The 137,975-nt window shown below is 59.0% G+C and overlaps 2 protein-coding genes across 11 annotated transcripts in view; one reads left to right on the forward strand and one right to left on the reverse strand.

Annotated features, from left to right (window-relative positions):
• Positions 1–11,824: 11,824 nt before the first annotated feature.
• On the forward strand, positions 11,825–83,200 carry SKI (SKI proto-oncogene). 3 transcript variants are annotated; one of them, XM_027619353.2, is made up of 7 exons: positions 11,825–12,840; positions 76,273–76,392; positions 76,512–76,627; positions 77,196–77,464; positions 77,555–77,856; positions 78,933–79,163; positions 79,967–83,200. In XM_027619353.2, the coding sequence occupies exons 1-7, from the start codon at positions 11,872–11,874 to the stop codon at positions 80,153–80,155; spliced, it is 2,196 nt and encodes a 731-aa protein (XP_027475154.1). In that variant the 5' UTR covers positions 11,825–11,871; the 3' UTR covers positions 80,156–83,200. The 3 variants fall into 3 exon arrangements, with proteins under 3 accessions (XP_027475154.1, XP_027475168.1, XP_027475163.1); XM_027619367.2 differs by having other exon boundaries at positions 78,933–79,103; XM_027619362.2 differs by having other exon boundaries at positions 77,196–77,458.
• An 11,569-nt stretch (positions 83,201–94,769) lies between these two features.
• MORN1 (MORN repeat containing 1) overlaps positions 94,770–137,975 on the reverse strand; it is a 52,533-nt gene continuing 9,327 nt past the window's right edge. For 3 of the 8 annotated variants that reach the window (XM_027598739.2, XM_027598716.2, XM_035727219.1), the window contains 8 exons: positions 132,370–132,466; positions 131,005–131,115; positions 122,201–122,324; positions 121,650–121,819; positions 108,432–108,583; positions 108,238–108,317; positions 96,964–97,010; positions 94,770–95,095 (listed from right to left, as the gene is read on the reverse strand). In XM_027598739.2, coding sequence (XP_027454540.2) covers positions 94,947–95,095; positions 96,964–97,010; positions 108,238–108,317; positions 108,432–108,583; positions 121,650–121,819; positions 122,201–122,324; positions 131,005–131,115; positions 132,370–132,466 — 930 coding nt within the window. In that variant the 3' untranslated portion in view covers positions 94,770–94,946. Of the gene's footprint in view, positions 95,096–96,963; positions 97,011–108,237; positions 108,318–108,431; positions 108,584–117,807; positions 118,511–120,836; positions 121,274–121,649; positions 121,820–122,200; positions 122,325–131,004; positions 131,116–132,369; positions 132,467–137,246 lie in introns of those variants that run through there. The other 5 variants (XM_035727218.1, XM_027598731.2, XM_027598724.2 and 2 more) reach the window with 5 other exon arrangements.

The following is a 137,975-nucleotide window of genomic DNA, read 5'->3' on the forward strand; positions in this document are numbered from 1 at the left end:
GACAGACACAGACTGGTGACCAACTGTCGGGGACCTGGGCCCCGAAGAGCAGGCCCCAGCCCCCCAGGGCAGCTGCCTGATCAGGACCCAGGCATGGAGTTTGTGGCCCACGACAGGCCTGGACAGGGCGGCCCCCGTGCGGGAGGGGGCCGGATGCCCATGGGCGCAGCCGCGGGGGCTCGGCAGACCAGGCCACAGGCCCTCTCGGCAGACCAGGCCACAGGCCCCCACTCCAGCCACCTCCGAGGCCCTCCGCCATGGTCACCGGTTTCTGATGAGGGAGCCACAGGGGCTTCCCAGGCCAGACAGGCGGCTGCCCCGGCAGCCAGCAAGGCCTGGCGCCGGCCTGCCCCTGCCTCCCCAGCAGCTAGGGCCCGCGGCAGCTCCCACAGGGCAGCCAGCATGGCAGGGAGCCCGGAGCAGGAGGGAGGGCCGCCCCTGGGCCTGTGCCCTCTGCCACGGGGCTCCAGCACGGCCACGCTGCGGGAGGGACAGGGCCGTGGCCGCGGAGGCTCCCCCCCTTCCACCGCCCCGCCGGGCCAGCAGGGGACGGGAGAGGCCTGTGGCCCCCGGGCTGGGGGGGGGGGCTCGGCCTGGGGCGCCCGGGAGGCGTGAGCCCGGGTCCAGCGCGGCAGCTCCTAGGGGCCTGGGCGGCAGGAAGGGGAAAGGTGACGTCATTGCCGCCTGGAATCTGCTGTTTGGAGGCGTCGCCATGGAGACCGGAAGGCTGGGGCGGGTAAAAATAGCAAACCCAAGAGGGTGTGCGTTCCAAGAACTCGAGTCTCTGAAAAGAAAGGAGCCGAGGTCTTGTTTCTTGCGGGGACAGAGGCCCCGGGGCGGGGGGCCGGGGAGGGGCCCAGCGTTTCCGGCTCCCGGTGTCCCTGCCGCTCCAGGAGCTTTGTCCCCAAGCATGGTGCGGGGAGCGACGGGCTTGAGGCACGGCCGTCTGGAAGTCCCAAGCACGCGGGCTCCCTGCAGGTGGGGGCAGGGGGCGATTAGCTGGGGACTCGGCTTGGCTGGGTTTCCTCCCGACTTTTCCTTCGAGGCAAGAGGAAGCGGAGGGCTTCCCACCCCATCCAGGCCCAACCCCGGGGCCCCCAATGGGGCAGAGAGCTCAGGGCAGCCCAGTCCCCCGCAAAGCCGCTGGCCCCCGATTCTCCTTCCAGGTGGGGCGGTGCCCTGCCCTGCTCCTGGCCAGGCCGGGAGAGGGCTTGGCCGCCCCTGAAATGCCCCGCACATCCTGCCTGCATGTCCCTTCAGCTGTGTCCTCTGGGGGTCCACTGTGTCCTCACGGGTCACCCTCAGTCCCAGCCACAGAAATGAGGCAGGGAGTCCAAGGTCCCCGGGCCCCTCTCCTCCAACAGCTGAGGACAGAGAGTCCTGGGAGGAGCCCCTGCAGCGGAGACGGGCTCCCTGGGCTGGTGCCCACCTCCAGGAAACGTGGCTCTCCTCTGGGCCGTTCACCGGGGGGCCTCTGTCCTGACCAAAGTGAAATCTGGTTGTTGCTTCTCCCAAGAGCACAAGTCCTGGCTGAAATGTGTCTGGGCTTCGGGCCATGGCTGACCCAGGTGTCCTCAGAGGAGCCAAGAACACTGGGCAGTGGGTGCCAATGGGGGTGACTCCCAATCCGGAGAGACAGGAAAGCCTGTGCTCCTCCTGGGGGCAACGACCAATGTTGCCCTGGGGAAATCCCTTCCTTTATTCCTGAGGCTGGGGCAGGGCTGGGCCGGCACCCACCGCCCTCCAGGGTGCCACGGCGGAAGGACCTGCAGTCTCTTCTGTGCAGAAGACAGGCTTGTTCTCAGAGGGGTGTGGGCTGGGACCGGGGCTGGGCAGCCCCTCCCCCTACACGGGGTGAGGGGGCCCTGGGAACATGGGGAGCTCCGCTTTTAGGTCCAGACCCCCTCGGCTGGTGGTGGTTGGTGGCTGGAGCAGGAGAGGGGAAATGGAGCCCCGTGCAGGGGGAGCTCATTCCCCCAAGAAATAGCTCACATGCCTTATGTAATGAGTGAGCTCACTCCAAGGCCTGCCAGGAATGACGGCAGGAGGGCGGGAGGGGGCCTGCTCAGGGAACCAAGTGTGTCTCTGATTTACAATTTACAATTTTCAGGGAGAGGAGCCTGCGGCCTTGCCTCCAGGAGAGAGGGGCCCCAGGCCCTGGGGCCCAGGGTGGGAGATGACAGGCCTGGGTCCTTCTGGTGTGGGAGGAGGCCCCGGAGGGGCCCGGTGCTGTGGCCAGGCCTGGGGTGCAGGCCCTGCTCCCCCCACCAGTCAGGTGCTGACAGAACCCCCGTAAGTCATCTAAAATTCTCTCGGGAGCATCTCAGGGAGCCTTGGAGGAGTGGGCACTCTGCCCTCGCCTTCCTGCCCTGCCCTCCTCGTCATGGGACGATGCTGCTCGGAGGATGTCTTCCCATTTCTTCCTTCCCTGCTGGAGGCCCAGCCCCTCCCCACCGCATGGTCCCTCACCTTTGGGGTGTGTGGTGCCCCCCCGCATCCTCTGCTCCTCTGCATTGGCTCAAACCCTAGAGCCAGCCCGGTCGCTCAGTCTCCTGGAGGGGCTACCTCAGGCCCCGGGGGCAGAGACTGTAAGGTAGCTGCAGGGGGCCCTGGTGGTTCTTGGGGCTTGGGGGTCACGAGCGCAGTGCCTCTCAGCCAAGAGGGAGTTGGGGGGTCACCGGCCACACCAGTGGCTCATCTCATCAGACTCTGTCCGTGGGTCAGTTAGTTCACCAAGATGTAATGAGCGCTGTCCACTTGCTGCTCGCTGCTAGAGTGACAGAGCCCCCGACAGGCGGAGGCCAGAGGGCACCAGGCAGGAGGAGGCTGGCTCCAGGGCCCCGGCGGCGGGCACAGGAGGGCTGACGACAGTGCTGGGAGCCCAGGAGGTGTGGCCGGAGGGACAGAAGAGGGGCAGCTGCAGGGGCTGTGGGCCCACGAGAGGGAAGATGGGGCCGTGTCCCGGTGCTGTGGGGAGGGGCAGATGCGGGAGAGAGGGGACGGCGTCTCTGGTGGGCTGGGGGCCCAGGAGGTGGGACTCCCTCTGCCTGACGGGAAGGTGGGCCCCGCGCCTGACCCAGCTGCTGGGGAGTGAAGCGGCTGTCTGGAGGGACGGGCCTGCAGGCAGGGGCTCCTTGCTGCCCTTCCCCAGGTGCTGGGATCGCTGGGGTCTGGCCCTCAGAGCGCCCACCGGCCCCTGCCTGCTCATCCCAGCCTACCCGTCCAAACCCTGCAGCAGGCTCCCAGCCCCTGACCACATGGCGTCCTGGGCAACTCCCGGGCAGCCCCGAGCCTCATCGGGCTCTGTTTTGACGGGGGGACCGTAGCACCCCCGCCCAGTGCTGGGAGGGAGCCATACTTGAGTGGGCTCACAGCCTCTGGCACCCAGATCCCACCTCTTCTGACCACATGGCCCCCTTCTGTTGTAGCCAGCAGTGTGGCTGCTCCAGCCCCTGGAGGACCATCTTTGGAAGGTGCTCGTGGAAAACTTCATGCAGGCAAGAACTTGCCCTTCCTGCCCCATCGAGTTCCCCATACCCACCCGGTGGCACTCAGCAATGTCCGTAGGACAGAGATAGCGGGGGTGGGGGTGGGTGGTGGGTGGGGGAGGGTCCTTGAAGACCACTGGAGATGTCCAGACCCTGGCCTGGCCCTGACTTCCCTGCCTCCCTGCAGCCCTGGGCCCCCACCCCTCACGGTTTACGTGGAGGATGGAGGCTCGGACTGTGGGGCGTGAGGCTGCCACCCTGTGATCGGTGCGGTGTGGTCAGAGCCCTGGGCAGGCCATGCCCAGCAAGGTGCACATTCCAGAGCAGCACAAGATGCTTCAGGGGACAGGGTCCTGTAGGCAGGGGTGGAGCCGCAGGGCCAACCGCCCACATAGGCTCTCTGTGCACCCCTCCAGGCTGAGTCCTCTCTGGAGTGCCCCACCAGCTGAGGACACATGCCCAGAGCCAGGCTAGCAAGCCCCTGAGCTCGGAGCCCTGGCGGGAGGTGTGTGTGTGTGTGGGGGGGGGGTTGGGTGTCTTTCCCTCCCTCATTCCTGCTCAACTCTCCTGCTGTTGCTGCTCAGCCTCCAAGGTGCTCTGTGCTGGCCGAGCTCTTCCTCCCGGGAGAAGGGGTTCCAGAACCAGCCTTGCCTCTCCAACCTGTGCCCTGGGGCCTGGGCCAGGCCCCCCACCCCCAGTGTGGGCCCAGAGGTGGGAGCTAGCAGCCACCTGGCTCCCAGGCAGGACTGCCCAATGCCTTGCCCAGGCTCCCAGGAGCCCCATCCAGCTTCATCCAGCAGCTCCGGCTGAGCCTGCCGTGGTGGGGGGCTGCCAAGCTGACAGAGCTGTGGAGCCCTGGGGTAGTTGTTTGGCATGGGAAAGGTATACCCCACTTTTCCCTCCTCCCACCTCCAGGAAGACAAGGGCAGCTCTTGGGCAGGGGACAGGTGCATGGGGGTGTTGCCCACAGAGGGAGACGAGCAGGATTTAGGGGCACAGGGTGAGGCATTCAGCCCCTGCAGCAGTGTTCTGGGCTCACCTTCTCATTACCAATGGCAACCAGAGTGGGACTCCCATGTCCCATGCTCAGGTGCTCTGCTCAGCTTCCTAGGTGCCACCTTGGTTGACCCCCATAAGGCAGGTCTTAACTGCATGCTGGGACCCATGTGTGACCCTGCACAGACCCTGGCCCCACAGGGAAGGCAGACACACACCCTCAGCCAGGTGGGATGAATGGGCCATGAGGCTGACCCCACAGAAGGTCCTACAGGGAATGGGGTGGGGGGATCCTTCCTTGCCAGTATAGTCCAGAAGACACAACAGGGAAGGTCAACAAAGCCAAAAGCAACTTCTTTGGAAAACCAGAAAGTACAGGTCGGCACTTTAGTGTATATCTAAAAAATATCTATAGTTCCCTCACTTGGCAAAAACTATTATCTTGTTTTCTGATACAGGAACTGAAGGCTACAAAAGTCTAAGTACCATGTCAGCTGCATCCAGGAATTTCAATTGACACTGTTTTCATTATCATTTCACTTTAAAACATTTTGTAATTCCCATTTTAATTCCTTCTTTAATCAATGACTTATTCAAAGTATGTTCTTTAATGTCCCAAACTGTGGCATTTTGTGGAGGGAGTGTGAATTCATTTTTCTTTGTTATTTATTATCAGTTTAGAGTTCTGGCTTGTTTGTTTTAATTCTTACCAAAGAAAGACAGATGCATAGATAAAAGGAACAGAAAGAACCCAGAAGGTTAGGGCACCTTCAACAAGTCTATAGTGGTCCCTGAGCCCCCCTCCAGACTCTGGCTTCAATGGCCTGGTGTCAGCCTCTCTCAATTCTTTCATCTGTTTCTTGTCTGATTTTTCTCCACATTTTAAAATTACGTGCTCTTGCTTTTTTTAAAACCAGTTTTGGACATTACGGGCTATCACTGGGGGAGCTCTCACCAGCATCCTTTGCTCCCAGTCTACTTTCTTTTCTTTCATCTTCCCAAGTGAGCTATTTCATAATTTTTGGGTACTCTTGTTTGCACTATTTTAATTATGTAAATACTGTTCACTGTTGATCCAAGTAGTGAACTCTGTTTAGATTTTTTTTCTTTGTTTTTCCTGGAGTTAATATTTGCCTTTATGTTTTCACGTGCTGAGCTTTCTCTGTGGCTATAGCTAATCCCTCCTACATCTTCTGACAGGCACTCCATACAGTTTTTTTTTTTTAAGATTTTATTTATTTATTTGAGAGAGAGAGAATGAGAGACAGAGAGCACGAGAGGGAAGAGGGTCAGATGGAGAAGCAGACTCCCCGCCGAGCAGGGAGCCCGATGTGGGACTCGATCCCGGAACTCCAGGATCATGACCTGAGCCGAAGGCAGTCGCTCAACCAACTGAACCACCCAGGCGCCCACTCCATACAGTTTTTGATCTAGTTGAATGCATCCTTTTTTTTTTTTTTAAGATTTTATTTATTTATTTGACAGAGAGAGACACAGCGAGAGAGGAAACACAAGCAGGGGGAGTGGGAGAGGGAGAAGCAGGCTTCCCGCAGAGCAGGGAGCCCGATGCGGGGCTCAATCCTGGGACCCTGGGATCATGACCTGAGCCGAAGGCAGACGCTTAACGACTGAGCCACCCAGGCGCCCCTAGTTGAATGCATCCTATCTTCCATTGGTTCTGTGTTTTCCTGGCACTCTCTTTCCAGTCCAGGCTGGTTGCTCCCTGGACTCTGCCTCTAGGCTGGTGAGCAGAGTCTTGAAGTCCCCTTCATAGAGTGGACAGCCGCTTCTTTTTTTTTTTTTTAAGATTTTATTTATTCATTTGAGACACAGAGATACAGAGAGAGAGAGAGAGAGAGCATGAGCAAGGAGAGAGGCAGAGGGAGAGGGAGAAGCAGGCTCCCTGCTGAGCCAGGAGTCCAATGTAGTGCTCGAACCCAGGACCCTGGGATCATGACCTGAGCCGAAGGCAGGCGCTTAACCATCTGAACCACCTAGGCGCCCTGGACAGCTGATTCTTAACTTGTGTTGTCATGGCCGGTTCCAACTCCCATTTTAGGAAGGGCCTGTGACCTCAATTCTGTCCCACGCTGGACTAAACTCTCAGCCCACAGTGGGTGTAAGGCCAGCTCCAAGCCTCATGTAGGCTGCTTGGTCTCCACTCTACTTGCCACTGTGGTTCATGTTTCCAGCTCTGCAGAGCTTCCTTTCCTGTGCATTTTCACGGAACATTTAAAGAGCATGCCTATATTCTCTGACATACTTTTGTGTTGCACTGGGAAGGGGTCCAGCTCCTCTGCCCTCTTGGTTGAAGTTGCAGCATATGCTCTTGGTGTCCTGCTAGTGTCCCCTCAGGCCTCACTCCACAGGCACAATGGTAAGACTTTTAGCTGCCTCAGGCTAGAGCCTGCTCCCTGGGCAGCTCAAGCTAAGCAGGGCCGAAAAGAGAATTTAAGCTTCCTTCCCATAACATTCTTAAAATATATTTTGTATTTTCTAGCCATCTCAAACTTACATTAAAGTTGTAAGACTAGTACAGGACCCCCCCCCCCCCTCCCGCCGACCTCCCGCAACCCTGAAGCATTTGCCGTGGCTGACCTGGTGCTCTACCACACACCAAAACAAGGATGTTCTTTGACATAACCATAGCATCTCATCCAAAGCAGGGTCACTGCCATCTAGTCTTAGACCACATCCAAGACTTTCCGGTTGTCCCAATAATGTCCTTTGTAGTAACAAGATCCAGCCCAGGGCCACATGTCACACTGAGTCATCATCTTTTTAGTCTCCAAAGGTCCAGGACATTCCTTGGCCTTTCTCTGACTGCTGAGACCCTGACACCTTTCAAGGTTCTGGGCCCATCCTTCTGTATAGTCCCTGCGCGTGGATGTCTGAGTTTCCATCCTGATCAGAGGCTATGCTTCTTTGGCAGGAGAATCACAGAAGTGATGTGTGCTCTGCCCATCCCACCCTGTCAGTGGTGCAGGACTGCGATTGATCTGAGTGATGGTGTCCGCTTAGATTGCTTGGTTACAGTGGTGTTCACCAGCATCTCCCCTGGGAACTCGCTCTTCTTCCCCTTGTGATTAATGGGAACCTTGTGTGAGGAACTTGAAAACTAGGCAAATAGCCTATTTCTCATCAAACTTTCAACTTACAAATACACTTATTTTAATAAGTATCTGAATATGCATGGCCTTGTGGTTTCCTATTTTATTCCATGATTACAGCTCATGCCTATAATTATGACCTCTGATTTGCCAGTGGGGGGCCCCTTCGAGCTGGCACACGTCCTTCTGATATGTCTCTGTTATGCTCTGAGCCCTTCAGGACTTCTGGACATAGGAAGGCATTCCAGGATTGTCCTGCACTCTCCCTGCCTGAGCCCCGAGACCAACCATCTTGCCAAAGAACTCTGGTTCCTGCTAGTGGGGGATGGAATTTAGAAACCAGGATGCAGGTTCTCTGTGTGCTCACTGCTGCTGGGGTGTCACTTCTCTCAGGCCCTCTCACTAGACAGAGCAAGGAATTATACAGATGTTTGTACAAACACATTTACATCTATAGTTGTTCTCTTTGTTTATAAATATTGAAACTTGTGGGTTCACACTGGTATTGCTAATTCCAATTCAATATGCACAATTTGTTCATCCCTCTCCACATCTTTAATTTCCATCTCTAATGGTAAGAAAACTGACTCCTGTGACCCCTCAAACCTCCACAGGACCCGAATGATCTTGCTTCTTTACTAGCAGATGCGTCAACCCTTTGCCAGTCTTTCCACAGGAGATGGAAGTCATGTGGGTAGAACTTGCTCTCCCCCCTTGTTGGTGCCAGTGCTTGGCTCTGTGCCTGCAGGGGTACGAGCTCCACAAATGTGAACATGCATGAGCTGCTGCCCACAACCATCAGCCAGAGAGTGGGGGGTGGGGTGGATGATGGCACACAGGTGTAGTGGGTCCCTGCCCCTGCCCTCTGATGTGGCTGTGCCTGTGGCCTGGACCTTCTTCCTGCCAGCCTGGTGCCTGGCCAGTGGCAGGGGGACAAGCAGAGGAGCAAGCCACCCCACTGTCCAGCTGCAGGGGTGGGTTGGAGGTTGGAGGGAGGAAGGACAGCAGGGTTGAGAGCCCCCACTGGGCCAGGGAGAAGACAGGGGGCCTGGTTGGCTCTGTCTAGGCATCGCTAGCCTGGCCCTTGGTGGGTGAGGGGGGGCTCAACTGCTTCCAGAGACTCCAACATCTTTTGGGGAGGAGGCCTCAAAGTCCACTGAGAAGGAGAAGTTTTATAGGCAATCCAGTCCCTTCCTGCTTCTCAGGGCCCTTCACCGCTCACCTGTCCCCTACCACATGCCCCCTGCAGCTCTGGAAAAATGTTGCCCCCTCCCCCTCCCTGGGACCCCTCTCCAGAGCCCTGCAAAGCCAGAGGATGTAGAGGGAAGTGGCCCATTGGATCCAGGCACCGCCCATCAAGGGGACCACGGTTTCGGGCCCCTGTGGGAGTGCCTGCTTAGCCAACAGAGCAGGAGAAATTCTGTGCTTGGCTGAAAACCCTTCCCAGCCAGCCCTCTGGTGCTCCAACCACCTCCTTTGGATCACAGGTTGCCCGCGCTGTAAGGAATTCAAGTCCACATAGAAGGAACCAACCCTCTCAGGGCGCGTTATAAATAAACTTTTTTGGTCCAACTGTGGGCCAAGAGAATGATATCCCAAAACAAGTAAGAAGTCCCTTTTCTTTGTTTTTTTTAAATACCCCTTCTGAGTTTTATGTTTGCACACAGAGAGAAGCCTCCTGTCGGGGCTGCTGTTCCTGGGGGGATCAGAGAGAAGAGTGGAAGGGACAGCCCTAGGACACAGGCGGGCGGGGAGGAAGGTTCGTGCCCATGGAAGGGAGCGGTTGGGTTTTCAGACATGGAGCACTGCACCCTGAATCTCAAGCCCATCCTGGGTGTCTCCCTGTGCCTGCAGTCATGCAGGGGGTGGGGTTGCTGCCCATCCTCACTGCCTCTCCTCAGGGGCAACGTGGGCCTGTAGAGATGCCCGGTCAGCCCCCCAGGGCAGGCGCCACCCCCTGGGAGCTCTGGACTGGGCCCACGTTCAGCCTCCATGGGGGAGGCAGGAGCATGGGCTGAGAAGCCGAACTCAACTGAAGGTCACCCAGGCTGAAGTGGGCACGGTCCTCTCACCTCTGCTCTGCGCTGTGGGTGTTCCTCACGTCACCCAGTGCCCGGGCCGGCTTGGGTGCCCTTGTCCCGTGGAGGAAAAGGCGCCACTGCCTAGTTTGGCTGGACTGTCCTTCTGCATTCGGGTTGGGCACAGACAGAACCTTCTCTTTGATTTTGAGTCCCCACCCCCTAGGCCTCAGCTAAGACGCCCCCTCATCTGGGGGCTACCTAGCCAGTCCAACTCTGAGCCCCTGGTCTTCTCCCACCCTGCGCTTTCTGGCTTCTCTCCCCCCAGGAGCGGCCAGTTGCTGGAAGGACACACAGCCCGTGTCTCCCCAGCTCTGCCCCAGACGCCCTCCCGACGTGTAAGTGGCTCTCCCGCCAGGGCGGGCGGCTGCAGCCTAAGGGTCAGGCCACCTTCCCACGCAGGAAGGGGCCAGGGTCCCGAGGACTCCCCCAGGCTTGGCCCTGGCCGTGACCTGGCCCGTGGGCACCGCGCACAGTTCCCCAGACGCGGGCGGTCTCTCTCGGGCACAACGGCCCTGCCCCGTGGAGCTGGCAGTCCCGCCCTGGGGCTGGTGGCCCTGCCGGCCGTGTGCGGCGGCCGGGGCGCAGGGCCACGGCGTGGTCGGGGCAGCTCGGCCCAGTGCGGCGTGGGGGGCCGTTGTGCCGCCCCTGCACGTGTAGGCGCCCTGGGACACGATGCATTGTGTGCGCGCCCGTGCGGGGTCCGCTCGGCTGGGGCAGGCCTAGCGTGTGCTGAGGGACCACCCGGCGTCCCCGTCATTCTCCGGAACCCGGGTCGTGCTATGTGGCGTCCCTGTCGTGTGTGGGGCTCCCCGGGGTCGCGTGGCGTCCGCGTCCTGCCGGGTCCGCGAGGTGTGCGCTGCAGGCTGCGCAAGCCCCCGTCCTGCCTGCCCCTCCGCGAGTCTGCGGTTGTGGCGGGGGCCGCGTGTGGGTTTCTGGGACCCGGCGGCGGCGGCGGCGGCGGCGGCGGAACGGGCGCCTTCCCAGCCGCGCAGGAAGCGGCCTCGGCCGGAAAGGGGGCCCGGGGCGCCGCCGCTGCCCCCGCCGAGCGCCCTTCCGGCGGGCGGGCGGAGCGGAGCCGAGCGGAGCCGAGAGGGGCCGAGTCCGGGGCGGGCGGGGCCGAGCGGAGCCGAGTCGCGGCCGAGCGGAGCCGAGTCCCTGGCGGACGGGCCCGAGCGTGGCCGAGCCGGCCCGAGCCCCGGGCTGGGCGGTGGCGGGGTGGGGGGAGCGCGCGTTCTTGGAAGAGCCAGGCCGGGAGGCGGTCGCATTCCTGGCCGGCGTTCGGCTGAGGCGGACGCGCGGCTCCAGACGGCGCGAGAGGCGGGGCGGCGGCGCGGCGCGGGGCGGGGCGGCGCGGGGCGGGGCGGCGGCGTGAGCTCAGCGCTCGGCGCTCAGTCCGAGCCGGAGCGAGCCGCCGGGAGGATGTGCGCCGAGCCCCGCGCCTCCGCCGCCGCTGCCGCCGCCGCCGCCGCCGCCGCCGCCGCGCTCTGAGGGCCGCCGCCACAGGCGCTCCCGCCGTCCCGGAAGCCGCGCGCGCGCAGGCGGGCGGGCGGGCCGCGGAGCCCGGCGCGGGCGGCGGGGTGGGCGCGGGCCGGGCCGGGGCGGCCGGCGGCGGGCGCGACGCGGCCGGCCAGCGCCGCCGGGACGAGCCGGGCGGGCGCCGCGCGGTGGGAGGAGCGGGGCGGCGGCGGCGGCGCGCCGCGCGAGGACGGCCCGGCGGGCCCCGCGCCCGCGCCCCCGCTCCTCCCGGGCCCCTCGGCCTCGGCCGCCGCGGCGATTCGCGCCTCGCGGCGCCGGCACCTGCCCGCGCGCCCCCCGCGAGCCCCGGGCCCGCGAGCGTTGGCGTTGGCGTTGGCGGCGCGCGCAGGGGCATGCCCCGCGCCTAGGGCCCGGGGGGCGCGCGGGGGGCGCGCGGGGGGCCCGGGCGGCGGCGGGCGCGGCGCGGGGCGCGTGGATGTGGCGCCGGGCCCGGGTGCCGGCGGGCTCCAGCGGCGGGACCCCTACGCCCCGCCCGCCTACCCCTTCGCGCCCCCGGGCGAGGCCGAGGCCGCGGCCGTGATCGGCCGGGAGCCGGCGGCGGCGGCGGGGGGGGGCCGGGGCCGGGGCCGGGGGCGCCGCCGGGGCGCGCGGGGCGGCGGCGGGGGCCGCGGGGGCCCGGGCGCGCGGGAGCGGGAGCGGCCCGGGGAGCCGGAGCGCACCATGGAGGCGGCGGCGGGTGGCCGCGGCGGCTTCCAGCCGCACCCGGGGCTGCAGAAGACGCTGGAGCAGTTCCACCTGAGCTCTATGAGCTCGCTGGGCGGCCCGGCCGCCTTCTCGGCGCGCTGGGCGCAGGAGGCCTACAAGAAGGAGAGCGCCAAGGAGGCAAGCGCGGCTGCCGTGCCGGCGCCGGTGCCCGCGGCCGCGGAGCCGCCGCCCGTGCTGCACCTGCCAGCTATCCAGCCGCCGCCGCCCGTGCTCCCCGGGCCCTTCTTCATGCCGTCCGACCGTTCCACCGAGCGCTGCGAGACCGTGCTGGAGGGCGAGACCATCTCGTGCTTCGTGGTGGGCGGCGAAAAGCGCCTGTGCCTGCCGCAGATCCTCAACTCGGTGCTGCGCGACTTCTCGCTGCAGCAGATCAACTCGGTGTGCGACGAGCTGCACATCTATTGCTCGCGCTGCACGGCGGACCAGCTGGAGATCCTCAAAGTCATGGGCATCCTGCCCTTCTCGGCGCCCTCGTGCGGGCTCATCACCAAGACGGACGCCGAGCGCCTGTGCAACGCGCTGCTGTACGGCGGCGCCTACCCGCCGCCCTGCAAGAAGGAGTTGGCCGCCAGTCTGGCTCTGGGCCTGGAGCTCAGCGAGCGCAGCGTGCGTGTGTACCACGAGTGCTTCGGCAAGTGCAAGGGGCTGCTGGTGCCCGAGCTCTACAGCAGCCCGAGTGCCGCCTGCATCCAGTGCCTCGACTGCCGCCTCATGTATCCCCCGCACAAGTTCGTGGTGCACTCGCACAAGGCGCTGGAGAACCGGACCTGCCACTGGGGCTTCGACTCGGCCAACTGGCGGGCCTACATCCTGCTGAGCCAGGACTACACGGGCAAGGAGGAACAGGCGCGCCTTGGTCGCTGCCTGGACGACGTGAAGGAGAAGTTTGACTATGGCAACAAGTACAAGCGGCGGGTGCCCCGGGTGAGTGTCCCCGTTGGCTGTGGGAGTGGCAGGACACTGGGTGTGCTGGGCCCCAGGGCCTGGAAGCTGGGGGGCCCTCCTGGGCCATGGGCTCTGTCTGTGCAGTTTGGGGCTTGTATCAGGATTTGGATTTATTTCAGGGAAATTCAGGGTAGCGTCGTCATCCCCATCGACAGTGTAGGAAGGTTGTCTGGCTCGACCCTTATGATGAGCCGGCTTGCTTTGCGTGGGTGGCCCCAGTGGTGGTGGTGGGGTGCTGGCTTGGTGGGTGGAGAAGCCTTCCTCGTGTCCACAGCCATTGCCCTGGTGGGCTGGGAAGGGCAGCCTTCAGCGCACTCAAACAGTCTTGCTCCCAGTCCTGGGAAGTTAGATCTGGGCTGGGCCCAGGCTGCAGCCTCAGGCCTAGGCCTTCCTCGGGGGCCGTGAGGAGGTGTGCAGACCAAGCCCCCCCCCTCCCCCGACAGAGGGGTTCCTGCCAGTGGTCTTTAGCAGACAGAACTGGACCCGGTGGGGCCTGTTTGTGCCTTGAAGTCTTGGGAGACAGACTCAAAAACGAAGCCAGGTGTCCAGGCCACGGTGGCAGGGGGCCGAGACTCGGCGACTCCAGCTCCGTGTGTTTCCCTGCGCCTGCCAGGGTGTGAATCCCAGAGTCCCCCAGTGTGGGGGCAACGGCCGCTTGGCCCTGGGCTTGGGGCCTGGTCAGCGGGCACCTGGGGCCCTGAGTAGGAGTAGCTCATGGCCTGCGATTTGTTTTGGACACGCCCGTTTCCTTGTCTCCGTCTCTCTGAAATGCTGCCGGGCGGAGGAGGGCCGCTGGCCCAGGCTCTGTTGTTTGCCAGGCAGAGGATGTGTGTGATCCTGCTGGGTAGCTGGCTGGGTGGCTCTCAGGCCACTGGACCCTGAGACCATTCACTGGGGTCCTCACCAACTTTTCATGGTGTCTTCCCCTCCCCAAGTATTTGTAACTTTTCTTTTAAATATCCAGGCTTATTAAATTGCATGCACAGAATGCTGCATTGGCCTAGCTATTCTGAGGAGGCCTAATTAATTCAGCTACTGCATCAAACTTTTTTTTCTAAATCTGTGAATAGATGCTCCCGCCCGGTTTTATCCGGGCGCCCCTCCAGCGGAGTGTCAGAGTCTCGGTGAGCAGAGGAGGGGCTGGGGGGTGTAGGGGCCTGTTGCCTGTGCTCGGAGGGGCTGCTGTGTGTGCGCGTGCACGTGCTTTCGGCAGCATTTCTGTCCTCACCTATGTCGCTGCCCAGGCGGCAAGCTGTCTGCAGACTGTGGGGCAGGGGCTGGGCCGGAGGGATGGTCTGAGTAGGGGAGGATGCTGGCAGGAAAGGCCCAAGCCTTTGATTTCAGATGATTTGGTGACGGGTGGCGTGATGGGCACCCTGCGGGAACCGGGGGCTTTTCTGTTTGGGGTGCCCGTACCTTCCATGGCCACTGTGGCCTGCAGCTGGTGGCTGAACTGTGGCAGGCCATTTACCTCCAGCGCGGGTGGCAGAGGACCTTGTGTGGCAGGGCGTGTCTGTGTCGGTGTCTGAGTTGGGCGTGAGGGGTGTGCGGTGGGGGCTGGCCCTTTGTCACAGCCGTAGACCCGGGCCCGGCTTCTCTCGGAGCAGGCGCCGTGGTTGTGGGCGCGGCCGTCCTCCAGCTCAGGGAAGGCCCAGCCTGAGCACTCAGGCCCAAGCACTGCCTGGGGAGGAGCAGGACTGGTCCTTGCAGTCCGGGAAGCAGAGGCCAGAGCCTGTTTCTGCTCCGGCCTTCTCAGCAGATGATCAGAGCCGCCCCTTCTCCTTCAGCGCCTTCCCTGATGCTGCCCTAAATCTCATTGACCGATGAAACAAAAATTTCCCCTGTGACGAGGAAGAACTGCTCATCGTAAGTGGGTGGGGTCTCCAGGCCCGAGTGTCAGCCAGCCCGTCCTCGTGGTGGTGACCTGGCCTGGGCGCCCGGCCCTGGGCTTCCTTGAGCTCTCGAGTGCTCTCCTGCTGGCTCTGCCACCTCGTGGGGCGCTTCTCTTGCCAGCTTTTTCTGCTTGTCCTGTTCTTGGGCTCTGCCTGCTTCCTTGGCTCTGTGACCGTGCAGTTGGGAGTCCTGGGGTGCATCGTCCTCTTTAAATCTCCTAGCACAGCCACGTGCTCGTCTGTCTACATGCCGAGGGCACCCCGTGAGGCAGGTATCAGCTCAGGGTGGGAGGGGATCCCCAGCTGCACAGAGCCCACTTGCTCCAGATGGAGCTGCCTGGGAAGACCCCCCCCCTCAATCCCCCCCAGCCCTGCCTATCTCTCATTTCTCCTTCCACTTGCCTCTGACAGCTTATTCATGGAATAGATCTTGAATTTTTTCAGTTGTTTGATAGGTTAGTTTAATGTTTTTGATTTATCAAGGATGAGGACAGCAGGGAACAAAGAATATGCTAGAATCCTCTGTGTAGGGGCCACGGTTTCCCTGGAGCCTTGGGTTTTGGTGAGGCCACGGGAGCTGGAGCACATTCCAGGTTGTGGGGCTGGTGCTGCCCCAGTCTCCTGCCAGCCAGAGACCGGTCAGCACTCTGCTGCCACCTGTGCCAGGAGGGGCCTCCGCGGTGCTGGGGAGCCACCTCTGAGCCCCTTCCCCCCAAGCTGCTGTCCTCGCTGTCCTGCAGTGGGCCAGTCCAGCTGTGGAACCCCATGGGGCCGCTCCCGTAGCCTCATTACGTCTCTACTGGCTGTGTGACCTCGAGCCAGTTGCTTAACCTCTCTGTGTCTGCGTTTCTTCGTGTGTGAAATGGGGACTGTAGTAAAGCAGTGTGATGGTGACGTTTTATTTCTTGAGGGTGTTGAGGTGTCCAGTGTCAGGTGGGGTGGGGATGTGTCATTTTGTTGCTGGGGGAACACGTGGCCAGGAGATGGGGACTCGGAGCCTTCTCTGCTCTTCTTCTGCCCACTTGGCTCTGTCCCTTCCTCTTGGGCTTGTCTCATGGTATTTGGACTAAATTGGGCCAGTTGTCCAGCCGTGTAGATTGCCGGCAGAGGGGGACATCTGTGCTGCTGGCTTGGCTGCTGCTTGGGGCCTGGCTCCTCGCCCCGCAGGACGGCTCCTCGCTGGGTCACCAGGTGTTTCCCTTTTGGGCCGACCACAGGGCGGTGCTCTGCCTCTCCGGGGCCCGAGCTCCAGAAATGGGCTCCTTGGGACTGCTTTTTGTTCTGCGGGGTGTCCCGATTCTCGGGTTGGAGAGCTTGGCCTGGGTTTGTTTATCGTGCCCCTGTCTTTCAGACACCCAAGTTCTCAGAGGGGGCTTGTTGTGTGGGTCATTTTGCTCCAGGGGCCCGCTGTGGCGTGAGTGCCCACGACTGGATTTGTCTGAATTCCTGACATTGGAACAGTTTTCCTCATGTCACCTGAAACTTCTCCCTGGTCACAGGGCAGTGTTTTCTCAAAGCAGAGACCCAGCCGGCAGCACTGGGGGCATGGAGTCTCGTGGCGCCTGTTGGGGAGTGACTGCAGCTTTTAAGTCCGCAGGCCAGGAAGGGGGGTTCCAGCCTGTGGACAGTCCCCTAGTGAAATGTGGTTTGCTCTTTTAAGCTGGAATTATCTTGGGAAGGAATGCTATCGAGAATGTTCCACCAGGCTGGACACAGACTCTGACCTGCATGCTTCATCTGGGACCTCTCTTTCATGGGGGGACTGGCTTTACCCTGATGCCATCTGTTGTGCCGGCAGAGATTTAGAGGGTCGGTTGTCCTTTTGTCCCCTTGTTTTGCTGTAGGCTTTTGTGGGGTTCCATGGTGATTTTCTTGTTCCAGACGTTTGGCTGAGAAAGTGGGGTGCCGTCTCAGGTGATGCTCTGAGGCAAAGTTCCTGGACGGGCCTTGGGCCCCCTCCCCCACCCCCAGTCATGCCGAAGGATGGGGTCTGCAAGTTGGTCTGGTCGCCAGGGTGAAGGCCCCAGAGTGAAGGTTGGAGAGTCTTCTCAAATGGGGGATACAACAACTTGAACAAGGCCTCTGGTTTCTCCCCGTGCCCTGTAGTGAGTGGGCCGTGCGAGAGAGAGTGAGGGCCTCCCTGCTGGCCGGGTGCCTTGCCTGGCTGCGTGTGCAGAGCCGTGTCTGGATGGCCCTCCAGGTGTGGGCTGCCTGCCCATCTGTCTATCTGCCCCTCTGTCCGCCATCCTGCCGGTTTCCAGGACCCCTCTTGGGAGCTGGGCCAGGCCCCTAGCCTCTTGGGGTTTCCTCAGGGCAGCAGCTGGCCGGGGGCAGCAGGGTCATTGGGTGACCTTCGCCTCTGTTCCTGCTCCCTCACCGGGGTCCCCCAGTCAGCACAGGGCTTCGGGAGTAGAGTCACGGACTCTCCGTGTCTCGGTTTCTCAGCCTTCCCTGCAGCCGGTTTGTGTAATGTGTGTCTGAGATGTCGGGCGAGGGCAGACAGGCCAGGAGCAGGAGGAAGTCTGGGGGGAGTGTGACCGGCCCCGCCCCACAGCCCTGGCTGCGGGGAGCTGGCGGGGGGGGGGGGGGGGGGAGGTGGTGCTTCCGGGGCCAGCCCTGGCTGTCTGGCGGGAGGTGACCGCGGGAGGTGGCTGAGGCCGGCGGCCGGACTCTTCGTGGCCTGGAGACTGTTACACAAGCAGCAATAATGTGTCTCTTTCTAAGGATTGCGAAAGTCAGGGAGGATTTCTCCACTGGAAGAATTATGCAAGTTTCAACTGAAATGTTTTTAAAAAGTTTCTTTGTTTTGAGTCAAAATATAGAGGCTGAATTATTTCTTTCAGGTCTGTGAGAGCTGCAGTGGGAGAAGGCCTCCATTCTTGCTCAGGCCCTCGCCCTCCTGGTTTGCTGTCCCTGGGGAAATGGGGAACCAGGGAAAGGCGGGGGGCGGGCATTGGGATGGAGCCCGGGCGTGGCCTGGGGACCATGCCCATTGCTCCCCATTTTCTGTTTACTGACCGTCTCAGGTGTGGGGGGCGGATCAGAGTTGCAAAGAAGGGACAGGAAGTCATTTCCTGGGGGTGTGGGGCTGTGTGTGGCGGGTTGCTCCTCCCTGCATGGCCTTGCGTGGTCTGAAGCAGCTTTCGGGTGGTGTCGGGTTATCCATGGGAATGCAGTGGCACGGGTGGTAGGGATCTCGGGGCTACGTAGGTGGTCCCCTGTTCTGTGTGCGAGCGCAGCACAGGTCCTCGCCTTGCCCCACCTCTCCGAGGCTACCCTCTCCCCCAGTAGACCAGGTGTGGTGTATCCAGGCAAACTCGGGTCATGCTCAGGAAACCTCTAGCCTGTTCCCAGGGCTGGTGGTGGGGTCAACAATAGCTCTTACGCAGCTCTTCTTGGAACAGAAGGTACAATTGTAGAGGACAGCCTGGATGCCCGTTTTGCTGCATTAGACTTACTGTGTTTCTAGGCAAAGTCACTGCAAGAGGCTCAGCGAGGTGGGGTGGTCTTCCTGGTCACAGAGCTTGGGAGCTGGTTTGAGAGGGGGCAGGGGGAGGGTTTTCTATTTCTGGGACTGGCCACTCCTTGTGTCTCCTTATTTACTGATGTGAAGGACCCAGACTGGGGCATGAAATCGAAATGAGACGGTGGGGATGAGAGGAACATGGGAAGAAGGGCCAGAGTGGCTGGAGCACCTGCCGGGGGGGGCGCCCTCTGGCTGTGTGCGGGCTGCTGGTGACCGCGGTGCCCGTTCCCTGCAGTGGGGGGCCTGTGTGCTGCTCTGGTCTTTGCCAGAACTTCTTGTCCCTTTGGGTAATCCTTGTGTCTTCCTTGCTGGTGAAACAGATGGGAGGCTTGGGATGGGTCTTGGCATGAGCCTGGGAAACAACTGAGGTTGTCTTGGTATGTGGCGTTGGTGTTTTATCTGATGTAACTGTTTTGACTTGGAAGGAATCAAAGGATGCGACGACTTCTTGATTTTGCAGCTCTAGGTAGTGATTCAGGAAGTCTCCGCGTGAGCCTCTGGGCCGCGCAGTCTGCAGTGGTCGGGCCTGCCCCCAGTCTTGGTTCTCTGGGCTGCCCTTGTTGCGGTGGGCCTGGGATTTGTGTATTTGTGGTTGTGTTGTCAGCCTCATGGAGGGGGCAGGTTGTCACGGCTGAGTCCCCAGTTCTGGGCCCGGAACAAATACTCCTCGAATGACTCACGGAGGCATGAAATCACTAGTTGTTGGGGGTTTCTGGGCAGCTCTGCTCTTGACAGCTCGAAAAGGAAAGGTGTAGGAACTTTCTCAGGAGCAGAGTTATGTCCCTTAGGTGTCATTCATCCTGGTCGTGTTGTGTGTTTTGAAGAAGGTGGCTCGCTTAGGCCCGTGGGGGGTGCTTTAAACCTGGTTTGAGCCCAGATGCTTGGCCACTGCTTTGGAACGAAGGTATTCTCGGCTCTGGCTCCGGAGCTGGACGAGCCTGGCTGTGGTGCCTGCCTTGATTGGGCTTCTGCTGGGATATTAGCTGGCTATTCTGAAAAGAGACATGCGTGTCTTGTTGGGAATAGGCTTTTTGTGGGACCCCCTGTGTTGCTTGGTGCAGAGGAACCCCGCTGTGGTGGGGGGAGCGGCAGGCGGGCCAGCTCCAGGGCTGCTGTGGCTAGGGCAGTCCTGGCCAGGGGCTCATCCTGCCCTGATGGTTAGCCCGGTCGTGGGGGCCTGAGGTCCCAGGGTGCCAGTGGGGCTCTGGTGTGGCCCTTCCTCTCCCGGCCCGACCCCTGAGCCCACAAGTGAGGTGGCAAGTGGGGGTGACAGTCACACGATGGCAGCTCAGCCGTGTGTCCCGGCCCCTGGGTTTGACCCTGTGGGACGGGGTGGTGTGAAGGAACGGGGCTGACTGGGAGCACATGAGACGTGGGGGTGTAGGTGGTGGATGTGTTTTGGGGTCCTCTGCCGGCTGTCAGGTTGTTCCTCTCCCAGAGGAACCGCCAGCTACATCGGCATAGGAACCAGTTGGTTGTGACTTGGTGTCTGGGGACCTGCCTGGAGCCTGGGCGTGGTGGCATTTTCTCTTCTGCACCCTCCTCTCCTCAGCTGGGCTGTGCAGCTTGTGGGGGGAAGACTGAAGGTGTGTCCTTCATGTGCAGGAAAGAACGCCCAGTGCTGCCCCAGCCCCACGCTCTAGGGGAGCACAGCCACGCCCAGCACTGGCAGCCTGCAGGGACGCCAGCGCCAGTAAAGCCAGCAGGCTGCCTGGGTCTGAGGCTGGGGGTGTCTGGATGACCTGTGAGTCCCTGTTATGGGGGGCTGGGTCTGCATTCCATTCCCTTGGGAGCAGAACCAGCCTCTCATGCCCTGTCCACATCTGTCTGCTGTCAACTGTTCTTTTTGTGATCCCAGCCCCATGGTGCCAGGCGGTGGCTCCAGCCTGACTGGTAGGTGAGGCCTCCACGGGACAGGCGAGCTGGCACCAGGCCGTACCCCCTTTCCCACCTCGAGTATGCTCACTTTTCACACCCGATCTTCTTGTACCCAGTCATGGAGTTTGCTCTCGGAGCTGTTTCTGCATGTGGCGTTTGTGGTTCTTGCGGCGTGCGTGGTGGTGCTCTCTCCTTCCACAGAGCTGTGGCTGTTTGGGCACCCCTCATGCTGTCTGCCCATCCCTGTGGATGCATGCTTCTAATTTCCTGATTTCTCCTTTCAAACCCCCTCACCGCTGCGCAGAAACCATCAGAACAAGAAGTGCCTGTTGCCTCTGCAGACTCCCGTGTGGTCCAGCTGTGGGGACGTGGGCAATGGTTTGTGGTCTTTATGTAGGCTCTGCGCTGAAGGTGACACAGAAATTTCTGTTTGAAAGACCCATGGCCTTCTCATCTGCCTGGGCCTCACGGTTCCCGGTCTGGATCCCTGAGTGGCCCTGGTCAGCTGAGTTCTGTGAGTCGTGCTGATGTCGGCGTCTGTGCTCCCCTGGACCTCAGCGCTGGTTGGGCCCCTGGGCACAGGGAGCTGTGTGTTTCTTGAATGGCAGGGCTGGCACTCGGTGAGCACACAGAGGAACCAGGGAAGAGGGGGGCAGTCAGCCGTGCTGCTGGCGAAGCTGGGAACCCTCTCCCTGGAGGAAGGGACAGGTGCACGCATCCCACATGTGGTTCTGGAATCTGCTGGGGGCTACCCGCTGGGGAGGTTGAGGCAGAGGCACTGGGCAGTAGGGAGGTGCTGTCATCAGCCCCGGCCACGGTGGGATCTCCATGCTGGCAACTCTCCTCCTTCCCCCCACCCCCCGCCGAGGGGGGGGGGCCCTGGGCTGCAGCAAGGGAGTGCAGACTGGCCAGCCCTGGTGGGGGTGGGTGACCCCCAAGCCTCGTGTCAAGTCTGTGCGGTGTCGGGCTGCAGCACCAGTTGCCTGGCTGGACGCGTGCGGCCGAGTGTGGACGCGTGTGTGTGGTGGGTGCTGCTGGCCCCGCCTTACCTGCTGCCTCCCTGCTTCCTGGCATTACAACTGTGTTGCCCAAACCATTAAAAAAATTGTGCTCCCAAGTTGAATGATATGCAAATGTAGTCAATTAAGCGAGGGGATTTTAATTAGCAGTTTAAGTTCATGTGTGAAGTGCCTTGCCTTAATTACTTGACAGTTTTGTTGTAAATTTGCTAAGTTTTTTTTGCAGAACTATCAAAACTGTGATTTTTTTTTTTTTAACATTCTTGTATGCAGTAAGTGTCGCCCAGCCTGCCTGACCTTAGTCGATTTTGCCTCAATTTAGGAAGCTCTTTAAGCTGTAAGAACAAGGTAAGCCCATGGGTTGCCTCAGTGTGGCTCGACGAGTGACAACGTGTCCCGTGTTTCCTGGAGCTCGGGCTGGCCGTGGTCATGGGCTCCTAACTTGTGTCCAGGAGCCCTTGGCAACACCCAGGGCCGGGGCAAAGTGCCTGGTCCTGGAACGGAGGTCCGGAAGGCTCTTGGCTGAGGGGACCACAGAGGACCAGTGGCTACAGGCCTCTGCTCTGACAACCTGTGCCTCGACAGGCCTGCAAACTACGCGCCGGGGTCCCCGCATGGCCGCAGTGCACACCCTGGTCCGTGACGCCTGCTGAAGGCCCGGGGAATTCTGAACTTTGAAGCTCCTTCCTGGCTGTGCAGCAGGAAGGTTTCCCTCCTGCACAGCCCCCCTCCCCCACCCTCAAACCGGAGTGTGGTGTCCACTCTGTGGGCTCAGCCAGGGCTGGCCTGCTGTCCATTCGCTGCCGCTGGGTGGGGGGCGGTGGTCAGCGCACGTGTCCCTTCCTGCTGGGTTTGTGTTGGAATTTCCTCCCGTTTACGGGAGAACTTGCTTAATTTCTCTGTCACTGCTGTTGAGATGGTCTCGTTACTGTGGTATTCAGAGCACCCCTAGATTTAATTACCCGATTGGACTTGATGTCTCTTGTGCAGATAGGCTTTTTATTTTCTCACTTAAACATTTGTATTTGAATTGTGATTTGTTTGGTAGATCAGTTTCCTCTCAGTCTCTGACAAAGGCTCGTGTCTCGGTTCTCTCTCTGATCCCTGGGGGCTGAGGACGACAGCGGGGACCTAGCCAGGCAGCCCTGCAACACGGCCTGCTCTCCCCGTGGCCCCAATCTTTTGGAACCTTGGCCAGTGTGGCCCTGTTGGCAGGTGTGAGGGGCTGGAGGGCTGTGGAGGGGCTTCAGGCAGCACCAGGGGTGCTGGGCAAGGGGAGTGCGGAAGCTTGGTGGCGCCCTGGATGCTGGGGCCTCAGCCGTTGCTGCTGAAAGCCGGCTGGACGTGTGGAGCAGGGGTCCAGGGAGGCCACATGGACCCCGTCCCGTGGCTCCCAGCACCGCAATGGCGGGAGTTCCCTGTCCCTGACATGGGGTCAGTGGGGAGTGCGTTTCTTCCCGCGTCATCAGGATGTGTCTGTGGAGTTGTGAAAACATACCGTTAGGATGGGAAATTTCAAGCTGACGCTGAAATTGGGAGGCTGGGTCTCGGAGCCCCCTGGCCCAGCCCAGCAGTTCCCGGCATCTTACTCGTTCCGTTTCATCTGACTTCTCCCTCCTTGTCTGTGCTATGGGGCTGTCATTCTTTTCTAAAGCAAATCCCAGCATCTATTTCATAGTTCAGCATTTCACTATCTAATGTATCCAGAATTGTGGAAAGTCTTGACCTTGGTGCGGCTGGCATACCCGACGGTCGTGAGAACTCCTTTCTGCCCGTGTTCAGATCCCCGCTGTCTCAGAAATGGCTCTTCTGTGGTTGCTTTGCAGGATCCAGGGCCACCTTGCTTGTGGGCAATGGGCCTTCTATGCACGCGTGCCTCCGTGTGCACGTGTGCATGCCTGGGTTTGCGCCTGTGCAGCCAGAGCATTTCCAAGTGCTCTGTGGTATTGAGGGCTCTGGAATTAACATCTGGGGCATGCGCTGTGCGTTACTCCAAGTGATGCTTTAGGGAGCATTGTGCCACTGATGCTTCACAGAAGCCTCGTGTGGCACTGTGGACGAACAAGGAATGCTGGTGTCTGCTGGCTGCCGCCTGTGTTGTCCCCACCCCCACCCAGGTGAGGAAATGCACCATGCCTGAGTGCCCCCAGGGATGTCCTCCTCAGCGTCCTCCCGTGCCTGGACCCGTGTCCGTGCGTAGCTGGCACGACCCCATCAGTACTCTCGTCTCTGCCGGGCTCTCACCCAGTGCCCTTGCCACTCCCGTGTGCCGCCTCATTGCTGTGTGGCCTGTCCCCATTCTTATGTTGGTGGACCTTCTGGCTTCCCGCGTGGATGCCCATGAATAATCACTGCAGCTTGTTGTTGGCCCAGGTGTGTGCATGTGTCTGGAGCATGGGCCGGGGTGGAGGGACTGAGTCAGAGGGCGTCTGGACCATGCTGAACGGTTTCCTGACGTGGCTTCACCAACTGACCAGCCCCCTGCAGGGCGGGGCAGCTCCTCTGTCCCGTCATGGCTGAGGTGTGCTCTCACTATAAGTGCATCTCCTTGAGCACGTGTGAGGTTGGGTGGGGGTGAGTTTCTTATAGAAGATTTGACAGATCAAAGAGGGCACGGCACGCACACACGACATATGCATCTCTATCTCTTCTGCATCGTGAATCCCAACCGAGGGGCGACTGTGGGACATGTTCTGACCATTTCCGTACTCCAGCACTGGGAAGGTGTAGGGCCTTTTCAAGGGTTCTTTTTTTTTTTTTTAAGATTGATTGATTTATTTATTTATTTATTTATTTATTTATTTGAGAGAACATAAATGAGAGGCTGAGGGAGAAGCAGACTCCCTGCTGAGCAGGGAGCCCGATGGGGGGCTCGATCCCAGGACCCTGGGATGATGACCTGAGCCGAAGGCTGATGCTTCATTGACTGAGCCACCCAGGTGCCCCTCAAGGGTTCTTGATTTTACCTGTTACTGAAATTCTTTTTCTACATGGCTCACCAGTTCACACGCCCACAGAATTAAGCACGTGCCCATTTTCCTACTCCCTCACAACTTTTGGTTACTGTCATTCAGGATGTTTCTGTGTAACTTGAAAGGTGAAAATCTCATTTAATTTTTTTCTAGTGGCATTGGCCATTGTGTTATTCTTAGTATTTCTGTAATTTGCCTTGTGTGTTTGTCTTATTAAGATAAAACATATATACCATAAAACTTGCTATTTTAGCCATTTTTTTTCAAGTAAGCTTTACACCCAACATGGGGCTTGAACTTATAAAACCTGAGTTCAAGAGTCGCATGCTCTACCCACCAAACCAGCCAGATGCTCCCCTTAACCATTTTTAAGTGCACAGTTCAGGGGTGTAAGTACATCCACATTGTTGTACAACCATCACTACCAACCACTTCTAGAACCTTCCCATCTTCCCAAACCGAGAGTCTGTCCCCATGAAACACTCAGTCCCCCTCCCTGCCCCCAGCCCCTGGCGCCCACCCTTCTCTCTGTCCCTGAATCTGACTTCTTAGGGACCTCCTATAAGTGGAATCCTATAGGGTTCGTCCTTTTCTTTCTGGTTTATTTCACCAAGGTCCATCAAAGATGGACTAGGTGTTAGCATTTCCTTCCTTTTTAAGGCTGAGAACCATTCCATTGTATGAATGGACCACATTTTTGTTTATCCATTCAGATGGTGATGAATACTTTGGTTACTTCCATCTTTTAGCTCTTGTGAAAATGCGGCTTTGAACATGGGTGTGCAGATATTTCTTTGAGCCCCTGCTTTCAACTTTTGGGCATATACCCCAAAGTAGAATCGCTGCATCTTCCCGTAATTGTTTTCATTGTTTGAGGAACTGCCGTCCTGTTTTCCACGGTGGCTGCACCATCTTACACTCTCACCCGCAGTGCACGAGGATTTCAGTTTCTGCTCATCCTTGGGAAGGATGTTCATGTTTGTGTTTTCTGTGTTTTTGAGAAAGTAGCCATCCTGATGAGCGTCAGGTGGCCTCTCATGGTCCTGCTGATTTGCATTTCCCGGATGCTGAGTGATGGTGAATGTCATGTATGCTTATTGGCCATGTGGATGTCATCTTTGGAGAAATGTCTGTTCAAGTTCTTTGTCCTTTTTTGAGTTGGGCTGTTTGTTCACGTGTAGGAGTTGTTTCTGTGTTCTGGATATTAATCCAGTCACACTATGGTAAGCGGTGCACTGGTATCCTGTCTCCTGCAGGTAGTGGGCTCCACCAGCCCTCTGTTGGTACGTCAGAGGCAGAAGCATCTCTGTGCTGGAGATCCATCTTTTTTTAAGTAGGCTCTCCACACCCAGTGTGGAGCCCAATGTGGGCCCTGAACTCATGAACCTGAGATACAGATCTGAGCTGAGACCACAAGTCAGATGCTCAACCGACTGAGCCACCCAGGCGCCCCTTTCCTCTCTTTCTTGAGTTTGCACCCTGCCAGTTTCTGTAGAAAGTTCTTGAAGACAGAGATGGATTCACTGGGGTGCCTGGGTGGCTCAGTTGATTAAGTGTCTGCCTTCGACTCAGGTCATGATCCCAGGGTCCTGGGATCGAGCCCTGCGTCGGGCTCCTTGCTTAGCGGGGAGTCTGGAGTCTGCTTCTCCCTCTCCCTCTGCCATTCCCCCTGCTTGTGTGCATGCGCATGCACGTTCTCTTTCTCTGCCAAATAAATAAATGAAATCTTTAAGGAAAAAAAATGGATTCACTGAAAGTGATGCCTCTCACCAAAGATCTGCCTTTCTTTTAATCTCATCCCCAAGCGTGGGTGGGTGGCATAAGGGACCCAGAGTGAAGAGACACCAGACAGCTTGGGGACAGCTCAAAGCCCAGTGGCTTGACCCAGACTTTCCCCAGAGAGTAGGAGGAAAGAAGCCCGGGGCTGCTTTTGGGTGGCAGGATGAAGGGAGATAGGCATCTGAGCGCCCATGGTGGGCTCAGGGAGTGTGTATGGTGGCTCTGCGGCCAAGGCCAGCTCAGCTTTAGAAGAGTTGGCAGCTTGGGGAGCACGTGTTTGAGACTGTCCGCCACTTTGCTTCCTCTCTCCAGCTGTGAATGTCATTTCCCATGAGGCTGCTGGTCGTCTATGTGTGGCTCTCGGTCCTCTCACTCGGACTTTGAGGTCCAGGCCTGTTCTTGGCCATGGTTTGCACTAGTTTGCTTCCATTGGTTCCAGGAGGCTGGGGATGACAGGTGGCCTGGGGGACGCTGGTCCTTCACATGGGCGACACGCTTTTGTGTCCTGGCATCTCGTGGGGAGGTGAGTGTGTGTACGTGACCATGGCTGTGAGGCTGACAGGGTGGCGGCGTCCCACCCCCCGAGCTCCGGTGGGCCTGGCCCGCTGCCTCTTTGGGCATTGGCCCAGGAGGTCCTGGGGTGGCTCCAGGGGCCTGGGAGGTTTATCTCAGCCAGGACACGTGGTGCCCCCGCTGCCTGTGTCCCCATCCCTGGGGCTACCCTGACTTAGCCAGTGACTCAGCTGCCAGCAGCCATTCCTGTTATTTGGTTCCCCGATGCCCCATGTTGGCCTTCTGCGTCCAGAGCACGCTTGGAGCTGGGACCTGAGGTTCCTGGTCCAGGTGACAGTTCTGCCTTCTTGTCTGTGTTAAGGAGGGCGGGGGAGGATCCTTGACATTGGTTTTGCAAATACTACTGGGGCCCCCCGCGTGCTGGGTGCTGGTCAAAAGGAAGACCTGGCAGCGGGAGCTGGGGTGGGGGGGGCTGTGACCTATGTCAGTGAGGGCGGCTCTTTGTGTTTGGGTTAAAGAAAAACAGAGTTGGAGACACCCCCGAGGCTGCTTGTCTGCCTCGTGTGTGGCTCACTGTGGAGCAGACGCCACTGCCCCCGAGTCTGACCTTCTCCACCCCGGTTACTTTCCTTACCTTCTCTGTGCGAGCAGGACTCGCTGAAGCTTTTTGGTATTTCTGGTCAAGTAGGAGTTTCTAGAAGTTCGGAGAGAGAGAGAGAGAGCTTCATGGGTGGTCCCTGGGCCCAGGTCCTGGCTTGGCCACATCCTTACTCTGGCGTCCTGGGTCATGCCACTTCCCTGGGCCTCAGTTTACCCTTCTGTAGTGGGTGAGGAGGGTGCGTACTGTGCAGATTTGCACCTTCCAGTTCTTCCCAAAGCCAGGGCATCTGATGGGAGGCAGCCCCAGGAGCCCAGTCAGGGCCGCGTGTGGGCACGCGAAGGCTGGTGTGGTGGCTCTCCTCACAGCCAGCCAGGCCAGTCGGATGGATGCCGGCAGGTGCTGTGAGCGGAACACACGGTGCGCCCGTCGCACAGGCTCCCTCTGCCCTCAGTGGGCGTGTCTGTGCTGTCCATTGTTGATAACCCCTGCTGCCTGTGCTCCTCCCCAGACTTCAGGGGGCGGCGTCCCCTGTGGGACATGAGATGGAGTGTCTGACCTGGGCCTCTGTGTGGTCGAGTCCACATGATCCCTAACTCACCTGCTGGGATGCTGGGAGCCATCCCTGTCCTTGAAGCCATGGGGGCGCAGGCTGAGGATGTCCCAGGCTCCTGGGCTCTGTGCGGTTGAGGGTGGCTGCACACAGACGTGCCCTAGGCAGTGTCTGGTGATGCGCTTGTACCAAGTTCGATCTTCGGATGACTTCTGGCCAGAGGGAAGGCCAGAGTTCTGTTTCAGAGCAAGGCTGGTAGGATGTGTCTTCCTTCCTTCCTTCCTTCCTTCCTTCCTTCCTTCCTTCCTTCCTTCCTTCCCTCCCTCCCTCCCTCCCTCCCTCCCTCCCTCCCTCCCTCCCTCCCTCCCTCCTTTAGATTTTATTTATTTGTCAGAGAGATCTCAAGAGAGAGCGAGAGCATGAGCAGGGGATATGGGCAAAGGGAAAAGCAGACGAATAGTAAGGAGCCCAATGCAGGACTCGATCCCAGGGCCCTGGGATCATGACCTGAGCTGAAGACAGACGCTTAACCGACTGAGCCACCCAGGCGTCCCAGGATGTGTGGGACAACCTTTGATAATTCTTCAAACAGTGATTTTGGTAATTGAGCCAACAGTGGTAACCTCATCCACAGCCTTGATCTGAACCAGGTAAAATTGACCCCAGAGCAATTTTTTTTTTAAGTGGGCTCCACACCCCACACAGGACTTGCACTCATGACCCCAAGATCCAGAGTTGCGTGCTCTACTGACTGAGCCAGCCAGGCGCCCCGGCCCCAGAGCAATTCTTACCTGGAAAAGCAAGGTTTCTCAGAAAATGAAAACAAGGCCATGAGTAGAGAACCAGCTTTTGAGAGCCACGGTGCCCTGTCCTGCTCATGCAGGGTGAAGAGCTGGTAGAACTGGCTCATGGAATATACGTCTCCAGTTGTCATGCACCTTGGCTGCGGGCTAGGGTCTCGGGGTCTTGGTTCTGTGCTTCACAGGCCTAGCTGGACCGAGAGTACTTCTCTCAATCCCCCTGCCGCTGTTGTTCCAGGTCCACAGGCATGTCGGATTCCTGGATGGTTGTACCAGAGAGCTGAACTGGAATTTGATACCCGTTTTTATAACCAGGGTTTGTTACAGTTCCAGAAATCTGGGATTTTTAGAGTTAGGTGTCATGTTGCTGTTCCATTTCAGATGCATTTGGCTGCCACTGAGCGGGCTCAAGTGTTGAGGTAGTTCATTGTGCTGCACAACCCACGGCTCGAACGTGGCACCTGCTGGGCCATCCTGCAGGTGCCTGACATCCCTTCTTGGCACATGCCCTCCTGTGTTCCTATGCATCCTCCAGTTGTGGGTGGCTGATGGAGGAGCAGAGACCAGTCTGTCTGTAAGCCTGCTGCTTTTCCTTGGCTTAGGACTTTTTTTTTTTTTTTAAGATTTTATTTATTTATTTGACAGACGCAGCGAGAGAAGGAATACAAGCAGGGGGAGTGGGAGAGGGAGAAGCAGGCTTCCCGCGGAGCAGGGATCCCGATGCGGGGCTCGACCCCAGGACCCTGGGATCATGACCTGAGCCGAAGGCAGACGCCTAACGACTGAGCCACCCAGGCGCCCCTGGCTTAGGACTTTTTATTTTGAACAATCTTCAGACCTCTGGTGGGGTCATGAGAGCAGCGCTTACCAAGGTTCGCGAGTGTGGACACCTTGCCGTGTTGGTGCACCCTCTCATTGGCGAGCGTGCATCTTTGGTGTACGTTTTTTGCAAATGAGGGTGTTCTAGTGTTGGCACAGCATGGTGGCCACCACGGAGCAGCCCGCAGCCCCATCCTGCCCAGGACTCACCGGGAATACCTCTCTTCCCGAGCTGCTTCTCTTCAGGGTCCCTCCCCTACCTTTGGTCCTTCATGACATGGGTGCATTGGGGAGGGCCTGGGGCCATCCTGTGGGTTATGCCTCTACTTGCAGTACCTGGCATGCCCCTTGGTTGGATGCAGGGCCAGCATTTTGGGTGGGAGCCTGGGGGTGCTACTGCATCCTCCCCAGTGCTTGGTGGCTGGAGGCCGGACAGCGCACGCCTCTGCGCAGGCCGGGAACTTGGATCGTGCTCGTGGCTGGGGCCCGCCTCTCCCCTCCGTAGTTAATAAGTAATTCGCGGAGGACTTTGGACCTTGTCAGTATCTGCTGTGATGAACTTTCTCCCAGCGGATTCAGCGTCCCTGCCCCATCCCGCTGACCCAGTTACAGTGGTCCCCGCGCCTGCTTCTCCCGGAGCACCTCCCTTCGCCCCGTCCTGCCGTCGAGTGTCTGTGTTTCCTAATTCAGTCTGTTACAGGGTTGCAGTCCATTCTTGTCATTATTCTCTTGACTAAATTGTCCCTCTTTTGGCCACCCACTGGGACCCGGTCCCTCCTGATGTCTTTTTCCTGAGACCCTCTGACACTGTCACACCCCCGTGGCAGCGTGTGCGGCTTGCGCATTCCTGAACTGGGTTCTGAGAGAACCAGGTCAGCAGGGTAGACGCACAGAGACCCATCCCCGGATGTGGACACGTCTTTCTCCCAGCCAGAGCCTCTGGTGAGTGTGGGGTTGGGTCACCACAGGGCAGATGTAGATGGCAGAGGATTTTTCTGCACGTGGACGTTGGCCATTTTTCCACATCTCTTTGCCGTAGGTCATTTATAGAAACTGAGCCGCTTCCTTCCGTTCAGTGGTTTTCTCTGGCTCCTGGCTCTGGGGGCCTCCCACGAGGTGGTGTCTGTTGACATTTCCCTGTCCCTGCATCTGTGCGTCTGTCAGCTGTGCCCGGGAAGGCCATGGCACGTGCTCACCCACATTCTTCCCTGCTCAGAATGTTCTCCTGTGCTCGCTCCTGTGCCAGGAGGCTTCCCTGGAGGCCTGGCCACTGGTCCACGCTGTCCATTGTGGTGAGTGGGGGCAGGAGGGAAAGGAAGCCAGGGCCAGGCCATGGCCTCCTTCAGATGCTTGTCCCATTATTTTGGGTTGGAATATGAGAGAATTGAAACTGTCTTTATGTCCTTTTCTTTAATCTTTGTGTTATTTATGTATTTGGGAGAGAGCACAAATGGCTGAGGAGGGGCAGAGGCAGAGGGAGATTCTGTAGCAGACTCCCCACTGAGCGCGGAGCCCGACGTGGGACTTGATCTCACGACCCTGAGATTGTGACCTGAGCCAAAATCAAGAGTCGGACACCTATTGGACTGAGCCCCCCAGGTGCCCCTTTATCTCCAGCCTTAAAACAAATCTTACCTTCACCTCAAATTTCTGGAAGCCCTGCAAGGTTAGAAAGCAGACAAAGATTTCATTTTCAGCAGCCCTGAGAAGGATGAGCATGTTTTCAGAGTAAGGGCTCCTGCGCTAGGGTGGGGGTGGCCAGCACCCCCCTCCCATGCCGGCATACTTGGCCTCCCGGGCGCAAGCCTGTGCCCCGGGCTGCTCCACGGTCAGGAAGAGTGGGTGTGGTGGTGTGCCAGGGTCACCCCAGGCCTCCTGGGCTCAAGTCCTCTTGGAGGAGGCTCCTGAGGCAGTGTCTGGACTTGGGTTTTTCCTGTACCCTTTGTTTATGCCCCAGGGGCCAGGCTTTGAGGTAACAGTGTGTAAACCTGAATTCTCCCAAACCCTTCTGCGCGCGCACACTCTCTCTCTCACTCTCTCACTCTCTCTCTCACTCTCTCACTCACTCTCTCACTCACTCACACTCCATCCCGGAGGCTTTGGCTTCTGCCCGGGGCCTCGCTTTCGTTCCCGAGGACGTGTTCCACCGTGCATGCATGTACCACGTGACTTCGTGTTCCACAGCCCGGCAGCAGGGGACAGAGGTAGGAACGGGCCTTCTTGGAAGGGTGAGGAGACGGCACCCGCGGTCTGCATGGGAGGGGGGCCTTGTATGGGAGGGAGTGGCTGGCCCCCCAGGGCGTTCCCCGACCTGATGCTGTTAGCTGACGCCCCACCTGCCTGTCAGGGTCTGTGTGGTGTGTGTTGCCCAGAGGCCTTCCTTCAGACGCTGTGGGGCTGCGGCCTGGAGCCCGAGCCTAAGTGGGAAGGAACCCCACAGCTTCCAGGTGGCAGTAAGGGTGGGTGGAGGGTGGGTGACTTGCCCACAAAGGCCTTGGCCAGGGTTAGTGCTGGTGATCCCTGTACATTGTGGACCAGAGTAGACATCATGGACAGAGTGCTTACTGTTGGGGAAGGTTCTCCATTTTTCTAGATACTTCATACTCGTGAGTCATGCCTACCCTGTTGGTCCACGTTGAGGGGTTTGCTCTGACTGAGGAATCATCCCAGGCCCCCCACATACCACATCACGGGCTGCCATCTTGCTGATGTGGCCTTGCCCTCGCTGAGGGAGATCACCCCACTGCTCTGCAGTCTGGGAAGGGCCTCTCCCGCAGGTGCTGAGAGGAAAGACAGCGGACCCTTCTTTGGGCCGCTGGGAGACCCTGGCTCTGACAGGCGGCAAGGGTCGCCTTGCACGTCCTTTGGGACTGCAGTCCTGTAGTGTTTGAGCGCCTTCACAGGCCTGGAGCGGTGCTGAGCTGTGCTGCGTGTTCTTTGTTTCAGACGTCCCAGCTGCATTCGTCAGTGGCCTCTGGGTGGGTCCAGGGGGACCGCTGATTCTCTGGGTCCTTTGGGTACATGCTGGTTCATCTCCAGATGATTCTGAAGTCTGGAAAGTCTGCCATATAGATTAGGCCGTAGCCTCACTGGATGTGCTTGCTTGGAGCACTGGCAGTCTGGGCCTCAGTCCCTCGCACTGCAGCACACGGGCCTTGTCCTCTGCCCAGCCCCTCTGCCCCGAGACAAGCCCCAGGGAGTCTGGTGATGGAGGGATCACAGATATGGGCGCGACGGAAGAGGCCTTCCTCCTTCACCCCGGAGCGCAGCAGTGCCCTTCCTTGGGGACTGCATCTCCTTTGTCATGGGTGCTTGGGGGATGCCCGCCCCACTGTGGGCCATCTCGTCACCTCCCTGTCCCTTGAGTGGCCCTGCAGTGATGCTGCCTTGCCCAGGAATGACCAGACAGAAAGCTCAAGACCCCATTTAGATCTTTATCTGGCTGCTTTCCATTTTAATGTACTTGGCCCTCAGTCTGGACATGTTGAACACGCACCCACTGGCCATCAGTCTGTCATTTTGTGCGCGCCTGGCTGTCACTGCTGCCTCTGGGGGTAGGCTCCGGGGACGGGGTGGGAGCAGACTTGGAATCTGCTGTGTGCTTCCCACACAGCTGCAGCAGCTCTCCTTCCTCCAGATGCCCATTCCCGTCTGTGGGGCTGCCCAGCACGGCCCGTTTTGTTGAGTGACAGAGACGCGGGTGGGCGCCCCTGCTCCCCGGGTGGGCCAGTGCCACCTCTGCGTACCTGCTGTCTTCACCTTTTGTTGCTGCCTAAAGAATCCGTGGACAGGGTCTACAGCTAAAGGGTGATTGGCACAAACCCGGCAGCCCCGTCCCATCCTCTCCACTTGGCCTTGGGCAGGGACTTCCTTTTGCTCACTGTTTATCCCGTTGACCTCCTGTTTCTGTCACCTGCACCGCCACCTCCCTAGTCCGGCCTCGGCTGCTAGCCCCCTGCAGCCCGGGCCTGCCCACATCATCGTGGCTCGTGTCTGATGAACCCGAGCTTTGTGCTTTCTCTACGACTGTGTGGTCGTGTTCGCCCCGATCTGGCATCCGACGCCTGTCCTTGCTGCCTGCCGGCCCCACCCCGGGGCGCTCGTTCTGACCTCACTTCCTCTCTGCTCTGGGCCCTGGAGCTGGTCGCCTCTGTTTCCTGCTCGCTGGCTGGCGTGGTGTTTTGCTTCTGGCCTTGGCCACCTGGCCGGCTCCCAGTGCTGGAGTTGGCATGTGGCCCGCCTCTCTGCTGTCCTGGTGGCTCCCTGGAGGGTGGGTGCAGGGGCCCTGATCCGGGCATCGGTGTGGTCCTGTGCAAGCCCCATGCACCCTTGTCCTCGGGAGGCCAGCCCCCGCTTGGGCTTGAGCTCCGGGTGCGTCTGGGGTGCCTCTGGGGTGCGTCTGGCACAGCCTCGGTCCTTCTCATTCTTCGTCTCTGGTGTCGCTCTCTGGGGCTTTCCTCCGCTTTATTGCCAAACTCTGTTTTCTTGTCTACTTTCAGGTTTTGTGATTTCATTTGTAATTTCTAAGATGTGCTTTGTTCTTGTTTCTTTTGTAACTGCTTTCACCTGTTCTTGTGTCGTGGCTCATGGCTGTGTGGTCTCGTCTCCCGTCCCCGGGGATGCTAATGCTGCTTTCCTCTGAAATCCTACTTCCGCTCTCTGTGCTTGGTGCCTGAGTGCTCCTCATGTGGACTTGCAGGTGGTCCCCGGTTTTGCTCCCTTGAAATCTCCCATCCACCTCCTCTGGCACCCGGCATCTTCACACCCCGAGCTTTCCCTTGTGGCTCCTGGAGCTCTCTCTCAGCAGCTCTCTGGCCTCAGCCTGCCCCCCTCCTCGCCACCTCCCACCCTCCCGCGGGCTCAAGGTTCACAAACTTCCTCCTTCATTGAAGAGCAGGGGTTTAGACAACTTTTTTATATGTAAGATTTTATTTTTAAGCAAATCTGCACCTGGCGTGGGGCTCAAACTCACAACCCTGATATCAAGAGTCACACGCTCCACCTTCAGAGCCGGCCAGGCCCCTCTTGGTGATTTTTGAGAGAATGGGGTCGAAGCATTTTTGTACCTCCATCTTAGAACTGGTTTTCTTTCCTCATATGATGCATTTTAATTATTTTATTTTCTTGATGTGTTTTCTGGATTTGCAAAAGGTCTTGGCATTTTGAGCATTGAGAAAGGAAGGGCATAAAGAGCTGCTTTGAAAAGGAAAATAGAGTAATGCCGGTGATTTGTGATTTTACCCAGAAGTAACCCTCAGAAAACCAGGATTTATTTTCTTGGAATGTCTTCTTTCATGCTTGTGTGTGTACATGCGTGTGAGTGCATGTTCACACACGAGTCACTGTCCTGGAAGGTCCTCAGTGTCTGTGGCTGAGTATGGTCTTGACTGATATTTGGAAGAATGACTCAGATCCCCTTACTGTAAGATTTAATCATCCCCAAGGAATGACAGAGTTCCAAATTCTGTTGAGTGGAATACAGAGTGAAGGAACAGTATGAGCTAAGACATTCTAGAACTGTTTTTTTTAAAGCAGGTTGAAAACTCTTTGTCAAGAAGTGAAAGAACCAGCAACAGCCCTTTAGTAATAGAGGGTTGTCAGGGGGAGTCTTTCTCTTGAGTTTTCTTAGTAGACTTTATCAGACGGCCCAAAGGCCCGGGGCTGCCTTCTCTGGGGAGTGTGGTCTGTAGCTTTCTGTTAAAACGTTTGCTTTGGTTTCTTCGTCCTTGGCTCTGGATCAGTCCCTCACTCTTGCTGGTTTTCTAGGCCAGTAGTTTCTTAAACTTGAACTTCAGAATTCTTAAGAATGACTAGCTTCCTGGTCTCACGCCTAAAGTGTCCGATTCCTAGGTCTGAGATAGGCCCTGAGCATTTGCATTTCTGGTAAGTTCCCAGGTGATGTTGCTGCACTGTGGGGAACCCCTTGGGAGAACCCCTGATCTGCAGCTCTGCCTGCTCTGGCCCTAGGCCAAAGCCAGCCCCCACCCAAGTTTGTAAATAAAGTTTTATTAGCTCTCAACCACGCCCATTTTTGTTCATATTGCTTGTGGCTGCTTTTGTGATATAGCAGCAGCTTTGAGTAGTTGTGAGTGAGAGCGCATGGCCCTCAAAACTAAAAATACTTAGGATTTGGCCCTTTACAGGAAAAGCTTGCCAATTCCTGATCTAGAGAAATTATTTTAATGTAGTGCTACTGTATTTTTGTGAGTCTTTATGGGGAGGAAAAGGATATGTTTGGGATCAGCCGCAGAAGAAACAGTGGCCTTACCCTGCTAGTTTACATTTGTCGTTGACCTGTGGGAATTGTGTAAGACCACAGAACAAATGAATCCTGGGTTATAAAGGGTCTGGTTGGGATAATTGCTGTATAGTTATTTTTTAAAACAGCTTTTTAAAGGTACACTAAACATAATAAGCCTCACGTAATTAAAGTGTGCAGTGTGATAGTTTTGACATGTGTACCTCTGGAGAACCATTACTGGAGTCACGGTAAGGAGCCTGTTCTGCATCCATAAATTGTCCCTGTGTCTGTCACTGCTGCCTCCCTCCCTCCTGCCCCTCCCCCCCCCTCCCCCCACGTAGCCGCTGTCACTAAAGATGGAATTTGTCTTCTCTGGAGCTTTATATAAATGACATTTCTGTGTGTGTGTGTGTGTGTGTGTGTGTGTTTTGGTCTGGTTTCTTCCACTCAGCAGAATTATTCTGAGGTTCTTCTGTGTAGTTGTGCGTGTTTGTTTAACTGCTGGGTAGCGTTCCATTGCCTGGATTTGCTACATGGTGTTTATGCATTCACCTGTCGAGGCGATTGGATCATTTCCAGGTCTCGGCTGTTACGGGTAAAGCTGCTGTGAGCACACTCATGTGCAGGTTTTTGTAGGGACCTGCACATTTCATTCCCTTGGATACATACCTTGGTGCGGAATGGCTGGGTCGTGGAAGTGTGTGTGTGTGTGGAGCTTTTTGGAAATGCCACACTGTCTTCTAGTGGGGGTGCGGTGGTATCTCATTGTGGTTTTAATTTGTGTTTCCCTAAAGACTACTCATGTTGGGCTTCTCTTCATGTGCTTATTTGCTGTCTTATAGGTCTTCTGTGGTGAAGTGTCTGTGCAAAATTTTCCCCATTATTGAGTTTTCGTATTGTTGAGTTTTAAGGCTTCTTTTCTGTGTTCTTGATGCAAGCCCCTTTCACACTGATGCTTTACAAAACTTTTCCCCCTCTCTGGCTCTTTTTTTTTTTTTTTAAGATTTTATTTATTTATTTGAGAGAGAGAGAATGAGAGACAGAGAGCACGAGAGGGAAGAGGGTCAGAGGGAGAAGCAGACTCCCCGCTGAGCAGGGAGCCCGATGTGGGACCTGATCCCGGGACTCCAGGATCATGACCTGCTCTCTGGCTCTTTCTTAATAACGTCTTTTGAAGAGTTGAATAGAGTCTTAAAAATGTTGATCAGCTCCGATGTATCCCTTTGTTTTGGTGCACTAGCTGACAGATCTTTGCCTAACCCAGATCACAGAGATCCCCTCCGGTGCTTTTTCCTAGAAATTTTGTAGCTTTAAGGTTTACATTTAGGTCTGTGATTCATTTTGAGTTAATTGGGGGGGATGATGCAAGGTGTGCATCCGAGTTCGCATCTCTGCGTATGGATATCCAGTTGTTGGGCACCATTTCTTATCAAGTCTGCTCTTTCTCTGGTGGATTATCTTTGCACTTTGGTTAAAAAGCCATTGTCCATATGTGTGTGGTTTTAGTTCTGGACTCTGTTTTGCTCCCTTGGTCTCTTTGTGTGTCTGTCTGTCGAGACCCTGCTGGCTTCGGTGGCTGCAGCTTCATGTCCTGCAGTCAGGTACCAGGAGCTCCCCGACTCGGTCCTTTCTCAGTTAACGGCTGCCCTGGGTCCTCTGCCTTTCCATGTGCATTTTAGAAACAGTTTGTTATTTTTATGAAGAAAATTCTTGCTAAAATTTTGATTAGGATTGATGTGGGTGTACAGATGGATCTGGGAAGAACTGACACCTTAACAATACTGAGTTTTCCAAACCGTGGTCAAAGTGCACCACTCCATTTATTTGTTTGAAATTTCTCTCTGTAATATTCCATGGTTTTCAGGGCACAGGCCTTGATGCCTTTTGTCACATTTATTGGATTATCTCCAGGTTTTTCTTGTTTGGCGTTACTGTCAGTAGTACTGCTCTTTATTTTTTATGTTTTTGTTCTTTTATAGTTTCAAGTTTTTATTTCAATTCGTTAGGTGTGATACTAGTTTCAAGTAGTACTGCCTTTTTTTTTCCTGAAGATTTTATTTATTTACTTGAGAGAGAGTGAGAATGAACATGAGCAGGGGGAGCAGCAGAGGGAGAGGGGGAGGGAGAACCAGGCTCCCCGCTGAGCAAGGATCCTGATGCGGGGCTCGATCCCAGGACCCTGGGATCATGACCTGAGCCTAAACCAAGAGTCGGAGGCTTAACCCAACCGTGCCACCCAGGCACCCCTGCTGACTGATTTTAAATGCCAAATAAACTTTCATTCCTGGGACACATCTCCCTTGGTCACAGTGTATTATCCTTTTATTGTTGTTGTTATCGTTATTGTTAGGATTTTTAAGGTAAGCTGTGTGCAGAGATCAAGAGTTGCATGCTCTGCCGACTGAGCCCTCTGGGAGCCACGATATATTATCCTTTTATAATATTGTTGAGATTGACTTGGTAAAATTTTGTTTCTGATTTTTGCATTTAATATTCATGAGGGGATATTGGTCTGTGGTTTTTTGTTTTGTTTTATTTTGTTCTTATAATGTTTTTTGTCTAGTTTTAGTATCAGAGGAATGTTGGATTCATAGAATTATTTGGGAAGTATTCCCTTTTGCATTTAAAGATACCTGGTAGCACTTAACTGTGGAGGCCCATCCCGGTCTGGAGGGCTTTATGGGAGGGTTTAACGAGGCAGGGGCTGCCCCTGCTGCCTGTTCTTGCCTGAGAGTCCGCTTGTGTGTGAGTGATTGCTCGCTCTGAGTTGTCAGCTTTGTTATCATGAGGTCATTCATGATGTTCCCTTATTTTTTCTAAACAGCTGCAGAAATCGGTGCCACCTCTCACGATCCTGATGCTGACCGTTTCTTCTTTTCCTGATAAATCTGGCTAGAGGCTTATCAGTTTTACTGATCTCAGAGAACCAGCTTTGGTTTCACTGATTTTCTCTGTTATTTTTCTGTTTCCTACTTCATTGATTTCTGTCTTGATCTTTATAGTTTCCTTCCTTTGGCTTGCTTTGGGTTGAATTGGTCCTTTTTCTAGTTTCATAAGTAGGAAGCTGATGCATTTATTTAAGACTTTTCTTGTTTTCAGATACAAATATTTGGTTTGGTTTTCTCCTAAGTCCTGTTCTAGGGATTTCACACAGATTCTGATATGCTGTGTTTCCATTTTCATTCAGTTCAAATACTTATAATTGCCTTTTGATTTCTTCTTCGATATATGGGTTGTTTAAGAAGTGTGTTAGTTTGCAAATACTTGAGAATTCTGCAGAGATCTTTTTATTACTGATTTCTAGTTGAATTCCACCTTGGTCAGAGGATACACTCTGTGATGTGGACCCTTTTAAACATATTGAGACTTGTATTCAGCCCAGAATGTAGTCTGTCTTGGTGAATGTTGTCTGTGCATTTGAGAAGGACCTGTGCTGGGTGGGCAGCTCTGTAAACACTGGTTAGGTCAGGTTGGTGATGGTATTGTGTGATGGTGGTATTGTATCTTTGCCGATTTTCTATTTATTGCTCTATCCAGTTTTGGCGGAAAAGGGTTGACATCTTCTAGTGTAATTGTAGATTTGTCTCCATGCAGTCATGTCAGTTTTTGCCTCATGTATTTTGTAGCTTTGTTATTTGGGGCATTAATGTTTATGCTTTTTCTGTATTTGATTACCTGACATTTTATTGATAAAATCTTCCACATTGTCCCTGGTTAATATTCTTTGCTCTGAAGTCCACTTTGTCTGATATTAATATAGTATTCCAGTTTCCTTTGGACATTTGTGAGCATGGCATATCTGTTTCCATCCTTTTTTTTTTTTAAAAGCTTTTATAGTAATCTCCACACCCAGTGTGGGGCTCAAGCTCATGACCCCAGGACCAAGAGTTGCCTGCCCCCCCAACTGTGCCAGCCAGCTGCCCCTCTTTCCATCCTTTCACTTTAACCTGTGTCCTTATTTTTATTTCATTTCATTTCATGTGTGTGTGTCTTTATTTTTTAATTTATTTATTGAGGTATTTTTCTCTGCCTTTTGATTGAGGAGTTCACATGACTGACGTTTAATGTGATTGTTGATAAGATTAGGTTTGGGTCTTTCATGTTGCTGTCTGTTTCTACTTGTTGCATTTATTTGTAGCTTTCTTCCTTTCTTTTTTTTCTTTTTAAAGATTTTATTTATTTATTTGCCAGAGAGTGAGAGAGAAAGCACAAGCAGAGGGAGCGGCAGGCAGAGGGAGAAGCAGATTCCCCACAGAGCAGGGAGACTGACACGGGACTCAATCTCAGGACCCTGGGATCACGACCTGAGCTGAAGGCAGATGCTTAACCGACTGGGCCCCCCGGTGCCCCTCGTAGCTTTCTTTTTAACGGTTTTCTGCTCTCTTTCACTGAATCAAATGCTGTTTATGATCCCATTACCAGTCTCCGCTGGCTTGTTTGCTGTATTCACGATTCCTCTGGGGTTTAGTGGACACGGGGACATGGCGGTGCGCATCCCCTCTGCCCCCACCCCCCTGCAGTGCTCTGTCTGGAGGAGGCTTGCGTTACCACGCAGGGGCATCGGCCAGTGCTCGAGAGCTCTGTAAGGCATCCTTACGGTCTGTGCTTCTTAAAGGTGTTTAAGTGATAAGAGAAAAGTTCTCCTGTTTACCTGTATAGTTAACAGCTCTGGTACTCTGTATTCCTCTGTGCAGACGAAGATTTCCATTTGGTGGCGTTTTCCTTCTGCCTGAAAGATGTCCTTTAATTTCTTTGGTAGTGTGGGTCTGCTGGTGATGAGTTTTTGTGTGTTTAAAACCTCTTTATTTTCCTTTCATTTTTGAAAGATATTTGCATTGGGTATAGAATTCCAGATTGTCAGTTTTTCTTTCTTTTGATACTTTAAAGAAGCTGACAGGCTGTGGTCCTGGTTTGTCTTTACATGACGTCTTTTAAGATTTTTTCGTTGTCACTAGTTTTGAGCATGTTGATTTTGATGTACTTTATTGTAGTTTTCTTTAAATTGCACGTGTTTGGGGGGTTATTGAGTCTTTTGGGTTATTGTTACGGCCTTCCTTCCTCCCTTCCTTCCTTCCTTTTTTGTTAAGCAGGCTCCATGCCCACTGTGGAGCCCAGTGCAGGGCTTGAACACATGAGCCTGAGATCAAGAGCTGAGCTGAGAACTGACTGAGCCACCAGGTGCCCCCCTAGCCACTATTTCTAAGACCCCCCCCAGCTCTCGGGCACCCGGTGTGCACTTGTCCCCCCCAGCTCTCGGGCACCCGCTGCGCACTTGTCCCCCCCAGCTCTCGGGCACCCGCTGCGCACTTGTCCCCCCCAGCTCTCGGGCACCCGCTGTGCACTTGTCCCCCCCAGCTCTCGGGCACCCGCTGTGCACTTGTCCCCCCCAGCTCTCGGGCACCCGCTGTGCACTTGTCCCCCCCAGCTCTCGGGCACCCGGTGCGCACTTGTCCCCCCCAGCTCTCGGGCACCCGCTGCGCACTTGTCCCCCCCAGCTCTCGGGCACCCGCTGCGCACTTGTCCCCCCCAGCTCTCGGGCACCCGCTGCGCACTTGTCCCCCCCAGCTCTCGGGCACCCGCTGCGCACTTGTCCCCCCCAGCTCTCGGGCACCCGCTGCGCACTTGTCCCCCCCAGCTCTCGGGCACCCGCTGTGCACTTGTCCCCCCCAGCTCTCGGGCACCCGCTGCGCACTTGAAGCACCACTCCCAGCTCACAGGTGTTCTTCTCATTCTTTTGTGCCCCTTTTATCTCAGGTACTTTCTGTTGCTGTGTGTTCAAGCTTGAGAGTCTTCTGCACATCTCCACTGCCACCCCGCCTAGGGTAGCGTGCGTCTCCACAGGTGTGACTCGGGACGTATCTTCCATGTCTCTCTCTAACTTGCCAAACGTGTGGAACACAGCTTAAAGAGTGGTTTTAATGTCCATCGTGAATTCTTATGTCTGTGTCTGTTCTGGTCAGTTTTAGTGGATGATTCTCATTATGGTTCGTATTTTCCTGCTTCTTCGGCTGCACACATTTTGAAATTTATGTCTGGGTGCGGAATGTTTCTGTGTTCCTATAAATCTTCTTGAGCTTTGTTCTGAGGTGCGGCTAAGTTACTTGGGGATCATTTGATCCTTACAGGTCTTTTTTGATTTGTTAGGTGGTTCCAGAGCAGTGCCCCTTGTGGGACTGACTGTTCCTCAGACTGTACAAAACCTTTCCGAGTGGACAGGACCCCATGAATTCAGAGATTTCCCAGCCTGCCTGGAGGGAACGGGGCTGCTCCCATTTGGGTGCAGGCCCTAGGCCCTGCTCCCACTAATCCTCTCGGTGCTTCTTTCCTGGCCTCATGCACTGTCCTGGCACATGTGTGCTGGTTTGTGCTTACAGACATGGCGCCTCTCTGCCACTCTCCCCTACCGCATGTGTCCCTGGACAGCCAGCTCTGTCTCCCCAACTTAGTCACTGGGCCCTCCCGGAAACCCTCCAGGCCGTAAGCTGGGCTGGCGGGGGCTCACTGCAGTTGCTTCTGTATCTCGGGGTCACTGTGCTTGGTCGCTGAAGGGTGGGTGGCTCCTGGGCCTTGTCTGGGTTTTGGCTCCGGGGGCAGTGGAGGGGTCATTGGCCCTTTGACGCCATCTTGGCTGCAGATGGGTCCTCTCATCTCAGTGTGGTTGTTACCCAGCTAAAGTCGACTTTCTGCTTCAGACGCTCTCTTCATAAGTGACATTGGAAACAGATAAAAATAAGAGTTGCTGTTCTCTTGCTCGGTGCAGACATCTGCAGCATGGGTGGGGGGGGGCTCCCCTGCGCAGGCAGAGGCTTCTGGTGTGTCCCTCTAGGACTGACTGCTGCAGAAATAAAAAATAACTCAAGACTTTGAATGACAGATCCTTGGGGGTGATCGCAACTGTAGGAAGGAAGGTGAACAAATCAAGCTTGGAGGTAGACGGTTTTAAAAAATCGCTGAATTGTGCTGACTGGCATGTCCATTGTGAGCAGATATGTTTTCCTTTTTGCAATAATTTTGGCTGCATTAAATTCGTTTTGTTAACATCTTCATTACTGCCTTTTCAATTTTAGTCGGAATTGATTATGAACAAAGTACCATGATTTTGACTATTCAGACTAGCAGCTGCAGCAAGCCGGCGCTTAACCGGTCTGGTAACAGGCTCATGTCCCTGAGCTCTCGGTGACACCTGCAAGAACGGGCTCTGTGTCCCTGTGCTGTGGTGGCACCTGCAAGACCAGGGTTGGTGTCCGCGAGCTCTCGGTGACACCTGCAAGCACAGACAATGCTAACAGTTGAGGAGCTGGCTATTGGGGAAGGGGTCTCAACCCTTCCCTTGAAGTGCCACTCAAGATTCAGCTTGAGCAGAGTTAGAATGGACTGTTCTGGCTTGTTTATACAAGTTTATGGACAGTGTGATGCCCCTACAAGTGAGGTGGCAGGTTTGTGACACTGCTCAGGGTGGGGCAGAGCAGTAAGGATGACCTGGGTTCTCTTGCGTGAGCAACGTGGTGTTGGAATACCACATCCATCTAGAGCCTTCTCTTAGGGCTGAAGGCATGGTTAGTCATGGCTTGGGGTCTTGGCCAGGCCTAAGGGTGGCGCTGTGTTCTCACGAGCTGCCTCGGGGAAGGGGGCCCTCGGGACCACAGGTCAGTGCTGCTCTGCTCTCATCTGAAAGGCGTTGGGTGCATGGAGGTACTGGGCTGGAGCACTGGAGAAAGGCTTGTTCTGAGGAGGGGACTACCCATCTCAGACCCTGCGCCTGAGTGGCTCCAGGGACATGATGGCCTGGGCATCCTGGTGCCAGGTTGAATCGTGGACTTGGTCCTCCCAGACAGTTCTTGGTCGCAGGTCCCCAGTCTTGCTGCCCATGAGCGGGTTCTCAGTGAGCGGAAGCATCTCTCGCTGCTGAGGACTTGATGGAAGCCTCTCGCGTTGATTTATGCTCAGAGCTTGTCTCAGAGGCCACTTCAGGCTGGAAATTCTTGAGCAACCTGGGCTGGCCCCAGCTCTGTGGCCCGCTCCGTGCTCTGTGGTTGCTGTTCCAGCACAAAGGGGATGGGGGCTGCCCTGGCTGCCTGGATGAGGCCTTGCAGGTTCAATGACTGCCACACCCTGCCGTTGCCCCTCAGTGGACGTCGCTCACTCCTAGAAACTCTGTCCCAGGGCCCCGCCACTGAGGACCCTTCTCAGGGCACCCCACAGAGCTGCTGTCCCTCCCCCAGGTATGCCCCTCCCCCAGGTACGCCAGACAGCCCCCATCCTGGACCTCCCGGGCACAGGGCTGCCGCTCAGAGGACACGCTGTATGGTCTCAGGCCCAGGAAGCTGTACCATGTTGTCTGTACTGACGTTCTGGGTCTTTCCTGGCACCTTGCTGCCACCGCTGTGCGGCAGCCCCAGTGTGTGCCCCCCTGCCCCCGCCCCCCGTTCCTTCATCCAGGCTTTTGGACAGCTGTAGCCAGGTATTGGATCCATGCCTTGAGTGAGCACGCCTGAGTGTTGAGCGAGGGGGCTGGGGCTCCTGCTGGGAGTCAGGGCCTTGACCACTGAAGGTACCTGAGTGTGGAACAAAGTGTCCAGCATGTGGGGTGGAGAGAGGCACTGGCTGCATCTTGGCTGCTGAGGAGCGTTTTGCTTTCTATGTGGGCTCTTTGCTGCCACAGCAGGACCCTCACGGGTCAGGTATGCGGGGCCCTTGCCCAGCGCCCCCCCAGGCAGTGCTGGTGAGGCCAGGGACGCTAAAGAAGACAGTGAGAAAGCAGGCAGGACCCAAGACTCTTGCCCAGTGTCCGCCCACCCATCGGGAGTCGCAGAGCCCAGGTTGCTCAAAGAGGACCATCTTGAACCACATTTGATTTGGTTTTGCTGGTGGGGGTGAGTTTTCTTGCTGGCTTTACAACGTGGTTCTCTCCCTGGCTGTGGGGTGTTTCACCTGATTTGCTTGAGGACGGCTGCAGTGCAGAGGGGCTGAGGGGCCCTGCCTCAGCTTGAGGAGGGCAAGCAGGGGGCGTGGGGGCACTGCCTGCCTTGGTGCTCCCAACCTGGAATCTGCTCAGGAACCTGCTCTGTTGAAGCTGCAGACTTCCCTGTTGGGCTGTAGGCTGTGTCGGGGGGAGCCGGCCTGAGTTCTGTGGTGTTGGGGGTCCACCCACCACTCATGACTGTGACCTGCTCGTTGCTGGCTCCGATGTCCCTGCCACCCTGGGGCCTTGGTATGGCTGCGCTGTTGGGGATTGCAGGACGTCCTGTGGGCCTGGGCCTGCCGTGACGTCCATCACGTACCTCTGGCTGGCATAGCCCTCACAGGCCGCTGCCAGTAAATCCTAAGGAGGCCACGTAGAGCCGCAGGGGCGGGGAGGCAGGCTGGGGCAGGCCTGGGGAGGGTCTGGGGGGCTTCTGTGCTTTGTGAGAGGGCCTGGATGCGAGGTTCTGCTCCCAGTGCACCGAGCAACTGTCGAGGATAGTGGTGGAGTTGATGGTGACGGGAGCACTGACGTGGAAGTGAAGGTGCGCACAGGGGAGCTTGGGGAGTGCGGGGCACCCACGGTTGGCTGCGTGACAACAGCGCAGGGGAGTCATCCTGTGGAGGAAGGGGGCTGTGACAGCACCGCACTTCGGTCTGGGCCTGCGCCCACCCCCAGAGGGTTGGGGGGTGATGGCGGTGGCGCCCTCAACAGGAAACGGCGGGTTTGCCCTGCTGGTGAGTGCTGCTCAGGGCACAGAGGCTGGTGGCTGGCTCGCCTCAGTTTTCCTCCCTTGCCCGTGCCAGCCGGGGAGTGGCCGTGATCAGCGTGGGCGTGTGAGCCCGTGAAGACCCACCCGTGTCCCTGCACGTCCCCCTCCCGTGGGGGCTGCATCCTGGGCTGGCGGCCGCCGCTCCAGAGCGGGGGCGGTGGCTCTCTCACTGCAGGGGGGCCCACTGGGGTCGGGTGCCAGGTCATCGGCTAGTTGGCTGTCATTTGGGACCTCAGCCTTTTTGGTTTTGGGTTCTTTCTGGTTTTCAGCATGAGCAAGTCTGAGAGATGCCGGTCACTCTGCCCGATGCCAAGGACTGGATACAGTCTGCTGACCTGCAGCGGCGCCCTGGGAGTGGGGGTGTGGCCGTAGGTCCTGGGCTCTGTCCCCATTTACGAGAGGTCAGGCGGTCACAGAGGGTGAGGAGGCCTGCGGGCCCAGGGCCTCCATCTGGTGATTGTAAAACGGGCAATACACATTTTTGGAGGGGGGATGGTGGAGGAACACACTGCTGATGGTGTCAGGGGCCGCCCCCCTCCCTCGTCCCCCCCCCCCGCCCCACCTTTGTAGCCCTTTTCGCCTGATGTCTGTGCTGAGGGGTGAAAAGTTCAGGCTGTCCCGTCTCCAGGGGGAGCTGGGGGTGGGGCAGAGCCCATGCCCGCTTTCCCTCCTTCAGGTCCCTGAATTCTGAGGGTCGCGGAGCAGGCCTGGTCCGACTGGGGGAGACCCTTGAGCTGATGGAGCAGACCAGCTTGCACCCTGCGGGGCTCTCAGCTGGGTCAGCTGTGGGGCCAGGCCCGGGACAGACAGACAAGTTCACCTGCACTCCCTCTTGCGAGCCATCCCTGGGCTCGGCCGTGGGGGCCCTGGGGACACAGCAGGGTCACTGTCCGCTGCCCTGTGCTCCGGTCACCTGCGGTCAGGCTGCCCTCGTGCTGCCCCCTCCCTGCCAGCTTTCCCCGACTGATCCAGATGGATGGCAGTGGACCCCCAGAAGTCTGCTGGGGCTTTGGGGGAGTTTTGGGGAGATGGCCTCCTTCCTAGGGGGTGGGGGGCAGGGCTGCATGCAGCCTCAAAGCCTCGTGTGGTTGGCTTTCCTTGTAGGAGGGCCTGTGTGGTATCCCATTGCTCATGACCATTGGGGGTGAAGGGCTAGTTTGGGGACTTGCCCCACACGCTGCCACCGCTGTAGCCAAGGGCTCTTTGCTCTCTGCCTGCCCTTTACTGACCCAGACGGTCCCTTGATGTTGAGCGGCACCTGCCCCACAGAAACCTTTGTTCCCTGGAGCCCACCAGTGCTGGGGTGCACCTCGCCACTCCTGCAGGCCCCCCTGGGGCAGGGATGCAGCCCTTGTCCCTGAGGGGCTCATAGGTGGCTGCCTGGCCCTCGGGAACTCGGGGACCCTGGGGTACCCCTCCCCTTATCCTGGCTGCCTGCTGCAGGGCCAGGAGGAGCTGAGGACAGATGTCTTAGCTCGTGAGGCTGATGTGGGGGGAAGAGCTGCCTGGCCAGGTTTCTAGCAAGCCACTTCTTGAAAAAGGACCTGGTCCCCAAAACAACAGGCAGTATTCCCTGGTTCAGGGAGGCTGGGGGTGGGGGGCGGGTCATGTCTGTCCTGACGACTTGTTTCTTTTTCTCCAGCGGGCAGTGGCCCCACGGGCAGGTGCAGGGCCATCTGAGCTGAGGAGCCTGGGGAGGGTGGCCTGGCTGTGGGGGCGCCCCGCCCCCAGCCCCCTTGTAGGCCCTGCAGAGGGCTGGGTCGAAAGGTCACTGCCCTGATTTTTGTTGCTGCCTCTCGAGTTCCCACGACCCTCGCCCTCAGCACAGACGGGCAAGGCTTGGAGCTTTGACAGGGCCTTTCAGGGGATGAAAAACATGCCAAAAGGTCAGAATTGCACACCACCAAGGTGAAATGTTTCAGTAGCTTGAAAATGGCGTCAGAAGTTGAGAACACACACATAACAGGCCTGGGTTTCAGGCAGGTGGAAACCAGAGCTGCATGGGGCAGCAGCAGCCTCCTCCCAGAGTGAAGTGCTCCGCAGAGACACAGGGCAGGCGGCTGTTTGTGGGACGGTCTGTGCGCCTGGGGCTGGATGTGCCGCTGAGGGCCACCAGCCTGGTGCCTGGCGTCCAGGACAGTGTGCAGGGGTGTGCCGCTTACACCCGCTCAGGCACGGGGAAGTCCTTTGTGATTTAAAAAAAAACCTTACTGCTGGTGAGTTAGTTTGCATTTCTGCCTGTGCCCCAGAAGCCCTTAAGTTGGACACTGCCTTGTCTGTCAATGTCCTTGCTGTAATTGTGTGTTTTATCAAAACCAAGACTTCCTGTTGCTGTTTGAGCGTGTGGCCTGCAGGCTTGGCGTCTGATTTCTCCCCGCCCTCCGTTGTCCACGGTCCCGGCCCCTGGAGCAGGTAGCTACTTCTGCCTGCAGGCCGCCGGCCAGTGCTGTGCCCTCGGTCCGACCAGCAGCCCTGGACTCCAGGTGCCGCTCCCCCCTCGTGGCACCCCCCCCCCCCCCCACCGGGCACTCTGGCCCAGCCTGGCCTTATTAGAGGTGCTTCCTCCCAGAGGGCGGGGCGGGGTCTTGAATCAGGGACTGCCCGCAGTAGTAAGAGTGAGCATGGCCGGGGAGCACCTGGAAACACAGGCTGCTTGTCCTTTCCACCAGGAAGACATTTGTTACGTAACCCGCAGCCCCGCAGCCCAGATGTCTGTCCTAGGTTTGCTCTTCCTCAGCTGACCCTGGGGCCATCTGGCCCTTTACTGGTTCCAGTTGCGGGTCCACGGCATGCACCTGGGACTCAGGTTCAGTGGTCTCTGCTCCTCAGGCTGGTGGGCACCGGTCTCCTTATGGCCCTGCTTTTCCATTTGCGTCATTCTGGTACATTATTGGGTGTGCTGGTGTAGACGGGTGTGAGCCCGGCTTCTTGTGCTCATGTTGTGGGTGAGACGCAGCCGACGCACAGACCCGTCTGTGGGATGCGGGACAGCCAGGCGGGAGCAGGCTGCCTGTCCCTCTCTGCTGCCTGCAGTGGGGTCTGGGGCCGGCGGCTCCCTGCAGGCATCAGGCTGCTGGCCACCTGCGCCTGGCACTCCTGAGGCTGGGGTGCAGGAGGGGTGACGCGCAGTTCCTGCAGACCTTTCTCCCTGGGCGGGGGTGGCTGGCCGAGCCGGGTGCAGGCTTGGCCACCAGGCCTGCTCTGGGCAGCTGTCCTGCAGCCAGGTGCCCTGGGAAGGAGGCTCAGATGGAGGCATATGTGATGTGAGGAGGTGGCTGGGCTTTGCGCTTGTGGCGACCTCGTGACCCTGGTCCCTCAGGCATGGCGTCCTGAGGGCCGTAGCCTGGTCTGGCCCTGTGCGGTGCCTCCCAGTAGGCCCCTGACCCTGGGATACCTGCAGGGCAGAAAGGCTGAGGTGATGGCAGTTGGGGCGGGGTGTGCGGGATTGGGGAGCAGTGCTTAGACTCCACACCCGTCTTGGCGCACCCTCTGCCCAGAGGAGAGAAGTGGAGGGGGTGGGGCCTGGCTCTGGAGGAGCACTCCAGCCACTTGCCTGCAGAACTCTGTGCCAGCTCCTGGTCCCTGGAAGGGGCTGTCACAGCTTCTCACTGTGTGGGGCCTGGTGGCTGGGAAAGTGTGGGGCTGGTTAGGCCCTAACGATGGGGGTCAGCGCAGAGGCTGGCCTGGGTGCTCCATGCTCCAGAGAGGGGAGCACACGGCCACAGGAAGGAGGAGCGGCAGGGGTTCTGGGGCTCTAGTAAGGGCGGCATGCTCAGCGTCCCGAAGGGGACCCTCCTATGGATTGTCTTGGGGTCATTCTCCAGACTTGGGTGTATTTGGCAGTGGTGGGTGGTCTTCTGGTGCTCAGGGTAACAAGAGCATTCTGGAAGGGCCATACAGACTCACGGCCTGGGCAGGGGCAGTCATCTTCCCTCCTTCCTGCAGTTCAACACCACCGCCCCCCTCCCCGGCCCCTCCTGGCTCTGTGTTCTGTCCTTGCGTTTTCTGTGTTTGTCAGGAATGGGAGATTGTTCACAGGCTGAAGTGCTGAAGTATTTGGGGAAACCACCCTCACACCTCTGTTCTGGTTTCTTCTCTGAACTCGGAGTGTTTCTGCTATGAAGCTTGTGAGCACTTCCCCATGATGTGGCGCAGATGGGTGCCACGCACTCCCGTCCCTCCATGTGCCCACGTGAAGCCGGGGGTTCTGTGCCCACGCTGTGGCTGTGTGTGTTCTGGCGTGTGGACAGCCTGTGTGTGCCCCCCCGGGCCACCTGGCTCGGGTCCATCCCGCCCCACGGCAGGCAGCCCCACTGAGGCCAGGGCAGGGGCCCCGCAGGTGTGTCGTGGGGCTGGAAGGTTCCCTGTGAGAGAGGCCAGCTCCCCGGGCAGTGCAGGCCTCTGGCTCCTATTGCCATGTCCGTTTTTGGTTTAAAAAAAAATTCCAGTTAACATACAGTGTGATATTGTGTTCTGTGTACAATATAGTGGTTTAGCGCTTCCCTACAACAACCCCGGTGCTCCTCACAAGCGCTTCATTCAGCCCCATCCCACATGCTCTCCTTCAGTGACCGCCAGTGTGTTCTCTGCAGTAAGAGTCTGTTTCTTGGTTTGTCTCTCTCTCTTTTACCCATTTGCTTGTTTTTGTGTATTAAAACTCCACATACAAGTAAAATCGTACAGTGGTTGTTTTTCTGTGACTTATTTTGCTTAGCATAATACTCTCTGGTTCCGTCCACGTCGTTGGCAAATGGCAAGATCTCATTCTTGTTGACGGCTGAGTAATATTCCATTGCATACAGACCACGTCTTTATCTGTCAGGGGATACCTGGGTTGCTTCCGCATCTTGGTTACTGTAAATAATGCTGCAGTAAACATAATGGGTGCTTACATCTTTTCAAATTAGTGTTTTTGTATCTTTGGGTAAATACCCAGAAGTGGAGTCCCTGGATCACAGGGTAGCTCTACTTTTAACTGTTCACAGAATCTCCACACTGTTTTCCACAGTGGCCGCACCAGCTTGCATTCCCACCAACAGTGCAGGAGGGTCCCCCTTTCTCCACATCTTTGCCAACGCCGGTTGTTTCTTGTGATGTTGATTTGAGCCATTCCCACAGGTGTGAGGTGGTATCTTGTCGTAGTTGTGATTTGTCCTTTGCTTTCTGATGGTGCAAGCTCCCTCCTGGGTCAGGTACTTCTCACCCACCTGGGCAGGAAGAGCCGTGTGGGAGACACCAAGGGTCTTTACAGCCAGCTGGGATTATTTGGGGGCCCCACCTGTGAAAGGGGCCATAAGAGATGGTGACTGGCCTGGGGCAGGATTAGGAATCCATTGTTGGGGTATGAGAGAGGTTTGGGGCCCTTTATGTGCAGAGCAGTGGGGAAGGACACTCACTTAGTCTTGGGCGGATAGCTTACGCCGATTCCCCACATGTGAGGCTGTGCTTCCTGTCACCACAAAGCTCCCCATGTGTTTTCCCATGAGGAGGATGCCCCTGCCACCTTGGGAGCCCAGTGGAGGTGGGCTCTTTGGAGACAGGCGTGGTGGGATGAGGGGTACACAGCGGCCCCCCGGCCTGCATTCAGGCTGTGGTCTGAGCTTGCATTCTTAGGTTGGGGGGCTGCTTCTCCCTGTGATCTTGGAAGGGTCTGGCCAGGATGCTTGGGCAGCTCTGCCTTTGGTCTCAGCCCCCCTGAGCCCTGGGGTGGGAGAGGCCTGTGGAGGGCTTGGTTTTTCCATGACCGTTCTGTGTCTTTAAATGTTGGCCGGAAGCTGCTGAGGGGTCTGGCCAGGCTTGGGGTGGGGGCAGGCCTGTGAACCCACAGCCTGCCCTTTCCCTGGTTCTGTGGAAGAGTTGTGCGTTCTCTCTCTCTCTCTCTCTCTCTCTCTCTCTCTCTCTCTCTCTCTCCCTCTCCCTCTCTCCCTCTCTCTCTCTCTCCCTCTCTCCCTCCCTCCCTCCCTCCCTCCCTCCCTCTCTCCCTCTCTCCCTCCCTCCCTCCCTCAGACACCGTGTGGCTCCCGGCCTTTTGCGCCTGGCCTGCCCTGACGGCCTGTGCATGAATTTTGCAGGTCCCATGTGACCTGGGAGGAAATTGGGGCTGGGTCCTGGGGGGAGGCAGCCTCTCTGCACTCCTGGTGTCTTCTTGGGGTGTGCAGACTTGGGATTGAACAGTTTCATCTTATTCATCTAGCTGTTTCAGGCTTTCCTCTCAGCCTGGGGACGTTGTCCTGTGAGAACCTTCATCCACAGGAGCCCCCCAAAGCCTCCTCCCACAGCCCAGGCACAAGGCCAGGGTTCCATGTTCCCCCCGCTGAGCTATCTAAAGGTGGTCTTGCCCTACCCTGCCCCTGCGCTGGGTTACCAGTGTCTTTGGGACCAGGTGCCCTGCCCCCAGCACCAGGAGCCTTCTCGGCTCTCTCTGAAGGTCACCTGCTGCAGTCAGAGATCCTCTAAAGAAAGGAGGCTGTGCAGGTGGCCTGGACCCCAGAGGGAGGTCGGCAGCCTAGAGGCCACCTGCTTCTGCTGCCTAGGGGTCCTGGGGTGAGAAGTGTGGGAGCGGGTGGCCTGGGTGGGCTCTGCCCTGGAGGGGTGCTGTGGTGTCCTGCGTGGAACACCTTGAGCATGGCGGCCTGAGGCCAGGAGGCGGAAGGCCGGTAAGGCGGCTGGCTCTGCTGGTTTTGTGTGGAAAGGATGAAGACCTCTTCCTGCAGCATCTTAGCATGTTCATGACCCCGCCCTTTGAGGGTTTTCTCTTTTGTTCTGAAATTTGGGGGGTCCTGGGCCCCTGTCTCCCCTGGTGTGTATGTAATGGGCGTGGATGAGTGCAAATGCCTTCTGTCCTTGGCGCCCCTGGTAAGGAGCGGTGTGGGGGAGACTCCATCAAAGGGATGGGGGTGGGGGACAAGCCCAAGTGTCTAGCATGGCCTGTGCTTCCCTCCCTCCAGTGAGTGAAGTCTGGAGGCGGGAGCTCTGGGCAGATTGACGCTGCTGGTGTCCTTGCCCCCCGTCCCTGTTGCTGGCTCCCTGCCGCTCCCTGCCTCGTGGCCCATAGTGGCTGCTCCAGCCAAGTCTTTGCACTCAGCACACCCGTAGAGAGGCCAGGCCCCTGCTCTCGAGACGGGGTGCAGTGTGTGGCTCACCTTGTTGCACAGAGGCTGGTGGTGCAGTCCTCTGAGCTGGGCAGCAGTGGGCTGTCTGCAGGTCTGGCCACGCTGGCTCGGGTGCTAGGTTCGGCTGGTCCTTGCCAGGAGGCTGTGAAGTTCAGCTGACACGGGCCCTGGGGCCAGACCGGTGGCCCTTGTAGGGGCCACTTGCGAACGTGTGCGTTTCTAAAACTGACGTGAGGACAAGTCCCAGCGGAGAGGTCCCTGTGTGGGGTCCCTCACCAGGACGAAGGTGTGTCCCCTCACGTGTGTCTCTCCCTCCAGCGCGTGCTTTGTCCTCAGAGCAGTGGGCCTCTCCTTCCTGCTCCAGAGATGGGCGTGCTGGGCTCTGTAGGCTCGAGGCAAATTGGGAAGGGACTGAGCAGAAGGCTGCGGCCCCGGGGAGGGGACCTCACTGCAAGGTCAGCAAGTATGAGATAAGCTGTAGGTTTTCCATGTCCAAAGTCCCAGCCGCCGGCCACTATGTGGCTCTAGTTGATTAGTTCTTTTTTTTTTTTTTTAAGATTTTATTTATTTATTTGACAGACACACAGCGAGAGAGGGAACACAAGTAGGGGGAGTCGGAGAGGGAGAAGCAGGCTTCCCGCGGAGCAGGGAGCCCGATGTGGGGCTCGATCCCGGATCATGACCTGAGCCGAAGGCAGACGCTTAACTACTGAGCCACTCAGGCGCCCCTTGATTAGTTCTTGATAGATGCACAGTTGGCATCCCAGCAAACACGCCAGTCGGGTGGGATGGCCCCCAGCCATGTCCCTCTTCTGCGCCTGCTGACCGGGTACAGGTGTGTTCAGGGAGTGGGTGTCTGTGGAGCTCAGCCCTGGCCTTGGGGTGGGGGCCCGGACTTGTCTAAGCCAGACTAAGCTGGACTTCTGTAACAGCTGGGTACATCCAGCTGTCCCAGGGAGAAACCATTCAGGCGTCCCCAGGGATTGGGCACCCACTGGAGGGGCAGTGCTGGTTGGGCTCCCAAGGGCTGTGTTCCCAGGTCCTCGGACCAGGAGGCGGTGACCACGGTTGCAGCCATTGCCTTACCCCCCGGAAGCTCAGGCCTCCTCATGGCTGAGCACCTGCCCCAGGGGCTGAGGTACCTTGAGACACCCAGGGCCTCATGACAGCATTTGGGGAGGGTGTCATAGGCATGGCATCCTGTGGCCCTGGCGGCAGCTGGGAGAAGACACTACTACCTTCTCCTGGAGCCTGCTTCTGCTCGGGACGCCCTGGCTGGCCTGGCCTCCCACCTACTCACACTGCAGATGTTTCTTGAGCAATTGCCATGGGCCTAGTGTCCTTGAGGCCCCAGGGCTACTCTCGGGGCTTCCTCCTAGCCCAGCAGGGAGCTGAGATGCTGAGGGAGGCTGGCAGCGCCCCCCAGAGCCCCCCCCCCCCCGCCGTTCCATGACCGTGTGGGGGGACTTAGTGGCCAGTGATTAGACAGTCACCTGAAGTCCTGCCCACCTGGCTCTCTGTGTCCCGGAGGGTTGTCTACCCCAAAACCAGGCACGCGTTTCAGCCATTGTCCTGAAATCTCTGCCTCCTGCCTACTCAGACGCCCCGTCCACCCACCTGTCCGCCTGCCCATGCAGTGTTCCTCTGGCATCTTTATGGGGAGTGTGGGCCTGGTGGACACTCTAGCAGGAGGGAAACTGGTTTGGAGAGCAGAGCCCTCCCCCATCTGCCCCATCGGCCTGCGAGCACTTTCTCTGGGCGCTTTGTCTTCTATCCCCCCCCAGTTTGTAGTCCTGTGCGCCTGGGGGTACACCCGGCCCCCTCCCTGTTCTTGCTGCCTTCTCTTCTCTGGGCTTGCCAAGAATGTTGGGAAATTGGGGGGGGGGTGTACAGGAAATGCCTCCTTCCCTCTGAGGACAGCTCCAGCTGCAAGTGGAGGGAGCTGGGGGAGGGGCACAGGCCAGTGGAAAGTTGTCCCCCCGCCAAGGCAAACCCGCAGTCCCAGCCCGGCAGACAGAAGGGCTCTTTCTCCCTAATTCTGGTCCATTGTGAGTGTCCTGGGAGGGAGACCAAGGGCCTGCACATCCTGCTTCCCTGCAGCTCTCCTGAGAGAAGTGAGCTGTTTTAAGTGGGGTCTTTTAAGAAGCAAATGAAGCAGTTAGCCCACCCCACTCCCTAGCCGTCTGTGTTCTCGGTCATTGAGGAGCCGCATCCAGTGTCATGAGGCCACTTCCCACCCCACAGCCCCTTCCCAGGGAAGCCACCCCTCATGTCACCGGAAGAGGGGCCTGGGTGTCGTCCCCCATCTTCATTGTAAGAGCCTGGCTTTCTGTCCTCCGTGTCCGCTCGGGTTCCGCCCCTCTGAACAACCTCCGTGGTCTTGGGTGTGTGGCCTTTCTTGGTGGCCTGTAGAAAGGGCTCATCCTGGAAGTATGCTGGGAGGCTGTACTGCCTGATACCTCATGCAGACGCCTTCAGATAAACTTGGTCTACAAGACAGCCTGGAAGGCACGCTACAGTGCGAATATTTAAGAACAAAGACAGGAGCCCCTGATCAGTCTAATTAGATCATTGGAACGCAGCCTCAGAGAAAGTGAGGGTCAGGGCTCAGGTGGGACCAGGGTGAGCCCCCATCCCTGCAGTGACCTCGGCCACAGTGAGCAGAGCGGGCCACGGACATGGTGCTGGGGTCAGCCTCGGCTGTCTGTGGTAGGTGTGGCTTTCCAAAACCGTGGCAACCCTTGTTTTCCATGAGCCCACCAGCTTTAACACTGTCCCCAGCCGTCCACCCTTTATTCCAGGGTCTGTGGAGCGGCTGCCGGTCACCCTCATCCTCTGCTGATGAGCAGGTGTGGGGGGGTTCCTGGCCTTGCTCTCTGGCTGGGCTGGTGCTCTGCCAAGTTGTTTCCTGGGAGACCCCGCCCTTCGCCATGTTGTCTTTGGCTTCCTGCAGTGAGGGGGCAGCTGCCAGGCTAGGGTTGGCCAGTGGGGCGGTGGGTGGTCAGGTACCAGGCCAGGTCCCCCCCCAGTGCGGGGATGTCACCTGGATGCTGGCCTGGCAGCCTCGGCCAGGACCTTGGTGCCCCTGAGCCCAGGCTGCCTCCATCTGCCGGACCTGCGTCCTCTCTTGCGGGGGCCGGGGCTGGAAGCCTGTCCTTGGACCCTCAGGAAGGGAGCCTGGGGGTCTTGGGCCTACTGACCAGTTTGCACGTTGTGAAGAATTCTGCAGTTTAGGGAGGTGTCATGTTTTAGACGTCATGGCTCCTGTTGTATGGCGGGCCGGGTTTGGAGTTGGTGGTTTCCAGAATGCTGCCGCATTCCCTCTGCCATTGGCGGCTCTGAGGCGGCAGAGCCTGTGTCACCCCAGTTTTCAGATGAAGAAGCCTGTGTGGCCGGAATCCTTCACCCAGGGCCCCTGGCCGAGGCCGCTGTGATGCACATCGTCCTGGCTCTCCTCCGGGTCCCTCTGGGCCAATGTCCACCTGGGCCCATTGTGACCCACGCAGCCACCTCTCCAGCCGCGAGCAGCGCTGGCCCAGGGCCTACCCGAGCTTCTTGTCCCCTGCCCGGTTCCACCCACCTGGCAGTGACCGAACCTCAGACAGGAGGGGCTGGATCCCCCTGGAGACCTGGCTCCCAGCTTGCCAGCCAGGGTGTGAGAATGACGCGTGCATTTGGCAGTGTGCTGTTTGTTTCCTGGGGAGAGTCCACGTTGTTGGGGACCCATTCTAGTGGCTCTGCCTTTCTGTGCGCCAGTCTGAGCCCTGGAGGTGTGCTGCTGGCTTCTGGGCTCCGGCTACCCGTGTCCACGTTCAGAACACACTCCTCTCTGCAGCCCTGTGAGCCTCCCTTCAGCCCGGGTGCTGGGGACGCACCAGTGGCGACTCTGCTGGTCCTTGGCCAGCCTCCCTGCCACAGGCCGGAAGTGGAGGCAGCCCTGTGGTCCCGGAGCGCACCCCTCCCCGCCCCCCCCTCCACTCAGCCTGTTGTGTCGGTTTCTATGGAGAGAAGCGAAGCCGGGGGGGGGGGTGGGGGGGGTGGGGGGGGGGGGGGGGGGGGGGGGGATGGGACCGCGGGCGCTGAGGAAGCAAAACACTGCTGGCGTAGGGGCGGGGCTGGCCTCGCATTTCCACTTCCTGGCTGGGAAGGTGAAAGTGCGCCAGAGCCGCCCTGAAGGCCAGACTGGCTCACGGAGGCACGCTTGCCTCTCCTCCACACTGAGGCCTCCTGCCCTGGGGGGACCAGCCCTGAGGGGGAGGGAACCTGTCCTGGGGTAGGGGGGGAGAGACTTTAGGCAGCTGCAGAGTGGAGGGCAGCCACCCGGGAACCCCTGTCCTGTTGGCGGGACTGTCCAGCTGGGCGGAGACTGTTGCACAAGGACTGGGGCCTTGGTGCGCCACAGTGATGAGCAGGCCAGGGTCTGTCTTCCTTTCTGCACACGCTTCCCCTCAGAGCCTACCTCCCACCCTCCCTCAGCCTCCTTGCTTGGCTCTGGGTCACCCTGCTTTGCTCAGGGTCATTTGCATGTTCGGGTATGACAGCCACTGTGAAGGTAAGGGGCCCGAGGCTGTGTCACCCTGCTCATCTTCCCTCCTTAGAGCCCGTTCAGGGCCCAGGCCCCAGCGCAGCACCTCCCCTGCAGGGGGCAGCCCCTTGAGAGCAAGACCCGCAGGGAGGCAAGGTCTGACCTGAACTCATGCTGCGAGATATCTCCCCTTCCATGCCCTTCCACCCTGAGGAGGTCTGGAGGTGAAGCGGTGGCATGGACGTGGCCGTCCTCTGGGGGCATGTTGGCATGACAGGCTGTGTCCCCAGGCTGAGGGTGGGGTCAGTGCTCAGGGTGTACTGTAGAGGTGGCCAGTGTAGAGAGGGGAGTTTAAGGGCGATGTACATGTGTTTCTTTACAAATGCACCCCCAAATGAGGCCTTCCTGATGATCAAAAGAATTAAACCATTTTAATTTGAATTAGGAGCACAGAAACCCTTTTTGATCTTGCCGATGTATAGTTTTATTCCTTTGTGGACCTACTGGAGTATTCTTGAATCTTGGGCAGTTTGATGAAGTGTGTTGTACTCCCGTGCCCGTTCAGAGATGGTGGGGAGTAGTGTTCATGGAAACATGGCCTTGGGTGTAGCAGAGCTGGGCTGCTGTGGGCGGGTGTGGTCTCTGCTCCCCAGGCTGTGTGGCTTTGCTGAGCACTCTCTCCAGTGAGTGCTATCTTCCCTGACATTAGCTGGGTTTTTTTGCATGCATTTGCAAGGTGTTAACAAGTGGGCTTAAAACTCTTCCTTTGGAAGATTTTGTTCTCTAACACATTAGCAAATGGCCTTCCAGGGTCCTGTGTCTGGTGTGAGGGGAGGTCCAGCTGCAAGGCTCTTGGCTGGGACACCTTTCAGGTGACAGTTGCAGGTGCTTGTGGGTCAGCTGGAGTCTGCCCTCTGTGGGACCACGTGTCGCTACGGCTGAGGTGGCGTGACTGCAGGGTCCACAGTGGTGGTGTGAGTCAAGGAGTGTGCTGGGCCCTGGTTCTGGGAAGTAGGAGGAAAGTGCGAAAGCCACTAAAATGCAAACATTTTCCTTTTCTGCAGTCTTTCAACTTGTCATGGTGGTTTTTATTGCTATTTAATGGCATTTCAAGTAAGAAAAAATTGAAAATTTAAATTCCTGCCCCAGGTTGTACTGTTCATCTTTATATTGTGTGGTGCCAGTTTTAAGTGCGAATGCAAGAGGGCGCCTGGGTGGCTCAGTTGGTTAAGCGACTGCCTCCAGCTCAGGTCATGATCCTGGAGTCCCGGGATCGAGTCCCGCATCGCGCTCCCTGCTCGGCAGGGAGCCTGCTTCTCCCTCTGACCCTCTTCCCTCTCGTGCTCTCCATCTCTCATTCTCTCTCTCTCAAATAAATAAATAAAATCTTTAAAAAAAAATTTAAACAAATGCGAACGCAAGAGCGTCTCACTCGGATTCAGGGCCACTGGAATCACACGGTTTGCATTTTTTGCCTTGAACAAACGTATGTGTTTCCTCCTTACCCGGAACAGTGGAAACACAGCACAAGCTGACTCGGCTGTTTCTTGGTCACTTCCTGCGATGCACACGTTCCGCCAGCCCCCCCCCCGTGGGGAGCGGGCTGAGGGAGAACTGGGCCCTTGTCCCCCCGCCACATGTTCCGCTGGGCCAAGTGCTCGGGTCGGGCCCTGGGCTCTGGCCGTACGGTGGTCAGGGGAGCCTCCTGGGGCCGGGAGTGCCGAGCTCGCTCTGGGTCCTCACTCCTCTCCTTTACCTTCCTTGAGTCTCACTGGCTCCATGCACGCTCCACTGTCCCATCAGACTTCACTTATAAATAACATTTTCCCGAAGATGAGATTATCAAGAATTCTAGGACGGCGACCGCAGAGCATTAAACCACGTGCGCACACCGCATGCCCACAGAGCCAGCCTGGGGAATGTCTTCCTTTTAGATTAAGTCAGAGAGCAGAGGCCCAGCTTGCGAGCGCCCAGAGGACAGGCCTCCTCAGACCCCCTTTCCCAGCCTCCTCCTTCCTCTAGAGCTGCTGTGGGGGTCAGATGTCCTCCAGGGGTTCTCAGCTCTTCGTGCAAGCATTAGGCTCTGGGGGGCCTGGTACACTTTCCTGTTCTGTGTGGAGACAGACTGCATGTCCTCTTGCCAGTGGACACCACTTGGGGATATTTTTATTTCGATTTTGAAGACTGGAAAGTGTTGGTCCTTCACAGGAAGAGTTCCCTTGTCTGGGAGAAATGGAAAGCTCCCGGTGTGGGCAGTTGAGGCTCTGTGCCCATGGGCCCCACCTTGAGGTGGATTGCTGGGTCTGCTCCCCATGGACGGCCGGTGTCATAGGGCAGGGCAGGAGTCCACCTCCCCTCCATGGGGCATCTTCCCCGAGTGCGCACCCGCGGTGGGGAGCGCTGCGGGCCTCCTCCTGGCGGGGGGCAACTGGGGAGGTTGTTTTAGAGCAGAGATGCCTCCCTCATCCCTCTGTCCCGCTACCTTTCTTGGAGCCCCTGCTCTTGGTGGTTTTGCAGGATGGATTGCCTGCAAGGTCAGCACTGAAATGCAGGTCTGGTTGGGGGGTGCCTGGAGGCCACTGTTGCCCTTGTGCGTCTCCCGGGGTGCTCAGAGTGGAAGGTGTGGGGCTGGGGCCTGTGGCGCCCTGTGTGTCTTCCAGCTACCCCCAGGGGGCCTCTCCCACCATTGCACGGGCTAGCAGCGTCTCTTCCGTGCTGCGTTGATGGAGTCGGGGTCACAGGAGGGCCCTCGGGACTCAGGTGATAACCAGCCGGGATCTGGGACCTGGAGGCAGGAGTTTGGAGCTCTGGGTCCTTCGAGCCCTCCCAGACTCCAAGCAGCTCTCTGCTCCGGTGTCAGGCACATATGCAGATGGCGGCCGTCCTGCTGCGCCGGGGGTACCTCCGCTGCCTCCTCTAGGATGCCAGCCGCCAGGCCCCCCTCCCCTCCCCCGCCTGGGCCCCCACGCTGGCCCTCCCGCGGCTCTGTCATAATTGAGCTGTTATGCATAATTCATCGAGGGCGCTGAGCCTTGGAGCCTTTGTGCGTGGGAAGAGGGGCTGAGCGGATGGGAGGCTTTCTTTGCAAGGAGGCCTGGCAGGCTTGGGCTTGCTAGCTCTCTGGTCCCAGCTGCTCCTCCTGTAGGAATGGGTGATGGGGTGCGAGAGCACCCAGAGAAGTGTGGGGTCGGTGTCCTCTGGGGTAGGAAACTGAGGTAGGGCCACGTGACAGTGCTCGACCGCCTCTCGTGGTCTTATCTACCTGCTGATTTCTTTCTCTGAGATTAAACACCTCTGCTGGGCGCCTGGGTGGCTCAGTCGTTAAGCGTCTGCCTTTGGCTCAGGTCATGATCCCAGGGTCCTGGGATCGAGCCCTGCATCCGGCTCCCTGCTCAGCAGGAAGCCTGTTTCTCCCTCTCCCACTCCACCTGCTTGTGTTCCCTCTCTCACTGTGTCTCTCTCTGTCAAATAAAATCTTTAAAAAAATTAAACACCTCAGCTCTGTTCCTGGCCAAGGCTCTGGGGGGTGCACCCGTGTCCCAGACCTGTGGCTGGCTTTGGATTCAGAGTTTCAAGGAGTGAGAAGGGCTTTTACTGGAAGGCGGCCAGAGGCCGGAGGCCCCCCGGTCCCAGAGGCCCGCGGGTGTGGCTCTTGGCTGTGTCTGAGGCTTTAGCAACATCTGGGTCCACCCCTTGGCCAGCATCAGGCTTGATGTTCTGTGGGGAGTGGGGGAGGTCTCTCTTCCCAAGGCCACCAGTGACCCTGCCCCTGCCAGCCCTACTGGATTTGTGGTCGGAAGAAGTTTCTTTTGACATTTTGCTCTGCAAAAGGCCCCCTTAAGCCCCTGGGGTTGGGGCAGAGCTGACAGGACCCCCCCCTCGTTTCAGAGTGCACCACCCACACCCCATATCGACTTCCAAAGTACCCCCTTGCCCGGTGCCTTTTCTCTGACAGATGACCGGTCACACAACAGCACACACCCCGTGTGCCTGCACATGCTCCAGTCCTTGTCCTTGTTCTGAGCACAAGGTCAGGTGATGGCATGTGGCAGGGACCCCACAGGTTTAAGGACAGCAGCTGAGGGCTGCCTGGGGTCCCCACCCTAGGCAGGGTGTGCAGCTCCCTGAAGGTCAGAGGGTCACCAGGACCTGCTGGCGGGCCGCTGTCCACGTGGGAGGCGCTGGAGACTGCACAGAGGTGGTGAGGCCAGCACCATGGGAGCCCATGCACCTCCTAATGGCAGGTGTGGGAGGCAAGAGCAGGGGCCAACTGTGTGGGCCTGGGGGGTCAGGAGGCAGGAGGCAGGTGGCCGCTGCCTGGTGCCTGTCTCCGAGTCCCGTGTTGCGTGTGTTTCTGGCTGCATGAGATGAGCAGAAACTGCAGGCTCTTGCTGGCCCATCAGAGGGCAGAGCCCAGCCCAGGGCAGCCAGGGGTGGCAGTCAGCAGGGCGTCTCTAGGAACGTTCCCGGTCAGCTGCCGGCCACGCTGCCCATAGCCCTGCCTCCGAAGAGCAGCGCCCCTTCCTGGGCCGGGTCTGTTAGGGCCCCTGCGTCCCACCAGCTCTTTGGAGGCTTGTGGGGGAGGAGGGGTGGCCGTCCATCCAGAGGGGCCTTCGTGGGGCAAGGGCCTGCCGTCCGGTTCTTGGCCAGCCAGTTGTCTGGAGTGGAACTGCAGCGTCCCGCACTGTGGCCCGCAGTCCGCTGCGCACCGGACGGGTGAGGGCACGTTTGTCATCTCTGGCCGGGGCTGGAGGCGAGCCGTGACAGCCGGATGACGAGGGGAAGGCCGTCCCGCCACTCCCTCTTCTCCAAAACACAAGAGTACCGTCGATTTTCAGAACAGCCTCGTTCTGGGAGTTCTGTTTTGTTGTTTTAGTGCTTTTAACAGTTACTTTCCAGTGACTCTCAAGGAAGGGAAAGGTTCTGTTCCACCCGACCTTGTCCCTTTGGGGACTTCCCACACATTTTCTGATGCTGAAAGTAAGGTTTTGCAGGGGCATGGGAGGCCTTGGTATCCAGAGGGTTGGTGGCGAGTCCATGGGATGGGGTCAGGGTGGACATCCAGTGTCTGCAGCGAAACCCACTACAGTCTTGGGTCTAGTGGACACCTCTGACCGGGGCCCCGGACCCCCTGGCCCGGTGGAGGCGAGCCTCTTTCCTCCTGAGGGTGGCTGGGCCACAGGAATCACGTATGTGCCCACCACCCCCAGAGTCTGCAGAAGGGCTGGGGGGTGGGCCATCCCCAACCCTCCCCCTTACACCCTCTGCTTTCGAGGGTTTTTTTGTGTTTTGACAGGCTGGTAGGTGATCTCCAAGCCCAGTGGTGCACCCAACCCCAGGGGGCTTCTCCTTTGGGAGCCGGAGCCTGAAGTGTCCTTCCACTGTGGTGTGCAGGCCAGGGTTGGCAAAGATTGGGGGACCTGGGGGGAGGAAGGCGAGTGTCAGAGCCCTGGCTTAGGAGCATCGTTGGCCTCTCGTGAGGTCTGGTTCTTGGGCAGGAGGGCCTGAGACCCAGTAGTCCGTGACTACGTGTCCTTGGAGAAGACTTACTCTCAACAGTGTGGAAGTAACAGAAGAGATGACCTACTTAAATTTTTTTAAAAGATCAAGGTGAATCTTTAAAATTGCTATTTTCACTTCATTTTGGGGTTTGGCGTTGTCTTGCAAATTTAATCTGCTTCCTCTGTACCATAATAATCAGAAATAGGTTAATTTAAGCATAATATGAAACATGAATTATCCCATGGAAAATATTAATGGTACTTACAAAAATAGCTGTGCGGTTTCTAGAACTGTAAAATCTTCAGGAATGGTCCATAATGCAGGGCTTGGGCTGATTTAGAGTGGCTCTGAGCTGGGGATTTAGAGTCTGCCTGTAGGAGACAGTTGGACTCTGTCACAGAGCATCTAGCATCCCCAGTTAGAGAGGACGCCGGGGACCGGAGGCCCTGCCCCTGCTGGGGCCGTGCAGAGTCTCAGGCTCATGGGAAGGAGGACGTTGTTTGTGCTTTCCTGCTGGGCCTCTCACTGGGTGGGGGGCTCAGCTCCCTGCCCTGGGAGCTGCTCCTGCCTGTTGTCACCATCACCAGGGCCCAGCATGCCCCACAGTGGGGGGGGGCAGTGTTCAAGCCACTTGGGCCTTGTCCTTGAGCACGCAGATCTGGTCAGAGTGGCTACGCTCGCCACATGGTCCCACATCCTTGTGCTCAAGGATGTGCAGACCCCCGTCTGAGGGTGGGAGGAAGGAAGCCCCTGCTGCCTGCCCTGGGGCAGTGAGAGTGGGGGGCGGGGGGGCGACACACATTTGTTGCAGAGACTTTCAGGACTTAGCTTCCATTGTGGGGATTTGCCACATCAGACACTGAAGCTGAGGCTTCATGGCCCAAGAAACGGGGCGCACACTTGAACTTGTCGGTGGTGGCATGACCTTGATTCTGAACCCGGAAGGTCAAGCTGCCATCTGGTCCCTCCTCTGCCTCACCTCTGAAACCTGAAGGCTTGCCTCTCCCCAAATTCAGAAGGTTCTTGGCCACTGCCTCCCTACTCTCTCCTTCTGGAATTCCTCCTCTCTTCTTTCACGTCTGTTACCCTCTCTCATGTGTTCATCTCATTTTCCTCTGCATTGCGTTTGAATAATTTCCTTAAGAACTATTTTTATTCTGGAAAGTTCTGCTTTTTTTTCCAATCTGCGTGATCTTTTTTGATGTCTTACTCTTTTCTCACATTTTTTTTCTGTATGTGTTTACTCATTTTGAGCTAGGTCTGTTTTAGCATTTCTACCCGTTGCTCTGTTGGATGAGGCCCTGGGGTCTGGCCCGCTGCCTGCGTGCAGAGCCTGGGGGTGTGTGCTTGGTGCGGCCCCCAACTCTGCCCCTCTCAGGTTCCACTCTGGGCTCTGGGAGGTCCGTGTAGGTCCATGGTTACAGGTTCCCTGCGTCCCTGGGTGGGGGGCGGGGGTCCTTGACCCCTGGTGGCCACGGCAGGCCTCGCTGGGTCAGCATGGCTGACACATCACGTGGTTTCCCTCACCTTTGGTCCCGGTCCCTTGGGCTTTTCCTCTGGAGCTCAGCTCCTGTCAGGGGATGTTGGACAGTCTTCTGTGTTGTGTGGGGTGGCTGTGGAGGAGGGCGCCTGGCCTCTTGCCGCGGGCTGAGGAGCAGACGTGGCAGGTGCCGCCCCAGCCCGACCTGTTCTTCAGGGGTCACGGCCTGACAGCATCACGGGGTGGGCTGCTTTGAAGGCCTGATAACACTTCCGTGAAAAGTTTTCATCTCTAAATTTGTGGTTTTGGCTATTTTCTGCCAACCCACTACATGAGAGTGAAATTACGACATGAACACTTGGACTGTCGGGCCCCCTCTTCGAGTGTCACAGGGAGACCTCCAGCACGGCCGCCGGCCCTGCCCTGTGTACTCCCCGGAGTCCCAGCCTGAAGCCTGCCGTCTTTGCTCTGGTGGATGAAACCCATGGGTTTGCGCCCCCGGGGCCGTGGCCGCCTGCGTGAGGTTGATGTGACCAAAGGTTCCTGGTCACCTGGAGCCTGTGGACCCACTTAAATGCCGGGTCCTGCCTGCCCCAATTCTAAACCTGCAACGGGTTTCTAACTTGGACATATCACTTAGTGGTTGAGTTCTGTGTTAAAATCTGCCAAACCATGAGGAAGAATTGCTTTTTAATTTAGTCTCTAAGCTAGGAAATAGATGCGTGTATTCAGACCCCTAGATGTGGTTTTCCTATGACATCTCTACCTGTTAAAAGTGCTCATTTGTGCTCAGACGCAGTGGTGCTGATCTGTGAGAACTCCCCCCCTTGCCTTTCCAGGGCCTCGGTCGGGGGGGCACAGGCTGGTTCCCACGGAGGAGAGTCCCTGAGGTTGGCGGGGGGCAGGGGCTGCTTTGTCTTCTGAGTGGTTCACGAGACAGTGGTGGGGCCACAGATGATGCCAAAGTTGATTCTGCCGAACAGGGTGCCCCCCTAGGTGCCATGGTGAAGGACCGGACGAGGGAGTGTCAGAGCATGGGTACTGGGGGGGAAGGGGCGGGGCCCAGATGCTGACACGACGGCTTGAGAGTAGGGATCTCGGGTCGGTGCAGGGAGCATGGGCACGTTCGCCCAGGCCCGGCACTGTGTGAGGTGGTGGTCTCAAGCAGCGCCACCTGCCCCCATCTGTGAACTGGCACCAGGTTGCGAGAGCCAGCTGGGGTAGGCCTCCTGTGGTGCCCACTGCCCAGGACACCGGACCACAGGACTTAAGGAGGCGGGGGCCAGGCGGGCCTCAGGAACCACACGGACACGCCCCCCCTGCCCTGAGCCCGTGCGTTTGCATAAGCCACCCTGCCCCCCCACACCCTGGCCAGGGCCACGTCATCATCCTGGAATTGCCCTGGCTGCCCAGCTGGGCACTGAGGCCTCGCCCAGAGCTGACATAGGATGCCTATCCCTTGCCTGGCATGGAGTGGCTTCTAGGAGCCCGTGTCCCCATGTCTCCCCCGAGCCCGCTGCTCTTCACACACCCCTCCCCTCCCGAGGGCTGCCTGCACTCCTGGTGGCTCAGCCCTCCCCCAGCCCCACGCTGCTGGCCAGTGTCTTGGCACCAGTGGGAGCCAAGCTCAGTGGGAGCAGGCTGTGGTCTGTGCCAGGCCCGGCCCCGCCCATCATGGAGTCCTTGCTGCCACTCACCCCACAGCTTAGACCAGGGCATCCTGTGATCCAGGATGGGGCCAGACCAGAACATTCCCTGACCTTTGACGGGGCGCTTCTTACGGGTTTTGTGTGTGAAACCTGACTCTCCGAGGGAGCCACGTGGCATTTGGTGGTGGTGCTGAAGAACCCGCTAGTCTGCGGGTCCCACCGCGAGCGGCCGCTTGGTGGCTCAGGTACCCGCCTGCGCCCTGCTGGAGGCAGCTGTGGACTGCTCAGGTGGCTCGCTTTCCTGATTTTATAACTTTGCTTTCAAGTAATTATGGTGTAATTGGCTTCTCTTTCATGATTGGAGAAACTGGAGAAAGTGGGTATGGGCCTACGATCACAGGTCAGTGGTTTTAAAAACGCGTAACAAAGTTTCCAGTACTGTATTATGAATAGGACTGTAATCCTGTATGAACCCCTCTTTGCCGGGAATTCACATATCAGCGGATAGGTGAGGCTACCAGAAGGCAGTCCTATCGCTGCTTCGTTATCAGCACGTGAACTGTTATACCTGTAAATACATAACGCATTTATTTTTCACGCCATCTTTTCATTTTTGACGTCCGTGTTAGTAACATGTGCAACATCTCCAGTGTTTCCTGTCGTCCGTACAAGACAACATTGGCGTATGTACCGAGGGACAATTCGTTTTGTAAACAGACCCATAGGGACAAATATAGTCCTCCAAATGTATTTTCTCTTTTTTTTTTTTTTTAAAGATTTTATTTATTTATTTGACAGAGACACAGCGAGAGAGGGAACACAAGCAGGGGGAGCGGGAGATGGAGAAGCAGACTTCCCCCCGAGCAGGGAGCTCGATGTGGGGCTCGATCCCAGGACCCTGGGATCATGACCTGAGCCGAAGGCAGATGCTTAGCGACTGAGGCACCCAGGCGCCCGTTTTCTCTTTCTTTTGATTTTCTTTGTAACACTTGTTTTCTGTAGCTTGCTTTATTTTGAGAATACAAGGTATATAACACACAGAACATGCAAAATGTGTGTGGATCAACTCCCTGTGTGCCTGGCAAGGCCTCTGGTCAGCAGTGGCTGTTAGTCATTAAGTTTTGGGGTGCCCACTGTGTGGGGGGCTCATGCCCCTCACCCCTGCATTGTTCAGGGTCAGCTGTTCAGGTGTTTGGGTCCCTGTTCTCAGTTCTGGGTCGTGACTGAGGAGCTGCCTCCCTTCCAGGACGGCTGCACCGTTTCCAGCCCCTCCCACGTGCTTGAGGCCCCTGGCCCCCCTCCCTCACAGGGTGGCACCCCACCTCGTGGTTGGTGGTTGTGTGATTTTGGGTCTGTCTGATCACAGCCATCCTGGTAGGTGTGAAGTGGTCTCTTGCTGTGGTTTTGATGTGCGCTTCCCTGCTGTTGAGGGGCGTGGCCTCCTTGGGTCTAGTCCCGACCTTCGCCCCTCGTCATAACTGAGGTTTTTGTTGACTTGAGCTGATGCAGGTCCCTGAGCCAGATGCCCGATCTGCACGTTGTTTCTCCCAGTCCGTGGTTGTCTTTCCACGTTCTTGCTGGCATCCTTTGAAGCACAGGGAGGTCTTGACTTGGATGAGTTCCCACTCTCCTCCATGAGGTTTTTGCTCCTCTCGGCAGTGTGGGTCGTTGCGGCGGCCAGGGTGGTGCCTATGGCCCTGGCCCTGTAGACACCGAGTGTTCGAGTTTTCTCTGCGATGGTATGAGGAAGCACTTGCTGGTAGAGAAGGCGCCCACAAGCAGTCTTCGCCCTGACAGGCCTGAGGGGGGTCCCCCCTTGGGAATGCTGGTTCTCACGGTGCGGGCGGCCCCCACTTGGAGAGCATGGCGAGCACTCGTGAGAACCACACATGAGGCTTGGGTCGTCTCCTTCGAGGGACCACTGTTCAGCCACGTAGGAAGCAAGACAGTGATGGGAGCGGCGCTAGAGTAGGGGCTTAGAGAGGGGCCAGACCGGCGGCAGGATCTCAGGCCACACTCGGCCACATTTGCTTGGGACTTGTGGTCCTCAGGAGGGTCAGCACAGGCTGTGGCCCTCGTGGTGGCCCTTCTTTCCATTTGAAGCACTCGGGTGTGTGGGTGACCCTACTCCTCGGGCACACTGGTCCCCAGGGGTGCCACCCCCCACAGGGCTATCATGTCGGCCCCCTGGAGGAGGTCCAGTGACCTCGCTCCCAGGCCTCAGCCTCTGCGGGACACACGGGTGCCGTCTCCTCATGTTGGCCTCGCCGCTTCGCAGAAATCCTTCCCCTGAAATCAAAGCAGCTTTGGATGTTTGATGAAACGCTCTCCCCAGCTCCTGGCATGGACCAGTCTCGACTCCCTGAGTGCGCCGACGAGCGCAGGTCTAGTCGGAGGCCGGTGGGTGCGGCACAGGATAGGGGGTGCAGGGCAGGTGTGTTCTGCCGGAGAGCACGTACACCCAGCTCTGTGTGAGCTTCACAGGGTGGGGGGTGGGGGGGCGCTCAGGTTCATCTCCTGGAACTTGTGTCTGCTCTGTGCCGTTCACTTGTCCAGAGTGGAGGCGGCTCCGTGCAGAGGCTGGCGATCCTCCCAGTACCCGACTGCTTTCCTGACGGCCGTCTCAGCCAGACACGGCCACGCTGCTCGCAGGGCCACTGCAGCAAACCCTGGCTTCTCGCGGACGCCCGGTTCGCCAGGGGGCTGAGGCTGAGTGCCAGGGGCAGGCTGTGCTTTGCTCCGCGTTGCAGTTGCTCTGGTGCAGGAAGTGGTGGGGGCATTGCTCCAGGCCCTCCTCCACGTGCCCTGGGTGGGTTAGGTTTCGCCTTCACTTGTGGGCCGAGACATGGCATCTCTGACGTGGCCACGGTGGTGGCCTGGGCAGACAGAGGTGGGACGTCTGTTGGCCTGGCAGCCCCTTTGCCAGGTGCTCTGTCATTGGACCCTCACACTGTGCCTCTTTACCAGTGAGACTATTGGAAGTCTGAGCGGTCAGCCTCAGGGTCAGGCTGCCTGAGGGCCAGGCAGCAGGGTCTCAGGAATGGATTGATGCTCATTCTCATCTTCTCTAGACCCACCCACTGAAGGGGGCCCTGTATTTGCTCATAAATAAGCAAGCAAGAAGGAGTACCCCTTGTGGCCGCCCTTTCCACCATCTGGCTGTATCCTCCTTGGTGTCTAGGCCTTTTTCGGGGACCCCATCCCCTTTCTGGGGACCCTCTGCCATCTCCCTGCAGAGCCCTGCCCACCGGCGCCATGGGTCTTTGTGTGAGGGTGCTCACAGATCCGGGTCCTGCTCCAGGACCAGCACCTCTGGCTGGCTCGGACAGCCGTCTCTGTGGGTGTGTGGAACTGGGAAGCTCCACCTCTGAGGCTGGACCTCAGGACCCAGGTTCAGATGCTGCTTCTCTGTCTGGGGCCCGGGTGGCCTCCCCCAACCAAAACACCCTGTTGGGAACATGACTGTGGCCTTCCAGGGCTCCTGGGGGCCCCTCAGCACTCCTGCTCTGAGGGGTGACAGACTGGGGGATTCTTCTGGCACCAGCCAGCTGGTCTCTTGGACCAAAGCATGTAGCTGACCCAGACCTTGTAGGACTTGCTTGGATCTCCTATAAGACTAAGAGGATGTGAAGACCAAAGTGGTGGAGTTCAGTCCCTCCTCTCCTCATGTCGCGCATGCGCCCCCAGCCTTGACACCACGAGAACTTCATCTGTGCTCATTCCCGAGCTTGACGACTGTGACTTCCCCTGGTGTGGCTAAAGCTGCCTGCTCAGCACCAGGACAGCAGGACCCCTCGGGGGACACTGGGCAGGCATGGAGGCTGGTGTCTGGCGGTGTTTTGTTTTGCTTTTGGGTGTACAAACCGTCTCTGTAAAGTTTGACTCAAACCCCTTGTCTGGAAGTTTCAAAGCAGGGACCATCAGCGCCAGATTGGCCGTGAGAGGGAAAGGGGCTTTGGTTCAAGACCTGTTGTTTGGCCTCTAATTAGTAATTAATTGGTAATTAGGCATTAACAGCCGAGTAGATGAGCAGTGTGGAAAGCACAAGGCTGAGGCCCAGCAGCTGGGCACTGCCCAGAGTGACTGTCTCTGTCATGGGAGCCCCTAGTGGACAAGGCAGTGGGGTCTGCCCCTGCTCTCCTGTGTGGCCACTCTGTGGCATCCCTCCGTGGGCCTGTGAGGGAGGGGGGCTGAGCTTTCCTGATGTGCTAGGGCCAAGGCCACGGGGCGGGGGAGGGGGGGCTGCTGCAAGGCTCTCAGCCCCCTGATCTTGGAGCTGTCAGCTCTAGGGTGTGTAGACCTATAGACCGGGCTCAGCCTGCCTTGGGGTCACTCATGGCCGCTCCTGCCTAGCTGCCAATGACCCACCGTCTGGGTGTGGCCAAGATGTCGCGCTCCCTGTGGAAGAGGCGTATGCTTGGAGGCCCCAGGTAGCTACAGGATCTGCTAAGTCCACCCCCACTGTGACGTCTGAAAGGGGTTCACACGCTCCTGAGCCCTGGGGAGCCTCTCCTAGGTCTGGGTCATTGGTCCTTTGTCCTCCTTGGACTCTTTGCAGAGGTCTGGCCCACAGTGAGCTGGGGGTCTTGGGAGGATAGGAATTTGTTCTTCGTCCCCCCTGTGACTTCGAAATTCTCTTTCCTAATCCCTGAGAAATTGACCAGAATTCAGCCCCAGACCACTTGCACGTTGGGCAGAAGAGGGTCTCAAATGGATCTTCCTGATGTATTCTGCCCTGGCATTTGGCTGAGGCCTGTGGTTCTGTTGTCATCAGCTTGTGCTGGAGCAGCTGGGGCTGCCCCCTGGCTCAGCTCTCCTGTCCCCGGCCGGGGGCCCCTGCTTAGACCTGGTTGCTGCTGCTTGAGCACACACCCCCGGAGAGGCTTTCTCACCCCAGGGGCTGTGCCTGACCCTCACCTGGGCCTGGTGCTGCTGGGGGAGGCAGATTGCTGTTGCTGAGCCCCTCCCTGGCTCCCAGCCGCTGCAGGCTCAGGGACCTGGGATCTTTTCCTCTGTCGGGATGCCCCCTGACTTTTCCGGCCCTCGGTGGGGATCCAGAGCTCTGGGCCCGCAGACGTCCACACAATGACTGGCCTCAGTGAGGATGCTGGTCTTCTGTCCAGGGCCACACTACCCCGTCAGTGCCCAGGCATCTTGCTGGGCGGGCGTACTCACCTTTTCCTCCAGCCATGGTGTTCAGCACTGTTGGGTCAGAGGGGACCTGGGTGGCAGTTGATGTCAGTCCCGCTGTGTGGCGCCCGGGGCTGCATGTGTCCCTGGCTTTAGTCCACGGGGCCAGAGTGGGTGGAGCACCTTAGTGTAGTAAGGAAACAAAACCAACACAGTTCCCATCTGCTGGGGGGGCGGGTACTCACTGTGCCCAGTCGTACGTGCGCTCGCAGGTACTAGTGACCTTTGTATCTGTGAGCAGCCTGCACAACCGAGCTGAGCATGCGCTGGCCTGGCACCATGTGCCGAGGGTGCCCAGATAGGGCACAGGGAGAGAGGGGCTTAGTGGGGGACGTCGCAGAGAAGGGTGAGGGAGCTGGAGGTATGCTGACGCTGCTGGCCTGCCCTCAGCGGACGTTTGCTTTGGGACATTGGCTCGCCTGGCAGAGCTGGTGCCCTGCAGGCAGACTAGAGCTGCCGCTTCTGGTTCTGTGAGCATCTGTAGCCCCAGTTCTAATGACAGGCAGAGTCTTCGGACCGTCATGTTCAGATCCTCAGCCTAAGGCCCACACGTCCCCCAAGTGCGCGTGGATAAAGTTTGGGGTCCGTGGGGGTGCCTGGGTGGCTCAGTTGGTTAAGCGACTGCCTTCGGCTCAGGTCATGATCCTGGAGTCCCGGGATCGAGTCCCGCATCGGGCTCCCTGCTCAGCAGGGAGTCTGCTTCTCCCTCTGACCCTCTTTCCTCTCGTGCTCTCTCTCTCTCTCATTCTCTCTCAAATAAATAAAATCTTAAAAAAAAAAAAAAGAGTTTGGGGTCCGTGGACCTGGGTGGAGCAGGTGACTTTATTCCCATCGACTTAGAGGGACCTCTTCCTCCTGCGGGTCAGCTACCCAGGGCAGCACCCGTCCCTCCCGTGTGAGCTCAGCGCCGGATGTGGCAGGTGTGCGGGGTGCAGCCCTGTTCAAGCTGGCTCTGTGTGCATACGGTGCCTGGTACGTCTGTACACGCAAAATGCTGGCAGATGGTGCGGACCGGCCCGGCCTCACTCTCCTGGATCTGTGCTCTCCGGGCATGTTCTGTCCTCGCAGCCAGGTGTCCCTCCTTTGGGCCGTCTGGGTTCGCGACGCATGGCTGTGTGCTCAGCTGGCCTCTGGCTCTGCCTGGCAGATGGGTGGGAGCTGCCCCTCCTCACCGCCAGTGTCACCCCAGCACCGGTTACCTGGAGCAGCCAGAGCTCCGTGCCGAAGTCGGGGTGTGGGCCTGGGCCTCGGGCTAGTGCCATTAGCCAGCATCTGGAACATCTTTTCTCCCCCACTCTGTTCCCCCCCGTGTATGGTTTTTCTTTCTGTTTGAAGATGTCCAGGGCGGTGCACTAGGAACCATGCATGAGAGGTGGCGGGGCAGGCCCCAGGGACCTCTCCTGGGTTCATCCCAGGGCAGTCTTGGGAGGCGGAGTGGTAAAGAGCTCATTGCCCTAAGAAAATGTGGGGTACTGCCAGTGGCCTCTCTCCCAGGAGTCTTGCATCTAGGGGTTCCCAGATGCCAGGTCAGGGCCCACGCCCAGGCCTGTTGCCGTGCTGCTGGAACGTGGGGTTCTCAGCAGAGCGTGGGGGAGGGGACTCAGAAACCCAAGGGAAGCCGCTGGTCTCCGAACCCAGAGCCCTCCTTCCGCCCTGCCCTGCTTCTGGGCCTTGGCATAGGCTGTCCCTCTATGCGTTTGGGGCTCAGACACAGAATGAAGTATGTCCTTTGTGAGCACGAGGCCCCAGGGCTGATGCCAGAGCTTCCCCGGCTCCTGGTGGCTGCTGATCCTCTCCTCTACCCGGCTCTTCCCGGCGCTGGCCTTGGGTGGTCCCCACAGCCCCAGCAGAGCCATCCTGCCCCCCACCCCCTTGTGTCTGATAGAGCCTCTGACATGACAGAGCCCCGCGGCCCAGCTCAACAAACAAGTCACATAGGAAAGTCACTCCTGCATCATACCCCCACATCCTTGCAAACCTCCCGAGACCCCTGGGCAGGGTGTGCAGAACCTCATCGTGGGGTGTCCTCTCTGCTCTGTGGGGTGCACACACAGCTGCTGGAAAGCCCTGGGTGGGCGCCTACGTGGTCTGCAGCCAGCTCTTTTTTAAAAAAACATTTATTTTTAAAAATTGTGGTGAGATATAGACAACATAAAATGTACCCTTGTAAGCGTGTTAAGCATACAGTTCAGTAGCATTAAGTACATTCACATTTTTGTGCAACCATCACTTCCAGTCATCCATGGAATTTTTTTCACCTTGTAAAACTGAAACTCTATACCCATTAAACATAATTTCCATTCCTACCTCCCTTCAGCTCCTGGCAAACACAATTTTTTTTTTAAACTTAAATTTAGTTAATTAACATACAGTGTATTACTAGTTTCAGAGGTAGACTTCAGTGATGCATCAGTTGCATACAACACCCAGGGCTCATCACATCACGTGCCCTCCTCAGTGCGGGTCCCCCAGTTACCCCGTCCCCCCACCCATCACCCCTCCAGCAACCCTCAGTTTGTTCCCTAGAGTTAAGCGTCTCGTATGGTTTGTCTCCCTCTCTGACTTTGGTTTTATTTTTCCTTCCTTCCTCTGTGATCCTCTGGTTTCTTAAATTCCACATATCAGTGAAATCCTATGGTATTTGTCTTTCTCAGACAGACTTATTTCGCTCAGCATGGTACCCTTGAGTTCCATCCATGTGGTTGCAAATGGAAGATTTCATTCTTGTTGACAGCTGAGTAGTATTCCACTGCATATAGACCACGTCTTCTCTGTCCGTTCATGTGTCCATGGACATCTGCGCTCCTTCCACAGTTTGGCGATGGTGGACATTGTGCTCAGCTCTTCAGCAGAGTGGCTGCTCCATGGCTGGCAGGGATCCCGGAGGCTGTACGTGTCCTGCGCGGGGGCGTGTGCGTGTGGGGGCACACTTGTGCATAGTGGCACATGCTCGCGCCCTTGTGTGGGGCAATGCTCTTCTGTGCCTGGAGCCCCACGGGTAAGCGTCTGTGGGGAGTGGCGTGGCCTGCTGTGGTAGCCACCCACGCTGTGCGGGACCCTCGGCAGGCTCTTGGCCTGAGGCTCAGGGGAGTAGGCCCAGAAGCCCACTCCCTCCTTGAGGGTTGTGGGCCCCCATGATACAGCTTGGAGGCCTTGAGAAGGGTCAGAAACCAGAAGTGACTGTCCTCACCTGCTTGCTGATCGCTTGTGGAATGGGGATGCCATGGGCTGTCCCTGGGGCTCAAGTGGGCCCTGCTAGGAACAGCGGCCTTCCAGGCCCGGAGAAGCACGTCCTGCCAGGGCTTTGGATTGCGCTCGGGTGAGAGGGAGCAGCAGTCCTCAGGGCCTGCGTCCATGTCCTGGCAAGGCTCACCTGCTGGCCCCTTCCTGCTGCTCTCTCACTTTCATAGAAGGTTCTGCTCGTGGGGTTTTTCCTGCTATAGGACTCTCAGAGGAGTCACTCCAGCTACCTGAAGACCCGTCCCCATCCTAGGGTTGACAAGCTTGGGGTGGGGGCGTGGGGGAGGCGCAGGCCCTCTCTCCAGAGCTCACGGGCTCGGTTTAGTGCTCCGTGTTTGCAGGCCAGGTCCCTGACTGGGAGTCTGCCCCCTGCCCGGCTCACTCCCCCACGGGCATGGGGCACCACTAGCTAGCCGCCATGCGGGGGGGTGACCCTACTCCTGAGTCGCGTGCACCCCTCAGGAGTGTCCCTGAACCTGCGGGAGCCGGTGCCAGGCCTGTGGCTTTTCTCTTGAGAACTCAGCTTGTTTCCTCTTCTCCCTGCTTCCTATCTGCTCAGACAGGAAGCTCCACCCTTGCTGGCGTAACCGCCCCCCCACACCCCGTCGCCCGGCCGCTGGCCCCCCGCTCACCCGCTCACAGGCGGTATCCAGGCCGTGCGGGCAGACGTCACCGGGACGCTCTCCCCTAAAAAGCACCAACAAACAGGTCTTTCTTTCCTGAATGATTGTTTCATGTCTGAGCAGACTGTCCACAGTCGTCTGTGGGTTTCCCCCCGAAGCGCCTCCCAGAGCTGGGCATGGGCCTCTGAGCTGCGGGGCTCAGGGCCTCAGGGGCAGCTGCTTCTCTGTGAGGACAGAGGCCAGTGCACCCCTGCACAGGGTCTGAGGTCCTAGTATTTCCTCCCTGGGGCCCGACGGCTGCCTAGGTCCCAGAGTCGTCCTCGACCCTGCATATTTGTCCCCCGAGAGGGGCTGCGGTGGGGTGGGGTGGGGTGGGGTCCCATGAACACGCGTGCATACGGACATGTGCCGGGCTTGGTCGGGCCCTCTGCCCAGGGTCCCGTCGGTCCTGTCTCTGGAATTTTGTGATGACGGCCCTGGTAAGCGGGGCACCTCTGTTGACCACTTGACTCCCTGCTCCCTTCCTCTCCCAGGAAGCCCGTGTCCCCCCAAGGGGCCAGGTCTGTGACATCGTGTTTTCTCCAGGTGTTCCTGGAGGTGGGAGGAGCCTTTCTCCTCCCCCCCCCCCCCCCCCCCCCGTTACTGGTCTCCCCTCCAGCTGCCAGCAGAGCGCCCCCCACATCTGCTCCCTCCTCCTGAGGTCAGGCTGGGGGCGGGGGAGTGACAGGGCATCGTCCTGTCGGCCCCTGGCCCTGGGTGGGTGATTGCGCGCTGACCTGTGTGTGGCCCCCAGCACAGCTGCCCTGGCGGGGGGCGCACTATCCGTTCTCCACAGATGGTTCCGTTTTCTCGGGAAGAGACCCTGTCTCCCTCAGGATCCTGCGCCATCGGGTTGGGGGACTTTGTTCTCCTGACACCAGTTCTGGAGCCACTCTTACTAGTGTCCCGCAGATACAGCGTGGGGCCCCTGGGACGCTGGAGGAAAACATGAGCGTGGCCTTGGTCCTGAAGCCCTGGACACTCGGTGGAGAGGGTCCTCTCTCTCTCTGTTTTTTTAAAGACTTTACTTACTTGAAAGAGAGAAGGAGAGACAGTGAGAGAGTACAGCAGGGGGAGGGGGAGAAGCCGGCCCCCTGCGGAGGAAGGAGCCCGACGCGGGGCTCGACCCCACGACCCCGGGATCATGACCTGAGCCGAAGGCAGACGCTTAACTGACTGAGCCACCCAGGCGCCCCGAGAGGGTTGTCTCTTATTTGGAGGATGTCTTTCTCCTGAGATCTTGCCAGACAGCTGCTCTGGCTGACGGCTAGTTGTCAGTTCTGCTTGGTGGAGCCCAGAACTCTGGGGGCCTGGGTGAACCCCCCTGATGGAGGGCACCACACTTGGCCAGTGAGCCTGCCCGCTGGGCTGCCCCTTCCCCGTCCTGGCATGACCATGGCAGAGAGGCCAGAGTCCGCAGCTCCCATCAGCCATTTTGGCACCAAGTCGGCAGCGCACGGACAGGGAGGGCTGTGGCAGGGGGCTGTCCCCTCCAGTCCCCGCCCGGGGCTCGGCCTGGGCGCCCTATCCTGGGCCTTCTGCAGCGGTGGGGTGAGGTCCCAGCGTGGCAGCCCTACGGAGCGCTCGGGGAAGTGGCTTGTCCTGCCCTGGGGTCAGGTCTGCGCATCACTCTACGCACCTCGTGCACGGTCGAGTCTGCTGGTTGGAGACCCTGCCCAGAGCACGGTTACCTCTGGAGATGCCAGCAACTCTTGTATTTCTCATAGGTCTCCTCCGAGCCCCCGGCCTCCATCCGGAAAACAGATGATGCCTCCTCCCAACTCCCTACGTCTTCTGAGAAGGACAAACAGTCTGGCTGGCTGCGGACCCTGGCCAGCTCCAGCAAGGTTGTGCGGGGAGTGGGGGGGTGCTGAGCACGTTCACCTGAGCACGTCTTTGGGGTGGGGTGGCCGTCACTGAGGCTCCGCACCCCAGCCTCTCACACCCGGCGCCTCTCTTCCCGCAGAGCCTTGGCTGCGTTCACCCTCGCCAGCGCCTCTCTGCTTTCCGACCCTGGTCCCCTGCCGTGTCCACGAGTGACAAAGAGCTCTCCCCGCACCTCCCGGCCCTGATTCGAGACAGGTGGGTGCCTGCCATGCTGGCGGCTGGTGGTCAACACCAGGCCTAGGGACGTGGGGGCCGGGGTTGGGTTCTGCCACCGGGTGTCTGTAATCATCTGCTGGGTGAGACCTTTCCTTTAAGGGGTTGCCTAGAGTCTCTCAAAGTGGACACGATCCAAGAGAGGCTGTCGCTCTGCGTGTCTCAGGGTGGGCCTCCCCCAGTCTGCTGGGCGCTCCTTCGGTGGCCTGAGCGCACAGTGAGGCGGGCTCAGCGTGGGCAGGATGAAGTGCCCGGAGCTGTGGGCCCGGGATTCTGCTGCATTTGTTCCTGCCCGCAGGCTGCGCTGTGGGGCCGCCTGGCCATGGGAGCAGCCAGGGAGGCCAGCCACAGTCACCACAGTGCTGGTCCTTTAGACGGTGTCGGGTGCGGCCAGCTACCCCGCAGCTACTGGCTTGCAGCTCCTCCTTCACCACCTTCCAGGGGGGCAGGTCCCCCGAGGAGCCTTCACGTGCTGGCCACAGTGGGAGGGGGGATGGGGGGAGGGGCAGACGCCTGTGGCCCCAATGCCCCTCCCCCCCGTGCCCCGCAGCTTTTACTCCTACAAGAGCTTCGAGACGGGTGTGGCCCCCAATGTGGCCCTGGCACCGCCGGCCCAGCAGAAGGTCGTGAGCAGCCCGCCATGCGCCACCGTGGTCTCCCGGGCCCCCGAGCCTCTGGCCACCTGCCTCCAGCCACGGAAGCGGAAGCTGACTGTGGACACCCCCGGAGCCCCGGAGACGCCAGTGCCCGTGGCCGCCCCGGAGGACGACCGGGACTCGGAGGCTGAGGTGGAAGTGGAGAGCAGGGAGGAGTGTACGTGTGAGTCGGGGCCCTGGCCTGCCCCCGGGGCGGGGCCGCGCGGTGCTGCGCCAGCACTCTGGTGACCCCCGCCCCGTCTTGTTTCCGCAGTCACCTCCTCCCTGTCTTCGCTCTCCTCCCCATCCCTTACCTCATCCAGCTCCGCCAAGGACCTGAGCTCCCCCGGCGTGCATGCCCCGCCCACCGCGCCCGCCGCCCCCGAGGCCGCGGCCCCTGCTGACAGCACGAGCGGTGGCCTGGAGGCCGAGTTGGAGCACCTGCGGCAGGCCCTGGAGGGCGGCCTGGACACCAAGGAAGCCAAAGAGAAGTTCCTGCACGAGGTGGTGAAGATGCGCGTGAAGCAGGAGGAGAAGTTGAGCGCCGCGCTGCAGGCCAAGCGCAGCCTCCACCAGGTGAGGCCCCCGTGCCCCCGCTCCCCAGCTCTCCCTGCACGATGCGCCCTGCCCCTGGCTCGGCCCCTCATGGGGCTGGCCTGTCCGTCTGGGGGCAGCGGAGGCTGGGCTGCTCTCAGCGGGGAGCCCAGCACAGTTGTGGGTCCTTGGCGTGCACGCACCAGCACGGCCTGGTGTGTGCAGGACGAGGCTCTGACGGTCCATTCCCACCCGTGGGGTTGTCTGAGGTGGAGCCAGCAGGCTTCTCTGCAGCGAGTGTGCAGGCTGGACCAGGTGGCTCCAGGCACAAGCTCGTGGCCTGGGCGTGCACACTGGCTTCCAGCTGATTCCATAGAATTGACCTCTTCCTTTTGAAGAGGGGGCTAGAGGCTTGAGGGTGTCTGGGCCCTGCCTGCATGCGCCTCCCACCTCAGTAGGGGGCAGACTGTGGGGCCAGCCCCCAGGTCCTCCACAGGCCGTGGCGTCCTCCACGCCACCTTTCCTCCCAGGTAGGCGGGGGAGGCCCAGAGTTCGCAGCGCCGGGGAGGGCGGCGCCTTCACACTGGGGCTCTGCGGCCTCGCTGGAGGCCCGCCCGGTGTTGGCTGAGTTCACACCTCTGCGGCTGGCGGCTGGCGTCTGGCAGCTTTGCACGTGGGCTCCTAGCACGGCACAGCCTTGCCATCCTGAGAGCCCGAGGATTTCAGATGTCTTCTCTAAGTGTGTGTCAAGCGCTCGCTCAGGATGCCCTTTCCCTGGTTCTGGGTGGAGGTGTGATTTCACACATGCATCCTCCTGCGGGGTGGGGTGGCCGTCAGTGAGGACGGGCGGAGGCGGAGGTGCTGAGGAGGGTGGCCTGGGAGCCCGAGCTGGTGCTCTGCCTTGAGGAAGTCCCGCGGGCTCTCTGAGCCGGGCTGAAACTTGCGCAGCACCGCCACCAGCTCAGGCTGTAGGCTGGGGAGCGCTGGGCCATGGGACCCTGTGGGAACGGGAAGGCAGGTGGCAGCCTTGTGCGGAGGCGGCGGGCAGGGGCGGCCTGGGAGGGGGCGCAGGCTGGATGGTGACCCCGGCCTGCGGCGTGTGCTGCCTGCCCTCCCAGGAGCTGGAGTTTCTGCGTGTGGCCAAGAAGGAGAAGCTGCGGGAAGCCACGGAGGCCAAGCGCAACCTGCGGAAGGAGATCGAGCGCCTCCGAGCCGAGAATGAGAAGAAGATGAGAGAGGCCAACGAGTCCCGGCTGCGCCTGAAGCGGGAGCTGGAGCAGGCGCGTCAGGTGCGGGTGTGTGACAAGGGATGCGAGGCCGGCCGCCTGCGCGCCAAGTACTCGGCCCAGGTACGGGCGGGGGCTTCGTGGCGGGTCTTTGTGGCACCACCCGGGAGGCAGGACCCCGTGCCTGGCTGTGGGGAGGAGGGGGCACGGAGGCCTGTGCGGGGCCACAAAACACCGCCTCTGGACTCAGCTGTGTGGCAGGTCCCAGGTCTGGGCGGGAAGTGGCAGGTGCTCTGTTGGCACCTCCGGGACCCACTGCAAGCTTAGGGGACCATGGGGGCCCAGCAGGCTGACTTGGGCACTGCACACTGTCCTGGGCTTCAGGGGTCCGTCCTCCACAGGGAGGTGGTCCCCTGGCCGGTCAGGACCACCATGCGGGAGTTCTGCACGACTGTTTCCCTCCTGGCTGTGCCCTTTTTTGGTGGCTTTGCTTGAGGAACCAGCTCTGAGCCAGCCCCAGGGGTGCAGATGAGCCCCCATGCAGCCCCAGCTTCTCCTGTCCTGGGGCCGGGGCCGCAGCCCGCCCACCGTGTGTGGTTATGAAAGTCTGAGCACAGCCCGATCGGCCGTCCCGCCCGGCCAGAGTCCTGGATAAGGGGCCAGAGAGCACCACAGCCCCTCCTCCTCTGGCTGTGCTTCTGCTTCGAGAGCCTGGCCTGGGCAGCAGGCTCTCGAGGGAAACCCTGGCCTCAGGAGGTCAACAGGGTACCCCCAGGCCGCTGCTCTCGGGGTGCGTGCCATGTCTGGACTTGGGTCATGCTGCCACCCGAGAGGCTCTCCCAGGCCCTGGTCGCTGCCTCCCTCGCTGGAAGGAGGGTGGGCCGGGCCGGGGAGTGGGGGCCGCTAACACCCAGCGTCCCTTTCAGATTGAGGACCTGCAGGTGAAGCTGCAGCACGCGGAAGCGGACCGCGAGCAGCTACGGGCTGACCTGCTTCGGGAGCGCGAGGCCCGGGAGCACCTGGAGAAGGTGGTGAAGGAGCTGCAGGAGCAGCTGTGGCCGCGGCCCCGCCCCGAGGCTGCGGGCAGCGAGAGCACTGCCGAGCTGGAGCCCTAGCGGAGCCCACTGTCTGCCGCCAAGGTGCGGACGCCGCAGGGAGCGGGCGGGCGGGCGGCCCACGCCAGCGGGGGCTGGGGGGGGGGCTCTGCGCGCCGGCGGGCCCACCCCCACGTCCACATAGCACAACGTCTTACTGTGCCTATAACCAAGCGAGTGTTTGGAACCACATACTTTTGGAATCCACTGCAAAATTTTCTACTGGCCAAGTTCAAGTGCGCAAGCCGGGTTCCCAGCCGCAGCCGGAGCCAAGGGCTCCGCGCCTGCAGCGGCCCTCTGCTTGCTGGAACGTTCTAACATTTACATTTTTGTTATAAGCTATTTAAAACCAATAAGAAGACTTGATACTCAGAAAAATCAACAGGTTTTTTTTAATGACTAACTTTTAAAAGCCCCACCAACACGTGACGCCATCCGAGGACCTGCTAAGGGAGCCGGGGTGCAGCCGCCCCGCCCCGCGAAGCCATCGCAGCTCGTCCGTGGCCGCGAGAGGACAGGGAGGGTTTTCTCCAGAGTCTATTTTTTCAGCGACGAGGACCCAGGCCTCCTGTGCTGCTGCCGGGAAGAGCAGGGAGGGCGCAGGGAGCCGGGCCGCCTGACCGCCCGCCTGCCCACCGGGCAGCCCCCGGGAGGGGGGGGCAGTGAGTGCCGGGCCCGCTCCGCCTCGGCCGCCCTCCCCGGCCCGCTCTTGTCGCGTCGGGACTGAGGCTGCAGCGTTGGAACAAAACAGCATTACTTCACTTTTTTTTTTCTTTTTTTTTGTTCATTTAAACGTATATTTAGAACTGCACTTTGTCAAAAATCTTCCCTTCTCTTTTTATTCCCCAGTTAACTGAGGTTTTTACTTTTCAAATATTGCAAACCCATTTATAGAGCAGTCCACATCCTAAGTGCTCGAGTGTTTAGAAACCCCCTCTGGTGCTTGGTTGAACAAGGGAATCACAAAACGAAAATGCAAAAACTGAACTTCGGGGGGTAGTTCTGTGCCTTCCAGCATCTTGTACAGCAAATCCTGACTCGTCTTTTTACCCCCGAGACACCTGTCTTCAGACTGAATCTGCCACTATCAGAATAAGTTACTTGCATTTATTCCAAATAATCTCGTTTACTCTCAACTGTTCATGCAAATTGTATAAGGTTTTTTATGCCCAAGCTTGAAAAATGATTTCCCAGTAGACGAGAGGCGGCTACCCATCCTGAAATTATGGTATTTATGTACATGAGAAAGATCTTACCAGAATTCTTTGCTTGACCCCGTTCTAACGCCGAGGCAGCTGTGAGCGCGGACGGAGGTGGAGACTGCTGGCCCAGGTGCAGGCGCCGCCCGCCGTCACGACCAGCAGAGGCTTGGTGGCCATGTCATCTGCAGGGTTCTCGCCCATGGTTTACTGGGGGGGAGGGGCGCAGGTGCTGCTGGACCCCCCTTCTAAAGTGCAATGCAAAAGGGACACCATATATATGCAGCGTTTGTTTGGAATTTTTTTTTTTTTTTTTGCTTTTGTTTTTTTTTTTGCAGTTACGAAATCTGTATGCATGGAATGTTAAACCTCTGCCGTATGTATACCCATTGATGGGCATTATTACCGGGTCCTGGAAGGGGCCGGTCGTGCTACACAACACTCAGAATGCTGTGTTCAGCCTTGTTTTTCCAGAGTTGTGTTTTTTCAGTCATTTCTTCAAGGGGAACTAAATGATTTCGTCGGAGCAGAGCTTTAAGTGTGCCCTCGTGCTTCTGGGTGGCAGTGCTCTGTTGCCAGGAGAGATCAAAGGGCCACTGCGGCCCGTTGCCCGGGGCCACCCGTTCACTTTTCGGTTTTGGACTCCAGAGGGCGGTGAGCTTCTCCTGAGTTCTGTGTGGGGGCCCCGCCTCCCGTCGCCCTCGCCCCGCCCACCTCCGGTCACCATCTCGACCGCTGGGTCCACGCCTCCACTGGCCAGCTTCGTCCGGGAAGGTCGGGAAGAGCTGGGCGTGCTGCGGCCGGGCCGGGCCCGCCCCACCCGTCCCCGCCCAAGGGGCCTGTGGCCCGCCAGAGCTGGGGTGGTGGGGGCCCGCCGTCCCAGGCTCCCCGGGCACCAGCAGCTGAAGCCCTCCTGGGCAGCTCCCTTGGTGAAGCCGGGGTGGGGGTGGGGGGGGGCAATCGGCTCGTTCTGGCCGCTTCCATCCGAGGGGCCTGAGACCTGGCTTTCATTCGTGCAGCTGCGGTTCAGTTTCTCTGCAGAAGGGAGAAGAGTCTATCTTGTCGGCTGCTGACGCTCCCTGTGTGTAATATCCATTATCCAGATGATTGTGTATTCAGTTTAATTACTCATTATTTCTATGCTGAAAGAGGATTTTTAACGAAGGGAAAAACAACAGCAATAACATTCATATCTTTGGAGCAGCTAACTCACACATAATATCCTGCTTTTCGTATGGAACTAGCGCCATGTAAAAACAGTCCCTGTAAATACTGTCCCTCGGCACTGTTGTATCGCACGCGTGTACGTGGCTCCTTTCTCAGAAACTCGTTTCTTACCTGGTAGTTGTCTTGTTTTCTGGGTTGTTTCGAACTGAGGAAGAACAGCTCACCTGCCCGAGGGGATGGACCCTCCGCCAGCCCCCGTGGCACCCCTGCGCCCCCCACCCCCGGGCTCCGTCCTCCCCACCCCTGCCCGCCCACCCGCCCACCTACCTACCCACCTACCCACCGCGTCCACCAGGCTCGAGAGGCCGTCTTGTTCTTGCTTTAAGTCAGGAGTCACGAGCGACATTTTTTTTCAATTAAGGAAAAAAAACCCACAGCTCTACCTTCATATCCGCCAGGAGCGTCTGCATCGCTGTCCGCGTTCCCTCCTTCGCTGCTGCTAATGACAACAGGATGACTTACTCTACTATCGAAAACTATTTTTATGTAATTAATGTATGCTTTCTTGTTTATAAATGCCTGATTTAAAAAGAAAAAAGAAAAAGCTTGGCATATTTATCTACTTCGCTGTGTACCCGTTAGTCCTTTGGCGCCCCTCCCCCAAACAGATGACATTGTACAATAAAGGACTTTGAGAGTACGCCTATAGGACAGCCATGCTTGCCCCCCTCCCCCCGGGTCACCGTCTGGGCCCGAGCCCAGGGAGGGCACGGGGGGGCCTGTCTGCCTGTCAGACCGTGCGGACCTTTGGTCTCCATCGACCCCAAGTGACGTGGGGTCTCGGTGGGCAGCGTCCCGGCTGGGGTGCTTGTCTAGGTCCCACCCAGCTGGGTGGCTCACGGATCGCAGCTGGAGGGGACCGTGCCCGGGGCCTGGAGACCTGCCCCCCCGGGGTAGATGGCCAGCTCCCCTCAGGTGGTGTGGGAGCCCTGGGCCCCAGCGTGGCGTCCGGAGGGAGCAGCAGCACGGGGGTGCCACAGTGCTGGGCGCCAGGGCGCCGCCTCTCCCAGCTGCCCGTCGCTGCCCATGTCCCGCCTCCCAGCTAGCTCCACAGCGGCCCCTCCAAGGTCACGTGGAGGGCATTTGGAGAGCCGGGCGGTGGGAAACCCAATGCCCAGCCCCCCAGCTGCACACACAGCCCCAGCAGTCCTCAGGAGCCCCCCAGAGAGGGGTGCGGGGTAGGCTAGGGTATGGACCACCCCACCCAGGCAGCCTGGAAAAACCCACTCAACCTGGGCTCCAGGCTTCTGCTCAGGTCAGGCCTAGAGCGTGAACAGTGCGGACCAGGAGGAAGAGCCTCGACGCCCGCCCTCGCCTCTTCCTGTCATTCACGGGCTCGCCGAGGCCAGGATCCCAGCCACTTTGGGGTGCCGCCTAGGGTCCGACACAGAGGCTGAGTTGGGGGCAGGTGAAGAGGGAAGGCGGACGGTTTATAAGCTGGGCCCCAAGCCACAGCCCCCACCTCTCTCCCCTCCTGCTGCTCATCAGGCCCCGGGGCCCTGCCTGGGGTCCTGGGCCCGGAGGCATGGATGACAAGCTTACCGCAGCGGGACTCAGACCTCAAGAGCGGAGCCCACTCCCCTCCACCACTGCCCCCTCGGTCACCTGGGCCTGGCTCCCCGTTCCTCTCGGGGGTGGCCTCCCAGGGAGCTGTGGGACCACTGGCCAGAATCTGAGTGCCCCCTTCCTGGGTAGGGCTGGACACCTGGGGTCTGTCTAGCACTCTTGCGAGGGCTACCCCTCGCTGCCTTCTGGGATCTCCCAAGTGGACAGTTGTCCACTGTGGCCTGCTGGGGGTCCCAGGGGCACCCCTGCAGCCATGGGTGTGAGCCAAGGGCTTGCAGCCAAGGTCCTACCTGTGCCCGGTGCCAAACACTTGCCCCTTTCTCGGTCTCACGACCAGGCCCACCTGGGTGGGCAGCAGGACCTCGCGTGACCTTGCCGACTTGTCCAGACCTGCGATCCCCATGGGACATCGATGCCACCACTTGACGTCCCCTCCCCAGGGCCTGCCAGGCCTCGTCCTTCCCCGGAGCATCTCCTGCTGCCACTGCTCGGGACCCGTGGGCTCTCGGCTTCCCGGTCTCCACCCCGGTTCCACTGTGAAGGCCTGCCTGCCCCTCCGGGCCCCGGATGTGGGAGGCAGGAGGGGAGAGGCAGTCCCGGAGGAGGGCAGGAGGCCCATGTGGGCCCGGGAAGGAGGGCTTCCCCAGGGGGCAGGGCTGGTGCCGGCCGTGGGGGCACTGTGTGGCCAGCGTGGGGCGCGGCCCGGGGGGGGGTGCTTGGAGCTGGGCTGGCGGCCGACTCAGAAGCGCGGGATGCTGGCCAGCACCTCCTGGGGGCCAGGGCTCCACTTTGGGGTTCACTTTTGGGTATAAATCTAAAGGGCCCTGGGTCAGGGCACCCGGGTGGCTCAGTCCGTTAAGTGTCCAACTTGTGATTTTGTCTCATTAAGGCCTCATGGGTAGGGGGACAGAACCCTGCGTCCATCTGTCTGTCCTGGCTCCGTGCTCAGTGGGGGGTCTGCTTGAGACTCTCGCTCTCCCCCTCCCTCTGCGTGCTCTCTCTCTCAAATAAATCCGTCTTTAAAGGACCCTGGACACCCTGATGCAGGGCAGACAGGACAGAAGCTGCCTGGGGTCAGAGCCCCCTTCCCAGTGTTCCTGGCCGTACCCTGCCTCTTTGCCCCACCTCTGGGTCCCCTGGCTCAGGACCGCCCGCACCACTGGCAGGCCGGCCAGGCTCTCTTCAGGGGCCCATGAGGCTGTCCTGCTGCTTGGCCTCCCTTGCCCAGAGCCCTGGCCGAAGCCGGGGTCCCTGTGCTGGCAGCTCTGGGGCCCTCCCCACATGGTGCTACTTTCCAAGCCGCCCAAGGCTCCAGGGATGCGGTGAGCCCGGGGTGGAGGGGGTGCTCCTGGGTGTCTACTTAGGTCCCAGGTTTCTGGGCCTGCCCTGTGACCGCCCCCACCCCTCGCCCCCAGCTTTCACTTCTGCCTCTGTCACCAGCAGCCGGGGCCCCACCCGGGTCCCCTGTGCACTCAGCTGTGCCTGCCCGTCTCTGTCTTGGGACCTCCACCCCTCCTCCAGTCTGTTGGCCCCAGAGCCACAGTCTGGCCCCCCGGGCCCCACCCAGCACCCTGTGGTCAGGGGGGCTGACCGCAGGCCAAGAACTCGCACCCTTATCTGGGGAGGCGGATGCCAGGCGCACCCTCCGTGGAAAGAGGAAGCCGCCTGCCCATTTACAGTAACAGCTGGTACGGCCCGTCCTCCCCTGGGCCCCCGGGGAGGACTGTGGGGTCCGTCCCTGGCGTTCGGTGTGGTCCCCAGCCTCCACCCCACCCACACCGCCAGCTGTAGCCAGCAGCCCCCTCCCGGGCTCACCCGGCCTGGAGCCTGACCTGCCTCCGCTCCCCACTGACACCCCTTTCCCTCTCTGCCTGTCCTGTCAGGGGTCACCCCCCTTCTTGCTGGCCAGGCAGGGACAGGCTGGAGGGCTCACAAGATTCCCAAGGCCCCACACCCACACTCTGCTGGCCAGGGGCCCAGCACACTCTGGGTGACCACCACCTGCAGGAAGGCAGGGGTCCTGTAGGGAAAATGGGCAGGAGGGTCCTGCAGGACAGTCTGTGCCCCTCAGGAAAGGGTGTGCTGACCCCAGCTGGATATAAAAGCAGGGCCTTGGAGGGGGACCCTGACCCTCCCCACAGAAACCCACTGTGCTCTGTGCCCTCCTGTGTGCCCTGCCCACTGCCAGGCAACCCTGGCATGGGTAGGGGCAGAAATTTTGGGGCCTGGATGCCTGCCTGCCCGCCCCACCCCCACCCCCTCCCCGCACACAGCGATGACGTGAGCCTTGTAGGCCTCACATGGGCGGCCATCTGTGCCCAGACCCATGCCAGGGGCTGGGGGCCGCGGATGCTGGGGCTCCCAGCCCCTGGAGCAGGTGGCCCCTCTGTGGGGGGTGGTAGGGACAGGCAGGTGGAGCAGCCTGGCTTGTCTTTGGAGCGTCCTGTGCCAGGCAGGTGTCTGGCAGGGCTGGGGTCGGGCCTTCCTGCTCCAAGCCTGGCCCAGGAGCCCTTACTGGCAGGAAGCTTGGCCCAATCTCTTGCCCAGGTCACTCCTCCTGCCACAGAAGCTTGTTCTGGAAACCTCCAGGGACAGGCACCTTGTGAAGGATGGAGCCTGATGTCAGGGCTCGGCCCCCACCAGAGGACACCTGAGTCCAGCTCGAGGCCCAGGCAGGGCTGGGAGAGAGGAGAAGGCAGGAGAGGGCCCAGCACACAAGGTAGAGAAGTAGGGAGGGCAGCGTCCAGGTCTGCAGCCCGGGGGGCCATGGACTCGGCTGTGGTGTCCGCACGCTTGTGTGCGTGGGAAAGCCAGGCCGACTTGCACACAAGCTGGCAAGTGACAAGGTGCCCACCAGGCCCCCTCGCCGTCCCCCCATTTCAGCCCCACCCAGGCACACGTAGGTATCCTGGACCCTCCTTGCCTTCTCTGCTCCGGCACCAGGGCTTCCCTCGGGCACTGGGGGCTGCAGGCGTGGGGCAGGGTGGTGGGTTCCCCTGGGGTCCAGCTCCCCTCCCTTGCCCCTGGTGGGGCCTTGACCCAGTGGAGGTGTGGCCCACCCGACCGATTTCCTGCTTCTAAGAAAAAAACAGTCCCAGCAAAGGCGCTGGTCTGTGGAGACTACTGGCCAAGGTCTGGGGAGGGGCGGGGGAGGGGTTTTGTTTTGTCCAGGGCCCTGGGACCAGAGGAGGGCTGCAGCGGGTGTGGCCAGCCTGGTGTCACTGGCGGGCCATCTGCCTTCCCTGGACACCTGCTTCCCCAGACAGGAAGGCAGTGGTCAGCTGGGACAGGGGCCCAGGTCAGGGCTCCTCCGCCGAGGCGTGGCCACCTCGGGTCTAGCCTCCCCCTAAGCACCCTTGTGGGGATGCAGGCCACCCACCATCTTGCACCCCCATGTTTGGAGTTGGCTGCGAGCAGGGGTGCCGGCTCCTGCCCCCAGCCCGGGTTGACCACCCTTCCCAGTCAGACGCAGATGAGGCTCCTCTCCCGCAACGCCCCCCCCCTCCCCGCCCCTGCCCCAGGGGGAAGGGCAGGGGCTGAGAATCCTCCCGGGAATTAGAACACTGGTTCCAAAACATTCCAAATTCCTGCTCCTTCCGGCCGGGCCGGAAGCCCGCCTGGGGAGGGGTGGGCAGGGCGGCGGCCGCGCCGTCCCCCTGCCCGTCCCCGGGAGGGCCAGAGAGGCCGTGTGTGCCCTCCGGGGCGCGGGGGCCCCTAGCAGGCCCTTCTGGGGTGAGCCTAAAGGCGGCTGCGGCCGCCCACACGGATCTGGGCTCCAGGTCCGGGGTCCAGGCCACGGACTCTGGGGGCCCGCAGTGCCCGTGGGGGGGGGAGCGTCGCCCACGGCTGAGTCAGCGCGAGGGCGCGCCCCTGGGGGGGGCGCGGGCAGGCCGGCCTGTCCCCGCTTCCTTCCGCGGAGTCGCCCTCTGGGGTCTGGTGCAGGGGACGAAGGCCGAGATGGAGGAGGGGGTGCGCCCCCCGCCCCGCGGCCTCAGTTTCCTATTGCGCGTCTGGCAGGAGCCGGACTCGATGCCTCCCCCGCCCCCGGGGCTGCCCCGCCGCCCGGTTTCACTTCCCCCCACTCCCCGCCCGGCGTTGCGTCCGAATTCCACCCGCAGCCTCGCGCTCCGACGGTGGGCCGCCCCTCCCCCCGCCCCCGCCGCTGCGAGGGGCGGCCCCGGGTCCCGGCCGCCGGGGGGCGCGGAGGGCGCTGGGGATCCCCGAGCCCGGGCGCGTGCGCGGGGTCCGGGGAGGGGGCATGCGGGCGCAGGAAGTGCCCCCTCTCCCCCCAAGCCAGCGTCCCGGGCGCGGTTAACCCTTCCGGTCCCTGCTCGGGGCGGGGGGCGGGGGCGGAGAGGGTCTGGAGCTTGGGGGTCCCCGCGCCGAGCCGAGCCCCGCCGGGCGGGACGCGGACGTGTCTACGTGTCGGGAGCCGGCGCTGGCCCGCAGCCCCCGGCGGCGGAGGCCGGAACTGCAGCCGCGGCCGGGACGGGGCCTGAGTGCGCCTGGGGTCCGCGTCCCCGTGGTGCTGGAGCCCGAGGGAGACCGGAGCCTTCAAGCGCCACCCCCCTTCCTCCGCCCCGCACCGCGGCGGCGCCTGCCCGCTGGTGGAAAAGCGCCCCTGCCGCCAGACCTCTGCCCCTTCCCGGGGTTCCGTAGAGGCCCCGGGCCCTGTCCCCCCCTCCCCCCCGCACTGGTCCACATCGAGGGCCCGTGTCACCGCGGTGGGACGCACGTCCAGGGCCCAGCTGCTCTCTTTGGGCCCTGTTTCCCCCCCTCCCGCCCCCGCCCCCGCCCCCGCCCCGGTCGCTTGGCCCGAGTCCTGGGCACACTGTCAGGGCCCTGGCTGGGGAGTGGGGTGCAGGCCTTGGCAGGTGCGGCCACTGGAGAGCCCAACACCCATGGAAAGCCGCACGGTGACCCGTGAGCCCTCCTGCCCCGCCCTTTCTTCTCTAGAACTGGCCCCCTGCGGCGGGCACTGTCACCAGGATGATGACCCCCATGCACACATCCTGTTCTCCCCCAAGCTGCCCCCCACTTGGGACCCCACTTACCTGACCCCTGTCCACATCCAGGCCTAGCCCCCCCCCAGCTGCTCGAGCTTCTCCCTGCTCCCGTCTCTGCTACAGCGCCGAGCAGGCACAGCCCCCACACCTGGCCTCCCGTTCCCCCCACCCCTTCACTCCGACTTCAGCGAAGCCCCTGGTCGGGGCTTCTCCGTGGCCCACATGTGCCCCCAACCCTACCCCGGGCATCCTCCCAAAGGTCCCCTCACCACCATTTCTGCTCCACCTTTGCCCTCCTTCCTGGGGAGGGGGCGGTTGCTCTTCAAGAGGGGGGCTCACTAAGGATTTGCAGAGGGAATGAGGGACCCCGGAAGGCCGGCCCCGCCCTGCCCTTAGCCTGTGCAGAGGCTCCTGTGGCCTCCGTGGCCTGTGCCCAGCACCTGCGTTGCAGGCAGGGCCAAGGAGGGTTTGAAGGCTTGGGGGAGTAGGTAGCACCCTCCCATGCCCTTCCCCAGGCCGCCCCAGGAGGAAGGCCCCACACACTGGGGTCCACCCTGCTGGGCACTTGTGGGGGGCACTTTGTCCTGGTTCCTCCTGCCTCTGGTTGTCCAGGGTGCAGGACTGGGGGGCGGCTGACAGTTCTCTGAACCCCTGGGCAGAGTTACCAGGAGGAGCAGTATCTAGAGTTTTGGGGAGTGTCACCATCTGGGGGGTCACATGGGATGGGGAGGGCTGGCCTGGAGGCTGAGCCCAGCACATCTGGCAGGCTCTGTCAGGCTGCCCAGCTGCCCGGCCGGCCGATGACAGCCCTATTTATAGTCTCCATCAGAAAACGCCCGTGGCCATGGCAGTGGGACAGCCTGCCTGCTCCTCGACACCCAGGGCCTCGTGCCGAGAGGAGCCCGGGCTGGGGTAGGTTCGGCCAGCGCGGGTTGCTTCCTGGCCCGCTTCCTCCCCCTGGCTACCCCCTAGGCTTGCGGGAGGACCACAGCAGTCCCTGGCCTGAGGCTGTGGGGCCCCCAGCTTACCTGATGGGCAGGGGACCCAGAGCAGCTCCTCCCCACCTGCTCAGGCCCCCCATCTGACTCCCAGGGGGTCCTGTGCCCGCTGTGGCCCAGTCTTTTCTGTCAGAGAAGCTGTGGGCGGGCTCTCAGTGGCTGTGCCCTGCCTTGAGGGGACAGGGGCAGGAAGCGGACGGGACCCCACGCAGCTGTGATGGTTGCCGGCGCTGAGGGCTGCCCGCCCCGATGTGGTCTTGCTGAAGCAGGCCTGGTGACTCCACTAACACCTGCCCAGGGCTAAGGAACCCCGGGGTGCTGGGGGCCACCTGGGGCAGGCAGGTGGCTGGCAGACTGAGCCAGGCCGCACAGGAACCCCTCAGGCAGCCCTGCCCGGGAGGAGGGGCTCCACACTTGGCCTTGCCACCCTCCTGGCACCGAGACCGCGCGGCCTGGCCAGGCTTTGCAGAGGGGAGGCCTCCCCCAGGAGCATCGTGGTGACTGGCCGGCCAGCGGGAGAGGAAGCTGGGTGAGCTGTCTGTGCCGGACGCCAGGTGAGGGGTGTCTGAGACTTCGCGCTTGCCAAGGCCCTGCTGGGAGGTGGGCCACGCAGAGAGACGGGCATCTGAGCTCTCTGTCTCCCCGATCTCTGAGCTCTCTGGCTCTCTGGACTCTGGCTGGAGAACTCCTCATGAAGAACGAATATGTTCTCTTCGAGGCCGAGCCTGGCCAGGTGCTCAGTGTGGGGTTAGCACCCTGCCAACGTCTGCCGAGCAAGTGCACGGCCGGAGGGGAGACCACCACGGAGAGACTGGCCAGGAGAAGCGGCTTTCGGTTGCACACTAGATACTGCTGGGACCAGAGCCTCCTTCCCAAGCCTCCTGGGGGCTGGGTTGCTTCTTGGAGTGTAAAGCATGTTGGGGCCGCCTCCCGCCACCCCCTCTACCAGCCCCTGCCTCCCTGCCAGTTCCCAGCAAGACTCGGGAGAAGCCTGCCGTCCTGGAAGGAGAAGGCCCTTGGGGTCTCTGCGGAGGGCCTGAGGAGGCTGTCAGATGGCCACTCGGTCATCATCTCCCCGCCCCCCAGCCTCCCAGCCCGCTGGGACAGCACCGATGCTGCCCTGCCCTGACTTGGGGGGTGCTCCCCCAGCCCCCCACCCCGGCTCCGCCTTACCCCAGGGCGGGTCGCCACGTGCGCCGTGCTGCCCCAGAGGGCCCGGCCCCGGGCGGGTCTGACGGCCAGACCAGTGTCTGCGGCCAGGCCTCTGCGGACCCTCCCTCTTCTCTTTTACCTTGAGAATTCAAATTTCTTGTGGATTTGTCTGTGGGACACGGTGCGAGCACAAGGGGTCAGGTCAGCGTGAGAGCAGCTGCCGCTGGTGTCCACCCAGCATATGCCCGTGCCATTGGCGGACGTGCCTGCCAGTCCCAGGGCAAAGCCCCGAGAAGGGCTGCTAGTCACTGGCTCAGAGGTGCCCTCAGCCTGGCGCCCCAGCAGGCGGGGTCGGGGGCGCAGTGGGACGGACCAGGGAACCCCCGTCCTGCTCAAACACGAGTCCACAGGGGCTGAGCTCTCCCCAGGCCTCGCCGAGTGGCCCCTGCCCACGGGGCCTCAGCCGCCCCGCCAGGAAGCTGGTGGGGGGCGACGGTGGGGAGAGCTTGCTCTCGGGTTTGCTCAGACGACCGGAAGGTAGCAGGTTTCACAGGCCAAGTGTCTGCAGGCCTGCAGAGCTGGCTTCGCTCCATGTCTGCGAAGGCGCTGAGGGGACAGATCCCCCCCACCCCGCCTCCCCCATGTCCAGGGCTCCGGGGGCCTCAGTCTGCTCGGGGCGTGGACTCCGAACTTGCGTCCCGGGTTTTGTGACCGAACCTCTGGTGCTGATCTGGAAAGAAATACCGAAGGATCCCCCGGACAAGCTGGCAAACACAGCAGTAGCTTCTATGCCCAGCACATTTTTCTTCCTAAACTCAAACATCATTTTCATTGTTTTTCTTTTGACAGAAGTGTGGCTTCATCTAGAAGAGAGGAAAGAGCCGCAGAGCAAGTTGCCGAGCCTCAGGGGCAGACCCCGGCGGACGGTGAAGCCCAGACAAAGCTGGGGGACTCTAGAGTGTGTGGCCCAGCTGACCCCTGGTTGTCCACGCGGGGCTCGGCACCCATGTTGACGCAGACGCGTGTGGGTGCAGCCCCCATCTGCATCCCTGCACTTTGGGCAGGGCGCAGCCCCTAGGGCCCAGGCACTCTGACCCAGGAGTCCGTGGGTCCCGGGAATGGAAACTTTCTGGGGACTCACTGCTGGGGACACCGGCAGTCTGTCCCTTCCTAAGGGCCAGTCAGAGGCAGAAGCCTGGCTGAACCAGGCTGGCAGCATCTATGGCCACCCGAGCTCTTGGAACCAGAAGGCTGGCGGATGCAGCTTGCTCCCCACACGTCAGGCTCAGAATTACCTCAATTCCCCGGTCATGGAGGTTCGGAAGCCCCTTTCCCTTGCTGGCTCCTGTGTCTCCCGGTCGCCGGCCGCTGTGGTCAAAGCTGGCTCTCCAGCGTCTGCTCCAACAGCTCTGGAGGCCGGGACTGAGCAGGGGGAGGACCACCTGGGCTGACCAGTCTGCCAGCCATGGACTGCTTCAGTCCTGTTGAGGCAACACTGGTTGGGGCACCGATTAGGGGAGAGCAGGAAGGGCAAAGGGAGGGGTTGGCGGCCGGGGGCGTGACGAGAAAGGCTCCCTGGCTTTGGGTTGGTTTTGACGTAGGGATCCTTTCCTCCTCTGCCACTTCTTGCCTTTAGTAAGAGCACGACTATTCCATGTGAGCCTACCACCTAACGACAAGCGGACCTCCGCTCCATCCATCCGTAAGTACATCCATCCCCCACCACGCTGCCACCGGACCACCCATCCGTCCTCTGTCTGTCCACCCATCCAACCATCCACCCAACCATCCATCTGTCCATCTACCCAACCATCCGTCCATCCATTCACCCATCCACTGTCCATCCATCCATCCATCCATCCATCCATCCATCCATCCACCTAGCCCTCCTTCCAGTTATTCTGCTACCCGTCTCCCCGCACACCTCCTCTGCCCAATTTGTCTCCAGTGCCTCCCATTCTGCCTGGCACAGAGTAGGTGCTCCACATTCACACATTCATTCAACAAATATTTGCCAAGGGCCTCCTAAGGGTCACGCACTGTGCTAGATGCTGAGGTTATGCAAGTGAACAAAACTGACCAAACGCCTCCCTTTGGAGGTTGCAAACCAGACAAGTGAAGTGCACCTTCACTTGCAGAGGATGTGAGTTGGGGAGGGAGCAGGAAGTGTTTGCTGGAGGTGGGGTGAGGCTTCAGAGCTGGTGGCCAAGGAAGGCCTCATGAGAAGGTGGCATCTGGGAGACGAGCAGTGTAGGCAGAGTGAAGAGCATATGCAAAGGCCCTGAGGCAGAAATATGCCTGGCAGGACAGAGGAGCTGTAGGGGCCGGTGTGAGTGGGATGCAGAGAGCCAGGGGGAGCAGCAGGAGGTGAGGGCAGCGAGTGTGGGACCAGCTCTGGTCGGCCTGGAGGTCCTGGCACAGACTTGGGGGGTGAGCCCTGACAGCACTGCTGTGTGCAGGAGCTGCAGGGTGTGGGTGGATGGAGTCGGCTGGGGATGCACTTTGAAGTAGGATGGACAAGACTTGCCATGGACTACAGGGCAGGAGCGAAGCAGAGGCAGAAGCCAAACATTTGTGCCTGAACAACGAAGACTGCAGGGTGGGGGGGTGGGGGGGGCCCCAGCGCGGGGCCATCAGGCAGCCGAGGGAGCAGCCACTGTGTGGGTGTGGGGACAGTGTGTGGTGCCCTGAGGGTGGGGTGGGGGGGGCCCTATCCTGGAGGGTGGGGGGCAGAGTGCAGACGCAAGTGTAGGAGGGAAGTGGGTGCTGGATGGAGGGGCGCGGGGTCTGTAGGTTCCCCGGGATGGGAAGCAGCAGTGTGCTTCTCGCAGCGGGGGCTGGGTGCTCCCTCCCTGTTCCTCATTCCTCGGAGAATGATGGAGAAGCGTGGTGGGCTTCGAGCATGGGCCCAGCCTAGCTCCAGCCAGTGCAGGGTGGGCACAGGCTGAGCCCCAGGGGCCATGGAAGGTGGAGCCGGGCGGAGGCCTTGGATCCTGGCTCTGGCCTGCTCAGTGGAGGCCGAAGGAGGCCCCGCCACCCGCCCTTCCCTGTCAGCCTGCCACAGCCTCCCCGAGTCTTCCTGTTCCCCTGCCCTGCCCTGCTCCCAGGCCCTGGGTGGGTTTCAGAGGCAGCTGTAAAATCCAAGAAGTGTCCCCCAGACACGAAACTCATTTCCAGAAAACCAATCACCTGCTGCTGCCTCTTGATTTCTCATTTGGCCGCGGGCTCCCATGTCCCCGGGCTGCCTGCGGGGAGGGGGTGCTGAGCCACCCTCCAAGGCCGGGATCATGGGCGGGAGGCAGTGCTGGCTCGGACAGTAGGGCCGGCTTCACTGCCAGACTCTGGGGGCCTGGGCGGGGGGGCAGGATCGCCCCCTCCCCAGCCTGGCCTGGGCTCCCCCTGGGGACTGGAGGTGCCAGCCAGAGGGGGGCCTGGCTGTGTGGGAAGGGGCTTGCTGTCTGGGTCAGGCGCCTCTCAGGAGTCGGTGTTGAGCGTTTTATTGAAGCCACGGGATGCGTGAAGGTGGCCCTCCAGCCCCCATTCAGTCCCACTGCAGAAGTGCAGGAAGGTGCCCCGCCGAGCAGAGGGGACTTCTTCCATTCGAAGTGAGGATGGTCTCCCGAGGGGGACACTGGTGGCTGTCAGGTGCGTGGGGGTGGCTCCCCTAGCTCGGAGACTCGGGGCCTTCTCCAGGGAAGTGGGGCTGCTGGTCCGTCCCCTTCCCCAAGACCCGAAGGTGTTTGAAGGCGGTGGGCAGCGTGTGGCCCAGGAAGGGAGGGTCGGTCACATCGCGGATCATGATGACATACTCCCCTGCAAAAGACAGGCGCTCAGACGCGGCCCCCAGGGGCCCCCGACGGCCCAGGCTCCTGCCCCTGCCTCTCTCCGGCCTCGGTTTCTGTCCACCCGCACACCCTGCCTGGGACCCTGGGACCCTGCCTCAGTGCCCCGATGGGGGCTCCAGGCCTTCTCCTCGGCCGGTGATCCTGGGACCCGGGGGCACGGAGAGCCCCTCACGGCTGATGGGGCAGCACGGCTGAGTGCAAGGATTCTTTTGAAAATATTCCCTATCTTTTTAGGAGAAAGAGAATTCGTTTCCTCTAAAATGTTTTTTTAAACAATGAAGCTTCCGAAAACGTGGCCGCCTGGCCGGCTGTGGGCTGGGGCAGGAGGGCCGCCCTCCGGTGCGCTCGGGAGAAGAAGTACTTTCCCTCTTGCAGTCTGTAAACTGTCTGCAGAGCGTCAAAGTTGGAGAAACCGTAAAAAAGAAAATAAGAAATAACAGAAAGTGCGGTTGCCATAGAAACCGTCCTCTCCCCTCCCCCGAGCCCAAGGGGGCTGGCACCGGAGCGTGGAAAAAGCTCGCTGGGCTGGCCCGGGCTCACACCAGGAATGCGGCCGCAGCTGAGATGGGGCGCAGGAGTCGGCTCACACCGTCAGAGAGAACATTCCAGTGCCCCGGTCTGGAAAGCAGGCCCTCTCCCCGCTGCGCCCTGCGGACACCGCGTGTTCCTGGGGCAGGATGAGAAAGGGCCTCGGCGGCAGGAGTTTGCTGGGCTCTGAGTCAGTTCCTTCAGCGACTCGGGGGGCCTGGGAGGGGGCCCACATTCCACAGCCCCGGGGCACCAGGCCTCCCCGGCCGGCCTGGAGGAGACGCCGCGCATGGCAACGCCACGGTGTTTCCAAGCAGCGCGGGTTTCTAGGTGTTCCCAGGAACACAGCCCCCAAGCCTGTGGTCAGTGGCGCCGGCTGAGGAGCAGGGCGCAGTGGGCAGCGGCCGCAGAACCCAGCCCAGCCCTCGTCTGACCTCGCTCCTGATGCTCTTCTCCCAGAGGCCGGGAGAGGGTCTGGCTGGTGGCCACCCAAGGCCCGGCCCACACGGTCTGGCCGCGGGCCTGGTGCCCGGCGTCCCCACAGAGACGGCGCGGCCCACATCTCAGGGACTTGGCCACCCGCTGGCTTTGCCCCTCGTGGTCTGGAAATTGCTGCTCCTCAGGGCCTGGCCCTCCTCCAGCCAATCCCCCATCGGCCCCTCCCAGCTCAGTGCGGGGCGTCCCCTCTGCCCACCCTGGACCCCTCCCCTGGGGCGCACACGAGGGTCCCAGGGGCCTGAAGGGCAGACTCGTGTGGCTGCTGCTGGGGCTCCCAGTGCCAGCCCAAAGGGGCACGTGGGGGGCGCCGCCCGGGACCCAGCCCTCCTCCTGCACAAGGTGGGCTCAGGGCCCACAGGCCCTGCTAACACTCCCAAATACACGCGGGGTCGGGGGGGGGGGGCCAGACCTGGAGGCCTGCCAGCCTTCCAGTCAGGCCTGGGGACACAAGGGACCAGGGACATGCACTTTGCCCATGGGGACAGAGGGGCAGCCAGGGTGGGCAAGCGCCCCTCACCACGCCCTGCCCCGTTGCCCGCAGCCCTCTGAAGGGACGGAGGCTGGAGAGGGTCTTGTGGCAGCCCTGGGCCCATCCATGTCCCCTCCAGCTCTGGTGCCTCTGGGGGTGCCTGGGGTGGTGTGTGGCGGGCGGCCAGGCTGGGAGCTGCCCCAGGCACGATGAGTGTTGAATTTAGGGGTGCGTTCAGGGAAGGGGGTTTTTCCAAAGGGTCCACAACTATGACACATGTGGGTTGTGGGGTGGCCGGTGGCCTTGGCCCGTTCGACTGAGTCCTCCTCCTGGCCACCTACCTGGGAAGGCTGCTGCCGCCGGCTCGGTCGTGGCTGCGCCGTCAGGCCTGCAGGGAGAAGAGGAGGAAGGCCCTGGAAGACTGCGGCCCCGCGGACAGCAGAGCCGCCGCAGTCCTGGCCCCCCGTGGGCTCAGCTGCACCCTTCGGGTCCTCGGAGGCCTCACCCCTGCCTTCCGAGCGCAGCGTGCGCAACCCCCTCTGGACAGCTCTCTGCCCCCCGCCCCCCGGCCGGTGCCTTCCTGTCTACACCCAAACATGCCCGTGGACAGACGCTGGAGCCGGAGCCTCACAAGCTCGCCCCTGCTTCCACAGCTGGGGCCGCCGCGTGCACAACCAGGTGTGGCTTTTGGGGGCACCGAGGCCGCACAACGCCGGGCAGAGCAGCCGCTCAGGAAAGGGCCGATGCGCCGGGTCCACTGTGTTTGGCATTTATATTCCAGTGGCAGCTGGGCTCCGTGGGAGGTGGGGCCGTGGGGGGCACTGGTGTGTCCCCTTGGGTCCCCCTCAGAAGGACCGAAGGTCATTGTTACCTGGGAGACTCACAGGAAGGGACAAAGTAGCAGGCAGAGACAGGAGGGGCGGGCCCAGGCCTGGCCCCAAGTCTGAGGGACAGAGACCCTCACTTCTGGCCACGGCGGCCACAAGAGGGCCCTGGTGGGCAGCCCGAGGCCGCTCAGTCAAGCCTGAGGCTGAGGGCTCTGACCCGACCGGAGGTTCTCCTCTCCGTGGTGCGCGGTGATGTGCCCGCTCCGCCTGCCCGCAGGGGCGGTCACCTGCCCAGGAGGACGCGCCGTGTGCCGGTGAGGACACCTGGCGCATGTCGTCAGCTTCTGCCCTGGGTCAGGCCCTCAGCCTCCTCCCACCACCTTGGGAGCAGGGAGCCGGCGCGGTGTGGACGCCCACCTGCGTCCTCCAGCTGCTGGACGCACTTTCCTGGTGGGACGGAGGCCCCGAGTGTGGCGGGCTGGGCTTTGCCCTGAATTATCTCTCCAATGGGACTTGGAGGGGGGGCTGGGGGACTCCTCCCACCCCTGCCCTCCGTGGCTGTTGGTTTCCTGTCATCAGAGGCGGTGGGGGTGGGGGCGGGGCTGGAGGCCGGGGGCTCCCTGGCATCAGCTCGGCGACTCGCCAGGCTCCGACCCCATGCCAAGCTTAATTACCACAGGCATGGTTTGGGTGATAAAAAATTAAAGACAAAAGATTTTAAAATTACTTCATTTCAAGTGGGGGAAAATGGGCCTTGGCTTGGACCCAGGAGCCACGTTACAAATTCTGAAGTGTGGGTGAGGAGGGGAATGCAGATAAATAATTCAGCACTAAGAATAACCAGAGTCTGTCAGCCTGCCAGCTTCAAGAGAAATAGACGGGGTTACAAGAATCCTGAGAGTTTTTACAGAACCCCCAGGGCTTCGAGAAGGCAGAGGCAGAGCCAGGAAGGAGCTGGGGAGCCTTGGTGTGAGGTGAGGCCGGAGGCGCCCGTTAGCGGGATGGCTCTCCAAGCCGCGCGGGGTGAGGGCATGGTGCTCTAGGAGACCTGGGAGGCACGTCCGAGAGATGGGCGGCTGAGGGTGCAGCCGGAGCCCTGGGTGGCAGGAACCCTGTTCTGGGCACAGACTGTGTACACAGCCCCGGGCGGAGCCTCCAGGGTTCAAGGGCGATCAGAGCAGGGAGAGGTGACAGGCCTCCTGGGCAGACCTGGGAGCTCGCGGTGGGCGGGCAGGGGGCTGGTGCTGGGAGCTGGAATGGCCGGGGCCCGCGCTGCGTCCTGTGCTTTCTCTTGATCTGCAGCTGGTGTCCTCGTTGTCCTCAAGCTTCCTGTGCTTGGGGTTCCTTGTGTCTTGAATCTACAGGTTTATGTTTTTCATGAAGTTTGAACACATTCTGGCCATTTCTTTGTTTCTCCTGTCACGTTCTCCCCTGCAGCACTTGGGAGCCTCTGATCCTGCACGTGCTTGGCCGATAGGAGCCGTCTCGCTCATGATGTTCAGTCTTTTCTTTCTGGGTTTCATTTGGGGGGTTGCTATGGCTGTGCCTGCAAGCTCACAGCTCTCATTTCCTTCCACCCGTCCCTGCCCACATTTTTCAGCTCCGGAGGGTGATTCCACGCCTTCACGCCTCCCGTGTCTGCCGAGCATGGCCAGTCGTCCCTGCTGGACATGCACAGTCCACTCAGAACGTTTCACCTCCCCCTCTACTGACTCTCCCGTTTGTGTCATTTCTGGGTTGGCTTTGATTAGTTTATTTTTCCTCATTATGGGTTGTACTTTCCTGCTTTCTTCGTGTGCCTGGTAATCTTTGGTCAGATGTGAGACATCGTGAACTTTACTTTCTTGGCTACTGGCTACTTTGTATTCTTATATTCTTGATGCTGTTCAGTTCCTTGGAGATGGTTTGATCCTTTTGGGTCTGGCTTTTAAGGTTTGTTAGGTGGGGTTCAAGATAGGGTCCATTATTCCCCACTACTAAATACTCTTCTGATGTCCTGTGAATCTGGAGGTCTTCCGGGCTGACCGCTGGACCAAGCACTCTCCACAGCCCTGTGTGAGCTCTGGGCAGGGCTCGCTGGGACCCTCTCTGCGGTTTTCCCGGCCTCAAGCACATTCCTCATGCTCTGCAGATCTCTAGGACTCTTTCCTCTCCCGTGCTCCCTCCTGCAGACTCTAGCTGCCTGGGCTTTCTAGGACTCGCAGCTCCATCTCTGCCCTTGGGGGACCCCAGGAACTGCTGTGTCCGCTCCCTGCACCACCGCTGGAAATGCTCTCAGGAAGCGAGCTGGGGCCTTGAAGTGTCATGAAGGCTGGCTGTTGTTTCCCAGCTCTTGTCCAACTTGTTTGTTGTCTACCTGTGTGGGGGGGGGGGGGGAGCAAATCCTGCCCCTTGCACTTCATCCTGGCTGGAAGCAGAAGCCTGTTTCTGCATCTGTAGACCAAACTGGGATGTGGAGCCCTGATGGTCCCAGCTCGTGTCCTTGTGGTCAGTCCTGAAGGGTTGAGGCTCCTCGTGGAGGGCAGAGCATGAGGCCTCTGCCCCTGCTATTTGGGGTCATCCTTTGAGGGCCCCCAAATGGCATCTTGTCCTGACTGCTTGTGGCCCTGTGAGGTGGGGCCTGATCCCATGTGAATCATCTGTAGCATGGAATCACCTTCCCATGGTGGGTCTTCCAGTCCCCACAAGGCCCCAGGAGGGGAACTGGATGGCCTCCTGCCAAGGTCAACAAGGTAACCCTGCAAGTTCCTCCTAGGTGTTCAGCTACCCGAGTGGCTCACCAGTCCAGTGGCTGTCCCCTCAGCACAGCCTGCCCTGGTGCTCCCCATGACCCCGTGTCTTTCCCTTTCTTCAGGCCCTGAGAATGTCATTTCTGAGCCACGTGACCTTGACTAGGACATGTGTGTCTCAGGACTGCACTGAAAAGTCATGAGGACCCACAAGAAGGCACCTGGGCCTCTGTCCCACTGGAATTACCATGAGCACTTCTGACCCTAAGCAGAACTGTCGCTGAGGCGATGCCCACAGCAGCCTGGGCAGGGCATGGGGGCCACAGGCAAGGTCTGGGGTGTGTGGGTCCTCAGTGCTTCTCTGCAGGCCCGGGTGGTGGTGCGGGGGAGAACAAATTGGCAGAGCTCAAGAAATGGCCATAATTGGAGAGGAAGCCTGAGGCCAGTCAGCCAGACCCTGGCCCAGTGGGGCTGGAACCTGTGTGCACACTTGTCCTTTCACTGGGCAGCTGAACAGCGGGAGGCAGACGTGGTGGGCCGGGGAGTGTGTGAAGCGTGTGAAGACCCCACGGCCAAGCGCACGGTGGGTGGCAAGAGAAGGGGGTTCCCTTGAGTGAACCAAAGGTCTCCAGTAGCCCAGGTGACCCGGGCCTGTCCACCCACAGGTCACTGAGGGCCCAGCAGGGCTCTGGGCTTGGTGGCCCTATGGTTAGACAGAGGAGGCCCATTGGCTGAAGACCAGACTGGGGGGCAGGGGGCTGGGGGAACAGTCTCAGGGCTTCGTCAGGCCTGGCCCTGACCCTTGTTGTCACTGGTTTTCAGGCTGTGGAGGGGGCACGGGGACCAATCTGCCCAAGGCCCACCCAGAGCAAGAGGGCACAGGGACCCTTTCCTGCATCCTGGTTTGGGGAGAGCCCCCACCTCTGGGGCAGTGTGTGTCAAGGCCCAGGATCCTGGCCTCTGCCCATGGTCCTGTGGGCATCACGGCTGTCCTCCTGTACTAATGGGCTGTGCTGGCTGAGGGAACCGCGGAGCCATGGAGTCAAAGACACAGATTAGGAAAACTGCCACCCGGAGCGTGTGTGGCGGGCAGAGAAGCTGCCCGGGCTCTCCTGACCTGCTCACGTGGGATGTGAGCCCCAGGGCTTTCTGTGGCCCCCATGGAGGGCCCATAAGAAAGTTCCAAAATTAGAACAGTCAGCTAACTGCGGGAGCAGGGCTGGCCTGGATCTGGGGCTGAGCTGGACAGCATTGCGGCTTCCTGGGGACCCCCGGGGATGCAGGAGGTTCAGGGCCGTGGGCCCCAAGTGAGAGCCACGGTGGGCAGCCCTGGCTTCTCTCCCAGACAGTGTGGCCCCAGAGGGTGGTCTGCTCCGCGGGGCCCCCAGCAGGCCTGTCCCCACCCAAGCTCACACTGGGACTGGGGGTTACGCTGCTACAATGCCCCTCAGAGTGAGGCCCCTGCACACATGTGTGTGCGGGAGAGCGGCTGAGGGCCAAGAGGGAGGGGGCGCGGATGCACCAGAGGCTCCAGGAAATCACAGCCTAGACCCGGGGGGCCAAGAGGGGCGGGGGCTCCAGGGACCATTTAGGGGCCCCTGTAGCCAGTGGGCAATCAGCTCTGGGCCCTGAAAGCCCACAGGGGGTGCCTGCTCCCTCGTGGGGCTGGGGGCGCCTGCCGGTGGCCTGCAGTGGGCGTGTGAGGGGTTAAGGCCCCGCCTGCCGCCAGCCTCTGTCTGCTGTCGTGGTCACTGTTCTGGCCCTGTGGTGCCGTGGGGGGTTAGGGCGGCCCGAGCGCCAGCCCAGCTGCTTCATCTGCCCCGCTGGCCCTCACACCTGCTTCCGTTTATTATTCCTGCTCGGACGAAATGGGGCTCATTTCTCCATCTTTAAAGTTTCCGAGGAAGCTTTCAGTCCCTATCTCAGGGACTGTGCGTCTCAGGACTGCAGTCTCTATCTCCTGTTTTCCATGGACACACGCAGAGGAGCTGCCTGCCGCTGGATGGGGCGGCAGAGACCGAGCCCGCTCTGTGAGGGATCCGTGGCCCGGGAAAGGGCGGCAGGTTGCAGTGGGGACCAGAGCCCCCTACACGGCGCCCTCTTGTCTTAGGAGCTCTCACCCCCGGGGGGCTGTCCCAGGGCCCACCTGAGATCAACCCGCCCCTCCCCTCAGCGCCGCAGCAGACCCGCGCCGAGAGCCCCCTGACACACTCCCTGGTGACGCAGGCTGCAACCCAGCGGAGGGCCAGCACGTACCAAAGGCTGGAGGGCCCTGCCTGCGCAGAAGGGGCTTGGCGGGGGGGGGTGGGGGGGGGAAGCCTGGGGGCAGAGGCGCCTGTGGGCTTCACCCCGGACCTCCTGTGGGGTTTCTTTGGGTCACTGGAGATTCAATTCAAAGCACCTGCCCCAGCCTCCTGGGCTGAGCCCTGTGTAGGTCCCAGAGTGGAGGGAGAGGGTGGGGTACACCCAGAGTCGGCCCCCAGAGAGGCCTGGGGCTGTGACAGTTGCCGACCGGGCCCAGCCAGGAGCCACGAGGCTGCTTCTGTGCGCTCCATGGGCCCCGGCCAGGTCTGGCCGCATAAGCTGCACTTTCGGGCTCACACCCAGCCCTGGCTCTTCACCGGCCGGGCCCGCCCCACAGGACCCCACACCCCCGCCGGGGCTGGCGCCGCGAGCCTGTCCCACCGACCCTGGAGGGCCCTGCCCAGAGCATCTCCGGGTCATGGTGAGGCCAGCCAGGGTGGACAGGACAGTGCCCAGGCCCCAGGGCAGACGAGGGGGGAGGGTACGTGGACCTGTGTCCCCGGGGCAGGGTCAGCGAGGAGCCCAGGATGGAGGGGTTGGGGGCCTGCGTCAGGTGCTCAGCGGTCACCTGCACGACCCTGCGCGGATGCACTGCCAGCCCCAACTATCTATGCAAGTAAAAACATTAATTGGCTCCATCTGTGTTGGCCTGATGACTGATTAAATGACTAATCACGGAAGTCTTAATTAAACCCATTTTTCTCCGAGTGAGCAGGGGAGGGGCTGTGCTGGCCAGCGCGCGTCAGGCTCCGGCTGGCCGTGTGCTGAGCCGGCAACAGCGGTCAGGGGTGAGGTCGCCCCCGGGGCCTCACGCACGGCCGGGCTGACGGGCGGCGTTCCGGCGGGTGGGGCCGCGCGCCGCTGCCTTGTCCTACTACAGAGCACACATTTAGGGTTTCGGAGAGGGCGAATGCCCTGTTCTGATGGAATTCTCGTGGGTGGCTGGGCAAGCTCACAGCCACATTTCCAAAATCGACTCCATCTTTTGCAGCTGACAGGATCTCACATCACTCAGGAACTGACAGGCCTCTGTGTCATGTTGTGAAACTCCGTGATGTGCCAGGAATGTCTCCGCAGGAACGCAGCGAGAAGCCCGCGGTGGACACTGGGCTCTCCCGGGGAAGAGCGGCAGACCAGGCAACGCTCCGCGGTCAGCAGGGACCCAAAGAGGACCGGCTCCTGGTGCCAGCCCCGGCGGGGGTGCGGGGTCCTGTGGAGCACAGCCGCAGGCCCCCGGGGCCCTCGGGACGGAGCCTGGCCCCAGGCCGTGGGCACAGAGAAGCAGGCTTGTGGCTCCTGGCTGGGCCACTGCCACGCTCTGCCGCAGGGATGGAGTAGATTCGCAACTCCCGCGGCCATCTGCCGACCCGCCCAGTGCTGCCTCACCCTGCAGGAGACGGCTGGCCTTGGGGACTTGGGGACTGGAGCAGACCCACCTGAGCCTGAGGAGGGAGCAACTCAGGGCCCAGGCTCTGAGAGAGTGGAGAAGACAGGGCCCCGATTCACGCCATTCCCTGGGGAAATGGAGTCAGATGGGGCCACACCCCTCCTGGGACCCCAGAACCCAGCTCAGGACCTCAGCGGGCCCCTTCCCTGTCAGCCACACGCTGGGCCCTCCCAGCCTGGGACTCTGCTGAGCGTGGCTGGGTGGGGGTCTGTGTGGTGAGGGGCCCCGAGTGGGCCGGGGGCTGGGCCCCTTAGCACCTGGCTGCCCCTGAGTGCCCCCTTCCCTGGGCAGGCACACACCCCAAGAATAAGTGGTCAGAGCATGTGTGCTGGAGGGTAGAAGCCCAGTGGCCACGGCGCCTGACCGACCCTTCACCTCCCTTCCCTCCACCAAAATGCACAAAGGTGATTCTTCTTAGACTTTGAAGATAATGGAGAATTATGCCTGGAAGTTGTAACAAGAGGCAAAGGATTCCTCTGGAACGCTCTACCCTTCTTATGTAAATTAAAACCTCTGCCAGGCTCCAAAATTACAGGGTGGCGAGTCCCTCTTAATCTTTTTCAATCATTTCTATTGTGTGAGCCTCCCGGATGGCAATAATGGGCTGCTCTGTGGGCAAAGTGAGTAGATGAGCAAGCGCGTGGTTTACTGTGGCTTTGAGGGGTCATCAGGGAGGGGGGGACGGGCAAGGGTCCACAGCTGACTGGCAGCTGGAGGCTCAGCGAGACCTGTCCTTTCCCAGGGCCCTGGAGCACGTTAGAGGTGACTCCTGTCCGTGGGGCCACAGGGGGCTGAGGGTACGTCCGAGGTGCTCTTGCGGGACAGACGGCCTGTGTCAGCGGGTGCCGTGCCCCAGGCCTGCAGCCCAGCCCCCGTGACCGCTCCCACAGACCCTTGCTCCCCACTTGGGTCACCCCAGGTGGGATGGCAGCCACCTGGACTGCTTCTCCCACCCTCTCCGACCTTGGGGTCTGACACCCAGACGCCAAAGGCTGCGCACGCATGGCTGGGACAGTCACGTCAGCCCAGTGATGCCGCCCCCCCACTGCCTGCGGGAGTTCTTGAACCGGCTGCCGACACCCACAGACCACTTTGCGCCCCTGGTCGCTGGCCACTGGGAGGGGGGCAGCGTGTGGTGGGTTTCTGGGTGTGGAAGCCATCTGCACACACCCCATCTTGGCCCCACGGAAATTCTTAAACTTTGGGAACTTGGTTGGAAAGGACAGAGGCTCTGGAGTCGCTGGAGGGCGAGAGGAAGTGCGTAGAGCCCGTGGTCTGGGCGGGGTGGCCCCAGGGCCCTTGGCTCTGCGTCCCTGGGGCTGTGTTGTGTGTGGCCCCTTTGTTGCCATAGGGGGAGACGGGGTTGGGAGGGCCGCCCCCTCCCAGCCTTTTCCCCCACCTTTCCCTCCCTCCAGGGGGCTCTGTCTAGACTAGGAGGCAGGCTGCAAACCCACAGCCAGAAATGCAGAATGCCAGGCTGGGATGCCCAGTTGGCCTGACGCAGTCTGTGGGGGGACCTGGGGGGAGAGCCGACGGGGCCCTGCACCCCACCACAGGCCCGCTCCCCATTACAGACGGTGGGGTCCGAGTGGTATAGCCTTCCTGGGAGGCCAAGGTGTGTGTGAGATGGCATCTCAGCCCCCTATGGAGGGGAAGGCGGTGGCTGCGTGCTGGGTGGGGGCTGGTCTGTGGCAGGAAGCTGCCAGAGCCCCTCCCAGATGCTCCCTCCCCCATGGGTCCTGGCAGCTGGGGGCTCACAGAGCGTCGGGAGCAACTCATTCCCTTGACCCTGTCTCGTTCACGTGGAGGTGACCCCGGGGGTGGTCCAGAGGGCCACCACACATCTGAGACGTGGGTGGGGTTTCCTCACGGCCAACCAGACCCAGCGTGAAGTCCAGGCCTTCTGACCTGCCAGAGTCAGCCTGGGTTGCTGGGAAGGATGGTTTTCTTAGAATTCCAAAAGGTGGGCTTTGGGGGTCATGAGCCAGGTTTGGATGCTGGTGTGGGGAGTTGGTGCCCAAACCAGAGTCAGAGGCTGGTGGGGGGACATCAGAACAGCCCCTGTCCCCACAGCAGAGCCGGGAGGGGGTGCTGGGGCCGATGCTGGGGGCCTCGGGCAGGTTCCCCCTCACTCTCCTGTGCATGGGGCCGGAGGACCACAAGGCACCCAGATGGGGTAGGGGGACTTGGGGGCACAGAGCAGGGGACCCTGAAGGCAGTTGTGGGGGTGGTGGGGGCTGAGAGAGGTGACGTGCCACACAGACCCTGTGACGGGGGCAGGGGAGGGGGCTCAGTGGGGCATTCTGCAGCCACATCAAGGCTCAGACCTGTGCCTGCAAACATGCTGCCCCCAAGTCATGGGATCCACTGGAGCTCACCATGAAAACCATCTTTCCAGGCTTCTTATATGTGGAAGTCATCAGCTGGGCTGCCCAGAGATTCGGGCTCCCTGGGGAGAAGGGGCAGCAGCCCCCACGAACCTCAGACAGGCGCAAGAATGCGTCAAGGCCACGTCACCAGCTCACAAAGCTCACTCACAGAGATGCGGAGCATTCCACACGCAAACGTGCCTTCCTGGGACTGCCACCCCCCAGGACGAGGGCTCCGGTCGGACTCCTCCCTCCCGGCGCTGCCACCCCCCAGGACGAGGACCCCGGTCGGACCCCTCCGTCCTTTTCCTCAGGAGGAACAGACAGCGAGGGCCTTCTGTTTGCTTGAAGTCGCCACGGTGACAGCCCTGAGCCCTGAGTCCTGAGCCCGGAGCCCTGAGTCCTGAGCCCGGAGCCCTGAGCCCGGAGCCCGGAGCCCGGAGCCCTGAGCCCTGAGCCCAGAGCCCTGAGCCCGGAGCCCGGAGCCCTGAGCCCTGAGCCCGGAGCCCTGAGCGCAGAGTCCTGAGCCCTGAGCCCTGAGTCCTGAGCCCTGAGCCCGGGGCTGTGTGCAGCTGTGTCTGCTTCTGGCCCACACATGCGTTCCCGCCACCGAAACACTGGGTGGCCACGGCGTCTCCACGTTTAGCAGATCTTGGCCGTTTTTCCCACGTCTCTGCTTCTCTAGTTACTGTGCAGAGCGGGCCACATAGTTAATTCACACACCATGACTCAGAGCCACACGCAAGGGAGGCACCTTCCCCGGGAAACAGCGCGTCCCGGCTCTGCTGCGTGAGCGGGATCAAAGGCTTGTCAGCCGGCCGACACAGTGCCAGCCTCCAGAGTCCCGGCCCGGCCCACGCCCACCGGCGTCAGCGATGAGCAATTTAACTGCGGGAAGGCGTCAGGCTGTGGCGGCTCAAGGCGGACGCCACAGGCCCTCTTCCCACTTCTCCTGGATTTCTGTTTCCTCAAGTTTCATCACCGGGTCTATGCCCACAGGCCTCTGCCCACAAGCGTGGCTCTCTCTGCAGCCCCCTGGCTGGTGGGTGAAGAGAGAGGTGCGCCCCGGGGGCGGGCGCCACGGCCCCTGGGGCTGATGGGACCACATGCACCTGTCAGAGGCCTGCCCTCGCCGGCAGGTGGGCATCTGGGAAGGCCTGACAGCCGTACCCGCTGCCGAGGGGCCACGTTGCCCCCCGCTCCGCCCACACTGGGCCCCGTGCGCCCTGTCTTCCAAGGGAGGAGTCCTGTCTTTCAAGAGCAGGTGACTTTTCTCAGGGTCGGCGCTCCACATTGTCAGGACATCCTGCTCGCAGCCCTGGGTCTGCTCTGCTCCAGGCCCCAGCAGCAAAGGAGACCATGGGGGGCGGCGGCTCCCAGCTGCTCGGGGAGCCCTGGGGGGAGCGAGGTGAACTCAGTCGGGCCACACGGTACTGACAAGGGTGGTCTCCTCGGCCCCCGCCGTGGGGCACACAGCCCTGTACAGTGGCTCTGCTGCAGGACAGGCGTGTGGGGACCCCGGGCCTGGGGCAGGTATGTGGCTGCCATGTGGTGAGCCCGTGGCCGCCTGGCACGCGACAGTGAGGAATGCTCTGCTCACCCTGTGGGCCCCCCCCCCGGCCTCTGCGCACACTCGAGGAGTATCCCTTTCTGCCCAGCCGGCCCCTGGAGGAAGGACCAGTGTGGCTTCCCCACCACCGGCATTATATGAAGAAGCAGGCTGCCCTGCTCTGCCCACCTCGGGCCTATCTGAGTGCATGGTCCAGCACGGCCCGACTGGACCAGGGCTGGGCTCCTGTGAGGCGGCAAGCCTGACCTCTCCTGCTGTCCAGGCCACAGAAGCACCTGCAGCCCCTGGGGCACCCTGACCTCTGCCCGTGAGGGCACGCACCTGGGAGGCTACACCCGCAAACGCCCCGAGTCGGTCAACCTCTCCTACCTGCTGCCTCCTGGCGGGTCCTGCATGGCGGGCATCGTCCTCCCGGGGCCCGGGCTGCCTCTGGGCCTACAGCCCGCCTCCTAGAAGGAGTGATGGGGGAGGGCTCAGAGGGGCTCCCGGGTGCCCTGGCTCAGCGGTGGGCAGCGTGCAGGCTGAGCGATGGCGGGGGTGGCGGGGGGTCTCCCTGCCCCTACCTCACGGAGGCTGTCGAGAAAGAGGATGGGGCTGTACCCGGGCGGTGGGGGCCCAAGGCGGACATCCGAGAATCGGGCGCAACCTTGTTTGACACACCGGCAGTCCTCAGGGCAGTGGGGCTCACAACCCCGGGAAGAGGAGGAGGTCTCTCCTGAGAAGTGAAGAACAGAAAGACCCTCTGCAGTAGCACGAAGCCAAGATTGGAGAGAACACTTCCCGTGGCCTCTCCGAAGTGCAGCTTCTGCAGCTGAGCCGGCTGGGGCCACAGGCGGCCATGTGGGCCCGGGCTGCTGGAGCCCTGCTGCCCAGAGCACTGGCCGTGTGGCCATCTCCAGGTGAGTGGCCGGGCAGGGGGCAGGGCCTGGCGTACACGGCAGGCTCCAGGCCGGTATATTTTGGGGCCCACCATGAGGGCCTGGCAGGCCGATTCTTTGGGGCTGAGAGGGTCCTGGGTGCCTGGGACAGGGCCTGGACAGGCCCCAGGTCAGAGGCCCTGCCCTGGGCCGGGCTGGGCCTCCCTTGCCCCGTGTGCCAGGAGGAGGACATTTCTACTTCATGGCTGCGTGATGAGCATGGAACACGAAGCCACTGGCAGCCACCAGCCCCCATTAGGGGCAGCAGCCTCCAGGAGACCCCCAAATCCTCTGGCATCTAAGAATGGCAGTGGGCTGGACTCAGCCCTGCAGCAGGTACCCCCACGTGGACGCTGTCCCTCCTGGCTTTCTTCATTCCCCTGCTCCTGGCACCCCAAAGTGTGAGGGGGATGGGGCGTTTCCTTCTGGCGGTCCCCTCCCCAGGCTCCGTCGCACTGGGCTGCCCCCTTCCTCCGTCCCATGCACAGGAAGCTGGCGGCTGGGACGGGCTTGTCACCAGGGCTGTCCCAAATACACGTGTGTCAGGACCCGCTATCCTGTAGCGGCTTTCCTGACCGACCTCTGTCCTGAGGTCCCTGCCCCGCGCTCACACACCGTCAGGGACAAGCCACCAGCAGGAGTGGTCAAACCTCAGGGAGGAGGCTGGATGGGGCCCGGGGGCTGCAAGCATTAAAGCCCCTTCCCTGGAGCCCGACTCCTGCAGACGGGCCCCAGAAGTATTTCCAAATCACAGGTAGGGAATAATTTCTCTCAGAGGTGTCTTCATTTCATCCTTACGGCGCATTCTAAAAAGTAAAGTCTGTCCTTTGGCAAAGACATTCTTTAATGCCCTTCTCACCATTAGCTTTGGCTGCCCTCACGCTATTTATGTCCTGGGCAATGACTGGGGGCCGCGGGGCTGATGGCCGTCCATGGACGGCTTCCAGTGGGCTCGAGCGGAGCTGGTTGCCTCCGAATGGTAAAGACCCCGGCTCTGTACCCTAGACCCCCGTCCAGGTGACCGCACAAGAGTGGGTTGCGGATGCACCTCAAACGGCAACATGCCGTTTCCCGGGGGGGGGTGGCGGGGGGGGACTGGCACACCCAACCCGGAGCACGTCCCCTCCCTCAGCTTGGAGCCAAGCCGCTGCAGGCAGCTCCTCCCAGAAATCTCCGGGCCTCTCCGAGCAGAGGTTCCGTCATTACATCCACGTGGTGAGGAGAAGCCAGACCCAGAGCGCCAAGGGCGCCGCCCCGCTGACCTCCTCGCTCTGCCTGGTGGCACGAATGTCACTGAACTCAGCAGGGCCCATGGGCGGGGCGGCACAGGGACAGCCAGTGCGATTCAGTAAAACCGCATCTTCTAGCCACAGGCTTGACATCCGCCATCACCTGGTCCCCCATCTGCCCCTCCCCACTCACCACCACAGGTCTCCCTCTGTGCCATCCATTGCCCATGGACCAGAGACCCCTTCTTGTCCAAACTGAGAGAAACGCAGCACCAGTGACCTTTAACCGAAGCAGACGTGTGTCTGCGTCGGAGAGGCAGTCTTCTAGATTTGGCCTGCTCGGGCCCACAGGGCACCGAGGTCCCTTCCCTGCATGTGAGGGCCCCTTTGGCACATGGGGTTCGCACACCTGGCCACCCCCGCCGCTGTCCCCACCTCTCAGATGTGACGCCCAGGCCTGCTGCCACCTTCCCAGGGATGGGCACCTCTGGTGCTCGGGGCACAACCTAGCCTGGCCAAGCTCGGTCCCTGCACACCGGCCCCTCCTCTTGGACACGGCCCCGTGGCCTCCTTTGCCTCCACGTCTCAGCTGGACCATAGCTTCCCGGCTCGAACATCCAAGCAGTCACTCAGCTTCTATCTGCTCTGCATGTGAGATGTCCCAGCGGGCCGGGCCTGCCGTCCCCTGCCACCCGCCCGTGCGTGGACTGTGGCCCAGGGCGCCTGTGGGGTGGGTGGTGTCTCGGCCTGGCCCCAAGCCTCCGATAGAGTGTGCGCCCCGCCCCCCCATGGAAGGTCTGGGAGAGGCTTGCAGACCCTGCTCTGCCCCTGAGACAGAATGGGGGAGCTCTTTGGGCTGCGTAGGAGTTGAGAATCCACTTAAAGCTGCATCTGCTCAGGGTGCTGTCAGCTCAAAGCTTCACCAGGAGAATTTAGAATCTGGGTTTCCCACAACCTCGGCCCAGTGTCCCCGGCCCTTACACCAGTGCCCCTTGCCTGGGCCTGCACTGCTCTTGGGCACCAGTGGCCACAACTGACCGCCCCCCGCCGCCTCCGCGGGTGGACGTCCAACGCTGCCGCCCCCATCCACACCCCCTTTGGGTGGGCGCCTTACTGCGCTTGGAGGTGAGCACCACGGTGGTCCAGCTCCGGCCTCCTCGGGGTCAGGTTCCCTGCCCCAGATCCTTGCAGGAATCTCCGTGGGCTGCCTCCCAGACGGAGCTCTGGGTCCCCCAGACCCAATTCCTACCCTGCAGGCCCCCCACTCTTGCCCCACCAGAGACGTGGGCGACATCCTTGATTCTGCCCCTCCCTTCACTGGCGTCCCCTCAGTGCTGGTGCCTCCACAGCCGCCATCGTGGGCCCATGGGTTCACTGTCGGGGGAGGGCCCCGCCTGCTCCAAACCCCCACTGACTTTCTCCTGCATCCTGAGCACACACCAAGGCCTGTGGCCGCAGGACGTCCAGCGCCAGCCACCCCCACTACTCACTGCACCTCGTCCTGGCTCACCACCCTGCCGCATACCGAGCCTCTGGACACTTGGCCCCTCCGGCCTCTGCTTACACCCTGACCTGGGGCATTGTTGCAGGTGCCGTGTCCTGCTGGCACTGGGTGGCCACGTGCACCCCTAACACTCACCCCCTCCTGCAGCCCCTTCTTCACCCTGTCCGCCCTGCAGGCAGGTGCCCCCCAGGGGATGTCAGACTACCTTCCGATAAAGGACCACGCTGCAGGGACACCGCCCTGCCCACAGCACAGGCCAGTGCGGATCCCCCTCCCCAGCTGCGCTCCTGGCCAGAGCCCCCACCCCTGTGAGAGAGCTGCCTCACCGCGCATCAGATTCTCTGGGGACCCCATCCTTCTCCTCCACCAGGGCCCCACGGGCCCCGAGGGAGCCGCCAGGAGAAGCAAGTGTCCCAAGATCCCCTCCTGCTCCTGATGGGACAGTGTTCTTGGGTGAGGGTCCCGCCTTGGCCTGTAGGGGCCCTTGGAGCTGCTCCCAGCCACTCTGGGGGGCACTCCCCAGCCTGGCCAGCCCGCGAGGCAGGGCCCCGACCTGCAGATGCTGACTCCAGCTCTCAGGAGTTATTTCCAAAGCCTTTATGTCGATTTTAATTATCCGCAAGATAAAGGTCACTGCTGCCTCCGGGGGGCTGGGGTGGGGGACTCGTAACAGGAGGCTGCGCCGCAGGGAGATCGGCGCTTGACCTCTCTGGGAGGAAATGTCGATTAATTATCTTTTTACAGCCAACTCAATTAGACTCCCTAATCACCTGTGTAGGACGCGGAGACAAAGGCAGAGCAGCGGCCGGAGTAAACAAGCCTCCCGGAGGCCGGGCCGCGACCGTAGAACAGCCGCAGTGGGCCCCGGGCGGAGAGCCAGCCACAGGCTGGAATGTTTTCTTCATTTAAGTGAATCAAAAAAATAAATTGTTATCGGCCCCGAGGGGCCGAGAGCCGCCTCACGTGGAGGTGACCAGACACACCGCATTAGTCTTTAGAGCAGGCTCAATTAGCCGAGGAGCACGGCGCTGCCAAAGGCAGAGGACTCGTGGGGCCAGGTCTCCACGACCCAGAGAGAGAAGAGGCCGCGTGAGTGCTGGGCAGGGCCGGGTGGGCACCCTTGGGACCCTTCTCGGACGGCCCAGGTCGCCAGACAAGGTCTCGCTCTGGGCTACGTGCTCCCTGCCCACCTGTCCATTTGTCCAGTGTGGGGCTGGCCTGACCGGGCCCCAGATATTGTCTTCGACGTGACCCTGGAGCAGGACCTGCACAGTCCCAGGAGCCCCTGCCAGGAGCCCCCAGCCTGACCTCTGCCCCACATGTCCACACAGGCTGCAGCCGGGGTGGAGAGGCCCGGGGAGCCAGCCCAGACACAGACGGTCCCCACGTGGGCGACTAAGGCCGCATCCGGACTGCAGGCCTGGGGCAGGTTTGGTTCATGGTTTTATCCAGAGGCTTTCAAACTCAACAGTTTCCCAAGGAGCCTGCGTGAGAACCAGGCCAGCAGGGAGCTCGTGGGGCCTGGTGGGGAGGGGTGGGCGTACAGCCGTTCAGAACCCCAGCCCTGGGGCCCGCAGCGTGGACCAGGACCCCCGGCCCCTCAGGCTGCGCTCGGCAGGGCCCACGCCGGGGACCACGGACTGTTCCTGACAAGGAACCTGACACCTTCCTTCCCCTTCCTTTACCAAAGCGTGGAAAATGGACTTGACACAAAGCCATTGTCCCCGTTGGCCCACGTCATTTCTGGATGCTCAGAAAATAAAGGTTGTGCTGCGTGCCCCCGAACCTAGCGCTCCAGCGCGGCCCTGTCCTCTCCCGTATGTGCGTCCTGAAGGCGGCTGTACGTTGTGCACCCCGCCAAGTGGCTAAAGCATCCCCTTCCCCCAAATGCTACCCGAGTGCACACTGCTGTTTCCAGACTCTCTCCTGGAGCTCTGCGGCGCTGGACTCGCAAATGGGACATGAAAGGGGGTGGCATGGCTGCCTGGGGCGTGGCTGAGGACCAGCCCCAGGATGGAGGGGACATGGGCCAGACGTGCGCTTGGGGGTGGGAGCTGGCAAAGCCCCTGGCAAACCCCCAGGACAGGGGCACAAATGTGGGGGGTTCTTCCTGAGCCTGTCTCCGATGTCCCCCCACTCCTCGCCTCCAGAAGGCTCCCCCGGCCAGACTGTTTGTATCGAGGGGCCAGAGTGAGGCCGGGCCGCCCCCGAGATGGCCGACAGGGACCCCAGCCCCTGGGGCCGAGGCAGGCAGCCCGCCGCCCATGCAGGGTGCCTCCCCCCGGGGCTGCTGCTTCTCATCTTGCGGGGACAGCTCAGCTGGGTGGGGCGGGGAGCCCCTAGGAGCGGCCCGGGGACGCGGGGTCTGACGGGCAGCTGACCTCATGATGCTTGGGCGCCAGTAAGCGCCGGGTGGCTGCCGTGGAGGCTCTGCTGCAGGGGCGGGCTGTGCGCGGACTCCGAAGCCCCAGCTGCAGCCTTTCTGCCCCTGATGCTGCCCGTCCTGGGAGGACTGGCCGGAGCTGCTCCGTGCGCTGCAGTCCCCAGGGCTCTCAGCACAGGCCTGGGCAGAGGCCTCGGGGGCCATGAAGGGGCCCGGAACACGGCAGCTTTCCAACGTGAGGGCCACCTGCAGGGGCAGGAGAGGCCGGGATGGTGGTGCGGGGGCCCTCCGCTGGGCCGGTCCAGAGGTCAGAGGTCTCCAGACACGGCAGCAGGCCTCCCAAGAGGGATGGAGTTGGCCTCGGGCTAAGGTAGTGCTTCTCCCGGCAAAAGCGAGCCCCCTGCCCTGCGTTCTTCTGGGAAAGATGAAGGGTCTCTGTTGTGTCTCTAGGAGCGATCGGGTGAGGGAGAGAGCGCCATGGGCCAGTGGCCTTTACGATAAGGAAGCTGGACCCGAGGCCTCCAGAAAGGCCCTGCGGGGCCTGCAGACCGCCAGCCACGTGCGGTGAGGGGCCAGGCACTGAGGAGCTGGCCGTGACCAGGGGTGCAAGCACACACTTAGACATCACCCCACACGTTCTCAGCACACGGGAAACTTGCACACAGATGCACACGGTCTGCACACGAGAGTGCACACACACAGAAACACTACCGGTCACCTCATGCTTCCACGCACTGGCAGGGGCACACTCAGCCGTGCACGGCAGCCTCACCCGGCGTGTGAGCTCCCACCGACAAGCGCATATGGGGCCCATGTCCCCTCCATCCCGGAGCTGCTCCTCTAGCCTGCCCTGCGCATCCCCCTGCCAGTCCAGGCCCGACTCTGCCCACCATGGGGGCCTGGGCTGGGCCTGTACCACACCCACCACCACCCAGGACAGTAGCGACCCCAAGCAGACCCCTCCCCAGAACCTTCACCAGGGGATCCTGGACAGGTGAGGGTGCGAGGTGCGCCCTGGCCTCTTGCCCTCCTCAAGTGTCCTGCCCGAAGTGGTTCCTGAATCCCAGGGGCCACACTGGGCACCAGGAGAGCCCCATGCCCCTACCGGCCGGGGCAGGGGCCGCACCCAAGCACTGTGCCCACTCCCAGTGGATGGAGAGCACTGGGGCTGACAGGAAGAAGGCCAGAGGCTCTGTGACATGGGGTGAGGGCAAGCAGGGCTCTGACCGCAGGAGACCAGGCGCCCCTGCTGGCCGGTCCCAGGAGGGAGAAGGGCTGCACACGGGCAGCTGGTCAGGTGGGATGTGTCCCCTCCCATTTGTGCCTCAATGGTCAGAGGCTAAACCTGAGGTGGATCAGGACACAAATCAGTGTCCGTCCCTGCCTGGCCTGGTGGCTTTCAGCGGTCTGGGGCCTGTCCAGCAGATAGCCTAAATCCCCCAGGGCCACGGGGAAGGGGGCTCACCCTGCCCCAAGCAGGGCTTCCTCACTGCGGTGTGGGCATGGAGACCATCTTGCGGAGCCCCCCAGGTCCCCCCTTGTAGAGGCCTCTGAGGCCAGAGCCAGGGTGAGAATGAAATCCAAGCTGGCTCTGCGCCTAGTGCTAGAGCGGAGTTTGCTGCTGCCAGAGCAGCCGTGCCCCCGAGGCCCATCCATGGGGGCACAGCACCAGCAAAGCCTGACGGAAGCCCAGGCCTGTCTGCCTCTCTCCTTTCTCTCCAGGGTCCCCCAGAGATCGGCTGCTTGGGGTCCTGCGGGTGCTCCTGGGGTTCCCGCTCTGTGGCAGGTCCTCCTGGCCCCAGGCCAGCAGCTGCAGGAAGGAGGAGAACCAGGGGGCCGAAGGGGAGAGGGGCTGCGGTCTCAGGTCCTGTGGCCACCCACCGCTCGGATGCGGGGTTTCAGGCAGGCGTGCCCCCTGACTCTTGCGTTCATCCCATTGGCCCGCCCTGCGTTGGCCTTGGAGGCACAGGGGTACCTGCTCTTGTCAGGGACATTCTTTCTGTGTGGTAGGTTCCTCGACGAGAAATTTACAGCACAAATTTCCCTTTAAAAATATGGATCTTTCATGCCAGCTACTCTACCATAATTAACCATAGACAATTAATATTAAAACATGTTACCACCCCAAGAGGCAACGAAATTTCCAGAAGTTCTCTGCTACCCATTCCGTCACTTTTATTGTCATGATTGGATTAGCGGCAAAGGGCACCTTGATTTTTAAAATTATCTTACAATTACGGATGATTCTTCGTAGATCCCATCTGATGAATACTCAAAACCATTTGTTCAACAAATGGAAAATAGGGAACCACTCAGATCAGCTGGGAACATTTCCTGGGAGGGTTTTGTGCGTTTAAAAAAAAGAGAGAGAAGCAATCTGAGGTTCTCTCCCTGCTACAGCTTTATTAGGTTCCCAAATCCAATTTACGGGGGGGGGGGGGGGGGGTGGGATTGTCTGGGCCCCTGGGCTCCGCTGCCTGACAACGTCCCTGCAGCAATTATCAGCACCTGCATTAGGACTCAATGGGCCTAAATTGCCAGGGGGCGAGCAGACACCCCACTGACGGCAATTAACATAAAAGGGCGCTACCGTTTAAAGCTGTGGGTGGGAATTACAAAAGGTTAAGCGTCTAAATATAAAAATCTTTTTGAATATAACATCAATGTGCTTTGTTACTAAAGTGTGGGTGCTGTAATTTCACCAAAATAGGGTATAGAAAACCTGGCGATCATCCACACCCATGAAATTGCCTGTTCTTCTCAACGAAAAGCACATTGTCTGTTCAAAAGTTAAAACAATTCAGCGACTGAACTATTTCATATCAACAAAATAATCAAATACTGACTTTCACAATTACATATTACTGACACGGGGCCTCTGGAAAGAGAAAGCATTTTCTCTCTTCGTTTTACTTATTTGCGTAATTGGAAACCAAGATTTTAGAGAGTTTACTTTCTTAATTGTGGGTTGGATGGGTGAGGAAAAGGGCCGAGAAGCTGGTCCCCGTGGGGTGAGGGCGAGGGCCGCGAGCTGGAAGGCGCCGGCGTCTAGCTCCACGTTCTCAGTGACTGGAGGGGCCAGGCGAACGCAGCTGGGGAAATCTGGGGATACGGCTGGGCAGCGGGCTGGGGACTGTGCTCCACATGCCCCCCGGTGTTGGCACAGGAGCTCAAGAACGTGGAGAAGCATGGATACTTGCTTTTAAGTGTTAGATGCCGCTCTGCTTTGGTTTCCCGCCGCGATGCTTCCCTGTAGGGCAGCTCCAGCCCCTTCCCTCCCTCCTCACCCCAGCACCCAACCTCCTGGCCGCTGAGAAAGGAAACCCAGAAGTACTCAAAGATCTGACCGTGAGGTGGGCAAGGACATCCCGTTGAACTGGCGCATCCTTCCGGTTCGGTTCTTGGAGTGCGGCGGGCGGGGTCGGGCGGGGCCAGACGGCAGGGGTGGAGTGGGGTGGGGTGGGCTCTGGGGCCGCACCCAGCACTAACCCCAGGAGCCAAGGCTGCAGGGGAGGACTGCCAAGTGTCCTGTGATGCCGAGCCCAGCGTGAGGCTGCTTGGGGAGCAGACCTGGTGGCCAGGCTCCCACCCGGCCCTGCCTTTGCCCACCCCTTTGGTTAGGGAAGGGGACCCCCCAGTCCAGGACCAGGGTGGCTGCCCGCACTGTTTCTTGACTGTGAGCGAACCCTGAGACAGAGAAGGAGGGCAGGGGCCGTAGGGCCGGGGCTCCCTGTGGCCCTCAGCAGCTCCTGATGCCGTGGGACCCCATCTCCCACATTCCCATCAGTCTAACAGACTAAGCTTCTTCACCTCCAATCCCAGTTTTACCAAACCCATTGATCCGTGCCTTACAGCCCTGTCGTGGGACAGGGGCACGAGATGGAGGGGCACGGCGCTTGCGCGCAGGAGACACTGCCTACAGAGATGTAGAGGGAGGGCACCCACCTCGCCCCTCCCTGGAGGTGGCAGGAGGCGCAGGGCCTTGCTCTCAGCGGGGAGCTGAAGGGGGGCTCGCTCCGGTGGCTTCCAGACCCTCGGGCAGGCATGGCTGGTTGACGCGGAATAGCCACCCTCCCTTTGTTCTCTGGTAACAGAACCTGATCTTGGCTGGCAAATTGTATTTCCTGTCTCCTTGTGGCCTGGTGTGGTCACGTAACCAGGTTCCGGCCAACAAGGGGTGAGTGACGGGGTGTCCTGGAAGGGATGCTTCTTAGCAGGGACCAGCCGTCCTCCCTCTGCTTCCGGTTCCCATTGTTGGGAATAGGGGCCTGATGACTGGCACCTGTGCAACCCCCTGGGGCCACGAGGTGGTGCAAGAAGGACCACAGAGGAGAAGAGGAAATGAGAACAGGGATCCCTGGGGATCACGGGGGCCATCGCCCCTGCCTCTGAACGTCCATGTGAGCGTGAACATCAGTGGGGTCGAAGCCACCAGTCCGCTGTCAGAAGCAGGCTCCTGGGTGAGCTCGGGAGCACGGACCTGGGGTGGGGTGCTGCTGGTCAGCAAGAGCGCAGCCGCGGGATGAGGCTTCAGCGGGAGCCGGGCTCCTGTCTGCTTGTGTGGTGGCGCGTGCTCGGTCATGGGAGGGCGTCCAATGGCACCTGTGACCTGGGGTTGAGAGGGAAACCCTGGGCTTGGAGGCTGTGTGCTGAGAGAACATTTCAGTGGAACCCCTGCTCGGGAACACAGGAAGTGGCTTCCAGAGGGACAGTCACCTGGGAGACGTTCTGCCCCAGCCTACTTTAGGCGTGTATCGACTGGTCTCCCGGCCTGAGACCCTCCGGGCTGTGGTCTCTGCCCTGCACTTTGGAGGCCTGTCCATGTGTCCTGGCTGCAGGCCACCAGTGGTTGCTCCTCAAGACTGTCAAATGCAGACCTGGCGGCCAGCGCCCACGGCGGCCTCAGCAGGTGCCACCCTCCCCACCCCGAGGCCGGCGCACGTGGCTGTCGCCCAGGTAGGCAGACGCAGTAACTCCTGGCCGGAACCCCTGGCTCGCTGCAGGCTTGAACGGGGCGCAGGGGCCCTGGGCGAAGGTCTGGCAGAAGGAAGAGAGGCGGGATCCGGGCGCCATGCGAGGAAGCGCTGCGCCAGGCCCGCGGCAAGCGTGAGAACGACACGGTTTATGGTTTGGCTTTGAGAACAGACGTTCACTCGTCCGAGGGAAAGATTCCTGACATGTTCCCTGTAGGCATGGGGGCTGCCATGGAATGTCACACATTTTGCCGTCTTTTAGGATAAGGGATACAGAGAACTTACAAATTAAAGATATCTGTTCCCATATAGTCACAGAATAAGCCACTTCATTAAAAGAGAGAGAGAGAGAGAGAGAGAGAGAGAGAGAGAAAGCCCTGCCTGCTTTCCACCCAAGCAGCTCTGGGTCTCCCTGGGGCCGTTTCTGGGTTTTTCTCGCTGGCACAAGGGTCTCGCGCACTGCTGGGCTGCCCCACGGCTGAAGCCTCCTCGACTCCACACAGCAAGCTCCCTCGGTTAAGCTATTGTCATCTGGGGTTTTCTCTTGCTTATGGTTGACCCTATTGTACCCGTGGCAGAGCTGACATTTGCAATGGTTTCATCCCCTCTTGGCAGAAGGCACCAGAGGACAGACGGCCAGCCCACGTGTCCGTGACCCAGAGCAGACCCAGGCTCCTGCCAACACGTCCGGAGGCTTGGGCGCCGGCTGGGTGAGGGGTGCTCTGGGGCAGCTGTGGGGACAGAACACTCAGTGTGAATGTCCTCCAGAGTGTTCAGGGGTGGACTGGTCCCCATGAGAGGAGCAGAAGCACAGGGGACCCTGACTGGCCCCCGGGCAGGTGTGTGCGTCGCTAGCGTGCCACCCTGTGAGGGGACAGGACAGGGTCACCATGGGGTTGGCAATCTTGGGGGCAGAGGCCGCTTGTCATTTTACAGAAGAGGAGGCCTGCACAGAGAGGCTCAGCCATAAAAGGGCAGAGAAGCAGCAGCCCCACGTCTGGCGTCAGCCCCCAGACGCACCTGGCCAAGGACCGGGCGCCTTGGGTTCGGCTGCAGAGCTTCCAACAGGCAGCTGGGATGCCTGCAGAGCTCAGACCTGAGTGCTGAGCGTTCTCACAAAACCAAAGGCATGTTCCCCCTGGTCTGCCCAAAGATAATTTTCTGCGGCGCCATACCCCCATCCTAGCAAAGCTAGAAACATCTCTGAACGTGTTGGCAGCCTGAGAGCAGCCCTGCAAGCATGGGGTGAGGCCTGCTCCCCGAGCGGTGAGCTCCCAGACCTGCACAGCGGGCCGGGCCCAGGCCGCCTGCACCAAACATCAAGGAGCAGACGCGGCCCCACTTTCCAGGCCTGGTTTCCACGGAGACCTCATTACAGGCTCTGAAATCCCTCCCGGTGGAAGGCGTGGCGCCCAGAAGAGTGTTTTTACACGGAAATATGAGAACTCTTCTGCCCTGCAGTGTAAAATTGCTTCTATAAACTGGGCTGGAAGCAGATGAGGGGTTGTGGTCAGGCCCCCCAGGGCTCCACCCCACAAGCCTCAAGGGCCCCTGCCTGCCCCTGAGGCATGGGGCTCCCCCCAGCGAGGGCCCAGGCCCGGGTCTGGCCATGGGCCTTGTCGCAGCACTCCGGGTCCGCCTGTCCTGCTCTGTGACTCAGAAGCACCCGTCTGCGGTGTCCAGGGCTGGAATCCTAACTGTGGGGACAGCCCCCTCTTCAAAGGGCCGAGGAGAGCGTGAACGCCCCCACAGCTAACGTGCACGTGAATTTGCCCGATGGGGACCCCTGAGCCCCGTTTACTGAGCTTGCCGTGGTCCCCAAGTATCTGGTGCAGCTGCTTCCTGTGGCAATGGCGGGCACAGGGGACCAGGCAGGATCCCATGGCCATGCTCGGCTGGGCCGCCTCGGGTAATGCAAATGCTCCCTCCAGTAAGATGAAGGCCGTATGACTGACGGATCAGGCTGTGTGGGAGGAGTCACGGCCCCGGACACAGTGAACTGCAGAGATGAAACTTTGATTTACCTCCTGAGCACTTGCTTTCCAGGAGTCATTCCGGAATAGTCCATGGAAAGGCCAGGCCAGGCACTCCAGGGCAGCAGGTTTTCAGGCACCAAGAGCCAAGTGCATGTGGAGATGCTGTGTGCTCTGGGCAGACGTGGAAGCAGCCGGAAAACCAGGTGAACCCGCATGACCATTAGGGCTGCATATGGCGGCTGACTTCAGCAGGTGGGGGCCCCGAGGGCCGGCCCCTACACTCGGGGGTCCTGTCCAGGCTGACCACAAGCCTCCTGGTGACCGTGGCCTTGGTGGGTTTGCCTCTGGGCCTGGCCCTCAGTGTGACAGATGCAGAAACAACCTTGAGACCATCAGCCCAGGCTGCATTCTCCCACCAGGCTCCTGGAGCACGAACAAACCACCTGACTTTACACCGACGGCGATCGCTAGACATGCCCGTGGAGAGTGCAGGACGGTCACTGCAGGGGGGCCCCCGGGACCCCTTGTCCCCCACCGCACCGTGGGCACTGGGTTTGCACCTGAGGGGCCTAGATGCCCAGGACAGGTAGCTCCTAGCCTGCCTTTCGGCCCACAGCCTTGGAGACTGGCCTTGCAGAGGAGAGGCCTGCACAGGCCCGGCACCATCTTCCTGGGGTGTCCTGTCTCCTCCAGGGTCACCTGGCTCCTCTAGGCTTTATTTTCCTCCTGCCCAGGTTCCGGGGCACCCGCCTAAGGGCTCATGCCACCTCCCACCAACCAGGTGGCTAACTCCACTCACCAGGAAGGCCACTGAGCATGTCCCTCTGGCCCCAAGAGGTGTCTGATGGCAGCGCTGGCCCCGGGTCCCCCGTGAGGAGAGGCGGATCTCTGGCACTTTCCAGGGCAGCTCTGGGCTCCAGGCCCCCGGACTTGGGACTCCACAGAGGATAGGCGATGCAGTCAAACCCACTACAAAGGGAATGGGTGGGACTGGGCTTTGCTGGACGCCAAGCGGAGGGCGACACCTGGCTGTAGGGACTCGGTGGCCTAGGGGCCCTTCTGGGGAAGGAGGAGGGGCAGAGGGTCTTCCCTGGGACCGCATGCACCCCGCTGCGGCCCTAGTCCTCCCACCCCCGGCCCCCTGCCCGGCCCCCACCGCCTGAAGGTGCCTTTGCTTCTTCTCCACTAGACTGAGCACATCATGTCTGGCGCTCACTGCTGGGTGCCCAGTGCCCTCGGGTCCTGGCTGGTGTGGGAGCCATGTGGAGATGGGTCTGGGTAGAGCAGTTCTGGGCCATCCCTCCTTGTCCCCCAGGACACACGGGTGATGTCCAGGTCGCCCATACTCACAACGGGGTCTGGATGGGTGGCTCTCGCTTGTCCTTGTCCATTTTGAAGAAGCTGACCTCTGAGTAGGCCGGGAGCTGCACATACCTGATGCCGGCTGAGATCTTCAAAACCCGGCCATCCTCGCCTTGGAAAGGAGAGAGAAGCAGGCTGTGCCAAGGAATGGCCACCAGAAACCAGGTCTCTCCCTCCCTGGTCCTGGCCTGGGCACCTGTGAGGAGCACTCAGGAGCAATGCTGGCCCAGGCCACAGCTACATTCAACTTGAGCTCCCTGACCCCCTTCCTGGCCTCCCTGCCCCGATTCTTCCACCCCTCGCTGGGGAGCCTGGGCCTCAGGGTTAGGGTTAGGGCCCAACCTAGCTGTGCCCTTGGGAGGGCCTCTCCTCGTTGGCTGTCCTCAGGGCTTCACCTGCTCAGGGGCATGTGGGTGCCCTGGCCGGGAGCAAACACACTGGAGTTTTGTCTCCACCATGATCCTGCCTCCAGGGAGACATTGCTGCTCGTTACCCATCTCCCACCTCTGTCCCCCTTGTCCACACTCCCGAGGCACTCAGCACAGGGCCTGGTCATGTGGACTCTGGGTCCAATGCAGGAGGACAGCCAAGAACCACTGAGCAGTATCAGTGAAGGCCCGTCGTCCAGCCCCTGTGGAAGAGGAGACGTGGCAGGGCAGACACTGCAAACACTTGGACGTGGAAGGAAAGGAGTAGAGAGCCATGGCCCACTGGGGTTTGATCGGCCTCTGCTTCTGGTCACCACAGAGTACCTGGAACCAATTCATGCTCCTACTTGAAGCAACCAAAAAAGCAGACAAAATATAATAATAATACAATGGTTTTCAAGATCCTGGACCTCAGGCAAGGACAGAGGCCCCTGAGAGATGGGGGACAGCTGGCGTGGACTCCGTAACTGCCCAGGTCACTAGCTTGAGAGAAGGTGGACTGGGTGAAGGGAGAGGGACTGGGCAAGCCCAGGAGCCTCCTCAGTGAGGAAACAGGGCCGGGAGGCCGGGAGGACAGGCACACAGTAGGAGTCCCGGAGTCCTGAAGGCAGAGGAGCAGAGAGGTGCGGGGCCCCTGGGGACACAGCAGAGCACAGATCAGTGCACAAGTGCGAAGAAATGCCCGGAGGCCAGGCTAAGCGCCCCACGAGAGGGTGGGAGGGGCCTGGGCTTGTATGGGACCGGGAGTAGTGCTCACTCCCGTTGGCCACACTGGATGCCACGGCACACTGGACAAAGCTCTCAGAAGGTCTTGCTTCAACAATGGGGATAATGGCTCTCAGGCGGAGCTCACCTAACACATCATAAAGGCAAAACCTGAAAGGATCAAATTGTCTCTGTGTCAACTGTGCCCCAGAACAAAGTCCAACAAGAGTTATGGGAACACAGAAATACCCAGCCCCCAAATGGTAAAATTCTCAATGTCTGGCACTAATCAAAGATTACCAGGCAAAGAACGCAGAAAAGTATGGTCCATAATGAGAAGCAACCAACTGAAACCAACCCAGAACTGACCCAGATGTGAGAATTAGCAGGAAAGCACACTTTTTCCAAGTTTTTATAACTGTATTCCATGTGTTCAAAACATAAGTAGGGACACAGAAGATATAAAAACAAAGTTGAACTTCTAGAAACAAAAACTATGAGAAAAAATATACTGTATGTGGTCAATGACAGATTAGATATTGCAGAAAAAAAGATTCATGAACTTGAAAACATACCTATAGAAAGTACCCAAAATGAAACACCAAGAGGAAAAAGGAAAAAAAAAGAAGAAAAATGAAGGTAAAGAGAAAGGGGGGAGGAAGGGGAAAAAGAATCCATGAACAGTGGGGCAACTTCAATCACCCTAATCCATGGATAATGGGGCCCCTAAAAGAGGGGAGGAAGAAGTTGTGATGGAAAAACTATTTGAAGAAATAAAGGCTGAAAATCCTCCCATTTTAAAAAGATTTATTTATTTATTAGAGGGGGAGAGAGTAGGAGCACACGAGCCAGGGGCAGGGGGAGGGGCAGAGGGAGAGGGAGAGGGAGAGAATCCCAAGCAGACTCCTTGCTGAATGCAGAGCCCAACACAGGCTCAATCTCACAACCCTGAGATCATGACCTGAGCTGAAATCAAGAGTTGACGCTTAACCAACTAAGCTACCCAGGCACCACCTTCCTTTTTTAAAAGATTTATTTATTTAGAAAAATTCCCAAACTTGATGAAAACTATAAAGCCACAGATCCAAGAAGATCAATAGATCCCAAGCACAAGAAACATGAAGAAAACCACACCATGTCACATCAAAAATAAAACTACTCAAACCAGTGATAAATAGAAAATCTTAAAAGCAGCCACAGAAAGAGCATGTTTGGATAAGGATGACACCAGACCTCTCATCGGAAGTAGTACAGACAAGAAGACAACGGAGCAGCACCGCTGTACTGGTGGATGTACTGTACTGTACTGCTGGGATGAACCAGAATTCTATACTAGGTAAAAAAATATCTATGAAAAATGAAAGCAAAATCAAGATGTTTCCAGATACATGAATACTGAAGAATTAATCTCCAGCAAGCATGTAGGACAAAAAATGTTAAAGGTTAAGTCCTTCAGGCAGAAGGAAAATGGTATCAGGTGGAAATCTGTATCTACAGAAAGGAATGGGGAGAACTAGAAATGGAAACTATGGGGGTAAGAGATGGGATTTCCTTTTCTACTTGTTAAGTATTCTCTGAAAGATAAATGACTATTTAAACAAAAGTAATAATTATGAAGTGTATTCAACATTTGAACGTCAAACATATAAAAACATTAGCATAAAGCTTGGAATTGTAGAAAAAGAAGTATATACTATTGTAAAGTTCTTATATTATATGTGAAGTAGTGTGGTATCACTCAAAAGCAGACTGCGATAAATTAAAGATGTATACTGTAAACCTTAAAGTAACCCCTAAAATAAGAAAACAAAGGGCAATAATGAATAAGCCACCAGAGGAGATAGGATGGAATCACAAACAATACTCAATCCACAAAAGGTAGGAATAGAATCTAAAGAGGAAAACACAGCGGTGGCAGATAGAAAACAAACAGTGAAATGGTAAGTTTGAAACTGTTATATCAATAATTATATTAAATGTGAACGGTGTAGGGCGCCTGGGTGGCTCAGTCGGTTAAGCATCTGCCTTCGGCTCAGGTCATGATCTCAGGGTCCTGGGATGGAGCCCTTGTCTGGCTCCCTGCTCAGTGGGGAGTTTGCTTCTTCCTTCCCCACTTCCCCCTCCCCGGCTTGTGTGCTCTCTCGCTCTCTCAAATAAATAAATAAATAAAATTTAAAAAACCCCAAATAAATGTGAATGGTGTAAAAACTTCAAAGATAGATGTGGTTAGATTGGATGAAAAGGCAAGACCCAACTATATGTTGCCTACAAAAAGCACACTTTAAATATAGACTTAAGTAGGTGAGAAGGAAAAGTATGGATAAAGATACACAATGCTGATATTAGTTAGGAGAGAGCCGGAGTGACTATGTTAATATTATAGGAAGTAGTTGCCAGAGCAATGACTACGCCGGGGATGAAAAAGAAAATACTGCAGTGATAAGGGGTCAGCTCATTAAATAACATAAAAATCTGAGATTTCAATATACCACTGCCAGTAACTGATAGAACAAGCAGACAAAAAATCAGCAAGCATATGCTAAACTTGAAGGATAGTATCAATAAAATACACCCGATTGATATTTATAGAATATTCTATCCAACAAAAGGAGAAATCATAATTCTTCTCAAAGTACACACACAACACTTACCAAAATGGTACAAATTCTATGAAAAAAGTCTCAATACATTTAAAGGGACAGTAGATATACAAAGAGTGACTCCAACCACATGGAATTAAGTTAGAAGTTAATTACAGAAAGATCTCTGGAAAATCTCCAAGTATTTGGAAATGAAACAACACACTTCTAAATAACTCATGGGTCATCAAAGGAAATCAAAAGGGAAATTAGAAAGCATTTTGAATTGAATGAAAATGAATGTACAACTTATCAAAATTTCCAGGATACAGCTAAAGCAGTACTAAGGGGGAAATTTATAGCAATAAACTCTTGTATTAGTAAAGAAAGGTCTGAAATAAATGACCTTGGTTTCCATTTTAAAAACGAAAAGAAAAACAAAAAAGAGAGAGAGAGCAAATTAAACCCAAAGTAAGCAGAAGCAAGGAAATAACATCATAATAGGAATTAATGAAACAGAAAATAGACAACAATAGAGAAATCAATGGAACCAAAAGTTGATTGTTTATCAATGAAACTAATAACTTGTAGCCAGACTAGTCAGGAAAAACAGAAAGAAGACATCAATAATCCATAGTAGGGGGGCCCCGGGTGGCTCAGTCGTTAAACATCTGCCTTCAGCTCAGGTCATGATCCCAGGGTCCTGGGATCGAGCCCCGCATCGGGCTCCCTGCTCAGAGGGAAGCCTGCTTCTCCCTCTCCCACTCCCCCTGCTTGTGTTCACTCTGTTGCTGTGTCTCTCTCTGTCAAATAAATAAATAAAATCTTTACCAAAAAAAAAAATCCATAGTAGGAACAAAAGAGGTGGTATCAGTGCATTAAAAGGAGAATGAGGGAATATTATGAACAAACTTATGACAATAAATCTGACAACTTAGATGAAATGAACAAATATTCCTTCAAAGACATAAAACACCAAAGTTTACTCAAGAAGAAACAGATAACCCAAATAACCTTATATCTATTAAAGAAATTGAATTAGTAGTTAGAAGTCTTCCCACAAAGAAATTGCAGGTCTCAATGGCCTTCATATTGAAATCTACAAAATATTTAAGAAAAAATAATACTAATTCAACACAGACTCTTCCAGGAAATTGAAGCATGAGGTCAGCATTACCCTGATAACAAAACCAGACTAAGACATTATAAAAAAATTGGGGGCACCTGGCTGGCTCAGTCAGTGGAGCATGTGATTCTTAATCTTGGGGTTATAAGTTTGAGCCTCACATTGGGTACAGAGATAACTTAAAAATAAAATCTTTAAAAAGAAAAAAAAATTCAAGACCAATATCTTTCATGAAAGGACATGCAAAAACTTTAAACAAAATTTTAACAAATGGAATGCCTGGATAATTCAATGGGGGAAATAACAGCCTTTCAACAAATGACACTGGGACAAGTGGACATTCACATGCAAAAGAATGTTGTTGGACCCCTGCCTCACACCACACACACATGAAGATTAACTCCAAATGGATCATAGTTCTCAGTGTAAGAGCTAAACATATAAAATTCTTAGAAGAAAATACAGGAGTAGATTTTCATGACTTTGAGTTAGGCAGTCTTCTTAGATATGAAACCAACAGCACAAGCAACAAAAGAAGAAAGTAGGCAAATTGCACTTCATCAAAATTCAAACCTTTTGAATTTAAAGGACACTACCAAGAAACTGCAAGACAATCCACAAAATGGGAAAAAAATATTTGCAAATCAGATATTTGATAAGGGGACTTATATCCAGAATACATAAAGAGCTCTTAATAACTCACATCAAAAGGCGAGCTACCCATTTTTAAAATTATTTATTTAAAGGTTTTATTTATTTATTTGACACACACACACAGAGACCACAAGCAGGGGGAGGGACAGAGGGAGAGGGAGAAGCAGTCTCCCTGCCAAGCAAGGAGCCCAACTCAGGGCTTGATCCCAGGACCCTGGATCATGACCTGAGCCAAAGGCAGACGCTTAACTGACTGAGCCACCCAGGTGCCCCAAGTTACCCCCCCTTTTTTTTTAAATGGGCAAGATCTGAATAGATATTTCTCCAAAGAAGACATACAAATTGCCAATAAATACATGAAAAGATACTCAACATCATTACTTGTAAAGGGAAATGCAAATCAGAAGCACAACAAGATACCATTTCATACCCAGTAGGACGACTAGAACCAAAAAGACTGATGGTAACAAATGCTGGCGAGGATCTCGAGCAATCAGAGACCTTGGTCATTGCCAGTGGGAATGTAAAATATTGCAGACAAATGAAAGAAAACACATCCAGACTGGAAAGTAAGAAGCAAAATTAAGAGTCTCATGCTCTACCGACTGAGCTAGCTGGGCGCTAGTAAGAAGCAAAATTAGATGATTCTCTATATAGAAAAATTCTAAGAAATCCTCAGGAAAACTAGCAGAGCTAGCAAATGAGTTCAGCAAGATCAAAGGATATAAGATCAATATTTTAAAATCAATTGTAGTCTAGTATTTCTGAAATAAAGGTAAGGAAACAATTCCATCCATAATAGTATAAAAAGAATAAATATTACACATTTATTAGTGAATAAATTATAATTATTATAAACTAATTACTGATAAATTATTTATCATTTATTAATAAGTTTTAACAAAAGAAGTGCAAGACTTGCACACTAAATATTATAAAACATTGGTGAGAGAAAGTAAAGATATAAATGGGGAGGTGTCCCATGTTCATGGATGGGAAGATGCAGTGCTGTTAATGGCAGCTCTTCCGGCCAGAGTCAACGCAATGCCTAACAAAATCCCAGCAGGCTTTTTTTTTTTTTTTTTTTTTTGCAGAAATGGACAAGCTGATCCTAAAAAAATTGTATAAAATATAAAGTTCCCAGAATAGCCAAACCAATTTTGAAAAAGAAAGCAAAATTGAAGGAGTCTCTAATTTCCAAACTCAGGGTGAGGCTCCAATAATCAAGGTGTGGTGGTAGTGCAGGGACAGACACGTGGGTCAATGGAACAAAATCCAGAGTCTGGACACAAACCCTCACTCTTACAGTGAAGCGGTTCTTGACTGAGGTGGTGAGGCAATTCAGTGGGGAGAGGACCGTCTTTATGGCACATGGTGCTGAGATGGCTGGACATCCACGTGAGAAAAGACAAATTTAGAACTGCATCTTATCCAGAAAAATTAACTGAAAATGGACTGCAGAAATGCAAGAGCAAAACTTCCAGCAGAAAACAGGAGAATATCTTTGTGTACTTGGGTCAGGCTAATCATTCCTACATACGTTACCAAAATTACAATCCATAAAAGAAAAAATTGACAAATCTTCATCAAAATTAAAAAACCCTTGGCACTTCAGAAGACAGCATTAAGAAACTGACAAGATGAGGGGCGCCTAGGTGGCTCAGTCAGTAAGATGTCCGACTCTTGATTTTGGCTGAGGTCATGATCTCAGGGTTGTAGGATGGAGCCCCAACTCAGGCTCTGTGCTCAGCAGGGAGTCTGCTTGAGATTCTCTCTCCCTCTCCCTCTGCCCCTCCCCTGCTCTCTCTCTCTCAAATCAATCTTTAAAAAAAAGTTTAAAGAAAATGACAAGATGAGCTGCAACTGAAACTATTTGCAAAGATGTATCTGATAAAGGACTTGTATCCAGAATACATAAAGAACTCATATAACTGAAAAACAAGAAGAGTAAACAGCCTAATTTTAAAAAATGGGCAGCGTGTTTGGATAACCATTTGTCTAGAGAAGACACACGTGGCCAATAAACACATGAAAAGCTGCTTGCTCCACACCACCAGTTGTGAGGGAAGCGTGACTCAGAACTTTAATGGGATGCCACTTGACCCCCTCAGGATGGCTGCGGATGTGCAGGACATGGGGAAATCGAGCCCCATGCCCCTGGCGGGATTGTAAAATGGTGCGGCCACTTTGGGAAAGAGTCTGGCAGTTTCTTTGAAAGTTTACACATAAATCTGCCATATGATCCAGCAGCTCCCCTCGGTGCATAACCGAGACACAGAAAACACAGGCCACACAAAAACTTGCACCAAACATTCCCAGCTGCCCAAAGTGCAAGCACCCAAATGTCCGCCAACAGACGAGCGGGGAAACCAAGGGCAGAAACGGTCACTGAAGCACCAACACGACCACCTGGGTCACCCCAGCCAAGGACGCCGGTCAGAGACGCAGAGCCAGAGGCCGTGTGTCGTGGGACTCCACTCATACCAAGTGCCCATAGCAGGCACATTGGTGGGAACAGGGCTGCAGGTGGGAAGGAGGGGCCTTTCTGAGGTGAAGGAAATGGTCTGAAACAGAACTGTGGTGCTGGCTGCCCCACTCTAAATTTGCTGAAAATCAAGGAATCACTTAATACATGAGGATTTCGAGCTATATAAAGGACACTGCAGTAAGGTTGTTAAACCAACTGTGACTCTCTTTGATCCATACTGCTCATCATGGCCCCGTCCTCAAAGCTTCAGAACTCAGGTGAAATAATGGACATTAAGAATCCCAGGCATGCGTTTATTACTGGTGGTCCTGCCCCGGCCACCGCACAGTGACCACCTGGGGGCCGAAAGGTGCACCCAGGGTCCTCTGCCCTGCCGCCAGGCCAGAAGGCCCCTCTCTGCACCAGGCACTCTGCTCACGGTGGGAAGCGCTCTGGGAGGCCAGCTGGTCCACTCTCAGCATCGACACCCGGCTCATACGATTCCTCAAAAAGCAGCCAGATGCTATTGGAGATCTGTCCTCCTCTGATGACCCATGGAGGACACAGGAACTCGCCCCTTGCCAGGCTGAGATGCCCCACGGACGCCAGTGGCCCTGAGAAGTCACCCATCGTCCTGAGAGACATGCAATGGCTGTGGTCACGCGCACACACTCATGATTCACGTGGCTGCCTCCCGCCAGTGCGGGGACTCGCACGCCTGCTACAAGGACATCCGGTACCAGAAGCCACATGTGCCATTTCGTCCCTAACCCTAAGCACCTGACACCTGTTTATCTTTCTGAAAATCCAGTCGTCACCCTGGAGATGCTTACTCCTGGCCACTTCCCCATTGTTCTGCTGCAGCTGGATGTTCAACGTGAAGGAGGACCCCTGAGCCACATCCATCACCTCCGGACCCAAAATCACGATCCTCTTGGCTTGTGCTGGGAAAGAGCAGAGCAGAGCGCGGTTCAGCACAGGTCAACGGTGGGCCCAGCGCCTGCTTGAGCCCACGTCCCCACCGGGGCCCTCCCACGGAACAGCTGTGCTTCCCAGGGCACCACAGGAGAGGGATGTGCAGTTATCACACATAGGGCTGTAAATCCCCTGCTCGAGCCACCTCACCTAGAGACCCCAGCAGTCACTCAAATAAGACTGTGACCCCATCCTGAGGGTCAGCTGTGACTTTTAAGCAACTTCTTGCAGAACTGGTTACATTAAAGAGACTTCAGAGGTCCACTGAATGCTGAAGGGCTGTGAGTGAGTGGCTTGTCGGCACTGGGGTTTGCACACGGTGGAATTTCCTGTACATTCTCTGGTTGGTTGGGACTCCGGCCCCGCACTCCTGGCATCTGAGTCAGCAGCTCAATGGGTGCTGGATGAGGCGCTGTAGGCACCTGCTGGGGAACCGGCCAGAGCGCGTCCACACACAGGCTGGACCTGCGGGGCATCCCCTGGGGTCTGTGCAGCTGGAGACGGTGTTCTCGGTGTCTGCTTCCCCCTGACTCTCCGAGCCCCCGAGAGTGATGACCTCTGGCACAGCACAAGCTTCAGGGTGTTTAAAAGCAGTCACTGGGAAAGGCTTTAGGATAGGACTTGAGTCTGATCGAGGACGTGCCAGCCAGGCGGGCGCATACACGGGCACGTGTGCAGGGCGACAGGTGCTTCACGGTGATGGGGGGCCCGGGGAGCCCTGCTCTGTTCTGGGGGGACAACCTGGCACCCAGCAGGGTGAGGCCAGAGCCTGCCTCAGCTGTCCTAGGCTTTTTCCAGCATTTGCTGAGACTTGGCTAGGGGGAGGTGAGGACATGGCTTGCCGCCTGCCTGAATCTTTCACACCCAGGGATTCCAACATCCCTAATTTGGGGTGGGCTGGGATCTGGGTCTCTTCCCAAGGTGAAGTTCCTAAGGTGCTCCTGGAGGACGCTGCCTAGGCTGGCCCGATCCCCAGACCCCGGGACCCTGAGAGCGTGACTGAGCCGAAGGCAGACCAGTCACAAGCCTTTTTGAAACCTGATTGGAATGTGTTTTTCCTAAAGGGGCTGGGGTTTTCGATCTCACCTCACCCCTGACCCCAAACACCTCCAGATTCAGCAACCCCGTGCGAGTGCCCGTGGCCACCTGAGAGAGAACTCAGCAGACCCCAATGTGACCCCACAAGAGGACAAGGGGGAGGCAGGGGTGGGAGAGGCACCTACCCACCGGGTGGCCATTGATCCACATCCCGTGGTAGATGGCCCCAGAGCAGTGGGTCATGTTGCCCAGGCCACTGAAGACGTCACTGTGCCACTGCCCCTGTGGAGAGAGCCGTGTGGACGACACGTGAGACAGCAGGGGGAGGCCCGTGGGGTCCCCGCAAGCACCCCGCTCCCCTTCCACAGGCCGAGGACCGAGTCTGCTGGAAAACCACCCCCTCAGGGGCTGGGAATCACGCGGTACCGCCCTGCCTCGGAAGGACTCTGCAATTGAATTGTAAGAAGAGGGTCAGGTTGGGGACAATGGCACATATGTAAATGGCTCAAAAAGGGGCACTTTCAGCACAAAAATCCTTTCAATAAAGATATTACATTTGTGCAGGATGGAGGCGCCCCCTGACAGCAGCAGGGACCATTGAGGGGACCTTGGAGCCCATGCGGCACACTCCACCCCCCCACTCGGCTGCCCCCAGAAGCAGCCTTGCTTTCTGAACCACACGCACAGCAGAGTGCGAGAATAACGTGGGAAAGCGGCAACAGTGTTTTGTGGAAAACTTCAAGGTCCTAATGGTATTTTATTTGAGTGTGAATTACTGCTTTTGGAAGAAAAATCAGCCAGAAGCTTGTTTGGTTCTATGCATTTTCTGTGGGAGCTAATTGGGCTCCCGCTTCCCAGCCCTGCTCTCCACGCAGGCCACGCGCGGTCGGTGCCCACGGGTGCTGTGGGAGGCAGCGCAGCGGAGGCCGGCGCCGGGCTCTCTCCCAGGCCTTTGGGAGGCTGTGCGAACGGCCCCCGCAGGCCGCAGCCCTGCAGAGCTCGGACGCCCCGAACCTGGGGGGTGGCTTGGAGAACAGAGTCACCAAGCACCAGGGCTGCGGAGCCAGGTCACTTTGAGGGGTGGAGGGAGACCTCCGTGGCCAGGCGCCATCACGGCTGGCCTCTGGGCAGCATCAATGGGTGCCTCGGCCCTGCAACCAGAAAGGAGTCACTGCACACGCACGTCCGCGCTTGGGGGTGACGCATGTGCCTGTGTGCCCACGTATATACGTGTGCACGCGTCTGTGTATCCGTGTGCATGCATGTGTGCAGCAGGACAGCGGTGCTTTCACCGGAATGGGCAAAGTGAACTGGGCAGGAGAGAGCAGAGCAGGAGAGTCCTGGGCTGGGCTTCTGTCCGTGGGTCAGGGTGGGGACAGCCCTGGGAGGGTGGCCCCAGAGCCCCGCGGGCATGTTAAGCCCCAGCCCCCCGTTACTCTGCTTGCTGGGAGGCGGTGGGTGAGGCTTGGAAGTGAAGTCGCTGGAATGGTTTGCTTGCCAGGAAACCTTTCCTTTCACGACACCATCCTCAGACCCAAGAAGTTACCAGTTTCAGCTCAGGCGACAGGACTCACAGCCAAACAAACACAAACCCCATAGGAGCCGAACCAAACCCACTGTCCCCAACACCCACCCCGCCCTCTACTTAGAAACCACTGGGCTCGGTCCCCAGGCCTGGCATCAAGAGGTGGTATAGCGGGATGCGGTCAGGCCCAAAAAGCGGGATGTGGTACAGGGGGCCTTGGCCACAGGGGAGGGCTGTGCCTTGAAGAGAACAAAGCCTTCACGTGGGGCCTCTCACTTTTCCCCAGCCCCCTTGCTCCAGCCACCCTCCGCCCTCCCAGTGGCAAGAGCAGCAATCTCTGTGCCCACCACGTGCCCTGGGCAAGTCTGCCACCTGCCCTCACATTCCAGTCTTCATTCCTGTCCCTGTGCAGGTGTGCTGGGTTCTCCCCATCCTGCGGGGATGGGCGTGGGGCCCGCGGAGTCTGGCCACGTGCTCATGTGCTCTTCCAAGTGGGAGGCTGGGATTCAAGATGCTGGAAATTGGCTCCGAGTTCAGTCTGCACGGGGCACTGACGCAGCCCCATGCCTGCACCGGTGGCGCCCCACACCTCCCTTGCCCAAGACGTGGCTCCAGATGCTCCCACCAGGTGGAGCAAAACCCTGCGGCACTTCCTAGCGGCCATCCCTTCCCCATCCTCGGGGGCCTCTGAGACTCCTGGAGCCTGGAGTCACAGCTCCCATGGAAGGATGGATGGACGGATGCTAGTCATAAACACTCCCTGGCTCCCTCAAGACCGCATGGGGGCTCAGGTCAGCTCAGGCTGAGAGGCTATCCAAACCACGAGATGGCTGCTGGGCCCATTTCCCACGTCGTAGCCATTGCTGCTCTGAGAACGGCCACCTCTCGTCTCCGCTCTCCCTCCGTAGGCCCAGGCCTCTGCAAAGTGCCGGTGCTGCCCTCAGGAGGAAGGCACAGCCTTGGGTTGGCTGGAGAAGGAGCTGATTGGCGGGTCATCCCACACCCACAGCTGTCAAGGACGGCCTGTGGGACCGTGGCACCCCTGCACCCACGCCAGGGGCGCGCATTGCGCTCACCACCCACTGTGTCTTCCCTGATCGTTCACAACGGGTGACCTGAACTCGCTGCTGGAACCTCTGGGGGAGCTGGGTATTCACAGCGTTAATGCAGGACTTCCCAGGACAAACGCGCCCCAGTGTACAATGTAAATCACCCAGCAGCGCGGAATCTTTTCTAATTAATGTTATAAATCATACCTTTGAAAATACTGCTCTTTCTCAGCTGACTCGCACCCAAAGCATGAACCAATACTTACAAAAGCATTTCACAGAGGAGGCAGTGGGGTTCTCCACGAGGAGGGGTGGGGGGGTATTCCCCAGAGCAGGGGCTCCCTCCACTCTCCCTGGCCCTCCCTGCCCATGTGAGGGCTCATGCACGGTAGGTGCAGTGCGCGAAGAGGGGGCAGGGGCCTGTGTCCACACCACAAAGACTGGCAGGATGGGGTTCAGTGTTAGGAAGCGGGCCCAGGGGACTGTGGTGAGGCACGCCTGTCACCCTGCAGTTGCTGGGGCACCCCCAGGACCAAGGGGGATGCTGCAGACAGCCTCCGCAGCTGGGCCCACCTCTGAGCGTCCACAGCTCCCAGGACAGTTGGGCGCTGGGATGAGAGACACTTTGGGTGCTCTCCCACCACACATGGTGGGAATAAACTGTGAGAAGTATTTGACTCTCTTCTCATTTTAGGGAGCACGTTCTGTTGATTCTATTTTTCTGAGGGAAGAACTACTGTGCTTCTCCAACTGCGTGCCCCCCCCATGTCCCCTGGTGCTCCCTGGAGCACACTGAATGTCCAGCCTACCCCATCGGTCACGTCCCGCCTCTAGCCCTCCCTGGGCACCAGAGTTTGGCTGGCCACACCAGGAGGGCCCAGGGGCCTGACTTCCCAGTGTCTGCCTCGGGCGGTATTCGGATGGCCTCCCCTACCATTGCCAACCTTGGAGCTGGAGCAGGTGACCACTTTCTTTGAGGTCATGAGCTGGTAGACCAGCGAGGGGTGATCTGGGGTCAGGTCACATATGTGGATATGGCCCCGGGCCACCTGCCTGGGCGGCCCTGCAACTGGTCAGGGGGCCTGGATCTCCAGCTTGTGGGACGGCCTGCCGGGGTGGCAGTGGGCACATAGGCTGGAGTGTCAGGGGCACGGGTGTGTGCCCCGCTCATCCATCTCCCCAACAACAGCAGGGTCATAGGGTGTTGTGTTTGACTTCCATGACGTTGGTCATAAGTTCCTCAGATTTCAAAGTGTGCACTGTGGCTCTCGATGCCTTTCCGTGTCTGTTTCTGACGTCTGATGACATGTGGACCGCGCAGGGAACACGGAGCCTGGCACTGGATCCGTGATGGCTCTGGCAGTCCAGATCCCTCCTCCCGTGAGTGCTCGAACAGACCCAGATGCTCCGACTGTTCTGTGTGCGGTGCAACCCTGCGGTCATGGCCCCACATTCCTGGGCTGTGCAGGGTGGCATGGGGACGTAAAAGCCACTGGCATTCCTGAAGACACACAGGTGAGGACAGTGGAGGCTGGGAGCCACCAGCAGGTGAAGATGCACATAAGGCCGGCCACCTGCTCTGAGCGGCAAGCAGGTGTACCAACCAGCAGGCCTCCCTCTGGGAAAGCCAACACAAGAAGCACAGCCAATGTGCACAGAGTGGCACCCAGGGACAGCCCGGAAGCCAGCTGGGGGACCACACAGGTAGGGAACACTGTGCTGTGCAAACACACACCGGGGTTCACCAGCAGCTCGGGTCTGCTTCCATCCGTGGGGGGACACGGCTTGCCTCCACGGCTCAGTATCAGCTCTGGGGCTCCCTCAGGGATTCCGGAATGCTGCCGCTCTCGGAGGGGCTGCCCTGTGCCCGTGGGGGTCACCATGCTGCAGCCACGTTCCCGGGAGGAGCCAGTGAGCCTGCTGCTGCTGGGCACGCCCACCCCCATGTCCCGCGGAGGTGGAGGCAGCATGGAAGGTCCAGCGGGTGCAAGCCGGGAGCCTGGGGGTGACCCGCACAGAACCATCACGGGGTAGTGGGGGCAGGAGATGCCCTTTCCAAGATGTGCCAGTTACAACCACCGGCCCCAATCGTGACCACGTGGCTCCTGTCACGACAGAAGAACAAGCAGTTCTGGCTCTGGGATATGTTGTTTTTATGTCCTGACAGAAGATGCTAGGACATTATTTTCAGGAGTGGGTTTTTCCTGCGGCTCATTACAAGGGTCTGCACTGGGGGGATACTGGTGACGAGGCAGCGGGGACTGTGAGACAAAGGCACACCTGCCGCTGGGTGGGGGAGCTGGCCGTGCTGGGGGGTCCCCACCCCCCTGCTCCATGCGGCCCTGAGCACACCTCTGCAGTGACACACCCCTCCTGGAACTTCTCCTTCTTCAGGTCTGGCAGGTTCTCTGTCAGACTCGGCTGATATGGGACATGGTCAAGGGAGAGCTCGGCCACTATCGTCTAATCTTTGAGAAAATAAAATTACCTTAAAAATAAATAAAAACCAGAAGCTGGTAGGTCTGTGGTGAGGGGGGCCCAGGCAGCTTTCTGGGCAGCTTGGGGTTGAAGAGGGTGGGGGTCCGAGGGTGCCTGGGGCCTCGCGTGGGGGCCGACACTTCCTGGGAAGAAAGCAGGAGGTGGCCACACCTGCTGGTACAGGACAGTTCACCTGTCCCGGCCGCGTGGCAGAGCCTGCACTCCCCGGGTGACAGCAGCCATCAGCGCCAGTGGTCCAGCCAAGGGACACGCCGGGTAGGAGGGTGAGGCCGGGCAGAAGAGCCCAGCAGGGATGGAGGGACGCCACATCCCCCTGACGGCAGCAGTGGCCGGCGCTGGATTGTGGACGGCACCAGAACACGTGGGGACGGCCGTCTTCAGGAGGAGGAAAGGACAAGTGCAGGCGAGGGTGTGGACGGATCGGAACCCATGCGCAGCTGCTGGGAAAGTGACATGCGGCAGCCGCTGTGGGAGCCGTGTGGGGCTCCCCAGAAGTAAGTGGGAGCCACCACGGCATCCAGAAGCTCCTCTTCTGGGTGTGCACCCCGAGGACCTGGACGCGGGGGCTGAGAGAGCTGTGCCCCCCCCGCCACGTTCATGGCAGCATCGCTCACAGGAGCCAAGCGGTGGAAGCAGCCCAGGGGTCCATCGGCGGATGGACGGACGTGCAGAACGGGGGCCCTCCACGCGATGGACTATTATCCAGCCTTAGAAAGGA

Source organism: Zalophus californianus, chromosome 4 (genome assembly GCF_009762305.2).
Source record: "Zalophus californianus isolate mZalCal1 chromosome 4, mZalCal1.pri.v2, whole genome shotgun sequence".
In the NCBI taxonomy this organism is placed as follows: domain Eukaryota; kingdom Metazoa; phylum Chordata; class Mammalia; order Carnivora; family Otariidae; genus Zalophus; species Zalophus californianus.

Bases quoted from the DNA above. Each gene is read 5' to 3' on its own strand.
- SKI (XM_027619353.2), top strand. From the start codon at position 11,872: ATGGAGGCGGCGGCGGGTGGCCGCGGCGGCTTCCAGCCGCACCCGGGG. The intron at 77,465-77,554 runs GTGAGTCGGGGC...TTGTTTCCGCAG, and splicing joins GAGCAGGGAGGAGTGTACGT to TCACCTCCTCCCTGTCTTCG. The intron at 79,164-79,966 runs GTACGGGCGGGG...CGTCCCTTTCAG, and splicing joins GCGCCAAGTACTCGGCCCAG to ATTGAGGACCTGCAGGTGAA.